The 144179-nt window shown below is 35.2% G+C and overlaps 9 protein-coding genes and 1 pseudogene across 11 annotated transcripts; 4 read left to right on the top strand and 6 right to left on the bottom strand.

Annotated features, from left to right (window-relative positions):
* Positions 1-5137: 5137 nt before the first annotated feature.
* Positions 5138-6744, bottom strand: LOC147400966 (cytochrome P450 71A1-like). The gene is made up of 2 exons (XM_086441545.1): positions 5832-6744; positions 5138-5746 (listed from the first exon to the last, which is right to left on the bottom strand). The coding sequence occupies exons 1-2, from the start codon at positions 6525-6527 to the stop codon at positions 5138-5140; spliced, it is 1305 nt and encodes a 434-aa protein (XP_086297671.1). The 5' UTR covers positions 6528-6744.
* An 8832-nt stretch (positions 6745-15576) lies between these two features.
* On the bottom strand, positions 15577-17685 carry LOC147400965 (cytochrome P450 71A1-like). Its single transcript, XM_086442033.1, has 2 exons — positions 16777-17685; positions 15577-16687 (listed from the first exon to the last, which is right to left on the bottom strand). The coding sequence occupies exons 1-2, from the start codon at positions 17470-17472 to the stop codon at positions 16079-16081; spliced, it is 1305 nt and encodes a 434-aa protein (XP_086298159.1). The 5' UTR covers positions 17473-17685; the 3' UTR covers positions 15577-16078.
* Positions 17686-57306: 39621 nt separating this feature from the next.
* LOC147400964 (cytochrome P450 71A1-like) lies at positions 57307-59290 on the bottom strand. The gene is made up of 2 exons (XM_086442032.1): positions 58329-59290; positions 57307-58237 (listed from the first exon to the last, which is right to left on the bottom strand). The coding sequence occupies exons 1-2, from the start codon at positions 59259-59261 to the stop codon at positions 57629-57631; spliced, it is 1542 nt and encodes a 513-aa protein (XP_086298158.1). The 5' UTR covers positions 59262-59290; the 3' UTR covers positions 57307-57628.
* A 30364-nt stretch (positions 59291-89654) lies between these two features.
* LOC147400963 (uncharacterized) lies at positions 89655-91161 on the top strand. Its single transcript, XM_086441544.1, has one exon. It carries the CDS (start codon positions 90346-90348, stop codon positions 91027-91029), a length of 684 nt encoding a protein of 227 aa, XP_086297670.1. The 5' UTR covers positions 89655-90345; the 3' UTR covers positions 91030-91161.
* Positions 91162-96325: 5164 nt separating this feature from the next.
* On the top strand, positions 96326-98036 carry LOC147400962 (cytochrome P450 71A9-like). Its single transcript, XM_086442031.1, has 2 exons — positions 96326-97303; positions 97395-98036. Exons 1-2 carry the CDS (start codon positions 96437-96439, stop codon positions 98019-98021), a joined length of 1494 nt encoding a protein of 497 aa, XP_086298157.1. The 5' UTR covers positions 96326-96436; the 3' UTR covers positions 98022-98036.
* A 1586-nt stretch (positions 98037-99622) lies between these two features.
* LOC147400961 (aldehyde oxidase GLOX pseudogene) lies at positions 99623-101313 on the top strand (annotated as a pseudogene).
* Positions 101314-101631: 318 nt separating this feature from the next.
* Positions 101632-115882, bottom strand: GLE1 (nucleoporin GLE1-like protein). 3 transcript variants are annotated; one of them, XM_086442027.1, is made up of 16 exons: positions 115641-115882; positions 114229-114296; positions 113981-114145; positions 113697-113858; positions 112852-112975; positions 111881-112029; positions 106831-107002; positions 106252-106465; positions 105920-106029; positions 105424-105494; positions 105047-105128; positions 103855-103938; positions 103128-103211; positions 102548-102661; positions 102256-102378; positions 101632-102177 (listed from the first exon to the last, which is right to left on the bottom strand). In XM_086442027.1, coding segments are annotated over exons 2-16 (1977 nt in total). In that variant the 5' UTR covers positions 114231-114296; positions 115641-115882; the 3' UTR covers positions 101632-101856. The 3 variants fall into 3 exon arrangements, with proteins under 3 accessions (XP_086298153.1, XP_086298156.1, XP_086298155.1); XM_086442030.1 differs by lacking the exon at positions 115641-115882 and adding an exon at positions 114665-115596; XM_086442029.1 differs by lacking the exon at positions 115641-115882 and adding an exon at positions 114426-114527.
* Positions 115883-118699: 2817 nt separating this feature from the next.
* On the top strand, positions 118700-122456 carry LOC147400959 (RNA-binding (RRM/RBD/RNP motifs) family protein). The gene is made up of 8 exons (XM_086442025.1): positions 118700-119015; positions 119821-120084; positions 120622-120685; positions 120953-121020; positions 121180-121269; positions 121359-121489; positions 122082-122222; positions 122306-122456. Exons 2-8 carry the CDS (start codon positions 119829-119831, stop codon positions 122324-122326), a joined length of 771 nt encoding a protein of 256 aa, XP_086298151.1. The 5' UTR covers positions 118700-119015; positions 119821-119828; the 3' UTR covers positions 122327-122456.
* Positions 122457-124136: 1680 nt separating this feature from the next.
* Positions 124137-125375, bottom strand: LOC147400958 (ras-related protein RABB1b-like). Its single transcript, XM_086442026.1, has 4 exons — positions 125220-125375; positions 124749-124953; positions 124537-124605; positions 124137-124434 (listed from the first exon to the last, which is right to left on the bottom strand). The coding sequence occupies exons 2-4, from the start codon at positions 124887-124889 to the stop codon at positions 124342-124344; spliced, it is 303 nt and encodes a 100-aa protein (XP_086298152.1). The 5' UTR covers positions 124890-124953; positions 125220-125375; the 3' UTR covers positions 124137-124341.
* Positions 125376-129951: 4576 nt separating this feature from the next.
* On the bottom strand, positions 129952-133014 carry LOC147400957 (cytochrome P450 724B1-like). The gene is made up of 9 exons (XM_086441543.1): positions 132914-133014; positions 132478-132802; positions 132227-132379; positions 131859-132098; positions 131706-131789; positions 131520-131598; positions 131312-131418; positions 130274-130392; positions 129952-130089 (listed from the first exon to the last, which is right to left on the bottom strand). Exons 1-9 carry the CDS (start codon positions 133003-133005, stop codon positions 129972-129974), a joined length of 1317 nt encoding a protein of 438 aa, XP_086297669.1. The 5' UTR covers positions 133006-133014; the 3' UTR covers positions 129952-129971.
* Between the last annotated feature and the right edge of the window lie 11165 nt (positions 133015-144179).

The following is a 144179-nucleotide window of genomic DNA, read 5'->3' as shown; positions in this document are numbered from 1 at the left end:
GATTTTTTGTGAGGATGATCTCTATGATGAGGAAATCATCCTCATCAAAAATCAGCCTATTCCAAAACTTCTAACCCCATCAAAAGTGATTTACAAAAATAGGATGGTTCACGATTCTTCAACTTGTAAACTTGGGTTAGAAATTTTAAATGAGCTGATTTTGGTAAGGATGATCTCTTCACCGTAGATATCATCCTCACAAAAAATCAGCTTATTCCAAAACTTGTAACCCCATCAAAATTAATTTACAAAAAATGCATGGCACCATGTGTGGCACCATAAGGGGCTAATGAACCGCTCCCATATATATATATATATGGGGGCGGTTCAAGGGCCATCTGAGAAACCGTCTAAGAAAACTTTCGTTTTTCAAAATAAGGGTTAGAGGTTTTGGATTGAGCTGATTTTTTGCAAGGATGGTCACTATGATGAGAAGATCATCCTCACAAAAAATCAGCTCAATCAGAAACTTGTAAATCCATCAAAAGTGATTTACAAATTAGTGATAAAAAGTGGTAAAAAATCGACGGTCCACATTCTAAATCACTTTTAACGGGGTTAGAAGTTTCAGATTGAGCTGATTTTTTTTTTTGGATGATCTTCCCATCATAGAGATCATCCTCACAAAAAATCAGCTCAATCCAAAATTTCTAACCCATATTTTAAAATTTTATTTACCGTCGAAAGTTTTCTTAGACGGTTTCTCAGACGGCCCTTGAACCTGACCCTATATATATATATATATAGGGTCCCGTTCAATGGCAAACATTTTGGCAAACACTTTTTCAAAACATGGGTTAGAGGTCTTGGAATGGGCTGATTTTTGGTGAGGATGATCCTACGGTGAGGAGATCATCCTCACCAAAAATCAGCTCATTCCAAAACTTCTAGCCCCAGTTTACAAGTTGAAAAATCGTGGACCGTCCATTTTTGTAAACCATTTTTGATGGGGTTAGAATTTTGGGAATGGGCTGATTTTTGGTGATGATGATCTCCTCACCGTAGAGATCATTCTCACCAAAAATCAGCCCATCCAAAACTTCTGACCCATGTTTTGAAAAATGTGTTTGCCAAAATGTTTACCATTGAACGCTACCCATATATATATATATATATATATGGGTCACGTTCCTAAGACTCATATTGAGACTCACATTGCGGGGACACACCGTTTTTGTCTTATATGGGCAAAAATGTTTGGAATGAGCTGATTTTTTGTGAGGATGATCTCTGTGATGAGGGGATCATCCTGGCAAAAAATCATCCCATTCCAAACTTCTAACCCCATCAAAATTGATTTACAAAAATTGGACGGTCTATAATTTTTCAACAAAAATTGGACGGTCTAGAAGTTTCATAATGAGCTGATTTTTGGCAAGGATGATCTCCTCACCATAGAGATCATCCTCACAAAAAATCAGCCCATTCCAAACATTTTTGCCCATATAAGACAAAACGGTGTGTCGCAATGTGAGTCCCAATATGAGTCTTAGGAACGCTGTTCTATATATATATATATATATATATAATTATGGAGGGGACGGATCATGAGACATATGTAAAAATAATGTAATAATATTACTTTTTAAAAATATGGGTTAGAAGTTTCGGATTGGGCTGATTTTTTGTAAGGATGGTCTCTACAATGAGAAAATCATCTAAAAATAAATTAAAAAAATCAGCCAAATCTGAAACTTCTAACCACATCAAAAGTGATTTAGAATGTGTACCATCAATTTTTCACCAATAATTTGTAAATCATTTTGATGGACTTAGAAGTATCAGATTGAGCTGATTTTTTGTGAGTATGATGTTCTTATTATAGAGACCATTCTCACAAAAAATCAGCTCAATTTGAAACTTCTAACACATATTTTGAAAAACCATTATTTGTATATATGTCTCATGATCTGTCTCCTATATATATAAGGGACGGATCATGGGATATATGTAAAAACAATGTAATAATAATAAAGTTTCAAAATATGGGTTAGAAGTTTGCTATAATGAGAAGATTATCCTAAAAAAATATCAGTCCAATCTGAAACTTTTAACCCCATCAAAAGTGATTTAGAATGTGGACCGTCGATTTTTTACCAATAATTTGTAAACCACTTTTGATGGATTTAGAAGTTTCAGATTGAGCTGATTTTTTATGAGGGTGATCTTCTCATCACAGAGACCATCCTAACAAAAAATCAGCTCAATCTGAAACTTTTAACCCATATTTTGAAGAACCATTGGTTTTACACATGTTTTTACGTGTGTCCCATGATCCATATATATATATATATATGTGTGTGTGTGTGTGTGTGTGTGTGTGTGTGTGTGTGAGGGTTATTGAATTTTGGGTAAAAATTTAAATTTTTATCGATCGATTAAGAAAGGATCATTTCATGATAGAAAATACAAAATCTTGATTTGCACAAGACATCGAAGGGGCAATGTGAAATTCTATATAAAAGAGTCAGGATCTGGTGACTTGCGAAGAATGACTCATGGAATCAAGATTAAGCATTTCCATTGTGGCTACATCTTAGAAAGAAAGTAGTAACATAAGCTCATCAACTATTATAATGAGTAATAATATATATAGGCCACCCCTCCCCTTGGCCCCAGTCTCTAATTAGGAGAAGTGGGCGATTGGAATAAGATGAAGAGGAATTTTCCTATTGATAGTAAGCGAAGAGATTCAATCATGTCTAGTTTCTCTTTTGCACCATGAGGCGATTCCCAATTGAACCAATATAATAAGTTGGCAACAACAAACTCAACGACCGCGAGCCTAAATGACATTCCTGGACAACCCCTTTGCCTGAATCCAAAAGGGATGAATTCAAAGTCTTGCCATTTAAAATCAATACTATTGTTGCTAAATCTCTCAGGAATAAACTCCTTTGGATCGTCCCATAATTTGGGTTCCCTTTGAATCGTCGAGGCATTCATGAAAACTTTTGTTTTAGAGGGGATATGATAACCTTTCACATTAGTAGTGATAGTGGACTCTCTTGGAACAAAATAGGGACATGGGCATGTAGTTTCAAAGTTTCTTTAATAACACATTTTAAGTAGACCATTTGATTAATGTCCTCATCATCAACCTTTAATTTCTTTCTAACCACTTTTCTTACCTCCTCCTGTGCTTACTTCATCACATTTGGATTTTTGAAAAGCGTTGCCATAGCTCATTCTATAGTTGTCGATGATGTATCACTTTCATTGTCCTGTGAGATATGGGAAGTAAGAGAGCTTTAGTGATCACTATTCACATAACATGTCTATTTAGTGAGAAAGAAATAGAGATATATGACCATTATCATTGCTTTGATGTTGTCGCGGGTGAGATTGATGCCTATTGGGTTATTCTTTTGAACATGTAACAAAATGTTGACTAAGTTTTTTTTGTATTTTTTGGCTTATGTGGATTGTATTGGGGTGTGGGAGGAGGGCAATCCTTCGCCCTGAGTACATACTATCTAGACTTTTGTATAAAATGTTGCGTATGTGAACACCTTTGTAAAGTTTATTTAGTAATTTGATCAAACACCTATTAAGTATTTCACCAAACATCACATATGCAACATCTTCCAAGACTTTGTTTGATAATGGTAATGAATGATAAATCTAATTAATAGTAGCAAATGTAAAGAAGATGAACAATCACAAAAAAAGGGGTAAGAACACAATATCCATAATACGAGATTTTACATGATTCACCCAAAGATTATGTCGACAGAGGTATAATCGTTTGAGCTCGATTTTACTATTAAGAAAACGAGGCAAATCGATATAAAAAAACACCTCTATCACTTAGCTTCACCTTCTTCTAGATCTCAATCTTCTCAAACCTCTCCTCTCTTGAGTTTTCTTTCTTTCTTTACTCTCTTCTCTAGAAAAACTTAGATTTTGGAATTACAACAAAAGAAAATAAATCCTCTTTCTCTTTTAGAAGTAGCATATAAGTGGACCACTTACATAAGTTATAAGTCCAAATCCAAATCACCTTGGACTGACCCAAAAACACACACACTTGGACCGGGCTCAATTGATTTTGAGTCATACTTCAACATAAAATACACTGATTGTGATTGTTTCGTACACGGAACTTTTAAAACTAGTTTATCTTCAAATTGTAGATAGATTGTCGTTGGAGAGATCCACTAATCAAATATATATGTTGACTTCATTGGATCATTGAAATGGCAAAATAGGCATATTCATGAAACCTACACCTCAATTATTTGAGATATCATATCTTTTCTCATTAAAATGGGAATTGTCAATAGTTAATCTCATAAAAGTTACGTTTTTAAGTGACATTGCCTTGTTCTATTATTCAGTCTGAAGCATTTTTGTTGATGAAGTATTTTGTAATTGAAATGATTGAAATGACCAAATGTATATTGTTTTTTTTTTCTTTTTTTTTTACTAGGCTAGTAAAAAATGACTTTTATAAAAAAGAAAAAAAAAAAAAAGAATACATAATAAATATAAGGGGACATACCCCCCAACATTACATGGTCGAAATCCTTGGAGACCGATAAATCTCCCAAAAACTTTTGTCTAATCAGAAGTTGCAGATCATTCAACAATCCAAACTCTATAAATTCTTTGTTGATCGATCACCGAATATGCCTCGAAATAATCAACTACTGAATTGTTTTCTCTTTAACCATGGAACCACATTTTAGGATATATTCTTGAGACAAGACCAGAATTTATTGAGCGATTCATTCACCTTCAACCGAAATTAAAGATCCTCCTCTCAATGCTCTTACCACAAGCACAGAATCTGATTTAATAATTACATGATGGCCATAGAGGGAAATCCTTGATAATCATTTTGCACGACTGATTAAGAGGCACAATATATAAAATATCGATTGGTACAAGTTATCAAAAGGTGCAATGTGAAATACATAATTTTATAAAATTATGAAGCATATATTCATGGAAAAAAAAAAAACATACAATGCCCGTGAGATCTAGAAAAGGTAAGGCAGTCACCAGGTCAGCACATTCCTATATCTACATTAAACATTGATACTGTGGTTACATCCTAGAAAATAGTAACACAAGCTCATTAACTATTAAAATGAGCAACAATACATAGACCCGGCCCCTCCCCAATCTTAGATCAGGAGAAATGTCTAATTGGAATAAGATGAAGAGGGATTTTCTTATTGACAGTAAGTCCAGGAGATTCTGTCATGTCTAGTTTCTCTTTTGCATCATGAGGCAACTCCCAATCGAACCAGTATAAGAGGTTGGCAACAACACACTCAACGACAGCGAGCCCAAATAATAGTCCAGGACAACCCCTTCGTCCAGATCCAAATGGGATGAATTCAAAGTCTTGTCCTTTAAATTCAGTAGTGTTGCTGCTAAATCTCTCAGGAATAAACTCCTCTGGATTGCCCCATAATTTGGGGTCCCTTTGAATTGCCCATGCATTGATGAGGACTCTTGTTTTAGAGGGGATATTATAACCTTTCACATTAGTAGTGATAGTGGACTCTCTTGGAACAAGCATAGGGGCAGGGGCATGTAGTCTTAAAGTTTCTTTAATAACACATTTTAAGTAGTCCATTTGATTAATGTCCTCCTCTTCGACCTTTGATTTCTTTCCAACCACTCTTCTTACCTCTTCCTGTGCTTGTTTCATCGCATTTGGATTCTTGACAAGCTCAGCCATAGCCCATTCTATAGTTGTCGATGATGTATCAGTTCCACCGACAAACATGTCCTGTGAGATGGGAAATAAGAAAGCTTTAGTGATCACTATTCACATAACATGTATATATAATGCGAAAGAAATAGAGATATATAACCATTATCATTGCTTTGATGTTGTCACGGGTGAGGTTGATGCCGAGCGTGTTATCCCTTTGAAGATGTAGCAAAATGTCGACAAAGTCTTTTTTATTTTCTGGATTATTTTTTCTTTGAGTTAGATGTTCTTCAATGACTTCATCAAAGAAGGTATCTAGTTCTTTTGAAACCCTCTTCAGTCTTCTAACCAAACCAGTGAGAGTATCCATCCATCCCAATAATGGAAACAAGTCTCCAATACTAAAAGCTACCATAAGCCTCATCATCTCCCTTGACAATTCTCCAAATCTGTTTTTACCATCTTCACCTTCATGTTTCTTACTAAGAGCACACCTCGAGACTATGTTGTTGGAGAGAGCAATCACTATCTGACTTAGATTAATTGTTGCTCCCTGCAGAGGCAAACATGAACAACGTATCTTCTCGATCATATTAGCAATCTCTTCTTCCCTTACAAATTTGAAGGCTTGGACTCGCTTGACGCTTAATAGCTCGAGAACACAAACCTTGCGTACTTGCCTCCAGTACTCGCCGTAGGGTGCAAACCCCACATCAGTACATCCATATAAGAGCATCCTAGCGGCAGTCGTATTTGGCCTATTAGCAAAGCTTACATCTTGAGTCTTCATGATCTCTCTAGCCATCTCTGCAGATGACACGACAAGAGTAGGAGTCCAGCCCAAGTGTAGGAGCATTAGTGGACCATACTTTGTAGACAGATCACGGAAAGATCGATGAGGTAGTGTGCCCACCTGATGAAGGTTTCCAATAAATGGAAGTTTGGGTGGAGAAGGTGGAAGTTTTGGGTTCTTTGACGGCCAAACTCGATTGAACCTAATAAGAAAGAAAATAGAAACAAAAAAGAAGAGAAGAATAGGGAGTGAGAAGGCATTGAACTCCAACAACCATTGTTGCATTGGTATCAGACCCATTGTCTACCGATGTCCAGATTGAAACAAAAATGTGCCATCTTATAGTAGCATTTGAGGTTATTAAATTTGTGTCGTGTTACACCTGATTTTCTCTAGTCTTTCCTAATTTTTATTTTTCCTACTTCCATCAAGTATCCAATCATAAGTTTAAAATTCATTAAGTCTGCGATTTTCTCTAGTCTTGCAGCAGCATTTGGGATTATTAAATTCGTATCGTGTTACACGTAGCTGATTTGCATAATATTTATGTTTAGAAATAAAATATTTATCCTTTAATTTCGGTCTGAACTTTGACCGAAGTTATTCAACAAGTCAGGTTTTCTACTATATTTATGTAAAATATTTATCTTTGCCATTGATCATACTCACTATTTATTTGCATTGATGTAGCACGTGTTATGAAAAGAAGTTGCTCGAGATACTTTTAATCAGGGATTTTGAGGACAATTATATGGTGGCCTCTAGTAGACCAATTTTAGAGATGGCAATCCAAGAATAAAATTGTTAATCTAATTTTCGTTTCTTATTTATCATGGTCAATGTAGAACTTGTTGATCATGTATTGTGATGTTATCAACAACACTTCTGATTTTTATTATTTAATTGTTATGCAGAAGCTTAACAAGAGTAAATATAAGAAAGCAAAATGAACACAAGATTTATGTGATTTGGCAAATTGCCTACATCCACAGAGGAGAGGGAGAAAAAAATTCACAATTAACAATAAAGATTATAGACTCTCTATACACAACTGCAAGGAATCTCGTAAAGTAAAAAAACAATAATAAATACCTAAAACTACAATACATATACTCAAAAAAATCTGCCTTGGGCCCAGCCTGATACGCATCGGAAAAGGTCCCTTTTGATATAGTCTTGCCTCTTGAAATCCAAGCCCAACAAAAATACTAAACATCTCACAACATTATTGGATGATATTATAATTTTAAAAACTATTAAAAAAACTTTTTAATTGTAAAACTTAGTCAAACTTATTTGATTGGTGGGAATGATTAATGGTAGGGCCTCATCACCGTAAACGTGAGGCAATAAATATTGCCCTAGGGTCCATGTGAATCTGTATCTAAATTTCCTCTTATCAAATAAATTAAAAGTTAGCATCACTTGATAATAAGAAAAGTAAATAATTAACAAGGTTTCATTAGCTAAAAAGACAAATAGATTAGAAAATGAATTAAAACGTATTTTAATATCAAAGGGGTTATAAAATAAAATATTTCTCGTCCAGCTAGTATTTGAATTGAATAATTCAACACATGCTTAATTGATAGAGTAAACTATATGATATGATTAATTTAAGAAAATTGTTAAACTGACTTCCTAAAGCATGGCATTACGTGGAGGTGTATACATAGTTATAAATGTTTTTTCTCGAGATATGAATTAAAAGTATATAGGGCATCAAGGTAGCCAAGTGTTGTAGGAAGTCAGTATAGAACGGCTCTTAATTTAAAGGGTCTCCCTCCAGGGAGTCCATTGATATTTTTACAAATTCACATGGGGTTAACTTGGAAACCACATAATATATGAATAATTAAGGTTTAAAACTGAGAGAGAGAGAGAGATGATTTGTGAAATTCACCAATAAACAAAATATTATTTATAAGAAGTACATAGTGGTTGCCTGATCTTACTATGCCCACATACATTCACGTTATACAATGTATAAGAGCCAAATCTAGATCACGTATGTTATTCTTATCAAATACAATGTTGTTGAAACACATATTTTATCCTTATCAAGATCAACAGTATCACGTCTCTTAAACCACATCAAGAGCACGTTGATCAATAGCAGTAGCACATCAATAGTATTAGCGGAACAAGAATAACAATTCTCCTTATCCTTATGTGTGGGGGTAAACATGGGAACAGCATAAGGTATGAATGATTAGAGAGTTTATATTCTCTTATATCTTGGAAGATTAATTAAGATGGAATTTTTAATGTTGAAAATGAAGGTGTTTCTTTGATATCCTAGAGATTTAAGATGGCATGTTTTAAGCATAAGCATATAGTTTTGAAAATCAACCCAGATTATCATCCGAGGCACACTAGTACCATTCATGAACGAAACAAGTAAAGGCCAAGATCCCCCCATCTACTTTCTTATTCATAGGGTTGAAAAAACAAAACAAAAAATTATAGTAACGAATGAAAACAAATGTTTCCTCATCTGAGACATCGAGACGACTCAATCCACTCATTCCAGTACCAATCAATACTGATGTGAAACAGAGATTGAAAATCATGGCTTTAAATAGAAAATTCATGTGTTTTTGGGTGTCCCCCCTTTCCTCCGGGTTTAAAATGGGTTGGATTTTAACCAAAATCTGAATTTAGCGGTTTTGATTCCTTTAAGTATATTCAAATTAAAAAATGGGTCGGATATGGGTTGACGTCTCTTGATCTGAGTCAGATCCAAGTTGGATACCCCTATATATCCGAATGATATATCACTTTATAAGTTATATTTTTATCTTTTTTAGGTTATTTTTTCAACCAACAAATATTGGACAGTCGTTAAGACCTCCATCAAAAAAGGAAGGGGTCTTGATTTCAAGTCACACCTTAACTTTGAACAATTCAAAATTATTTGATCCAATCAATCCGAATCAATTAATTCAGTCGAGTCGAGTCAGATCCGAATACGGGTTTGGCACAAAAGGCTTTGGATATGGTTTTAACAATTCAGATATGGATCTAGATCTGGAAAAAAAAAACTCAGATGTGCTCATATCGGCCGAACCCAACCCACTTTAAGCCCTACCTTTCCGCACTTCAATTTTTTTTCCCCCCATCCCACCCCTTGTACAATTTGAAAAATATCTTAGATATATACCCTTGTGTTTTCAAAATGTATTGTCCCTTTGACCTTGTTTCACCCTCTGTCATTTTTTGATTATTGAGACACCCCTCTACCAAATTGGTGAAGATTTGAGATATCCCTGTGTCTTCAATCTAATGACATGTGCCCTTTGACAGTTCTTCCTTTATTGGCGATCCAAACACCCTCATTTTCATCTTGTAACGTTAAAACCTGAATCTTTTTCTTCCTAGTACAGGTCATTTCAAACTTTTCAACCTTTATAAATTTAATATGAGATTAAGTAGGTCAAGTGTTCAAAACCCTGTGATGCACTGAATTCCTTGGGGTCAACCTCTAGGGTTCGGTTGACCCTCAACTCAATCAGTTGCATGTAAGACTTTCCGGGGGGCAGTGCGTGTGACCATGGGATTAGTCTCATCCGCAGGGTGGTGATCGATTGTAAAGCTTGCAATAGAGATGTAGAGATTAAGATTAAGAAATGGACTTTGGGTAAGTCGAATTCGTTCCACAGGGACAATGAGGATTCACGGATTCATTCGGATAAAAATGCCAAAACAGAATTGGAAAACAGATTAGTTTTAAAAACAAAACAAAGTTGTAGTAGAAACTAAATTGAAATCTAAACAGAAAATAAAGATTGAAATTCTAAGAGAGAAGGATTAGAGAGTTCAATGTAGCCTTTTGCAAACCATCCACAATGCAGATTAATTCTGAATCTAACTCAATCCATGTAGCAAGTCATTGCTCATGGATCGGAAAGTGGAGCCGTTTAATCAACGAAAGTAACTAGAAGTTATTCATGTAAATCCTAATCTGATTGAGATTGCTTAATCTATATTCTGATTCTTCACAGAGCATAGCCATTCTTGAACTTATCTAAGTAATGGCTATCAAAGTTGAATCAGAAATATAAGCTAAGGGATCTAATCAAAGAAGAATTTACAGAATATTTAACAAGATAAGCAAGAATAATGAATTTGAAACTACATTAAATGGATGGACTTGCTCTGGCATTATTGAACTCTCTAAGGAGATTCTAGCCACTCATTGCAAGATTCATAATTGCAACAATTAATAAAAAGCAAAGAATATGGGTGAAGAAGATGAAGACGATGATCGATCCGAAATTCTCCTTTTATAGCTCTTCCAACAATTACATAAACAATGAGTGGTTCCTCTTGATGTTCTCACTACACTCAAGATCTCACTTAAAGGAAAATTGCAGAGAATTACAAAGAGGAGAAATCAAAACTTAGAGAAGAAGAGAGCAAGGAGAAGGACCATTCTCTAAAATCAACCCTCAAATTTATAATGTTCGTATTCGGGCAATCGGGTTGACTTTTCGGATGATTCGCTTCAAACTACCCATTCAGTTACAACCACCGAAGCTTCTGTGAAAATCTCGAAGGCAAATTCCTCGAGATGACCGCGACGCGGTCTTGGCTAGCCGCGGCGCGGTGACGTGGCGCCCAAATCGATCAATATTTTTCTAGAAACTTCCTTTCGGCCCGCGTATTATAACCATAATTGTTATTTCTTTTGTTGGTTTCCGAATGTGCCCTTTTCACCTGAAATTAGTAACAAACTATTGTTAGTCACATTAATTTGGGATTTAATAAAATTTATTATTATTTTAAGGGAACTAGTATTTATATGATAGTAATCTCGGTGAAATTACGGTCCCAAATTGATATTATTGGGACCTTATCAGGTGGGGATACATGTGATAAGTAACAACAAAAAAGATTGAAGATGAGGGTAATAAAGTCATTTTACATTAATCTATGATAGAATACCAAGGTCAAGGGGATGTAAATTCCCCGAGTTAACTTTAGCCTTCTCTCATAAAGTAATGAAAATGGCCTAGATGCCCTTTTTCAACCTCTAACATTGAATTTTCTCCCCCAAAATCAGTTATCTACAACATATTCATATTCAATGTTAGCATTACCTATAATTTGCCCCTCCTAGAAGAAAATCCTGGCTCTACCCCGAGATCAGTTGGTTTGACATGTTGCAAAGCAACTTTCAGGTTGTGGGTTCTAGTAAGGGTACATCTTGGTTTGATTTGAAGCCAAATCGGAACCGAACAATCCTAGGCCGGTTCATTAAATGAGAACCATAACCAAACCAAATTGCCATAGAACCAAACCAACCCGAACCGAGCTAAGGTCGCTTTGGTTCAATTTGGTTCTATGGGTTGCCAATATCTTAAACACCTAATTGAATCAACATATTTTCACTGAAAATAAATAAATATGAATATGAAATCTCATATAATGAGTCATTATTCTATTCATCAATAAAATAAAATCACTAATGTATCCATTAAAAAAAAGTCAATAATTTTTCCATCAATTAAAGAAAGTCATTAATCCATTCATCCAAAAAATGTCAATAATTTTTCCATAAAAAATGCATATAGTTTATTAAATAGATTAAGAATATTTATTTAAAATTTTATTGATATAAGGATTCCGTTCTCGTTTTAGTTCGGTTTTATACAAGGCATGAACCAAGAACTGAACCAAATTGGCCGGTTCTCTACTTTGTTAACCCGGAATTGAATCGAAGTTCATTATAAATTGAGCCAAACCAATCCAAAGCTCTCGATTTGGTTTGGTTTTCGGTTTGAACAAAACTAAGTTGCACCCCCGAGGTTCAAGTCCAGCTTACCCATCCCAAAGAAAGTGTTTTTGGGCTTTTGCCTAGGAAATGAAGATAAGAATAATTTCATCATTTTACATTACGACATTAGAAGAGTTTCTCAATAATTCTCCAAAATTTGGAAGGTTACGTCCATATCACCTTTAAACAGATGATATTAGTTTTATTTTAGGAAAGCAACTGTAGGTCTTCCCCTTGATCATAGTTGATATTGTACAACTGGAATGAAAAGTCCCAAATAATTTAAACCACTTCATACAGTAGAGACCCATTGTTCTATTTATGTTGTTATTTCATTTTCATGGAACCTCACAAACCCAAACCTTAGCTTCTGCAAGCACTCATGATATCTCAACACAACATAGAAAAATTAATGAACAACACCAAGAAACCCTTCCTGGTCGAGATCTAGTCATGTTGTGGTTTGTAGAGCTTGGTAGTACCAGTCAACAAAGAGTTATTGTAAATTAAGCCACGCCATCACACTAGTCGAGCAAGTCAACAAGAAAGTATTGTAAATCAAGAGGTATAATAGAATTTTCCCAAGAGTATTTTCATAATTTCATTAATATTATGCAAAACACTAGTTAGGTTTACTAAAGTATTTATATTTCTCATTTTGGTGAAAGGGTGTAATCTATAACTGTGAGTTTTCTCTTCATAGTGGAATCGATGCGATCCCCAGATTTACCTCAATCTTGAGGGAATCATGTAACATCTCTGTGTTTTTTTGTGTGATTGCATTTGTCTTTGTTTTTCGATTCATTTTCTTATTCAATTGCACCTGTTTTCTTGACAACCTTTTAGGTATTTGTCACATTTTTTTTGTAAGAACATAATAATATATATGGTTCATATTGCATATACATAATGAATTGAAACCAAAACTAGTTGGAATATTGATTTAAGATCACATATTGTCATTGAGATTTAGTATTTTATGTTATTCCTCGTTTCACTTCATCAAGAAATCTTAATGAAATCACATCTGGATTGAATTAAGATTCATTTCTCTTTATTAATTTATAACCTCAAACGAGGTTTGATGCATAACCACAAACTTGAGATGGGAGGAAAAACATAAGTTTCATTGAGATCAATACAAGAGAACCTTAGGAATTCCCTGCGAGAAACCCATATGCAACTCTTAAGCCATCATCCAACTCTTAACCCCAATCCTAAAATCAAATCTCAACCGAACCTCCATCAATTCAAGGTATATTAATCAAGGTCAAGGTTTACAAATCCTCAAAAAGTCATGTACACCAAAATGGATATATGTCACCACCACAATTAACCTCCTAAATTTAATCTAACCATACTTCAACTCATCACCCCATGTTCCTCACATTCTAGTAAAAAATCCTAATATTCTCTACAATTTTAAAATCCCATCACTTCATGTCCCTCATACCGTTCTTTTACTTATTAAAATAATCTAATTTCAAAATCCTATCATCACTTCATGCCGCCTATGCTCATCTTCCACCTAATAAAATAATCCAAATATTCTCTTCATCCCATACCCTCATGTCCCCCTTCCACATGTCATTCATACATTCACCTTCTCAAATCCTAAGATAAATTTCATTTATATCCTCATACAATTGAAAAATCCACAATGAAAACAAAATTAATGTCATTTCTATTTATTTTTAGGATTGGACAATTTTACCCCAAAATCCATCCTCTAACTCTATATAAACCCCATATTTCTTCAATCCAACTAATACTCTCAAATCCCCTTCTCAACCTAAAATTTTATAAAAATTCCTACACATCTCTAAATTCTCTCTCTCTCTCTCTCTCTCTCTCTCTCTCTCTCTCTCACTTTTCACTTCTCCAAAAAGATTTAACAAAAATACACCACTAAAAACTCAATAAGAACAAGAACAAGAAACAAGAGGTCAAGCCCCAAGGTGGACTAGATTAGGAATTATGTAGTTAATTTCTCTTTTTTCCCCTCCATTTTCCTCTTCTTTAAAACTTACTTATTTTTGTAAAATGCATTTTAAGACAAGATATTATGGGACTCCATCTCTAAATGAGGAGACCTTCTTAATCTAAGTCGAAATCAATGTTCATCCCCATTTAATGATACAAACATTTTTCTTGAATCTTTTTTTCTTTTTATTTTTTTTAAAAGAAAATTGTCATGTTTCTAAGGTTACCAGCTAAGGTAGAAAGGGAGAGGTGCCTAACACCTTCCCCAACACTTAACCGAACTCCTTACCTAGAACTTTAGATAGATTGATTTTCGTATTCAATTTCATGAGTCACTAATTGCTTTAAAACAATTTTCAAGATAATTAACTGGGTGACCATTGCAACTCATTTTCTAAAAAATAATGGTGGCGACTCCAAAACTAATGTAGTATTGAGGTTCGCACGATGAATTTCTCATGTCCACATACATCATATCTATTCATTCGGTATTACTGAAACAAAAGTTGGCATTCTTTAAACTAACAATTATCTTAATTGGATGATCCCAACCGTCTAAAATGATATAGACTTTTCATTTAAAAGAACTTTGTTTGGTTTGATTGGTGAAACCAACCCTTATCATACTCTTAAGGACTATTTATTGATATTGATGTAGCATGTACTACAAAAAGAAGTTGCCAGAGATACTTTTTATTAGAGACTTCGAGGACATGTACGTGGCGTCCTCTTATAGACCAATTTTAGAGATGTCAATGGACAAGTAAAATTGTAAATCTAATTTTCATTTCTGAGTTATAATGGTACTCAGTGACGTTGCCTTATTCTATTATTCAGTCTGAAGCATTGTAGTTGACTACGTAATTTTGTAATTTAAATGACCAAATGAATTTCAACTTTTTTCCCTTTTGTTTTTGTTTTTGTTTTTCTATTTTTGCTAGGCTAGTAAAGAACGATTTTATAAAAAAGAAAGAATACACAATAAATATAAGAGGGCATCCCCCCCCCCCCCCCCCCCCCATTCACTACGTAAAAACTGGAAAATTTGACAAAAAAAATTGATGGCCAAGGCCCTAGGATTTTAGAAACTGAATTTTGATGGTCTAGGACTATCAAAATTCTTGATGTTCCCAGATATGACGGCTTAGAGTTGTCGAATTTCTCCCATCCTTCATTAATTTGATAGTTTCGGCCCGTCGAAAACAAAAATTTGACATTGAAAATTTTGACTCCAATTTGACCCCTTTGTCCATCGAATTTTATGAAATTTGATGGCCTAGGACGGTCAAATTTGGGCCTTTTTCACATTGTGATTGCATTGATCGAAATCCTGGGAGACCAATAAATCTCCAAAAAACTTTTGTCTTATCAAAAGCAGCAAATCATTCAGTAACCTGAACTCTCTAAATTCTCCATTGATCATCGAATATGCCACGAAAGAATCAATTACTGAATTACCTTCTTGATAAACATGGAATCATTTTAGGATATATTATTAAGACAAGACCAGATTTTATTGAACGATTCATTCACCTTCAATGGAAATTAAAGATCCTCCTCTCAATGCACTAACCACAAGCACAGAATCTGATTTAATAATTACAGATGGCCATAGAGGAAAGTCCTTGATAATCCTTTTGCACGATGGATTATGAGAGGCACAATATATAAAATATCGATTGGTACAAGGCATCAAAAGGTAGAATGTGAAATACGCAATTAACTATGGCCATCAGTCCTATATCCAGATTAAGCATTGCTATTGTGGCTACATCCTAGAAAATAATAACATAAGCTCATTAACTATTAAAATGAGCAATAATATATAGACCCGCTCCTCCACAATCCTAGATCAGGAAAAGTGAGCAATTGGAATAAGATGAAGAGGAGTTTTCTTGGTGACAGTAAGCCCAGGTAATTCAGTCATGTCTAGTTTCCCTTTTGCACCATGAGGCGAATCCCAATCGAACCAGTATAAGAGGTTGGCAACAACAAACTCAACGACAGCAAGCCCAAATGACATTCCTGGGCAACCCCTTCTCCCGGATCCAAAGGGGATAAATTCGAATTCTTGCCCTTTAAAATCAATAGTGTTGTTGCTAAATCTCTCAGGAATAAACTCCTCTGGATTGTCCCATAGTTTGGGGTCCCTTTGAATTGCCCATGCATTGATGAGGACTCTTGTTTTAGAGGGGATATTGTAACCTATCATATTAGTACTAGTAGTGGACTCTCTTGGAACAAGCATGGGGAGAGGGGGATGTAGTCTCAAAGACTCTTTAATAACACAATTTAAGTAGTCCATTTGATTGATGTCATCCTCTTCAACCTTCGATTTCTTTCCAACCACTCTTCTAACCTCTTCCTGGACTTTCTTCATCACATTTGGATTCTTGACAAGCTCTGCCATAGCCCATTCTATAGTTGTGGATGACGTATCAGATCCACCAACAAACATGTCCTGTGTATGAGAAATGAGAGAGCAAGCCTTAGTCATGATCACTACTCACATAACATGTATATATAATGAGAAAGAGATAGAGATGTGACCAATATTATTGCTTTGATGTTGTCTCTGGTGAGGTTGATGCCGAGCGTGTTATCCTTTTGAACATGTATCAAAATGTCGACAAAGTCTTTTTTATTTTCTGGATTATTTTTTCTTTGAATTAGATGTTCTTCAATGACTTCATCAAAGAAGATATCTACTTCTTTTGAAACCCTCTTCAGTCTCCTAACCAAACCAGTGAGAGTATCCATCCATCCCAATAATGGAAACAAGTCTCCAATACTAAAAGCTACCATAAGCCTCATCATCTCCCTTGACAATTCTCCAAATCTGTTTTTACCATCTGCACCTTCATTTTTCATACCAAGAGCACACCTCGAGACTATGTTGTTGGAGAGAGCAATCACTATCTGACTTAGATTAATTGTTGCTCCCTGCAGAGGCAAACATGAACAACGTATCTTCTCGATCATATCAGCAATCTCTTCTTCCCTTACAAATTTGAAGGCTTTGACTCGCTTGACGCTTAATAGCTCGAGAACACAAATCTTGCGTACTTGCCTCCAGTACTCGCCGTAGGGTGCAAACCCCACATCAGTACATCCATAGAAGAGCATCCTAGCGGCAGTCATATTTGGCCTATTGGCAAAGCTTACATCTTGAGTCTTCATGATCTCTCTAGCCATCTCTGCAGATGACACAACAAGAGTAGGAGTCTGGCCCAAGTGTAGGAGCATTAGTGGACCATACTTTGTAGAGAGATCATGGAAAGATCGATAAGGTAGCGTGCCCACCTGATGAAGGTTTCCAATAAATGGAAGCTTGGGCGGAGAAGGTGGAAGTTTTGGGTTCTTTGACGGCCAAACTCGATTGAACCTAATAAGAAAGAAAATGGAAATAAAAAAGAAGAGAAAAATAGGGAGTGAGAAGGCATTGAACTCCAACAACCATTGTTGCATTGGTATCAGACCCATTGTCTACCGATGTCCAGATTGAAACAAAAATGTGCCATCTTATAGTAGCATTTGAGGTTATTAAATTCGGGTCATTTTACACCTCAACGGGTCGACCCAAGTGTGGTATTAGACCAATTGTCTACCAATGCCAAGGTTTTAATTAACCAAAATGCTACTACTTACAGCAGCATTTGGAATTATTAAATTCGTGTCGTGTTGGGGTGACATTGGATTTACTGCAGTTCTGACGTGGAGGTACACACATAACCGTAGGCCCAACTAGAGCTAGCAACGGATCGGTTCCGTAGTGGATCAATGCCACTCCGATCCGAATTTTTTAAAGATGTACCCGATCCGAATGGATTAATGAATATGTGAACCAAATCCGATCCATTTCATTTCATCCTTAACCCAAAACCGATCTTGTCCAATCTGAAAACATGCCTTATTTTCAAATTATCAATGTTCAAATTTTTTTTAAAAACCTACCTTTCTACTACAAATATAGAGGGAAATAAAAAAGACTAAAACGTTTAATTTATATGTATCTATATGAAATTAAGAATAATAATTATTATTATTATTGAAATATGTTCGGGTTGGGTTTTTTTCAGATCGGATTGGGGTAGATCTGAATCTGATCCGAAATTATTTCAGATCTAAGATTTCAATCCAGAAGTCCAAATTTTCATATTTTTTTTGGTTATGACCGATTTGGACATTAGGTATATCTCGAATCATTGCCAGCCCTAGACCCAACCGTTGCATTTTTATTACAAAACTCCCTTAGAGTTCTGACAACTCTAAGGAAACCTTACTTTATCAAGTTTGTTACCGAGCAAACCCTGGAGATCCACATCATAAAATTCAAATTTATGATGTTAATTTCTTACTTAACATACATTAGAGTGGATTCTAACAACATCAATTTGTGGAATCCAAAAACGTGATATGATGTCACAGTCACAGGGTTATAAAGAACAAAATTAGTTTTCACCCAAATATTAGTTTTAAATCTAGGAGTTTGGTAGTCATCCATTTTCAACATCTATGATCAAACTCAAAAGGGGTTTTTTTTTTTTTTTTTTTGTTAAAGTTTTTTTCTTTTGAATCTGAGTTTTTCTATGAAACCTAGAAGGATGTATTGTTAGATTGCTAATTTTATTATCCATGTGGGCCCAAAGACTCTTAGCAAGGTTTGAAATCTTACCGAGTCATGGTAGCATGATTCATAAAGTAAGGTTTGCACAGGTAACTAACTTAGTCTTGTAAAGGAGTATTTTTGTGTAATAAAATTGCAACAAATAGGTCTGTCCGGTAAATCTCTCAAATATTTATTTTTACCATTGATTGAATTGACCTATGCCCTAACATCTCGTCAACACATCTGTTTAAAGAGATCGATTTTGCATTCCCTTAATTACATTGTTAATGAAAGTAGTTTATAAATAGTTTGGTATTCAATGAGTGGATACAGACTCAATATCCATTTTCAAGAATATGTATAGCTGATTTGTTGTATCCTGGAATAAACTTTATCGGTGACATTATTAATCACGATTTGTGCTGGAAAAAATATCAATTTAAAGAAAACAACATTTCTCGTGCCTTTGATCGGCTCAACATTTTTCTATACCTTTTTTTTTTTTTTTTGTATTTTTATATTGATCAATGGAGTTTATTCTTCTTATTTAGTTTCTCTTTTTAATTTTTCACAAGAGATTAGGACCTATTAATTATAAATTTATAAAATTCAGTGCTGGTCGAGATCTAGTCGTTTAGGTCTTTCTCGCCTTCTTTTGTTGTAAGAACATAGTTGTATGGTTCATGTTGCACATACATAATGAATTGAAACCAGAAACTAGTTCCAATATTGATTTATGATCACATGTTGTCATTGAGATCTGGTAGTTTATGTTATTCCTTGCTTCACTTCATCAAGAAATCTTGATGAAATCACATCCAAGAGATTCAATCAAGCTTCATTTCTCTTTATTAATTTATAACCTCAAAGTTTGATGCACAACATGAAAAAAGCCCGTATTTGATGTCTCAAGGCCATTGAATATTATTTTGAAAAGTTCAACGGATCAAAGCATCGATTTTTTCATTGTACAATTTTTATTTTCGATGGGTTGAAACCATCAAATTAATGGAGGATGGGAGAAATTCGACATCTCTATGCTTTCGAATCTGAGGAACATAAAAAATTTCAACAGTCCTGAGCCATCAAATTTCAGTTTCTAAAATTCGTGCCCATCGAATTTTTCTGTTGAATTTTCCAATTTTTGGGTAGTGATGTACAACCTCAAACTTGAGATGGGAGGAAAAACATAGGTTTCATTGAGATCAATACAAGAGAACCTTAGGAATTACTTCCCATCTCAGCGTCAAACGACATCAGCAATTTTATTTTATTTTTAAAAAGAAGCCCAAAAAGTACCATCGGCTAAAATATCATGAAAACAATCAGATTAGAAATTAATAAATATGAACTAAACCTCTAAGAATTTTAGTTCTGTTCCATTTTAATTTTAAGTAACCTTTTGTTTGTTAGGAAAATCATTTTTTTGTGGACATGGAAATTAAATTTGCCCGCATTTATTTCATCATTTGCAAATTAAGATTTTTTTTTTTTTAATGGAAGAAATTAATTTTTCCTTCATTACTATATATCTTTCCCATGGACATTAATCAAAGAAAGAATCTCCCGTACTTCCACTTAGGGGTGTCAATGGATAATCAAAAATTTGAATCCAATTTGAATTCAAATTCAAAAAATCGGATATTATCTGAAAATTTCAGATATCGGATTTGAATTCTGATAGTTTTATATATTCGAATCCTTATCGGATACGGATTCAGATATTAACATTTCAAATCCAATAATATCCGATTTGAAATAATATATCATATATATTATTTTATTTGATTAATTTTTTATATAAATAATATAATATATAATAACTTTTTTTTAATAATGAAAAACCAGTTGGATGAGGAAAAATTATGTTTTTTTTTGTTTTTTGTTTTTTTATATATACAAATTATCGAATTCTAATCAAATATTATCCGATATCTGATAAGATAATCGGAATCGAATTTGGATGGAGTTTTAGAATATCTGTGGTTTCGAATTTAGATATTGTTGTATCCAAATCAATAAGCATCCGTTGACAACCCAACTTCCACACCATGTGATGTATCTTTGTTGAGGTCCATCAATTTGAGGTACCCTAACTGTTTTTATGGAGTTTATTTGAGATAAAGATAAAATATAGTGTGAAGAAATCAGTCAAGTTTAAATTTGTCCACAAATTTAGAATCTCATCAATCCTCTTGAAGGACCAGTAAATGTGTGGGAAAAATTCAGCTAAGTAATGAAGAGAAGTACAAAAGGCTCAATCTATATTTATTGTTTAGAGCTAAAAATGGCATGGGACGCTGAAAAAGCTTGGATGGTTACGTTAGCTGAGATTCAATTAACCATATATTTGAATTATTTACTTTAATATACGAAATTAGTATTGATCAGAAACAGAACCCTCTCTTCCAGACTAATTGTTAGAATGCTTAGAAGCTATTGTAACAATCCACCTCCAGAACCTTCCACTAGTTATTATAAATGAGTCATGATATTCTGACTCGAAAATTTTCACTCGGTCAATGTGGGAACTGCACATAGTCAAAGATCTTTTTTATCGGGATACACAAGGAAAAAGATTTAAGTTATGTGCACTTGCCATGTCAACCGAGTGAAAATTTTCAAGTTAGATTATCATAAATTAATCCTTATAAATGACAAAGCCTGAAATTATAAAAGATTATTAGAATGTGAAATCCACCAGAAAAAAATTCTTAAAGAGAAATTTTATTCAATTGAAGATGATCTTTGCATCACAATTAGAGTACTTTTTATGGTAAAAAAAAAAATTTAATCTTAGTAAAACACTAATTTTGTCTAAAATAATAAAAACAACTTGAGCATTGAAATAGATACTACTTATCCTTAAAAGTAAAGAAGAATCAATGGTTCATGACTCTGAATTCTAAAATTAAAGTTAATAAAAAAAAATGAAAATTATCAAAAATAATAAAATTACCTAAAAAATAAGGTAGACGAATGAATTAGGATTAAAAATGCAAGCTCATCTCAATATTTCCATTCGAATATGGGTCACCTCAAATGATTCTAAATCTATCACCCTTCTGGGTCTGTGGGTGCACGTGGGCCTAAGCCTTAGGCTTGGACTTTTAACAATCCAAACTTTTCATAAATTTGTCCGACATGAATAAATATCTAATTTGTACAGGCCAACTTATAGAGATATAATATCTTATTCTCCTTTGTCTTCTTTTCTACAAAGAGTAAGATTTTTCACCTTTTCATGGAAAAAACACAGCTCTCTGCCAAGTCCAAGTCACTGGTGTTTTAACGTTTTGTTTAAAGTATTAATGAGTTGGATATGAATAAATCCTTATTATTATTTGCAACTTGGAACCTTGCAAAAATGGGCCATGTTCTGTCCATTGAATTATTGGTCTTGAATAGTAAATTTACAATTAGAACTTGACGTAGGACTTGACATAAGAAAGAGGCCAAAAGATTGTACAGACCAAGTTGAAGGACTAGAGATGGACTTAATCTATCTTTAAAAAAATTTAGAACAACTATTACAAACAAATTCAAAAAGTTGTCAATGTTGTGATGAGTTTAAAAAAAGGTCATTTCAATGGTCAAATTCATGTCTGAGTTAACCCCTCATTATTTTTAGGTATTTTAAGCCTCATTTGTTTTAGAAGGTTTTTATAATTAGATATCTTATGGCTAGTAAAGGAGTTTAGTGGAATAAGATATTTTATTATTTTGAAAACTTTGTTATTTTGAGTAAATTTTGCAATTTTATGGAGAAATACAAAGTAAAGTCAAAAGAAAATTTTAGACTAAATCCTATGATCTGAATTATAAATCAAACAAAATCGAACACAAGAATCTCACACGACACAAGATATACGTGGTTCAGTCAAAGTATCGACTTACGTCCATAGGCGAAAATGATGATTTCATTATATTAACCAAAAAAGAACTAGGTTACAATTTCTCTTTATCTCTCGTATATGTCTCACTCCCTTGCGGGTTTCATCTCTTACTCTTTATATATTTAAGATTACAACGAGGTTAAACAGGAAAACCCCACACATTACCAATTAAACGAGTCATGCGGATCGTTAACGGATCATCAAAAGATCCAGTTTGAATCCACGATAATCCCATATACAAGAATAGAAGACATAACCTAACAGAAACCTTAGCCACTTGGAATTTATTTAACAATCATGATTTTTGAACTCCCCCTCTGACAAACTCCCCTCAAACTCTCTTGACATGGTTGTGCATAGAACCATAGATTTTTTTCTTAGGAAACACAATTGCACATCCCCATAAATATGTGCAGTTGTGTTGTTGGGGAAAAAAAAGTATGGTTCTATGCACAACCTTACTTCATTTTTTCTTTTTCTTTTTTTCTTTTTCTTTTTTTGACTCTGGAACCAATGTCCCTTTCCTAAAAAATAGGTAAGGTGTCTACGTGACATGCTTTAGTTGGTGTTTAAAACACCTTGGACTTCTAATCAAACTGTTCACGCAGCCCAATGTATTTATTTCCTAATTAAATTGTGTTTAAAACACCATTCGGATTTATAGAATCAAGACACATAATGGGATCTCAACTCTTATTTTTTTGGTTTGGCAAGCAAGTGGTTAGTGGTTAATGGTGGTGAAGGTTAGTTCACGGGATACCCAAGTCATAAGATCAACTCTCTTCAACCCTTTACCACTTAGCTAAGGGGCACCTACAAATAAAATGGTTGCACCTTCATTTATTACTATTTAGAATGACAATAAGCTTTCAATTTACTTTGGAGAAACATTTCTTCTTTTGCCTTGTACGGATTCAAGGTTTTGTCATAGGCAGGAAGAAGGTGATATTCTCATTCATCTCACTACAGCTGTCTACGTTATTTGGGATCAGAACGAGGTTTTTCTCGGTTCAATAGCCTCTAATGGTGTATTGAACTCTAATAACTCTTCCTATATTGATTCAGAGAATGAAGACAAGATAGTGGCAATGTTTGAAGCCTTTCACTAAAATCAGCCATCGATATATGAATGAGATGCAAGCAACGATTGCTCAATTGATCAACGTCCTTGAATGTAGTTGGATACGTGGTCATGAACGACATATGATTGTCAAAGAAGGTCATGAGCATCAAGCTCATGTTCTAGTACGCACGTTGAATCATATGCCACCACCCCCATTAATGAAGTTGAGTCTAGCCACTAGTCGATATAGGCAGTCATTTTTTTTATTTTTTAAATTATTAACCCTATAGCAGCAACCAGGGTTGGTGGTCACCATGTGTAGCTTATTGCAACTGCCAATGGATCACTATCAAGTTTATAATTTCCGTCTTATTTGATGAAAAATAGATCTTATAGAGACGGGCATAGGCTGTCCCTATTGTTGAGTTTAATCCCACATCGGACCCAAATTGCCTTGCCCCTCTCCTTATAAGCTCCAAGGCCTCTCCATTCATTGCCAATTGATTTTGAGGTGGACCCCCAAATTTAAGGGTTTTTTTTTTTTTTTTTGTGGGGTGGGGGAGAGATACACACGTATAGTGACAGCCATTGTAGAGGGGTTTTAGTCAAATTAGGATTTTTTTATGATTTTTTAAAACTCAATTTACTAGAAATCCTCAAAATCTATTTAAAGTTTAAACCATTGAAAGAGGTCTTTTTCATTAGTTTTACTTATTAGATGGGTTTTGTGCCATGTGCCGTAAGGGTACACATAAAAGTGCATTAAATGCACTGGGGAAATTGAATTTTGTACAGAAAATATCTTTTTACCAAAATATCCTCAAATGCTTCTTCCCAAGATGTTTCGAATATGTAATGATTTTGGGGTCCCGTTCGGCACCCTAAGTTTTACCACACACTTTAACAAACGCGTTTTGTCTTACATGGGTTAGAAGTTTCGGAATGAGCTGATTTTTGGTGAGGATGATCTCTATGGTGAGGAGATCATCCTCACCAAAAATCAGCTCATTCCAAAGCTTCTAACTCCATCAAAAATGGTTTACAAAAAATGGACGGTCCACAATTTTTCAACGTGTAAACATAGGGCTAAACATTTTGGAATGGGCTGATTTTTGGGGAGGATGATCTTCTAATCATAGAGATCATTCTCACCAAAAATCAGCCCATTCCAAAACTTCTAACCCATGTAGGACAAAAAACGTTTGTTAAAGTGTGTGGTAAAACTTAGGGTGCTGAACATTTCCCATGATTTTGTATCTCAACTTGACAGGGTGACTCAAAACTCAACTGATGTGTACTCCAATAGAATTACAAAATCAGCACTTAATTCCAAGACCTCTAACCCATGTTTTGAAAAATGTTTTGCCAAAATGTTTGTTGATGGGGTTAGAAGTTTTGGAATAGGCTGATTTTTGGTGAGAATGATCTCCTCATTGTAGAGATCATCCTCACAAAAAATCAGCTCATTCCAAAACTTCTAACCCATGTTTTGAAAAATGTTTGGCACCAAACTTGGCAAACTTTAGGGCTGCCGAATCGCTCCCTATATATATATATATATATATATATATATATATATATATATATATATATATATATATATATATGCGGGTCCCGTTCAATGGCTAACTTTTTGGCAAAACATTTTTCAAAACATGAGTTAGAAGTTTTGGAATGGGCTGATTTTTGGTGAGGATGATCTCTACGGTGAGGAGATCATCATCACCAAAAATCAGCCCATTCCAAAACTTCTAACCCCATCAAAAATAGTTTACAAAAAATGGACGGTCCACGATTTTTCAACTTGTAAACATGGGTTAGAAGTTTTGGTATGGGCTGATTTTTGGTGAGGATGATCTCTTCACTGTAGAGATCATCCTCACCAAAAATCAGCCCATTCCAAAACTTCTAACTCATGTTTTGAAAATGTTTTGCCAAAAAGTTAGCCATTGAACGCTACCCTATATATATATATATATAGGGAGCGGTTCGGCAGCCCTAAAGTTTGCCAAATATTGTGTCAAACATTTTTCAAAACATGGGTTAGAAGTTTTGGAATGAGCTGATTTTTTGTGAGGATGATCTCTACAATGAGGAGATCATTCTCACCAAAAATCAGCCTATTCCAAAACTTCTAACCCCATCAACAAACATTTTGGCAAAACATTTTTCAAAACATGGGTTAGAGGTCTTGGAATGGGCTGATTTTTGGTGAGGATGATCTCTACGGTGAGGAGATCATCCTCACAAAAAAACAGTCCATTCTAAAACTTCTAGCCTCAATTTACAAGTTGAAAAATCGCGGACTGTCCATTTTTTGTAAACCAGTTTTGATGGGGTTAGAAGTTTTGGAATGGGCTGATTTTTGGTGATGATGATCTCCTCACCATAGAGATCATCCTCATCAAAAATCAGCCCATTCCAAGACCTCTAACCCATGTTTTGAAAAATGTTTTGCCAAAATGTTTGTCAAAATGTTTGTTGCTGAACATTTCCCTATATATATATATATATATATACACACACACACATATCGGGAGCGGTTTGGAGGCCCTAAAGTTGTACAAGGTTTGGCTAAGTTTTTTGGACTGTTAGATCTGGACAAATCCGACGGTTTTAAAGTCGTCCCTTATTTAAAGATAAAACAGTAAAAAATTAAAGTCGCCCCTTGTTTAATTTTTTAATTCTTTAAAAACCCCTCTCTACACTCTCTTCTTCCTTTCTCTCTCTCAACTTACAGAAAGAAAGAGAAACTCTCTCCCTCTCTCTCTCTCTCTCTCTCCTTGTTTTAATCTCTTGGGTTCCTAATCTCTTGGGGGAGGAGATGAAGCAAATAAGTTTAGCTTTCATTTTATTACAAAATCTCTCTTTTCAAGTCGTTTTGAATCACTACCAAGCGGGCTGGACTAGCATAAGTTATTCTATACAATAATCTCCAATCAATCCTTTAACTTGCCATCTCAAAGAATCCCACATCATGAACAAAGAAAATTTTTATCTCACATAGTAATATAGTCAAACACCGGTGGGTTTAATGGATTCACACCTACAACAAGGGAAACTTTCTTGTGACGCCCCGCCAAACGCTAACACAAATCCCAAGGCCAAATCCCAAGGTACTAGGTGGCACCTCGAAATTTCGGCATGGTCTCCTCTGTTTATGTTAGCGTTTCACGGAACTCAAACCTGATAAACCAATTTATAACAAAACCTGTATATAAAGATGTAGATACAGGAAAATAACAGCGGAAGACTAATTACATCTAACATCTAAGTAGATCAGAGTGCGGAAGATTTAATCATATACAGGCTTACAAAATACTCTCACTCTAACATAGGCCTAAACTCTCAATCCAAAACGACATACATCCTGGATGAAACTGGCAATTCTAATGGATGTAGCCTTAGTGCTCACCTGGCAATAAACTCTGATCGTCGATCTGACCGACCAGATACTCCTCAAATACTGACTCTACGCCTGTCTCGGTAGCTGCAAGTGCTGAAACTAAAAAATAGGAAAGAAAGGGTGAGTAACGAAAGTTACCCAGCAAGTCCACCGCCAATTCCTACCAATAACCCTTCCTAAGCATGATCGAATAAAGCATACTGAGTATTTTTAATACATGCAAGGTTTTACAAGATAAAATACGATCAACTGGTACATATAGCCAGGGATGAGCAACTAAACAGTTTAAAGATTTCACATGGCATCAATCATCCATACTCGTTATACATTTTCCATTCTATGCAAATACCGTTGACAACATTAAAACGATAGACATGCTTTTCAGTTTATAATTCGAAATATAACAACAGATACATAATACAAGTGGTGGAGTATTGGAATTAAAGAGTTGGGATTCACGACTGGATCGCTCCCAGTCGGGACATGATATTCCCCAATAACATCGTAGTTCCTGATTTTGTGGCTGGTCGTGTCTACCACGCTTGCGGAACCATTTATCCGGCTCAGGCTGGCCGTTTGACGTGACCGTAAGCAATGGGTCTCTTTTCGATGTGTCAGAACGTTCGACTACTACTAGATTGTTAGTGATCACTGACTAATCATCTTCGTCTATGCCTATCAGGCGTGCATGTGATTCCCAAATGACACTCCACTCGTATACGACCACCTTTACAATACACGTTCACTGGTAAAGATAAGAAAGGAATGGACCCGGATTCCAGTTGTGACTCCACTCTCATACGCGTCCCATACCACGTATGAGTTTGGTGGTCCCTACCGTACATCCCAGGATAGTGCACCCCTCCGGATGATGTGACACACTATCCCTTCAGGCATTCACAAACCCTTTAACAGCTCACAAAATAGCTACGTACATATATGATTTTTCATTTAAAACAAAAGAGAAATTAATAGAACAGGGTTGAGAACGGATATCCAGTTCCTACCATGCAACCGTGGCCAATCGGCCTAAAATAAATAACAGTACTCAGCGCAAGCGCTAACATAATCGGAAATAAACATGCAACCCTTTCATTAATAACCTGGATATCCTTTCACCAACCTACACACAACATACAATGTAAAATGCAGACATCACCCCTCGGGTGTGATTCTGACATTTTACCGTTCATTCCCTTTTCCCATTCTCTCAACATTCTCATTTTTCATCCTTTCAAATCAACCATTCATTTTCAATCTTTCAAAGTCATTCTTTTGGTCTTTCCATTGAAAACCTTCAAAGTTTATTCACAAACAAGGTCCCAACGATGCTCGGGACCAAAGCTGTTAAAAATAGAGAAAGCTGGTGAAAATTTGGCTAAGTGTCAGAAACTCAAATTTTCAAAATTCTCGAAATTAAAACGGGTTTTTCGAAATGAAAGTCTTGATCATGAGATTCGACACCATATAGTTTTTGTAATCTAATTCAAAAGAACGCGAAAGTTATTTCATTTTGAAAACTTGCCGAAAACGTCGAAAAATACGTTTTGTTCTTGAAACCAAAATTTGGATTTTGATCCTTTGAGATTTGGATCTTAAAACCATTCCCATTGTTCCGAAATGGGGGGTAAAACCTTAATTTCATTAAAGAACTTAAAGTAAATGGAAAGTAAAAATTAAAGAGGACATTTACTTAAATGTTTTTAATGGAATAGAGGGTGAGAAATAGTGTATAAAGTGTGAGGAGGTCAAGCCAAGAGTCAGAGTCTGTTTTTGACTCAGAACAGTGCTGTCGGCAGTAGAACCTTGTTCTGTCGGTGGAACCGACAGCATACACATCGGCAGGTATCGGTGGGACCGACGGTCCTGCCGACAGAACAAAGTTTTCGGCGGTTTCTTGATTTCGTCGGTGGCAGAAGCAACATTCTGTCGGTGGGACTGACAGAATGCCTTCGGTAGGTGCCGGTGGCACCGACCCTTCCCACCTACAGCCTGAACCTCACTCGCGATTTTTGGGTTTTTCGATCCCTTTTTCGATTTCTTATTCCATTCTTCGAACCATTCGACCCACCCACGATTTTGTTATCAAAATTCGATAAAGCATAAACAAAACACCTACTTCTACCATGAATTTGAAATCAAACACCAATTTCTACGATTTAAATGCAAACAATAAGTTTTGTTTCAAAACCCTAAATGCAAATTTCGGATATCTAAAGCTACCAATAAGAATTGGAAGTCCCTTACTTGGTTGTGGACGCCAAGGATACAAGCTAGCACTACCAATCAGGGTTGGATGGCTCGAGAGTCGAGGTTGGGCTGACTTGGATGCCAAATAAGCAAGGTTTTGCAAGGTATCCGACAATGACGTTCTCCTTCGCTTCTACAATGAAGTATAGACCTAGCTCCTAACTCGATGAAGCCCTCGGATGGAATGTGTTGGGGTTTACTCGAGCTACCCGGTTGATTTTTGATGGAGGATGGAGAAAACGAACAAGAATGAACAACCAAAGGTGGTGAAGTTGTAGCCCTCATCGTGGCCGACAACTTTGCCTTCTTCGTCGAGGTTCAACTCGGCTTCGTTCGGGCTAGAACTTGAAGGGGATGGGTTGAAACCCTAGGGTGGAGAAGTGGCTGTCGTTTGGGGTTTCTTAGAAAAGAAGAGAAAAATAAAATAAAAGAAATCAGACTTTTCTTTTTATAATAAAGCTGAGGGGCATACTTGTAATTTCTCCAATCATTTTTAGTTTCGATCGTAACTTAACTATTCGGACTCGGAAAACGACAAACGAATATACCATTTCGAATAATTTTTCACTACGGATCTAATGGTATCATCAAATCTTTTCGATTCTCGCTCTAACGAAATTCCACTATTTTGGATCCCACTTAACACGAAATTCGAGGATTTGTTAACTTTTTCCTCCGAACTTGAATTCGAACTTGCTTACAAGCTAATGTATATATTCCGATCCTTTTGAATCTAATGGCGAAGTCAGTTTTCCTCAAAATTAATCATAGCAATATTCGAGTATTTTACTCTAAATCTCTCCTTCGACATTTTCCTCTAAATCTCACCATTTAATTTCCTCGAGATATGAGTTGAAAATCCGGGGTGTTACATTTCTTCCATTCTTCATTACACTCACAATCAAATGGAAGCATGGCTGTTGTTGAGGATTTGGTTTGGAAGAACACTGCCTAAGAGCATGGCTGTTGTTAAGTCTTTGAGAGATAAAGAGAGTTGAAACTCTAACCTGGGGAAGAGTTGCGTGTTAGATAAATCTGAATATGAAATATTGATTCTCAAAATAAATGCGAAAATAAAATCAAGAGAATCAAATCTGAAATTGCCCAAAATTCGTATAAATAAATACCTCCAGCCATTGATTTTGATCCTCTTACACTGCAGATCTGTCGATCTCGATTTGGTACTTCCAAAACTCTAATTCACTCCTTAGATGGTGTAAAAAAATGAAGAAAATTGAGAGAGTGAGAAGTTTTGGGGACCAAACGGTTCTTTTTTATAACCAAACTTGGTCGAGGCTTCCATCAAGCACTCGACCACGTTTTGGTTCATTGCCACAAACCAGATCTGATTTGGGTCACGTTTCTTAACTATAAGAAACGTGTTGAGACAAAGTGGATCACTATAGGGGATCTGAAAAAATGGGTTTGTAAATATGTGCGAAAAAAAAGGGGTAGTAGAGAATCGGGGCTAACATTCTCCCACTTGGTCCACAATACAAATGTCTCATCTTAAACCCATCGATGAACTGCATTAAGTAATAAATACACGAATCATGGCGATAAGTCTTCTAATGACAAGTATTACCTTCCATGTATTACAACGTATTTATTTCTTAATATTATACTTTATGTGGTAACATTTTTTGATGAATAAACCTTTTGTTTATTCTGGTCCTACACAAATGAAATTTCTCAAAATAAATTAAGTTGCACATAAATATGGGAAAATATCACAATCAGAAGAGTTTCATTAAATAACATTGTACATATAATGAAAAACTACATAATGGAACCAAGTCCCATATTCACTACATGATCTTTGAATTTCAACGGTGGCATGCCTTTAGTCAAATGATCAGCAATCATCAATTCAGTGCTAACATGTTCAATGACCACTATCTTTTCTTTAACACGTTCTCTTATGGCTAAATACTTAATGTCGATATGTTTACTTCGACTTCCACTTTTGTTGTTCTTAGTCATGAAAACAGCAACTGAATTGTCGCAATACATTCTCAATGGCCTAGAGATAGAATCCATAATTCTAAGCCCAGATATGAAACTCTTAAGCCATACACCATGCGAAGTAGCATCAAAACAAGAAACGAACTCGGCTTCCATAGTGGAAGTGGCAATCAAGGTCTGTTTGGCACTTCTCCATGATACAGTTCCACCAACCATCATAAAAATGTAACCCGATGTTAATTTGCGTGAATCAACACAGTCAGCAAAGTCCGAATCTGAGTAGCCAATTACTTCAAGATTGTTCGTCCGTCTATACATAAGCTTGTAATTCTTAGTTCCTTGAAGGTACCTCATCACTTTCTTTGCAGCTCTCAAGTGGTTTAAACCTGGATTACTCTGATATCGTCCCAACATTCCCACAACAAATGCAATGTCAGGTCTTGTGCAGACCTGAGCATACATTAGGCTTCCAACAACAGAAGCATATGGAATGTTTTTCATTTGTTCCCTCTCAAGATCGTTCTTCGGGCATTGGTTCAAATTGAACCTATCACCATTCACAATGGGAGCAACACTTGGTGAACAATCCTTCATTCGAAATCTTTCTAAAACCTTATTGATATAGGTTTTCTGCGACAGACCCAAGATATCTCGAAATCTGTCTCTATGGATCTTAATGCCAATGACATAAGACGTGATCGAGTGTAAATCTTGATTTGTAAATACAGAGATATAGAAATTAAAATAAGACTTTGGATAAGTCAAATTCGTTCCACAAGGACAGTTTGGATTCAAAAACTCATTCGGATAAAAATGCCAAAACAGAATTAGAAAACATATTTTTCTTAAAACAAATTGATTTGTAAAAAAACAGAGAAGAAAGTAACAACTAATTTGTAAATGAAATTAAACTAACAAAAGAGATTGAAGATATAAGGAAAAGAGTTTAGAGAGGTCAATTCAACCTTTGCAATTCATCTAAAATGTTGATTTATTCTAATTATAACTCAATCCACGTAATAAGTCATTGCTCGTGGATCGAAAGGTAAATCGGATTAAACATTAATGGTAACAAAAGAGTATTCATGAGAATCCCAAACTTAAACAAGATTAGCTGACTTAGACTTCAATTCTTCACATAGCATGATTGTTCTTGAGCTTATCTAAGTAACAATCATTTAAGCTTGATTTGAATATATAAGTTTGCTGATCTTATCCTAAGAGGATTCTCATAATTAACTTGTAAAGCAGAAATAAAGAATTAAAACAACATAAGTAGGATGAAATTGCTCCGGCATTCTTGACCTCTCTAAGGAGAGTCTAGCTGATCACAAAAGTCATATTACAACAGTAATAAAAGCAAAACTAATAGATGGAGAAGATAATGTGGACAATGCTACAATGTGATTCCTTCTTTGATAGTCTCTTAAAAGAGTTACAATATGTGCTAATGGATCACTCTTGATGCTCTCACTACACTCAAAAGATCTCTCAAAGGAAAATTACAGAGAATTAAAGAGAAAAAGAACCAAAAATTACAAAAGAAGAGAGCATTTTTTCTCTGAAATCAACTTTCCAATTTATAATCTTTGTATTCGGGTAATCAGGTTAATTTGGCGGATGATTTGATTCGAATGACCCAATCAGTTACAACCACCGAAGCAATTGGAAGCTTCTGTGAAAACCTTGAGGACAAATTCCTCGAAATCACCGCGGAGCACCAAGGCTTAATCGTGGGGCGGTGACGTGACGCCCAAATTCCTCAAGATTTTTTCGGATACTTCCTTTTTGCTCGCATATTGTAACAGTAATTGTTATACCTTTTGTTGATTTCCGAATGTACCATTTTCACCTGAAATTAGTAATAAACTATTGTTAGCCACATTAATTTAGGATTTAATAAAATTTATTATTATTTTAAAGGAACTAGTACTTAAACTTTTGATAATCTTGGTGAAATTACGATCCCAAAATGAAATTATTGGGATCTTATCAAGATGCCTCACCCATATCCTTCATATCAAAGTTTTTAGAGAGGAATTGTTTCACCTCATGCAGCAAACTCTTATCATTGGTTGCTAGCAAAATATCATCCACATATAAAATAAGTTAACAAATTTTACTCCCACTGACCTTCTGGTATATACATTGATCCATAATATTTTTAACAAAACTAAATGAAGAAATTACATTATGGAATTTCAAATACCATTAGCGGGATGCTTGTTTTAAACCGTATATGGATTTCTTGAGCTTGCAAACCAATTTCTCACCATCACTAGAGGGGAATCTTTCAGGTTGTTTCATGTAAACCTCTTCCTCTAGATCTCCATTAAGAAATGTTGTTTTCACATCCATTTGTTACAACTTCAAATCAAAATGGGCTACTAATGTCAAAATAACACGCAAGGAATCTTTCTTAGATACAGGAGAAAAAGTCTTCGTGTAATCGATTCCTTCCTTCTGAGTGAATCCCTTAGCAAGGAGTCTTGTTTTGTATCTCTCAATGTTCCCTAATGAGTCTTTCTTTGTCTTAAATACCCATTTACAACCAATGGCTTTGCACTATTAAGCAACTCGACAAGGTTCCAGACTCCGTTACTCTTCATAGAATTCATCTCTTCCTCCATAGCATTATACCATAATTCTGATTCTTTGCAACTCATGGCTTGCGAAAAAGATTCAGGATCATTTTCGACTCCAATGTTGTAGTCAAATTCTTACAGATACACAACATAATCACCAGAAATTGCTAACTTCTTAATTCTAACAGATCTTCTTAATGTCGCACCATCATCTTCTTCGGAAGTATGAGGTTTAACTCGTTGTTCAGAAGTCTCGGGCAACTCTTGAACAACCTGATCTATCGGAATGTTGTCAACAGTTTGTGGAAATTCAATGATTGGTGGTTCAACACCAGTTTGTACTTGAGAGGTGCTGTGAACAATAACCAATCTATCACCTGAAGTGGAAAGTTAAGACTCTGAATGATCATTCTCAGAACTTATAGTCCTGATTTGATTGTTCCCACTGATCAAGTTATTTTCAAGAAACTTTGCATTTCTCAATTTCATGATCTCAGTGCTGTAAGATGGACAAAAAAATCTATAACCTTTAGACCTTTCGGCATATCCAATGAAGTACCCACTAATGGTCCTTGGGTCCAGTTTCTTTTCTTGTGGATTATAAATTCTTACTTCAGACGAACATCCCCAAAAACGCATATGTCGCAAACTCGGTTTCCAATCTTTCCATAATTCAAATGGCATTTTAGAAACAGCCTTGGTTGGAACTCGATTTAATATATACACTACCGTCTTAAGTGCTTCAGCCTACAAGGAATTAGAAAGATTGAAATTGCTTAGAATACTCTACACCATGTCCAATAATGTTCGATTTCTTCTTTCTGCTACACCATTCTGGTTCGGTAAACCAGGCATAGTGTATTGGGTAACAATCTTATATTCTTGAAGAAACTTTGCAAATGGCTCAGGTACTTGTCTATTTTCTGTGTATCTACCATAATATTCTCCACCTCTATCTGATCTCATTATCTTAATATGCTTACCGCATTGTTTTTCTACTTCAGCCTTAAAGATTTTAAAGGCATCTAATGCTTTGTTCTTATTATGAAGCATGTAGAGATACATATATCGTGAATAATCATCTATGAAGGAGATGAAGTATTTCTGACCATGTGAGTCCATGTCTGGACTACATATATCAGTGTGTATGATTTCTAATATGGTCGAACTCCTATTAGCACCTTTCTTTGACTTGTTGGTTCGCTTTCCCTTTATGCAGTTCACACAAGTCTTAAAATCAGTAAAATCCAGAGTACTAAGTACCCCATCATTTACTAATTTTTTAATTCTCTCTATGGAGATATGACCTAATCTCTGGTGCCATAATGTAGAGGAATCCTCATTAATAACACATCTTTTAGTACCAGTTTTAACACACATAGCATTGTGAGTGGCATTATTTTGTAAATTAATGCAGTAAAGACCATCAGACAAAATACCATTTCCAACACAATTAGATTTGTAAAATAAACTAAATGATGTTTCTGAAAAGTGAAAGTAATATCCAAAAGGTACAAGTCTTGAAACTGAAATCAAGTTTCTAGAAAAACTTGGAACATAAAAGGTCTTTTCTAACTCTAAAACAAAACCATTACTTAAAATTAAACAGCATGTCCCTACAGCCTCCACATGTGAGTCCATCTTGTTTCTAGATAAGATGTTTTGCTCACTTCCCACTAGCTTCCTTAGGTTTTGCAAACCCTGCAAGGAATTCGAAATGTGGATTGTTGAACCAGAATCAATCCACCATGTGTTAATATTTACATTAAGCATATTAAATTCATAACAAACAAATGAGATTAAATTACTTTTATCCTCAAGTCATTTATGAAATTTGATGCATTCCTTCTTCATGTGTCCCGTCTTTTTATAGAAAAAACACTTGGAATTTTTTTTGATATCAGCTTGGGGAGGTATTTTACATTTTCCTTTCTAATTAGCATAAAATTTGTCCTTTCCTCGCGTAGCTAGCATTGCACTCTCACCCAGTTCCATCATTAGCCTTCCTTCCTCTTGAACACACATGGTCATGAGTTCATTAATTGACCATTTGTCTTTATGTGTGTTGTAAGAGATTTTGAAGGGCCCGTATTGATGCGGAAGGGTATTCAAAATGTAGTATACCAGAAAGGATTCCGACATTTCAACCTCGAGATTCTTTAATTGAGCCATAATATCCCTCATATGCATGATGTGCTCACGCACACCTTTGGCATTGGTGAGCCTTAGGGATGAAAACTTTATGATTAGGGTACTTGCAAGTGTATTCTCTGAAGTGACGAATTGATCATCAATGACTTTCAACAAATCCCGGACATTATCATGCTGATCTACAGAACCACGAATACCAGCAGAGATTTTTGTTTTAATGAACATTAGGTTGAGGCGATTAGATGGCTCCCATTTTTCATAAAGCGTAATGTCCACTGTAGAACTGGTATCAGAAATTGCAGGTGGTTTGTCTTTCCTAATAGCATAATTAATGTCCATCCATCCTAAGTGAAGGAGAATTCTCTCTTTCCATACTTTATAGTTATCACCCTTTAATTCGGGAATATCACATTGGATATCAAAAAAATTCACAGTTTGTAAAGCTGCATAAATTAAAAATTACATATTTATGTTAAAATTGAGACCTAAATAATTTCATGTTTTACCAATGTAAATCATACTTAAAAATCGAATCTAATGACCAAAATTGCCTCTACGTTAAAATTTTAATTCAAAAGATTCAATCCTTCTTTATGATAGAATTTATCAAATTATTTATTTAATTCATAATTATAAATGGTATATAATTATTATAAATTTGATATATATTCTATCTTAGAATAAACTTTATGATAAAACTATCAAATTATTAATTCATAATTCCTGTGGGTAAGTTATGAATAATTTGATATTTTATCCTAATTAATTATATAAATATAATAAAAATTCATGTGGGATAAAATTTATTATATTAAGTATAATTAATTACCATTAATGTCTAAATAAATTTTATGTGATCCTAATTAATTATAGTTTTATTTAATTAAAGACGTTGTGGCTATTCTCTAATTAACTAAAATTATATAGATCATTTAGACATTATTGTATTGTGCTTAAAATTTAAGTTTTATGAGAACATATTGCATAGTTTAACTATAATTATATTAATCTTATGCACTTAATTATTATCATAATAGAATTTAATAATTTACATAATTAAACATAAAAATATGTAAAAACAATATTTTAAGCATAATTATTGCAAATTAATCCTCTAATTTCGAGCATAAATATTTATCCAAAATTTTACATAATTAATTTAAGCAAAATTATTAATTCATGCAAACATATATAAATATGAATAAATTGCATACAATTAAACAAACTGAATATCATATGCAAAATAAATAAATAAATAAAAGGCATGTTGCTAAATAAATGCCTAAATAATTTTAAAATTTATTTTATTTATTTATTTATTTTATTTATAGAAAATTTTCTTCTTCAACTTTCAGTCTATCCGATTTCGATCTGATATCTATCCAATTTCGATCCGATTTCTATCCAATAAAACTCCAAAAGATTGTTTAAAAATTTATATAAAAATTAGAAATTTAATTTCTCAATCGATTTTATATGATTTCTATCTGATACAACTCATCAGATAAAACTAGTCTGAAAAATCACCATTTTAACGTCAAAATTTAAATATATTTTAAAATACATAAAATTTAGAAATCCATTATCTTTATGATTTCTACGTTAATATGCATTAAACTAAAAATAAAATTTCATCCAAAATTCGAGAATCGTGAATTTTCGAATGCAATAAAATAAAAAAATAAATATCAAGGCAGAGATTATGGATGCTCTGATACCAAATGTTAGATAAATCTGAATCTGAAATATTGATTCTCAAAATAAATGCGAAAAAAAAAAATCAAGAGAATCAAATATGAAATTGCCCAAAATTTGTATAATAAATACCTCCAGCCATTGATTTTGATCCTCTTAAGTTGCAGATCTGTCGATCTCGATTTGGTACTTCCAAAACTCTGATTCACTCCTTAGATGGTGTAAAAAAATGAAGGAGATTGAGAGAGTGAGAAGTTTTGGGGACCAAACGGTTCTTTTTATAATCAAACTTGGTTGAGGTTTCCATCAAGCACTCGACCACGTTTTGGTTCGTTGCCACAAATCAGATCTGAAGTGGGTCACGTTTCTTAACTATAAGAAATGTGTCGAGACAAAGTGGACCACTATAGGGGATCCGAAAAAATGGGTTTGTAAATGTGTGCGAAAAAAAGGGGTAGTAGAGAATCAGGGCTAATATTGCGTTCATGGCTCTTGACATCTCCCCTTCTTAACTAACCATTAGGGAGAAAAAAAATCGTCTTTTCAAAAGAAAAAAAAAAAAAGAACACATTTTCCATTTAGCTCTTGTTCGAACCCTTTTTGAGAGAGAAAGAGAAAGTTTCTCTCTCTTTCTTTAAGTTGAAAGAGAGAAAGGAGGAAGAGAGTGTAGGGAGGGAATTTTTAAAGAATTAAAAACTTATACAAGGGGCAACTTTAATTTTTTACTGTTTTATCTTTAAAACCGTCAAACACTTGCAAACCGTTGGATCTGTCCAGATCTAACAATCCAAAAAACTTGGCTTAAAACTCGTACAAGTTTGTTTATATATATATGTGGGTCATGTTCAGCAACAAACATTTTGGCAAAACATTTTTCAAAACATGGGTTAGAGGTGTTGGAATGGGCTGATTTTTGGTGAGGAGATCATCCACACCAAAAATCAGCCCATTCCAAAACTTCTAGCCCCATGTTTACAAGTTGAAAAATCGTGAACCGTCCATTTTTTGTTAACCATTTTTGATGGGGTTAGAAGTTTTGGAATTGGCTGATTTTTGATGATGATGATCTCCTCACCGTAGAGATCATCCTCATCAAAAATCAGCCCATTCCGAAACCTCTAACCCATGTTTTGAAAAATGTTTTGCCAAAATGTTTGTTGCTGAACATTTCCCTAGATATATACATGGGTCCCGTTCAACAACAAACATTTTGGCAAAATATTTTTCAAAACATGAGTTAGAGGTTTTGGAATGAGCTGATTTTTGGTGAGGATGATCTCTACGGTGAGGAGATCATCCTCACCAAAAATCAGCTCAATCCAAAACTTCTAGCCCAAGTTTACAAATTGAAAATTCTTGGATCGTCCATTTTTTGTAAATCATTTTTGATGGTATTAGAGGTTTTGGAATTGGCTAATTTTTGGTGATGATGATCTCTTCACCGTAGAGGTCATCCTCACCAAAAATCAGCCCATTCCAAAACCTCTAACCCATTTTTTGAAAAATGTTTTGCCAAAATGTTTGTTGTTGAACATTTCCCTATATATATATATATATATAAAGTCCCGTTCAGCAACAAACATTTTCAAAACATGGGTTAAAGGTCTTAGAATGGGCTTATTTTTGGTGAGGATGATCTCCTCACCGTAGAGATCATCCTCACCAAAAATCAGCCCATTCCAAAACCTCTAACTCATGTTTTGAAAAATGTTTTGTCAAAAAGTTGGTCATTGAACGCTACCCTATATATACATATAGGGTCCTGTTCGTTGGCTAACGGTTTGGTAAATTTATATGGGTCATTGGATATAACGCGATCTGACAGTTTGGATTTAATATCAACGAAATATACAGTTATACATATATTTGCAGCGCCGTCCTGCAAAATATAATCATTTTATTTTGAAGCCCTCTTCTCTTTAAAACTCTCTATTATGTTCGAACAGAACTCCAAACCCTCTTCTCTTCGAATTCTCTCGCTCTCTCTCTTCTCACTCGCTCTCGCTCTCTCTTTCTCACTCTCTCACTCACGCTGCCTCTCTCGCTTCAACCCGATCGAATCCTCTCTCTCGCTCTCGCTCTATTCCTCGCTGCGACTATCTGTCTCACTCTATCATTCTCTCCCTCTCTCTCTGCCCTATCATCTCCAGGATGCATCATCTGTGGCATGGGAAGCATTAAAAGATCAGATGCAATCACAGGACCTGCTACTTCACCATTTGGGTGAGATCACTCATTGCTACAGAATTGTAGAATCATTCTTGTTTAAATCAACTTCCATTCAAGAATCTGGTTCCTCTTGTTGGATTGTTTGTTGAATCAAACAGCATTTTACCTCCCCAAAGCTATTGCAACACGGCCATCTCAGGTTTCTTAGAGGAGCTCAGTAGAGCTGAGGGGGTGGAGTAATCATTGTGGAATTAGTTTGTACAATGAATTGGTTTGTTCATAGTGTATTTTTTTTTCCATTTTTTTTTGTCTGATTTATCTTCCCGCTAATATGTTTTTTCGACTTATTTTTGTTGTCCCCAAGCGAACAGAGTTTTTTTTTCTCTTATTTCTGAGAAATTGCAGATAGTTGTTTGTATCAATATGTAAGATTGTTAGTGATGTTTGGAATCAATTCCCTGTCTGATTTATCCCGTTATGTTCTACTAGCGTAGTATCTCTCGAAACACCTTAGACACCACTTGGTTGTGTTGGGCGTTCTTTTCTCAAGGGTCCTTGTGTAGTGCCATGGGTAGTGATCTGCTGATGGGGAGTGCGAAGTAGTATTTTCAAAAACAAAACAAGTTGCAACAATTAAATTGCTTAATAAAATGGATGTGTTTTTTGAGTCAATAGATGTTGATGATCTAATACAAAAACGGGACAACAGATTCCAAAATGGTGATTATGATGCAGACGGAACTAGTCAATGAATTGTACAAGTATGTTAAAGAAGAGGTCAAGAATCCTACGAAAAATTAGGGATATATGAATAGGACTGTCAATGGATCAGGTCTTGATTGGATCGGTGTTGATTTGGTACTGATCCAATAAGGATTGGATCCAAGATTGATCCGATAATTATTGGATTGGTTTTTTTTATATATCAAAACTCAATATTAAGATCTAGATCCGATCCATTAACATTGGATTGGGTAAAACGCGATTTTGTATATAAAATCTTAATAAACTTTCATACATCCAAATACATAATATAATTTATATATTTTCTAACATATTATCGGATCGGGACGTGGTTGAATCAGGTCTGATCCAATAAGATATCAGATTGAAACCTTATAGGATCGGATCCTTATCGGAATCCAAAACATCAATTAAGATCTGAAGTTCTCAGATCAGTCCGATCATTTGACAGCCCTATTTATGAAGCCTAGAGAGTGTATTATGTGAAAGATGGATCTATTTAACATAGAATCACTTCCAATTCCGAGCAGAGACATGGGAGTGTATCCATATGACTTTGTTATGTGGGTTACCTAAAACAACAATAAAGGAAAAGAGTGTTTCTTTGTTATTATGAAAGTTAGGAGTTCTTGTAAGAAGAATTGAAGATTCAGCAAACTTGTTAATTCTAAGAAGTGATTACTCCTTTTAGTTTGCCACAAATACCTTAATGACCAGCATACCATTTTCTAGATGATTTTGAAGTAACAATCAATTGAGACTTCACCATCAAACAGATGGGTAAATGAAAGTAGGTAATTGGACAATGGTTCAAATTGTTGAGATGGTATAACCAGCATAGGCCAAGGGTATGGACTGAAAATTAACCTTATGTTTCAATATTTGCTACAATTACCACATAGACTACACGATAAGTCACTTTCTGGGGATGCTATGGCTTGATTTCATTGTCACCACAAAAACCAAAAAATAAGAAAATGAATCGTGGCTAGTATTGTATTTTGTTTTTTTCACGGATGGCAGGGCCACTCCACCCCAAATAGGACTCAGATGGAACCACTGCATAATCTGTGCATATGAAGTACTAACTCATTGAGCATCTAATTCAGAAATACAAATACATGCCCAGTTATGTATATGGGCATACTGATCAGATGTAGGACAATAATGTTGTGGGAGAAGTAGAAATGCATCCTAGCTATCCATACGGTTGGAAGTTTGCAAAAGCGCATCTGAGACCCTACTTTCTGACAGTGAAAAGCTTACAAGGAAAGAAGAGAAATATGTTTAAGGTTATTTGTTCATCCCTCAACACATACAGTAGGTACCATGCCACCTTTATGCACCCATAATTGTGCTACTGACACGCATGAATGCCTGAAGGGTGAACGTCGTACGTGTATAGGAGTATGGTTCTTCTATCTAGTCGTATTTGGGCTAATGTGGAAATACAAAATAAGTTCCACCAGCCGCATGATACAAGATGTATCAATAGATATATAGACGAGGATCTTTGTAGCACCAGAATGGCAATAGGGTTTGGATCTGCACGCTTTGTAAACTTGCGAGAGATCAGAAAAAAAGGGTATGTAAACAAAATGTAAGGTCACGAAATTGTATGTTATGGGAATTCTATTTTAACTAATACCATAAATACTAATAGCGTGCAATTAAAGAGATTTGGAAAATGGTGTAAAAGCTAATAATTACTTCATGATTTTAATTAACCCTTTTGATTAAGAAAAGTTATAGCACAAGGGGGCAATTTAGGACCAGGAGATACAGCTCTTGTTAGAGACTTTTGCATGAGGATCTGTGGGCCCCTTACAAAAAAGCTCTGTGTGTCTCCCTCTAAAGCACTAGATATCATTGTGGAGCCCTCTATGGCCCTGCCCATGCCCACGAAATGAAATCCAGAAAAATGGTTACCCCAGATGTCGTTAGTGAACTTGTCTCCAAGGCTTTCCTTTTCCTCTACCTTTATGCTTTTCTCCTTGCCGAGATTAGATCCTGGAGCCCGAGCATGGGGAGTGATTGGGGCAGAAGGGCTCACCAAACCAGGCACACGATGACCTGTACAGGGAAAAGTAGCTGAAGGTAATAAAATAGGCTTGCCAATTGTTGTTTTTCTTGGTGCGGGAGTCTGCAGTTGAGCAGAAGGCAACCAACTTCACTAGGGGCATAGAGCGAGAGCGAGAGAGAGGGTTCGATCAGGTTTAAACGAGAGAGGCAGTGTGAGTGAGTGAGAGAGAGAGCGAGAGAGTGAGAGCGAGAGCAAGTGAGAAGAGAGAGAGTGAGAGAGTTCGAAGAGAAGAAGGGTTGGAGTTCTGTTCGAGAACAGAGAATTTTAAAGAGAAAAGGGCTTCAAAATAAAATGATTATATTTCGAGGGACGGCGCTGCAAATATATGTATAAATGTATATTTCGCTGAGATTAAATCCAAACCGTCAGATTGCGTTATATCCAACAACCCATATAATTTGCCAAACCGTTAGCCAGCAAACAGGACCCATATATATATAGGGTCACGTTCAATAACTAACTTTTTGGCAAAACATTTTTCAAAACATGAGTTAGAAGTTTTGGAATGGGCTGATTTTTGGTGAGGATGATCTCTACGGTGGAGATCATCATCACCAAAAATCAGCCCATTCCAAAACTTCTAACTCATGTTTTGAAAAATGTTTTGCCAAAAAGTTAGCCATTGAACGTGACCCATATATATATACATATTTATATGGGTCCCGTTCGCTGGCTAACGGATTGGCAAACATTTTTAATCCGTTGGATCTAACGACATCGAACGGATGCGATTTAATCTCACACGAGCTATTTAAATTATAAAGTTATAGGATTATTTACAGCGCCGTCCCTTAAGTTAACCATATTTTGTGCTTCCTCCCTCTCCTCTTTAAATCAGAGAGAACAGAACAGAGAGTTCTCTTTCTCTTTGAAGAGAACTATCTCTGGCTCTCTCTTTTCACTCTCTTTGAACTCGCTCTCACTCTCTCATTCTCTCTTGCTCTCTCTCACTCTCTCTCCTCTCTCTCTCTCACTCTCGCTGCCTCTCTCTCTCTCTCTCTCGCCCTATTCCTCGCTGAAACCGTCGTATGAACGGCTCACTTTCTCATTCTCTCTCACTCTCGCTGCCTCCCTCTCTCACACTCTCTCTCACTCTCGCTATCTCTCTCTCTCTCACCCTATTTATCGCTAAAACCCTTGCGCGAACAACTTTCGCTCTCATTCTCTCTCGCACGAACACAAAAATGAACAAGAATGAGACCATATTCCTCCCTGCAACTCCATCTCACGAACACGAACGGCTGCCAATCTCTCGTCCTATTTGACAGAACTATAAGTTTTTTTCAATTTTTTATTATTTTTTTTGAAAATTTCTCAGACACTGTATGTTATTATTCTATGAACATTACTAATTTATTCATTCATGAAGTCAAAAAAATCCATAATTATTGTGATTTGATTTACGATTTTATTTATTGTGATTTTAGTTTCCGATTTTTTGAAGACAATAATCAGGAATTATTTAGGATTTTTTTTCGGAGTTAATTTTTTTGGGTTATTTATTTTCTAGCTGATCAGTCATTAAGTTTTCTCCTGCCACTTGTCTATGTACTGGATCAATTATTGATAAAGAATGCATACCTTTTACAACTTGTTTTCCGTTTACCTTATTTATTTATGGTGCATCAGGCGTGCATTATGGCTTTTGATAAGGTCTCAATTATTCGATTTTGGGACCGTAATTACACTAAGATTATCATTGCATAAATGTTAATTCCTTTAAATAATTGCAAAATTATTTTATTTATCCAAATTAATAGACCTAATGATATATTATTGTTAATTGTAGCGCACGTGGAAGTTATCAAATCGCGAAACAATTACGGTTACAATACACGAGCCGAAAGGAAGTTTCCAGAAAAACCTCGATCGATTTGGGCACCACGTCACGGTTAGGCTTTGGTGCTCCGCGGTGATTTCGAGGAATTTATCCTCAAGATTTTCACATAAGCTTCCAATTGCTTCGGTGGTTGTAACTGAATGGGTCGTTCGAAGCGAATCATCTGAAAAGTTGACCCGATTACTCGAATACGAATGTTATAAATTGGAGGGTTGATTTTAAAGAAGGGGTCTTTCTCTTGGCTCTCTTCTTCTCTAATTTTTGGTTTTTCCTCTCTTTAATCTTCTTTTATTCTCTGTAATTTTCCTTTGGGTGAAATCTTGAGTGTAGTGAGAACATCAAGAGGAACCATTCATTGTTTGTGTAATTGTTGGGAGAGCTATAAAAGAAGAATTTCGGATCGATCATCATCTTCTTCACCCATGTTCTTTGATCTTTTATTAATTTCTGCAATTTTAATTTATGCGATGATTGGATAAATTCTCATTAGAGAAGTTAAGGAAGCCAGAGTAAATTAATCCCTCTAGTGTAGATTTAAATTCTTGCTTTGCTTACATGTTTTAATTATGAAATTCTATTCTGATTAAGGTAATCCAGCTTATAATTCTGATCCAACTTAGATAGCCATTACTTAGATAAGTTCAAGAATGGCTATGCTCTGTGAAAAATCAGAAGATAAGTTGGGCAATCTCAATCATGCTAGTGTTTTCATGATTATCTTTTAATTACTTTCAAGGATTTAATTGTTCCATCATCCGATCCATGAGCAATGACTTGCTCCATGGATTGAGTTATATTTAAAATTTATATACGTTATGGATTCATTGCAAAAGCCTACTTGACTTCTCTAATCTCTCTCTTTTAGATTTTCAATCTTTCTTTTCAGTTTCAATTTCATTTACAAATCAGTGGCTACCCTCATCTCTGTTTTTTTAAACAAATCAATTTTGTTTTTAAGAAAAATCTGTTGTTAATTCTGTTTTGGCCTTTTTATCCGAATGAGATTTTGAATCCAAACTGTCCCTGTGGAACGAATTTGACTTGCCAAAGTCTTAGTTCACATCTCTATCTCTGCATTTATTTAGCAAGATTTACAATCGATCAGCTTTTGCTCTGTGATTTAGGAAACTATCTCAAGTTTTAATTTATAGAAGACCTCACTCTCTAGTATTGGACAAGACACATAATTTTAGGTAGTTCTATGAGTGAAAGCTTTTCTGTTGCATCCCATAGTTGTGAATTAGTCACTTAGTTCTTATTTTATCCTCCACTTGTTAGTGCACCAGCTTAATTATGGATAAATTATTGGTCCGCAGTCTTAGCTTGATCACTATATCATTGATTTTTCTGTTATTTAATTTTTTTTCGTGCTAAATTTTTTCCATATGTTCTTTTGCATTGAACTTCTGACTATTAAGTGACATCCCCTGATATATCTTTTGACTATTGAATTATCAGCCTAATCCAAGATTGCCTTCAACACACAATCGAAGGGTGGCATGCTCTTTCAGAGATCAATCTCTGTTCCAAAATTTTCAGATTTCCCTAACATCATTGCGTCAACTTAAAAATAATGGTAAAATGCACTTCTTAGTTTTTTCACCGAGAGTAAGATTGTTGTAATTGTTGTGTGATTTGTATGCTTGATTCCTTGGTGACTCGAGATATTTTGATTATTCATGTGATGTGCAGTTGGCAGCAGATTGACTAATATTTTGATGAAATGCACGTTTCGTCATTGCATATTATGCTTTTATTTATGCATTGTAAATGAACTCTTTTATTTAGACAATGCTATTGACATTTAAAAAAAATTAATTGATCCATCATGTAGACATCCCAATTTGCACGAACCCGTTAGGAAGTCCAAATTTTCTCGTATTGATTCCGATTTAGAACTCAAGCTCTTTGATGGACCCGCGTTGCCACTTGACATCATCATTTATGCATACATGCATACTTGTTGCATCTCATATCATTCCATATACCACACCTTGTCCCTAATCTACTTTAAACCTATATCCATCACCCATATCCTAACCCAAGTCCATAAATAAAGTCCATATCCCCAACTCAAAACCAAGTCCATTCTAAACCCATAACCAAAATCCATCTTATAGCCCAACCTAAGCCCAAGAAAAAATACATTTTCTAAGCCCAATATCAAACCCATTCCAAACCCATTCTCTCATACCCCTTCACAAGATGACACATGTTGATCTCTCATAAGTCCCCAATACCCAATGCATCATCCAATTGGAGAGTCAACTTCCCCTTTGTGAAAACTCAAGAATACCCTTATCAAAAAGTTTAATCAAACCAAAAAGATTATTTGGTCTTTGGTAATAATCCATAAAGGTGAGAGGACTTCCCATTATGCCCTCAAAATGTGAGAATCTTCAAGTGCATACATGGAGTTCTCCCATTGGCCTATTTCAAAAATATACTTCTACCCTTACTTTATGAGTTATTCACAAATGAACCAAAGTCTACTTTTCACCTACCACTTCACCTTTACACATGTCATCATCCTATTCACCTTCCCAAATGTGTTTTTATTTTCCCATTGGTCCATTTCAAAACTACACTTCCACCCTTGTTTTATGAGTTATTTACAAATAAACCAAGATCTACTTTTTACCTACCACTCCACCTTTACACATGTCACTCCCCCATTCATCCTCCCAAAAGTACTTTTGTTCTCTCACCTCTATTTATCAAAAAATCAAGGATCAAAGAATACTTTTAAGATTTCTACACAAATGCCATCTTTACCCTCATACAAATGGAAAATCCAAAAGAAACAACATAAATCTCATGTCCATTTTCTTTATTTTTAGGGTTGGACCACTTTATCCCCAAAAGTTCTCCAAAAATTCTATAAATACTCTAATTTTCTATGAGCAATACATGCTCTCAAGTCCCCATCTCTCAACCTAAAACTCTACCAAAATCCCTACTCATTCTCTCATCTTCCAAAGTTCAACCCACTCAACCTACAACCACCTCACTCAACTCTTAAGTTCACTTCTCAAGATCAAGTTCATTCAAAACCACCAAGGGACAAGGTGGGGTTAAGATGTAGTTATTTATTTTAAAGCTTGCATCTCTTTCTTCTAACCCTCTATTTTATTTTCCTTTTAGAAATCCTATAGGATGTGATGAATACCCTCTCTCATCCCCGGTAGATTGGACTAAGGTTTGATCGAAAGGATGGGGGTTGAAGCCCTTTTAACCTTAGTTTTATGCATCATATTGTACACAATGCACACACCCACTCATACATGGCAATGATGAAGAAATGTGTCACCCTTTTGATGGGGTAAAACACTAAGTTTCTAGCCATACATGCATGCATCAAGGTTGTGGCCTTAAGGAAACTCCATCATGGAGTCTCTCTAAGAGCTTAAACCAACATTCATTTCATAAATGCAATGTGACTACATGGGTCATTCTCTTCCATAGAATGCCCCTTAATGTCACTTTGAAATCAAAACCCTTTAAAAAGGGAACATTTCACTTTAATGCACACACCACCCTTGTCATGCATTCTCATGCATTTTTTAATATTTGTTTTCTCAAGTTTTTACAAAATAAAATGGCCAAGCAAGGTAACCACCTTTGGTGGAGAGGATGGGGTGCCTAACACCTTCCCCATCCTCTAACCGGACCTCCTTATCTAGATCTTAGGTAGACCTTGTCCTTTCCAACAAATGAGAGTCACTACAATGCCATGGAAAAAATGATTTTCAAAAGAATCAATTCGGGTGCCCATTCACACCCATTTCTAAAAAAGAATGGTGGCGACTCCAAACAATGTAGTATTGAGGTTTATTGTGAACATTTCATGTTTACACATCCATAAAACAAAAGATAGAAGTCGATCAAATTGATGATGAAGACTTCAACATTTGGGTGAGACCTAATCTTATTTTCCAGATTCTTAGCTTGTTAACAACTACTTTTGTGCATGCAATCACAAAGAAAAATGAAGTACTTGAATCTATCTTTTTTCTATTGCTAAATCTTCCTTTTTTCTAATAAGTACAGAATTTATTAAAAGAAAGAGAAAGCTAAAACAAATCAAGGAGATCAAGAAGACTTACCAAGCAAGAAATATAAACAAAATAGTGCATGAATTAATTGTACTAGCTCCTAAGCAAGTACCAAAACTAATCAAAACCAGAAATAAAACACAAAGAATAATATCTGGTGAATTATACAGTAAACACATTGAGAGTTAAGACATTTAATAAACTGCGATAGATGAGAAAATAAGTTTGAAAGAAGAACAACCACAAAAAACAGACTGAGAGTTAAGACTACTATAATCTAACCTCCTTTGAAAGAGGGGGCTTGGTGATTGCATAGTAATCAAAAAAAAATCTGCGGAGTTGAAGGATCCTCCAAGATTGGCCTCCAAGAAGACGGAATTTGTGAGATAACCAGAGTGATTGAAGCTTTCATAGTTCACGACTCAATTTGTCACACTTAAAACTAGAAGACCAAGTGAAATGAATGTATCATTTAACTGTTAATTTGTACCTGGACAGAACCAAACTCTTCAGAACTTTCATCCAAAGATGTCCCCAAAAAATCGAAACACAAACACTTGAGTGAAAGAGATATCACAAGTTCCTGCAATCTGCTACCAACTGCACATCACATGAAGGATCAAAATATCTCGAGTCACCAAGGAATCAAGCATACAAATCACACAACAATTACAACAATCTTACTCTCGGTATAAAAACTAAGAAATGCATTTTACCATCATTTTTAAGTTGACGCAATGATGTTAGGGAAATCTGAAAATTTTGGAACAGAGATTGATCTCTGTAAGAGCATGCCACCCTTCGATTGTGTGTTGAAGGCAATCTTGGATCAGGCTGATAATTCAACATTCAAAAGATATATCAGGGGATGTCACTTAATAGTCAGAAGTTCAATGCAAAAGAACATATGGAAAAAATTCAGCACCGAAAAAATTAAATAACAGAAAAATCAATGATATAGTGATCAAGCTAAAACTGTGGACCAATAATTTATCCATAATTAAGCCGGTGCACTAACAAGTAGAGGATAAAATAAGAACTAAGTGACTAATTCACAACTATGGGATGCAATAGAAAAGCTTTCACACATAGAACTACCTAAAATTACGTGTCTTGTCCAATACTAGAGAGTGAGGTCTTCTACAAATTAAAACTTGAGATAGTTTCCTAAATCACAGAGCAAAATCCATAGAATGCATGCCTGATGCACCATAAATAAGGTAAACAGAAAACAAGCTATAAAAGGTATGCATTCTTTATCCATAATTGATCCAGTACATAGAAAAGTGGCAGGAGAAAACTTAATGACTGATCAGCTAGAAAATAAAAAACCCAAAAAAATTAAATGGGAAAAAAAAAACCCTAAATAATACCTAATTTATTGTCTTCAAAAAATCGAAAACTAAAATCACAATAAATAAAATCGAAAATCAAATCACAATAATTCTGGATTTTTTTGACTTCACGAATGAATAAATTAGTCATGTTCATAGAATAATAACATACAGTGTTTGAGAAATTTCCAAAAAAAAAATTGAAAAAAACCTACAGTTCTGTGGGTGAGAGATTGGCAGCCGTTCGTGTTCGTGAGATGGAGTTGCAGGGAGGAATAGGGTCCCGTTCGTGTTCGTGTTCGTACGAGAGAGAATGAGAGCGAAAGTTGTTTGTGTGAGGGTTTCAACGATGAATAGGCGAGAGAGAGAGAGAGAGAGGTAGCGAGAGTGAGTGAGAGAGGCAACGAGAGTGAGAGAAGGAGGCAGCGAGAGTGAGAGAGAGAGCGAGAGAAAATGAGAGAGTGAGCCGTTCGTGAGAGGGTTTCAGTGAGGACTAGGGCGAGAGAGAGAGAGAGAGAGATGCAGCGAGAGTGAGAGAGAGAGCGAGAGAGAATGAGAAAGTGAGAGCGAGTTCAGAGAGAGTGAGAAGAGAGAGCCAGAGAGAGTTCTCTTCGAAGAGAAAGAGAACTCTCCGTTCTGTTCTCTCTGGTTTAAAGAGGAGAGGGAGGAAGTACAAAATATGGCTAACTTAAGGGACGGCGCTGTAAATAATCCTATAACTTTATAATTTAAACAGTTCGTGTGAGATTAAATCGCATCCGTCGATGTCGTTAGATCCAACGGATTAAAAATGTTTGCCAATCCGTTAGCCAGCGAACGGGACCCTATATATATATATATAGGGAAATGTTCAGCACCCTAAGTTTTACCACACACTTTAACAAACGTTTTTTGTCTTACATGGGTTAGAAGTTTTGGAATGGGCTGATTTTTGGTGAGGATGATCTCTATGATTAGAAGATCATCCTCCCCAAAAATCAGCCTATTCCAAAAATTTTAGCCCCATGTTTACACGTTGAAAAATCGTGGACCGTCCATTTTTTGTAAACCATTTTTGATGGGGTTAGAAGTTTTGGAATGAGCTGATTTTTGGTGAGGATGATCTCCTCACCATAGAGATCATCCTCACCAAAAATCAGCTCATTCCGAAACTTCTAACCCATGTAGGACAAAACACATTTGTTAAAGTGTATGGTAAAACTTAGGGTGCCGAACGGGACCCATATATATATAGTTTTGAAAATCAACCCAGATTATCGTCTGAGGCACACTAGTAGCATTCATGAACGAAACCAGACAAGGCCAAGATCTCCCCCCCCCCCCCCCCCCCCAAATCGTCTGAGGCACACTAGTAGCATTCATGACCGAAACCAGACAAGGCCAAGATCCCCCCCCCCCCCCCCCCCCCCAATCTTCTTTCTTATTCATAGGGTTGGAAAAACAAAACAAAAAATTATAGTAACAAAGGAAAACAAATGTTTTCTCGTCTAAGACATCGAGACGACTGAATCCACTCATTCCAATACCAATCAATACTTATGTGACACAAAGATTGAAAATCATGGCTTTAAATAGAAAATTCATGTGTTTTTGGGCTGGGCTTAAACCCATAGGCCATGCCTGGGTCTAAGCCAAGAACGATCCATGGGGAAGTTCCCCTCCCCCAACTTTTTTGGTTATTCAGACATCCCTATACATTTGGTCATTATTTGTGATGCCCTTGTGTTTTTAGAAAATAATAAACCCTCTTTCATCGTGTCTCCCCTTTCTTTCGGGCTTAAAATGGGTTAGATTTTAATTGAAATCAAAATTTAGCAGGTTTGATTCCTTCAAGTATATCCAAATTAAAAAATGGATTGGATATGGGTTGATGTCTTTTGAGCTGAGTCGGATCAAAGTTGGATACCCCTGTATCCGAATGATATATCACTTTATAAGTTATATTTTTATCTTTTTTAGGTTATTTTTTCAACCGACAAATATTGGGCAGTCGTTAAGGCCTCCCTCAAAAAAGGAAGAGGTCTTGATTTCAAGTCACAGCTTAACTTTGAAGAATTCAAAATTATTTGATCCAATCGATCCGAATCAATTAATTCAGTCGAGTCGAGTCAGATCCGAATACGGGTTTGGCACAAAAAGGTTCGGATATGATTTTAACCATTCAGATATGGATCTAGATCTAGAAAAAAAAAAAAAAAAATTCGGATGTACTCATATCGGCCCGAACCCAACCCACTTTAAGCCCTACCTTTCCGCACTTCAATTTTTTTGCCCCCTATCCCACCCCTTGTACACTTGGAAAAATATCTTAGATACCCTTGTGTTTTCAACATGTATTGTCCCTTTGACCATGTTTCACCTTCAGTCATTTTTTGATAATTGAGACACCCCTCTACCAAATTGGTGAAGATCCTTGTGTCTTCAATCTAATGACATATGCCCTTCGACAGTTCTTCCTTTATTGGCAATCCAAACACCCTCATTTTCATCTTGTAACCAAAAAACCTGAATCTTTTTCTTCCTAATACAGGTCATCATTTCAAACTTTTCAACCTCTATAAATTTAATATGAGATTAAGTAGGTCAAGTGGTTGAAACCCCATGAAGCACTGAATTCCTTGGGGTCACCCTCCAGGGTTCGGTTGATCCTCAACTCAATCAGTTGCATGTAGGATTTTCCGGGGGGCAATGCGTGTGCCCATGGGATTAATCTCATCCGAAGGGTGGGGATACATGTGAAAAGCAACAACAAAAAAGGTTGAAGATGAGGGTAATAAAGTCATTTTGCATTAGTCTATTATAGAATACCAGGGTAATAAGGTTGAAGATGTAAATTGCCCGACTTAACTTTAGCCTTCTCTCATAAACTAATGAAAATGACCTAAATGCCCTTTTTCAACCTCTAACATCAAATTTTCTCTCCCAAAATCAATTATCTACAACACATTCATATTCAATGTTAGCATTAGCTATAGTTTGCCCCTCCTAGAAGAAAATCCTGGCTCTACCCCGAGATCAGTTGGTTTGACATGTTGCAAAGCAACTTTCAGTTTGTGGGTTCAAGTAAAGGTACATCTTGGTTAGATTTGAGGCCAAATTGGAAACGAACAGTCCTAGGCAGGTTCATTAAATGAGAACCATAACCAAACCAAATTGCCATAGAACCAAACCAACCCGAACCGAGTTAAGGTCGGTTTGGTTCAATTTGGTTCTATGGGTTGCCAATATCTTAAACACGTAATTGAATCAACATATTTTCAATGAAAATAAATAAATATGAATATGAAATCTCATATAATGAGTCATTATTCTATCCATCAATAAAATAAAATCACTAATGTATCCATTAAAAACAAAGTCAATAATTTTTCCATGAGATAAAGAAAGTCATTAATCCATTCATCCAAAAAATGTCATGAATCTATCCATAAAAAATGCATATAGTTTATTAAATAGATTAATAATATTTATTTAAAATTTTATTGATATAAGGATCTTGTTCTTGTTTTGGTTCAGTTTTATACAAGGCATGAACCAAGAACCGAACCAAATTGGCCGGTTCTCTACTTTGTTAACCCAAAATTGAATCGAAGTTCATTATAAACTGAACCAAACAAATCCAAAGCTCTCGATTTGGTTCGATTTTCGGTTTGAACAAAACCAAGTTGCACCCCATAGTTTCAAGTCCATCTTACCCATCCCAAAGAAAGTGTTTTTGGGCTTTTGGCTAGGAAATGAAGATAAGAATAATTTCATCAATTTACATTACGACATTAGAAGAGTTTCTCAATAATTCTCCAAAATTTGGAAGGTTATGTCCATATCACCTTTAAACAGATGATATTAGCTGTATTTTAGGAAAGCAACTTTAGGTCTTCCCCTTGATCAAAGTTGATATTGTATAACTGGGATGCAAAGTCCAAAATAATTTAAACCACTTCATACAGTAGAGACCCATTGTTCTATTTGTGTTGTTATTTCATTTTCATGGAACCTCACAAACCCAAACCTTAGCTTCTGCAAGCAATCATGATATCTCAACACAACATAGAAAAATTAATGAACAACACCAGAAAACCCTTCCTGGTTGAGATCTAGTCTTATTGTGGTTTGTAGAGCCTGATAGTACTAGTCAACAAGGAGGTATTGTAAATCAAGCCACGCCATCACACTAGTCGAGCTAGTCAACAAGAAAGCATTGTAAATCAAGAGGTATAATAGAATTTTCCCAAAAGTACTTTCATAATTTCATTAATATTATGCAAAACACTAATCAAGGTTACTAAAGTATTTATATTTCTCATTTTGGTGAAAGGGTGTAATCTATAACTGTGAGTTTTCTCTTCATAGTGGAATCGATGTGATCCACGGATTTACCTCAATCTTGAGGGAATCACGTAACATCTCTGTGTTTTTTTGTGTGATTGCATCTTGTCTTTGTTTTTCGATTCGTTTTCTTGTTTCAATTGCACCTGTTTTCTTGACAACCTTTTAAGTATTTGGCACATTTTTTTTTTGGTAAGAACATAGTTATATATATGGTTCATGTTGCATATATATAATGAATTGAAACCATAACTAGTTGGAATATTGATTTAAGATCATTTATTGTTGTTGAGATTTAGTATTTTATGTTATTCCTTGCTTCAGTTCATCAAGAAATCTTAATGAAATCACACCTTGATTCAATTAAGGTTCATTTCTCTTTATTAATTTATAACCTCGAACGAGGTTTGATGTATAACCACAAACTTGAGATGGGTGGAAAAACATAAGTTTCATTGAGATCAATACAAGAGAACCTTAGGAATTCCCTGCTCAAGAAACCCATATGCAACTCTTAACCCATCATCCAACTCGTAACCCCAATCCTAAAATAAAATCCTAACCTAACCCCAAATCAATTCTAAGCCCAAGCCCTTCACAAATCCATCTTCATTCCAAAGCCCACATACTCTTCAACCCAACCTCCATCAATTCAAGGTATATCAAGGTCAAGGTTTACAAATCCTCAAAAAGTCATGTGCACCAAATTGGATACATATCACCACTACAATTAACCTCCCAAATCTAATCTAACCATACTTTAACTCATCACCCCATGTTCCTCACATTCTCCACCACAATTAACCGTCCAAATCTAATCTAATCATAATTCAACTCATCACCCCATGTTCCTCACATTATCATAAAAAATCGTAATATTCTCTATAATTTTAAAATCCCATCACTCCATGACCCTCATGCTGATCTTTTATTTATTAAAATAATCTAATTTCCCCCTAATAAAATAATCCAAATATTCTCTTCATCCCATACCTTCATCTCCCCCTTCCACATGTCACTTATACATTCACCCTCTCAAACCCTAAGATAAATTTCATTTATACCCTCATACGATTGAAAAATCCACAATGAAAACAAAATTAATGTCATTTTTATTTATTTTTAGGATTGGAAAATTTTACCCCAAAATCCATCCTCTAACTCTATATAAACTTCATATTTCTTCAATCCAACTAATGCTCTCAAGGCCCCCTCTTAACCTAAAACTTTATAAAAATTCCTACTCATCTCTAAATTCTCTCTCTCTCTCTCTCTCTCTTCACTTCTCCAAAAAGATTTAACAAAAATACACCACTAAAAACTCAATTAAGAACAAGAACAAGAAATAACAGGTCAAGCTCCAAGGTGGACTAGATTAGGAATTATGTGGTTAATTTCTCTTTTTCCCCTCCATTTTACTTTTCTTTAAAGCTTACTCATTTTTGTAAAATGAATTTTTAAGACAAGATATTATGGGACTCTCATCTCTAAATGAGGAGACTTTTCTAATCTAAGTTGAAATCAATGTTCATCCCCATTTAATGGTACAAACCTTTTTCTCAAATCTTTTATCTTTTATCTTTTTTATTTTTCTTAAAAGAAAATTGTCATGTTTCTAAGGTTACCACATAAGGTGGAAAGGGAGAGGTGCCTAACACCTTCCCCAACCCCTAATCGAACTCCTTACCTAGAACTTTAGATAGATTGATTTTCTTATTCAATTTCAAGAGTCACTAATTGCTTTAAAACAAATTTTCAAAATAATTAACTGAGTGACCATTTAAACTCATTTTCTAAAAAAGAATGGTGGCGACTCCAAAACCGACGTAGTATTGAGGTTCGCACGATGAATTTCTCATATCCACATACGTCATGTTTATTCAATCAGCATTATTGAAACAAAAATTGGCATTCTTTAAACTAACAATTATCTTATTTGGATGATCCCAACCATCTAAAATGATATAGACTTTTCATTTAAACGAACTTCGTTTGGTTTGATTGGTGAAACCAACCACTTATCATACTCTAAGGACTATTTATTAATATTGATGTAGCATGTACTATAAAAAGAAGTTGCCCAAGATACTTTTTATTAGAGACTTCGAGGACATGTATATGGTGTCCTCTTATAGACCAATTTTAGAGATGTCAATGGACAAGTAAAATTGTAAATCTAATTTTCATTTATGAGTTTTAATGGTACTCAGTGACGTTGAAGCATTGTAGTTGATTACGTAATTTTGTAATTTAAATGAACAAATGAATTTCGACTTTTCTTTTTTTTTTCCTTTTGTTTTTGTTTTTGTTTGTTTGTTTTTCTATTTTTGCTAGGCTAGTAAAGAACGATTTTATAAAAAGAAAGAATACACAATAAATAAAAGAGGGCATACCCCCCCTACATTTACTACGTGAAAACTGGAAAATTCGACAGAAAAAATTAATGGACCAAGGCCCAAGGATTTTAGAAACTGAATTTTGACGCTCTAGGACTGTTGAAATTCTTGATGTTCATAGATTTGATGGCTTAGAGTGGTCGAATTTCTCCCATCCTTCATTAATTTGATAGTTTCAGCCCGTCGAAAACAAAAATTTGACATTGAAAATTTTGACTCCAATTTGACCCCTTTGTCCATCGAATTTTATGAAATTTGATATCCTATGATGGTCAAATTTGGGCTTTTTTCACATTGTGATTGCATTGATCGAAATCCTGGGAGACCAATAAATCTCCAAAAAACTTTTGTCTTATAAAAAGCAGCAAATCATTCAGCAACCCGAACTCTCTAAATTCTCCATTGATCATTGAATATGCCACGAAAGAATCAATTACTGAATTACCTTCTTCATAAACATGGAATAATTTTAGGATATATTATTGAGACAAGACCAGATTTTATTGACGATTCATCCAACTTCAATGGAAATTAAAGATCCTCCTCTCAATGCACTAACCATAAGCACAGAATCTGATTTAATTACGCGATGGCCATAGAGGAAAGTCCTTGATAATCCTTTTGCACGACAGATTAAGAGAGGCCAATATATAAAATATCAATTGGTACAAGGCATCAAAATGTGGAATGTGAAATACACAATTAACTATGGCCATCAGTCCTATATCCAGATTAAGCATTGCTATTGTGGCTACATCCTAGAAAATAATAACATAAGCTCATTAACTATTAAAATGAGCAATAATGTATAGACCCGCTCCTCCACAATCCTAGATCAGGAAAAGTGAGCAATTGGAATAAGATGAAGAGGAGTTTTCTTAGTGACAGTAAGCCCAGGTAATTCAGTCATGTCTAGTTTCCCTTTTGCACCATGAGGTGACTCCCAATCGAACCAGTATAAGAGGTTGGCAATAACAAACTCAACGACGGCAAGCCCAAATGACATTCCTGGACAACCCCTTCTCCCAGATCCAAAGGGGATAAATTCGAATTCTTGCCCTTTAAAATCAATAGTGTTATTGCTAAATCTCTCAGGAATAAACTCCTCTGGATTGTCCCATAGTTTGGGGTCTCTTTGAATTGCCCATGCATTGATGAGGACTCTTGTTTTAGAGGGGATATTGTAACCTTTCATGTTAGTACTAGTAGTGGACTCTCTTGGAATAAGCATGGGGCCAGGGGGATGTAGTCTCAAAGACTCTTTGATAACACATTTTAAGTAGTCCATTTGATTGATGTCATCCTCTTCAACCTTCGATTTCTTTCCAACCACTCTTCTAACCTCTTCCTGGACTTTCTCCATCACATTTGGATTCTTGACAAGCTCTGCCATAGCCCATTCTATAGTTGTGGATGACGTATCAGTTCCACCAACAAACATGTCCTGTACATGAGAAATGAGAGAGCAAGCTTTAGTCATGATCACTACTCACATAACATGTATATATATAATGAGAAAGAGATAGAGATGTGACCAATATTATTGCTTTGATGTTGTCGCTGGTGAGGTTGATGCCGAGTGTGTTATTCTTTTGAACATGTATCAAAATGTCGACAAAGTCTTTCTTATTTTCTGGATTATTTTTTCTTTGAATTAGATGTTCTTCAATTACTTTATCCAAGAAGATATCTACTTCTTTTGAAACCCTCTTCAGTCTCCTAACCAAACCAGTGAGAGTGTCCATCCATCCCAATAATGGAAACAAGTCTCCAATACTAAAAGCTACCATAAGCCTCATCATCTCCCTTGACAATTCACCAAATCTGTTTTTACCATCTTCACCTTCATGTTTCATACCAAGAGCACACCTCGAGACTATGTTGTTGGAGAGAGCAATCACTATCTGACTTAGATTAATTGTTGCTCCCAGCAGAGGCAAACATGAACAACGTATCTTCTCGATCATATCAGCAATCTCTTCTTCCCTTACAAATTTGAAGGCTTGGACTCGCTTGACGCTTAACAGCTCGAGAACACAAATCTTGCGTACTTGCCTCCAGTACTCGCCGTAGGGTGCAAACCCTACATCAGTACATCCATATAAGAGCATCCTAGCGGCAGTCATATTTGGCCTATTGGCAAAGCTTACATCTTGAGTCTTCATGATCTCTCTAGCCATCTCTGCAGATGACACAACAAGAGTAGGAGTCCGGCCCAAGTGTAGGAGCATTAGTGGACCATACTTCGTAGAGAGATCTCGGAAAGATCGATGAGGTAGCGTGCCCACCTGATGAAGGTTTCCAATAAATGGAAGCTTGGGCGGTGAAGGTGGAAGTTTTGGGTTCTTTGACGGCCAAACTCGATTGAACCTAATAAGAAAGAAAATGGAAATAAAAAAGAAGAGAAAAATAGGGAGTGAGAAGGCATTGAACTCCAACAACCATTGTTGTATTGGTATCAGACCCATTGTCTACCGATGTCCAGATTGAAACCAAAATGTACCATCTTATAGTAGCATTTGAGGTGACTAAATTCGGGTCATTTTACACCTCAACGGCTCAACCCAAGTGTGGTATGAGAACAATTGTCTACCAATGCCAAGATTTTAATTAACCAAAATGCTACTATCTTACAGCAGCATTGGAATTATTAAATTCGTGTCTTGTTGGGTTGACATTGGATTTACTGCGGTTTTTTACATTTCTGACTTGGAAGTGCGCACATAACCGTAGGCCCAACTAGAGCTGGTAACGGATTGGTTCAGGACCAGATCAATGCCACTCCGATCCAATCCGATCCGAATTTTTTTAAAGATGTACTTGATCCAAATGGATTAATGATATGTGAACCGAATCCGATCCGTTTCATTTCATCCTTAATCTGAAACCTATCTAGTCCGATCTGAACACATGCCTTATTTTCAAATTATCAATGTTCAAATTTTTTTTAAACCTTCCTTCCTACAACAAATGTAAAGGGAAATCAAAAAGACTAAAACGTTTAATTTATATATATCTATATGAAATTAAGAATAATAATTATTATTATTATTGAAATATGTTCAGGTCGGGTTTTTTTCAGATCGGATTGGGGTAGATCCAAAATTATTTCGGATCTAAGATTTCAATCCAATTTTTCATATTTTTTTGGATGGAACCGGTTTGGACATCAGGTATATCTCGGATCATTGCCAGCCCTAGACCCAACTATTACATTTTTATTACAAAACTTCCTTGGAGTTCTGACAACTCCAAGAAAACCTTACTTTATCAAGTTTGTTACCAAGCAAATCCTGGAGATCCACATCATAAAATGCCAATATTATCATGTTAATTTGTTACTTAACTTACATTAGAGTGGATTCTAACAACATCAATTTGTAGAATCCAAAAACGTGATCTGATGTCACAAGGTTATAAAGGACAAAATTAGTTTTCACCCAAATATTGATTTTAAATTTGGGAGTTTGGTAGTCATCCACTTTCAACATCTACGATATAGCTCAAAAGAGTTCTTTTTCTTTTTTTGAATATTTTTTCTTTTGAATCTGAGTTTTTCCATGAAACCTAGAGAATGTATTGTTGGATTGCTAATTTTATTATCCATGTGGGCCCGAAGACCCTTAGTAAGGTTTGAAAACTTACTAAGTCATGGTAGCATGATTCATAAAGTAAGGTTTGCACAGGCAACTAACTTATTAACATAAAGGAGTTTTTTGTTAATAAAATTGCAACAAATATGTCTGCCCAGTAAATCTCTCAAATATTTATTTTTACCATTGATGATTGAATTGACCTATGCCCCAACATCTCGTCATCACAACTGTTTAAAGAGACCAATTTTGCATTCCCTTAATTACATTGTTAATGAAAGTCGTTTATAAAAAATATTTGGTATTCGATGAGTGCATACAGACTCAATATCCATTTTCAAGAATATATATAATTGATTTGTTGAATCCTGGAATAAACTTTGTCGGTGACATTATTGATCACGATTTGTGTTGGAAAAAATATCAATTTAAAGAAAATAACATTTCTCGTGCCTTTGATCGGCTCTACATTTTTCTATACCTTTTTTATTTTTTATTATTATTATTTTGTTTTTTAGATCAATGGAGTTTATTCTTCTTATTTAGTTTATCTTTTTAATTTGTCACGAGATTAGGACCTATTAATTATAATTTTATAAAATTCAGTGCTGGTCAAGATCTAGTTGTTTAGGTCTTTCTCGCCTTTTTTCGTTGTAAGAACATAGTTGTATGGTTCATGTTGCATATACATAATGAATTTTCACCAGATACTAGTTCCAATATTGATTTATGATCACATGTTGTCATTGAGATTTGGTATTTTATGTTATTCCTCGCTTCACTTCATCAAGAAATCTTGATGAAAGCAGATCCTAGAGATTCAATCAAGATTCATATCTCTTTATTAATTTATAACCTCAAAATTTAATGCACAACATTAAAAAGCCCGTATTCGACATCTCAAGGCCATTGAATATTATTTTGAAAAGTTCAACAGATCAAGGCATCAATTTGTTCATTGTATAATTTTTATTTTCGATGGGTTGAAACCATCAAATTAATGGAGGAGGGGAGAAATTCGACATCTCTATGCTTTCGAATCTGAGGAACATAAAAAATTTCAGCAGTCCTGAGCCATCAAATTTCAGTTTCTAAAATTCGTGGACCGTGGCCCATCAAACTTTTATGTTGAATTTTCCAATTTTTGGGTAGTGATGTACAACCTCAAACTTGAGATGGTAGGAAAAACATAGGTTTCATTGAGATCAATACAAGAGAATCTTAGGAATTACTTCCCATCTCAGCGACAAACAACATCAGCAATTTTATTTTAAAAAAGAAGCCAAAAAGTACCATCGGCTAAAATATCATGAAAACAATCAGATTAGAAATTAATAAATATGAACTAAACCTCTACGAATTTTATTTCTGTTCCATTTTTAATTTTAAGTAACTTCTTTTTTGTTAGGAAAATCATTTTTTTGTGGACGTGGAAATTAAATTTGCCCGCATTTATTTCATCATTTGCAAATTAAGAATTTATTTGTTTAATGGAAGAAATTAATTTTTCTTTCTTTACTAGATATCTTTCCTATGGACATGAATCAAAGAAAGAATCTCCCGTACTTCCACTTAGGGGTGTTAATGGATAGTCAAAAAATTCAAATCCAATTCGAATTCTAAAATCGGATATTATCCGAAAATTTTGGATATCGGATTCGAATTCGGATAGTTTTATTTATTCAAATCCTTATCGGTTACGGATTCGGATATTAACATTTCGAATCCAATAATATCCGATTCAAAATAATATATGATACATATTATTTGATTTGATTAATTTTTATATAAATAATATAATATATAATAAATTTTTTTAAATAATGAAAAACCAGTTGGATAAGGAAAATTTATGTTTTTTTTTTAATTTTTTATATATATACAAATTATCGAATTCTAATAAGATATTATCCGATATCCAATAAGATAATCGGATTCAAATTCAGATGAAGTTTTAGAATATCTATCGGATTTGAATTTGGATATTGTTGTATCCAAACCAATAAGCATCCGTTGACAGTCCTACTTCCACCCCATGTGATGTATGTTTGTTGAGGTCGATCAATTTGAGGTACCCTAGCTATATTTATGGAGTTTATTTGAGATAAAGATAAAATATAGGGTGATGAAATCAGCCAAGTTTAAATTTGTCCACAAATTTAGAATCTCATCAATCCTCTTGAAGGACCAGTAAATGTGTGGGAAAAATTCAGCCAAGTAATGAAGAGAAGTACAAAAGGCTCAGACGATATTATTGTTTAGAGCTAAAAATGACATGTGAGGCTGAAAAGCTTGGAGGGTTACGTTAGCTGTGATTCAATTAGCCATATACTTGAATTATTTACTTTAATATACGAAAATTATTATTGATCAGTAGCAGAACCCGCTCTTCCAGAGAAGTCAATTGTTATGCCTCAAAGACTAATTGTTAGAATGCTCAGAAGCTATTGTAACAATCCACCTCCAAACCTTCCACTAATTATTATAAATGAGTCATGATATTCTGACTCAAAAATTTTCACTCGATCGACGTGGGAAGTGCACATAGCCAAAGATCTTTTTCTTGGGATGCACAAGGAAAAAGATTTAGATTATGTGTACTTGCCATGTCAATCGAGTGAAAATTTTCAAGTCAGATTATCATAAATTAATCCTTATACATGACGAAGATTGAAATTATAAAAGATTATTAAAATGTGGAATCCACCCAAAAAGAACTCTTAAAGATTATTCAATCGAAGATGATCTTTGCATTGCAGTTAGAGTCCTTTTTATAATAATAATAAAAAAAAAACTTCTAATCCTGGTAAAACGCTAATTTTATCCAAAATAGAAAATATTACTAAAAATAATAAAAAACAACCGAAACATTGAAATAAATACCACTTATCCTTAAAAGTAAGGGAGAATCAATGGTTAATGATTCTGACTTATAAACTAAAGTTAATATATAAAAAATGAAAATAATAAAATTATCTAAAAAGTAAGGTAGACGACTGAATTAGGATTAAAAATGCAAAGTCATCTCAACATTTCCATTCAAATATGGGTCACCTCGAATGATTCTGAATCTGTCACCCCTCCGGGTCTGTGGGCGCATGTGGGCCTAAGCCTCACGTTTGTACTTTTAACAATCCAAACGTTCCATAAATTTTTCAGTAATTTGTCCGACATCAATAAATAGCTAATTTGTACAGGCCTACTTATAGAGATATGATATCTTATTCTCCTATGTCTTCTTTTCTACAAAGAGTAAGATTTTTCACCTTTTCACGGAAAAAACACGGTTCTCTGTCAAGTCCAAGTCACTAGTGTTTTAACGTTTTGTTTAAAGTATTAATGAGTTGGATATGAATAAAGGGTCAGCTTCAAACGATAATCATTTCAACACACATATAGATAACGTGTTTTGTCTTATATGGGTAAAAATATTTGGAATGGGCTGATTTTTTGTGAGAATGATCTCTATGGTGAGGAGATCATCTTTGCCAAAAATCAGCTCATTATGAAACTTTTAGACCGTCCAATTTTTGTAAATCAATTTTGATGGGGTTACAAGTTTTGGAATGGGATGATTTTTTGTCAGGATGATTCCCTCGTCACAAAGATCATCCTCACAAAAAATCAGCCAATTCCAAACATTTTTACCCATATAAGACAAACACGTTTCTATATGTGTGTCGTAATGTGTGTCGCAGGAACCCGACCCATGAATAAATCCTTATTATTATTTGCAACTTGGAACCTTGTAAAAATGGGCCATGTTCTGTCCATTGAATTATTGGTCTTGAATAGTAATTTTACGATTAGAACTTGATGTAGGACTTGACATGAGAAAGAGACCAAAAGATTATACCGACCAAGCTGAAAGACTAGAGATGGACGTAATTTACCTTCAAAAAAATATCAGACCAACTATTATAAACAAATTCAAATACTTGACAAGGTTGTGAGTAGCTTGAAACAAGGTCATTCCAATGGTCAAATTCAAGTCTGAGTTAACCACTTAATATTTTTAGGTATTTTAAATCTCATTTGTTTTAGAAGGTTTTTATAATTAGATATTGTATGGCTAGTAAAGGAGTTTAGTGGAATAAGATATTTTATTATTTTGAAAACTTTTCTATTTTTGTTAAATTTTTCTATTTTATGGTGGCAGTACAAAGTAAAGTCAAATTATAAATCTTAGCCTCTTGGAATCTATTTAAGAGTCATGATTTTGAACTCCCCCTCTGACAAACTCCCCCCCAAACTCTCTTTTCATGGTTGTGCATAGACCCATGTATTTTTTCCCGGGATACACAATTGCACATCCCCATAAATATGTGCAACTGTGTATCTTGGGGGAAAAAAATCTATGGTCTATGCACAGTCACATTGGGAGTTTTTTTTTTTTGACTCGGGATCCAATGTCTCATTCCTAAAAATAGGTTAAGGTGTCTATGTGACACGCTTTAGTTGGTGTTTAAAACACCTTGGGCTCCTAATCAAACTGTCCACATGGCCGATGTGTTTATTTCCTAATCAAATTGTGTTTAAAACACCATTCGCATTTATAGAAAAGGGATACTGTATAGGATCTCAACTATTTTTTTTTTTTTGGGGGGGCTAGGCAAGTAAGGGGTTAGTGGTTAATGGTGGTGAAAGTTAGTTCACAGGATTTGAGCCTAGGTCATGGGATCAACTCTCTTGAATCCTTTACCACTTACCTAAGTGGCACCTATAAATAAAATGGTTGCACCTTTATTTATTACTTTTTAGAATGACAATATATTGTCAACGGGGACCATGCTAAGGCAAATGATTGAAACAGCTAATGGAGAATGCTTTTGCTCATAAACTGAATGGAGCATAGTTATGGAACAAGAGAGTTATTTGGTGATGTCTATGTTTTCTTTTTGCCCTCCCATTTGGGCTTTTGAGTCCACGAGAAGATCGTGATAATCAATTTTATCATATTCATTTAATTATCCCATTGTAATACTTTAGTCTTGCTATCAATTTGATCAGTTTCTATTAATTTTGAAATTGAAGAAAGTTACAAACAAATATTGATTTTTTTTTTTTTTCATTGTGTAAAAGTGCAAAACAAGGTATATAGGATAAAGTTGTCTGAAAAGGTTGCATAGTATTTAAAGCTGATAACTAGAGAAGGTCCCATAAACAATGTGGATCAAATACAAAGACAGAACATCACTTTTCATTTAAAAGAAGGGTAGTTGATAGGTGCAGATCACAATTTAAAAAAAATTAAATAAATCTCTTGATAATTAGATATAGTTTAAGTTTGGCCCCATCCCACCCCACCCCACTCAAGTTTTTGAATTTATTAGAACCCTTCTATTTCTTTAATATTTGGCAGTTGCCCTCCGCCCCCATTGATGACATTGCCTCTTTTCTACAACCTCTAACGAAAGATAATTGAATTTTTTCCTCAAAAATCACTCATCTCCTTGTTCTTCAACCTTATTGGGCAACTATAATTTATCCTGGGTAGTTGGGCTTTTACCCATTTGACAACTTACACACACACACACACACCCCGAACGAATGGTATCCAAAGGCTCAAGTACATATAATACTACATTTTACCAATCGTCGTCTAAAAATAGTAAAAATGACCTAAGCACTGAAATAGATATTACTTAACCTTAAAAATAAGGGAGAATCAATAGTTCCTGATTCTAACTTCTAAAACTAAAGTTGTTAAAAAAATGAAAATTATCAAAAATAATAAAATTGCCTAAAAAACAAGGTAGGACAAGTGAATCAAGATTAAAAACACAAACTCATCTCAACATTTCCATTCAAATATGGGTCATCTCGGATGATTCTGAATCTATCACCCCTCGGGGTCTGTGGGCCCATGTGGGCCTAAGTCTTACATATGGGGACTTTTGACAATCCAAACGTTCCATTAATTTTTCAGCAACTTGTCCGACATCAATAAATAACTAATTTGTACAGGCCTACTTATAGAGATATAATATTGTACTCTCCTATGTCTTCTTCTCTACCAAGAGTAACATTTTCACCTTTTCATGGTAAAATCATACAGTTCTCTGTCAAAGTATTAATGAGTTGGACATGAATAAATCCTTATTATTATTTGCTACCTGGAACCTTACAAAAATGGGCCATGTTCTGTCCATTGAAGTATTTGTCTTGTGTAGTAATTTTACGATTAGAACTTGATGTAGGACTTGACATGAGAAAGAGGCCAAAAGATAATACCGACCAAGATGAAGGACTAGAGATGGACGTAATTTACCTTCAAAAAAAAAAAAAAATCAGAACAACCATTATAAACAAATTCAAAAACTTGACAAGATTGTGAGGAGCTTAAAACAAGGTCATTTCAATGGTCAAATTCAAGTCTGAATTAACCACTTATTATTTTTAGGTATTTTAAATCTCATTTGTTTTAGAAGGTTTTTATAATTAGATATTGTATGGCTAGTAAAGGAGTTTAGTGGAATAAGATATTTTATTATTTTGAAAACTTTGCTATTTTTGTTAAAATTTTCTATTTTATGGTGGATGATAATGTCCCAATAAGTTGATTTTGGGATCATAATTTCACAAAGATTATTAACGTATAAGTGTTAGTTCCCTTAAATAATAGTGAATTTTATTACAATTTCAAATTAATAAAGCTAATGAAAATTTCTTACTAATTACAGGTGAAAAAAACACATTCGGAAGCCAACAAAATATGTAACAACTTTTGTTACAACGTGTGAGGAAAGAGAAAACATCCAACCAAATCTCAAAGTAATTCGTCTCCACGTCACCGTGCCGCGGCATCACCCTAGTGTCCCACGGTAATCTCGAAGAATTATACCACAAGATTCGAGTCGAACATTCTAAACGCTTTGGCAATTGTAACAGAAGGTTCTTCTCGAAACAAATCAAGTAACAACCCGATTAAGAAAGCTAAAAATTGAAGGGTTGTCCCTAAAAGAAGGGGTCCCTCTTGGGCCCTCTTGAGTTCTCTTCTTCTTTCTAAAATTCTCTGTAATTCTTTTGATTTTTTTTTTAAGGAGAGAGTTTTTTATTGTAGTGAGAGCATCAAGAGTGAATGTTTGGAGGGAGAAGTGGCGGTCGCCAAAGGAATCGTAGACTTCTACTCGAAGTTGTACACCGACGAATCTTGTATCAGACCAAAACCCGATCTGTTGCAATTCAATAGAGTCTCTGAAGTTCAACGGGTTTGGATGGAAAGGCCGGTTGATGAGGATGAGATTTGGGGTGTTATCTCAAGCATGAAGACTGATAAAGCTCCCGGTCCAGATGGTTTTCCTGTGGAATTCTACACATCTTGTTGGGAGATCATCAAAGGTGATTTCATTGCGGTAATTGAGGAATTCTTTAGAAATGGAGTATTAGACCTCGGCTCTAACTGCACTTTTATCGCTCTGATGCCTAAAGTAATGGGGACCGAAGATATCAAAGATCTGAGACCAATCAGTTTGGTGAACATTAGTTACAAAATTATCACGAGCATCCTTGCGAAAAGATTAAAAGGTGTTATCCAAGGGTTAATAGGGGGTAACCAAAGTGCGTTCATTAAAGGGAGGCAGATTTTAGATGGGGTTTTAATAGCAAATGAGTGTATTGACTCTAGATTGAAGTCTGGTAAAGCAGGGGTGGTTTGTAAGGTAGATCTTGAGAAAGCTTATGATCACGTCAGTTGGCAGTTCTTGGAATACATGTTGGGGAGAATGGGTTTTGGTAAAAAATGGATATCCTGGGTCATGACATGCGTGTCTTCCCCCTCCTTCTCGATTTTGGTGAATGGATCACCCCACGGCTTTTTCAGGAGTACTAGAGGCCTTCGACAAGGGGATCCTCTATCCCCATTCTTGTTTATTATTGTGGCAGAAACACTTGGAAAGATGATGGAAAGAGGGGTATCGAATGGCTTTTTTGCGGGATTCTCAGTAGGTTCTAATGTTACTGTTTCACATCTCCAATTTGCGGACGATACACTAATTTCTTAGATGACTCTATAGAGCAGACAAGGAGACTGAGTGGAATGTTATGTTGTTTCGAAGCGGTGTCAGGTATACCAGTAAATATGAAGAAAAGCAAGATTTTTCCGGTGGGCATGGTTAGATGTCTCACTCTTCTCACGGCCTTGATGGGTTGGAAAGTGGGCAGTTTACCGTCCACTTATTTGGGGTTGCCGCTAGGGGCCCAATATAGAAGGGTGGAGATCTGGGATCCGATAGTAGAAAGGGTTGAGAGGAAACTAGCAGCGTGGCAAGCTAATTATCTCTCCAAGGGGGGCAAATTGACGCTGATAAAAAGTGTCATATCTAGTATCCCAGTCTACTTTCTTTCTTTACTCTCAATGCCCCGAAGTGTGGAACTAAGACTAGATAAGCTTTTTCGCAATTTTCTTTGGCATGATAGAGTTGGGAGTAGGAAACATCATCTAGTTAGTTGGAGACAGGTTTGCTTGGACAAGAAGTATGGTGGCCTCGGAATTAGAAGACTCGGGATAATGAATTTGGCATTGAAGGGAAAATGGCTTTGGAAGTTTGGGACTGACGGTGATAGTCTGTGGAGACAAGTTGTAAAAGGAAAGTATGGCACTAAACGGACAGGGTGGGAAAGAGGGTCAGTTAGACATCCCCATGGTTGTGGGATGTGGAAAGGTATCATGAAGAGCATGTCGATATTCAATCCGAGAATTAAATTCAAAGTGGGTCAAGGTAACTGGGTAAGATTTTGGGAAGATATTTGGTGTGGAAACCGATCACTTATGGAGGTATTTCCGAACTTGTATTCCTTATCCTCAAAAAAAGGGAGTCCAATCACATCAGTCCAACGATCCATAGAAGGAGAATGTGCATGGGACCTTGGGCTTCGGAGAGGTCTCGACAATTTGGAACTTGAAGATGTTGTTAGATTAGTAGATGGAGCTTCACGCTTAGAATTTCGTTCGGGAAGGGAAGATGAGAGAGTGTGGATGGCAAGTAAGGATGGGAAGTTTTCAGTGCGCTCGTTTTATCACTCCTTATGCGATAATGGAGATATTTCCTTTCCTCACGTGTCGATTTGGGGTCCTAGAGTACCAAGTAAAGTTGCTTTCTTTACTTGGACGGCGTCCTTAGGAAGAATTCAAACGGTGGATTTTCTGATGCGTCGTGGTTTGTGCGGGGCGAGTTGCTGTGTGCTATGTATGGACAATGGAGAATCTTCGGATCATCTTCTTCTTCATTGTAAGTTTGTGCATGGCATATGGACACACTTTTTGAACTTGTATGGAGTTATATCCTGTCTACCACAAACATTAAAAGAACTCTTCAGTTGTTGGTCTTCAATTGGCTATTCGTTTGGTGGTACAAAGAGATTGTTGTGGAGTATTACACCATTTGCAATCTGTTGGGGAGTGTGGCTTGAGAGAAATAGGCGTATATTCGAGGGGAAGCAGAAAGATTGTAGAGATACAATTATATCCATTGTGGGTCTTATCTTTTTCTGTTCCAAAGTATTCAAAGAGTTTAGGGAAGTTTTCTTCGAGGATTTTGTTTTTAATTGGGATGGGATTTGTTGTATTCCTTATGAGTAGTCCTCCGATGTAAAGTCTTGCTAGGTCGGTCATCTCGACTGGCCTAGTTTTGTTTATGAATGAATTGCTACTTATCAAAAAAAAAAAAAGAGCATCAAGAGTGATTTTGTCAATTTTCTTCTTCATTTTAATTGTAACTCATTTGGGAGATCAATAAAGAAATATTGAAGTGCAACATAGTTCTACATCCTCTTCTCTACCTTATATCTTCTTTTATTTGCTATTGCTGCAACTTAATCCTTGCGATGATCGGCTAGATCCTCCTTAGAGAGATCAAGGATACCGGACAAGTTCATTTAATATTGTTGTTCTAATTCTATCATTTATGTTTTAAATTGTAATATTGTGAAGTTTCTTATGATGAAATCATTCGATTTATACATTTGATGCAAGCTTTGATGATTATTGCTTAGATAAGTTCAAAAACAGTCATGCTCTGTGATGAATTGAGGTATAAGTCAGGTAATCTCATCTAAGTTCGTGTTTTACAAGAATATTCTTTGGTTACAATCAATTTATAATCGATTTATTTTCTGATCCACGAACAATGACTTGTTACGTGGATCAAGATAAAATTAGAATTATTTAGCATTATGAATGACTTGCAATTGTTGATTTGAACTCTCTAAACCATTTTTACTTTGTTTTCAATCTCTAATTTCTTGCTTCAATTTCAATTTATAACTTAACTGCAATTTTACAAATCTGTTTTTAAAGAATCTGTTTCCCAACTCTGTTTTGGTTTCCAATTCGAATGAACATTTGAATCTTCATTGTCCCTGTGAACGAATCCTACTTACCCAAATTTCTTTCTAATATTTGTTCAATCTTACTCTGCAATCTACAAAAGAAATTCAACGATCAATGGGAGTACAAAGTAGAGTAAAATTATAAATCTTAGCCTCTTGGAATCTATATGAAAAGTCATGATTTTTTAACTCCCCGTCTAACAAACTCCCCCCAAACACTCTAGATGTGGTTGTGCATAGACCCATAGATTTTTTTTCTCAGGATACACAATTGCACATCCCCATAAATATGTGCAATTGTATATCTTGGGGGAAAAAAATCTATGGTTCTATGCACAGTCACGTCTGGAGTTTTTTTTTTTTTTACTCGGGATCCAATGTCTCGTTCCTAAACATAGGTAAGGTGTCTACGTGACACGCTTTAGTTGGTGTTTTAAACACCTTGGGCTCCTAATAAAACTACCCACACAGCCTGATGTGTTTATTTCCTAATCAAATTGTGTTTAAAACACCATTCGCATTTACAAAAAAGGGATATTGTATAGGATTTCAACTCTTATTTTTTTGGCTAGGCAAGCAAGGGGTTAGTGGTTAATAGTAGTGAAAGTTAGTTCACGGGATTTGAGCCTAGGTCATGGGATCAACTCTCGTCAATCCTTTACCACTTAGCTAAGTGGCACCTACAAATAAAATGGTTGTGCCTTCATTTATTACTATTTAGAATGACAATAAACTTTCAATTTACTTGGAGAAACATTTCTTCTTTTGCCTTGTACGGATTCAAGGTTTTGTCATAGGCAGGAAGAAGGTGATATTCTCATTCATCTCACTACAGTTGTCTATGTAATTTGGGATCATAACGAGGTTTTTCTCTGCTCAATAGCCTCTACTGGTGGATTGAACTCTAATAACTCTTCCTTTATTGATTCGGAGAACGAAGACATGATAGTGGCAATGTTTGAAGCCTTTCACTAAAATCAGCCATCGATATTTGAATGAGTGAATGAGACGCAAGCAACAATTCCTCAATTGACCAACGCCCTTGAATGTAGTTGGATACCTGGTCATGAACGACATATGATTGTCAAAGAAGGTCATGAGCATCAAGCTCATGGTCTAGCACGCATGTTGAATCATGTACCATCACCCAATTAATGAAGTTGAGTCTAACCACTAGTCGATATAGGCATTCATTTATTATTTTTAAAATTATTAACCCTATAGCAATAGCCAGGGTTGGTGGTCGCCATATGTAGCTTATAGCAACCGCCAATGGAACCCCATTAGGTTTATAATTTCCCGCCTTTTTTGACGAAAAATAGATCTTATAGAAACGAGCATAAACTATCCCTATTGTTGAGTTTAGTCACACATCGGACCAAAATTGCCTTGTCTCTTTCCTTATAAGCTTCAAGGCCTCTCCACTCATTGCCAATTAGTTTTGAGTTGGACCCCCAAATTTATCATGGTATTAGAGCAGGTCTTTCTCTCCTCCACGTCATCCAGTTCAGATATCTTTGCGTGCTTACTGCCAAGTTTGGCTCACATGTGCGGGGGTGTGTTGAGTTTAATCTAACATCGGACACAAATTGCCTTGTCTCTCTCCTAATAAGCTCTTGGGCCTCTTCACTCATTGCCAAATTGTTTTGAGGTGGACCCCAAATTTATCACGTATGAGCTTATAATTTGTCGTTGAATGTGACTTTTACCAAAAGTTTTTTTTTTTTTTTTTGAGCGGGGGGGAATAAACCGGTAGTGATGGCCATTGTAGAGGAGTTTTAGTCAAATTAGGATTTTTTTACGATTTTTTAAAACTTAATTTATTAGAAATCCTTAAATCTATTTAAAGTTTAAACCATTGAAAGAGGTCTTTTTCATTATTATTACTTATTAGATGGGTTTTGTAACTTGTGCCGTAAGGGTACACGTTAAAGTGCATTAAATGCACTTGGGAAATTGAATTTTGGATAGAAAACGCCCTAAGAAAATATCTTTTCACCAAAATATCCTCAAATGTTTATTCCCAACATGTATTTATTGCACTTTAAAGTGCGCCCTAGTCGTTAACAAAACCCTTAATTATTAAATTTAGAATGTATAATGATTTTGTAACTCAAATTGACAGGGTGACTCAAAAACTCAACTGATGTGTACCCTGCAACATGTGCAGTTGTGTATTCTAAGGGAAAAAATCTACAATTCTTGCACCTGCCATGTTAGTGAGTTTTTGAGTTACCATGTTAGGTTGAGTTACAAAATCAGCTCTCATTTAGAATTATTTCTCTTGTTTTACATTTTGGATTCAAGGTCTTATCACAAAGCAGAAGAAGATTTTGTTCTCTTTCCTCTCATCACGATCTTAGAGCTGAGCCCTATATAGGTCTTAGGGTCCTTGGAAATTTTCAGGAATATAGTAATTGCCTTATTGATTCCAACTATATATTAAGAGAAGAGTCCCAATCCTATGAACCCAAGTGGAGGATTGAAACTCTCCTCTCACACCTAAATACGGAAGCGGATCCTCTAGGGCACAAGTGCATGTAGCACACTTTCAATGGTTGAAAGAGCGTCACATTAGTGATGCAATTAAATTTCAAACTTAAAATATTGGGTGTCTAGTAGTTGTTCATTTGTAAAGACATGGATTTGGAGAAAAAAAACTATATTTTTATTTAATTTTTTTGTAAATCAAATGTAACTCATGATCACAAGAGGACTGAGGTGTTAATGTTTTCTAGTACAACTCTCTCTTATCTATTGAAAGTGTGCTACAGTATGCTACAGGGTGCTACAAACCTTATGCTACTGAGGATCCGCTTCCCCTAAATACATGCCACATAAGCTATAATCTCATAAATTATGGCCTAACATCTCTCTTTTTCAAAATTACCTTGAGTAATGATTTTTTGACTCCCTCACGTGTCATACTCAAAATACTCTCTTGATGTGGAATGTGCTAGAACCATAGATTTTCTTTCATTAGGATATGCAATTGCACAGATTTATGGGGATGTGTAGTTGTGTATCCTGAAGCATAAAGTCTATGGTTCTAGTACATTCCACGTCAAGATTGTATTTTGAGTATGCCATGTGAGGGAGTTAGATTATCACAACTCAATTTCCTTTGATTGTGAGATACGTGACATGTAATGAGGTGTGGGAGGAGAGTTTCATTCCTCAAACCCAAGGGCGCACATGATCTAAATTCCTTAAGAGAACTATATTTAGAGCCGTGATAATCTGACTTAGGCATGTGGCATACTCAACAGACTTACTTGACGTAACGAGCTTAGACACCGTAGATCTGCTCTCTTCAAGATACAAAATTGCATTTTTTTATGGGGAACGTAGTTTTGTATCTCGAGGAGAGCACATTTATATTCTCGAGCCCATCACGTCAAGTAAGTCGATTGAGTTGCCACGTGCCTAAGTCAAGTTATCTACACTCATATATTTATTCACGAACATGCCTATAAGGAGTTCTGAGATACATACATTGATATTTTGGCATATAAATTATATTAAGCATTTAAATAAGCAACATCGATGGAACCCCCAAAAGTATCTTAGATATCAAGAAAAGTGAACAATTGGAACAAGATGAAGATGATTATTCTTATTGATAGAAATCCCAAAAGCTTCAGTCATGTCTAGCTCTTCTTTGTTTGCATCACCCGGCAAATCCCAATTGATCCAATATAAGAGGTTTGCAACAACAAACTCAACGACCACGAGACCAAATGACATTCCAGGACAACCCCTTCTCCCTTGTCCAAATGAGATCGATTCAAAGTCTTGGCATTTAAAATCGATAGTGTGGACACGTGATTTATTCATTTTTGAATATATCATCTACATTGAGGGGTTTTAGAGTCACCACCATTCATATTGAAAATGGGTGTAAATGGTCACTCGAGTCGCATATTTTGGAAAAATCATATTTTTTTGCGTTAATGATTTTCGAATGGATAACGTTTACCGGTCCAACTTTTGATCTAGGTAAGGGGGTCCATATTATGGAGTAGGGAAGGTGTTAGGTATCCTACTCCATCCACCGTTAGTGGTAACCTTGGATTCGGTCTTTTTTTAAATTAAAAATAAAATGAAAAGAATCGAAAAAATCCGATATGTGCCCTCAAGTATGAGGGAATTTCGATCTTGGTTCATACGATTGAGGGCACCCTTATTAAAAAAAAAAAGGGGGGGGGGGCCTTTAATGATTCAAACCATTTGTGGGGTGGGTGTGTGTGTGTGTGTGTGTGTGTGGTGTGTGTAGGTGTAGAGAGGGGAGAAGTAGAAGAGGGAAGTGAATGTTGGGTTGGGTTGAATTGAATTGGGCTTGGGTTAGATTGAGAATTAGTGGGCTTAGGTGATAAGTTGAATGGGTGTGGGTTGAGTTGAATTGGGTGGTGAGTTGAATTGGGTGGTGGTTGGATTGAGAATTAGTGGGCTTAGGTGGTGAGGGGTTTTTAGTTCGTGGGCTACGTGGGTAGTGGGTTGAATTGAATTGGACTTAGGTGATAGGGCTTGGGTAGTGGATAGTAATGGATGATGGGTTGAGGAAGGTTGAGAAGTGTAGAATAGTGAGCTAGGTTTGGGTCCATGAGCCACGTGGTAGGGCTGGACCATTTATTGAAAGAAAAAAAAATTTAAAGGTTTGGGTTTAAGGGCTCATTCTGATTTTTATGGATTTTTAGGGCATTTTGCATTAAGGGCCCGATCAAATTTGGGTGTCTATAGATAGCATTGTTGCTAAACCTTGCAAAAATAAACTTATCCGGACTGTCCCATAATTTGAGGTCCCTATGAATCTCCCATACATTAATGACAACCCTTCTTTTAGCAAGGATATGGTAACCTTTCACATTGGTACTTGTGGAAGATTATCATGGAATCAACATCAAGACAGGGGCATGTAATCTCAAAGTCTCCTTCACAACAGATTTTAAGTAGTCCATTTGATTAATGTCCTCTTCTTCTACCTTTGATTTCTTTCCAGCACACTTCTTGAGCTTTCTTCATCAGATTTTGATTCTGAACAAGCTCCACAACAGTCCATTTTATAGTTGTTGATGACGTAATAGTTCTACCAGCATACATGTCTTGTGAAATAGAAATAATAGAGTTTTAGTGACTATTCACATAACATTCTTTTTTTCTTTTTTGCTAAGTAAGAAAATAATACAATAAATTGAGGAAAGATTACAAAGGTCAAGCCCTTAATTTACAATTCTGAATTGGAAAAGTGTTGAAGTATGACTCAAAAATAATTAGACTTTAATTTGCTGAATATTGTCATCACTCTATCATTCATATACCCGAGGCGCATATGCCACAATCTAGTAGTGTCTAAATCTGTTGCTAATACTGACACCGTACTTGTAATTATCTATTCTTGCAATGCGTACAACCCATTTTTTTCAGTCATTTTATTACAACAAGAGAACCTTTAGAAACCCGAATAACTCCACCTCATGCCTTGTAACAACAACCATTTGAGTCTAGCATACAAAAGGAAATTATATTTTTCTTTTATTCTAGAACATGTCTGATATCTGATAATGTCATCACAATACCATCAAGCATCTTCGTCCAAACTGTATTTATCTCAATTACCTTACAAGTAGTATTATTTCCCATAAGAACTTCACCTCCATCAAAAGGCCGATAGGTTGTGAACCAGTCCTTAGTGGGACTTATATGATAAGTGCACGTCAAATCAAGAATCCACTCCTCACCGGAAAGATTGGTAGAAACTGAGAATACATTACTATTATCGTTATTTCCATCTGCTATTGTTGCATCACCAGCATCATGGTCATTATGATTTTGTTTTCCTTTCCCTTTATGCTTCGGACAATCTCTTTTAAAATATTTTTCTTGATGACAATTGAAATAATTTAACTTTCTAGTTTTCAATTTTTATCTATACCATCATCTTCCATTATGGTTCCCTTTATGATTTGATTTCCCCCTAACAAACAAACCTTCGCCTAAGCCTTCTGTAATTTCATCTACTTCCTTCTTCAATTTCTTAGTATTTAAAGTAGATTTAATCTCCTCAACCGAAACAATAGTTTTACCATACATTAGGATGTCAACGAAATTCTCATACAAGAGTGGTAGAGAACAAACCAAAAGTATGGTATGATCTTCTTCATCAATTTTAACACCAACATTCTTTAAATCCAAAAGAATACAATTATATTCATCAAGATGATCAGGAATAGAAATACATTCTCGCATCCGCAGGGTGTAAAACCGTTTCTTTAGATATCACTGATTTGTGAGAGATTTTGTCATGTATAAAGTTTCTAGCTTTTTTCATAGTAGATCTACCGTACCTAAATCACCAACCTCTCGCAAAATCTCATTCCCCAAAGACAACAGAATCGCATTGTGTTCCTTCTCCATGATCTCTTCTTTCTGTTGTGATTATAACGATTCAGGCAAATCCTTGCTTCCCAATAGTGCCTTTGATAAACCTTATTGAACAAACAAAACTTTCATCCGAACCCACCATAGATTAAAATCATTCCTTCCATCGAATTTCTCAACATCATACTTCGTAGTCATAGCTCTGATACCAGTTTGTTAGAAAAAAAAAAAGCCCTCAGATCCGAAGTATAAATCAACAAGAACACAAGAATCTCACAAAACATAAGATATTCGTAGTTCGGTCAAAGCATCAACCTATGTCCACGAGTGAAAATGATGATTGCACTATGATAACCAAAGAAGAACTACGTTACAATTTCTCTCTGCCTCTCGTATATCTCTCAAACCCATTTCAGGTTTCATCTCTTACCCTTTATATACTTAAGGTTACAAAGAGGATAAACGGGTTGGATCTAAATCAAAACCATCAAAAGATCCAAGTTGAATCCACGAAAACTCTCCATATACAAGAATAGAAGACATAACCCAACATATCCATAAAAGAATATCTTAGCTATTGTTGTAGCTGACCTATTTGCAAATACTAAATCATGATTCTTCAAGATTTCTCTTGCCATCTTTGTAGATGACACAATAAGAGTTGGAGCATATGGTCCAAGTGTAAGAGCGTTAGTGTGCCATACTTCCGACCGAGATCTCGAAAAGATCGATGAACTAGCATGCGTACTTGGTGGGGGTTTTCGATAATTGGAAGCTTAAGTGGAGAAGGTGGTAGATTTAGAATTTTTGACAAAGCTCAGTTGAGCCTAAGTAGAAAGAAAATAGAGAAGAAGAGAAGTAGAGTGAGTGAAAAGGGATGAAACAACATTCCTTGTTGTCCAGCCATTGTAGTAGTAGCAGTGATGTTAAACCCATTATTGCCTACTAATGTTGAGATGGGAATCAGAATGTTATATATTTCTCAGGAGTGGTATTTGGATTTTGTAGACACCCCATATTTGCATCTATCCAATTCGACAATTTGTTAGTCGACTATTACGGATTTCTAATGATGAGCATAAAAGAACTCGAAGGCTTGTGAGTACTGCTCGATCCCTTCTGTTTCTAGTCTTTTCATCCCCCCTACTCGTCACGAATCGACATAGAAATTTACGCACGCTTAAGATCGCTACACTTTACATCCGATTTAGCAAGCACGTACACTTAGGTTCGCTACACAATTCGACAACTTAGAGACTTCATTACACTAGAAAAATATAATTTTGAAACTTAGAAATACTCACACGATGACCGAAAGAAACCTCGCGCTGAAAATCGTAAAAATCTAAAAAATCACAAAAATAACGAAAATACCCTTCACAAATTTCGGACCCCCGAAAAGTCTCGAAAGTACCTCCATTGCACTCAGAAGGTGATTTCGAGTCTAACAGGACTCAAATCGATGAAAATAGAGAAATTCATAAAAATCTGTAAAAAAAAAAATCATTAAAATGATAAAAATGCCCCTCATAAATTTTGGACCCCCGAAAAATCTCAAAAGTATCTTCATTGCACTCAGAATATGATTTCGAGTCTAACGAGACACAAATCGATGAAAACAGAAAAATTCAAGAAAAAAATTGTAAAAAAATCAAAAAAATGACCAAAACGCCCCTTAACATCCAAATACAATTTAGAGATCCCGATCCCTATGACAATGTAATAAAAATCAAAATCCAATCTAAACTAAAAATAAAACTCAAATTAAAATTAAACAATTAAAATTAAAAAATTCAAACAATTAAAATTAAAATCAAACAATTAAAATTAAAAATCAAACAATTCAAATTAAAATCGAACAATTAAATCCAATAAAAAAAATTTCAAATTAAAAATAATAATAATAAAAAATTTCGATCAACGAAAATAAAAATTTCAAGTAATCAACCATTAAAATTAAACTCAAATTCTATCAATATAAATTTAAAATTTAAAATCGAGCCCAATCTAAAATCAAATTAAAACTAAAACTTAACCAATGGAAGAAAAATTAAATCGACCAATCACGACTCATTTGCGGAGAATTACCGTAGTACGAGTAGCGTGGAATCCCCCTCTCTCATTCTTTTAAAAATAATAATAATAAATAAATAAATAATAATAATAATAAATTTAAAAAAAAAATAAAAAATAACCCACGTTCTTCCCCACTTCTTCTCCAACTCTCTCCATCACTCTCCACTCCATCGCCCCCTCCCATTACCCCACGTTGCTCTCTCTCTCTCTCTCTCTCTCTCTCTCTTCTCTCTCTCTCTCTCTCTCTCCCCTGTTCATGTTGGACAGCAACTACCCCCACGTTGGACAGCATCTCTTTCCCTCCAAATCTATCCATAAATAGCTTGCCGTCCCAAGTTTTAGGGAGAGAAGAAAAAAGAGAAAAAAGAAGGAGAAAGGAGGAAAAGGACTGCAACTCTTTCTCATGTCTTCTACTCAGGCTTCCTCTTTAAAAATAATAGAGAATAAAAAAAAGAAAAAGACGTTTTGTTTGCTGCCATTAAACTGCAACCTATTTTTTTTTCGGAGAAAACCAGCCACCTTCTCCATTGACGCCCTCAGCTTTTCCTTCTCTTCACCATTAAAAACAAAAACAACCATCTTCTCCATTTATCCTCTTCATTTTCACACCACCTCCAATAGCAGCTGAACCACACCTCTTCTTCATTTCAGCCATTAAAACCAGTTGAGAAGCATACATTTTCTTCATTTTTAACAGCCCCAACCACTGTCCCTAACAGCACTATTATCACCTCCATTAGCAGCCATTAACAACCCCAATCACCTTCAATTCAGCACCATTATCACCGTCTTCAACAGCCCCAACCATCGTCCCTAACAGCACTATTATCACCTCCATTAGCAGTCCCACAGTTCAGCCATCTTCAATCTCCGCCTTCTTCTCCAACTCGTCCCAATAGCAACGCATGTTGCTCTTCCTTTGTTTCTCTCACAGTTGGTTAACAGTCACAACATTAGCCACATCAACGTCGTTTTGTTTTTCCTTCTTTCCTCATATAGGCAACAACCACAGCCAGCCGCACGATACAACTTACAAGCTGTTTCGAGGTTTTTTTTTTGTTGAAGGAATTCAAACATCCAAAGTTATTCGGTGATAGTGAGTTTTTATTTTATTTTTTATTTTTTTATTTCCTTGATTTCTTTTTTTATGCACCTAATTTGATTAGCCGATTTTTGAGATATACGTGGTACTAATGGTGATTTTTATGATTTCAAAATATTAATGGAACGATTCGCTCATTTTTGGTGATAGATTGAACGAATTAACTCGTATATATCAAGTTGGTGAATTGGCTCCTTGGGTGTTCATATTATCGAGTCAATTTATCGATTTATGATGTTATTGGGCCAACCCGCTAACATTGATATTAATCAACTCACTAATTTTGATACACGTAGTGACTATAAAAAAATCAATTTTTTTTTTAAAGAATATGTGGATTAATTCATTAATTTTGGTACACATGGAGGGTAAAAAAATCGAATTTTTTTTATCAAGATTGTTGAGTTGACTCGTTGATGTTGTGTATATTAGAAATATTCTATGAAATTGGGTATACATAATCGACTCAATGATTTTTGCATGCATCAAAAGTCCCAAATCGAAATTTTCTTTAAAAATGGGCACATGAATCTACTCACTAATTTTTTTTGTGCGTTGGAAATTCCAGATCAAAATTTTCTATAGAATGGGTACATGAGTCAACTCACTGATTTTTGTGTACATTGGAAATTTGATTCGATTTGTTAAAAAAAATTGGGCATGTAGGTTAATCCACTGATGTTAATGCACGTGGCAATCCAAAAATCGGATTTCTTTGGTTAATAATTTGTGAGTTAACTCGCTAATTTTAGGATACACGTGGCAATCCAAAAATCGAATTTCTTTGGTTAAAAATGTGTGGGTTGACTCACTGATTTTAATACATGTGACCATTCAAAAATCAGATTTCTTTAATTAATAATGTATGAGTTGGCTCACTAATTTTTTGTACGTGACGATTCAGAAATCAAATATCTTTGATAAATGTCTTAAATGAGCCAATTCATTGATTTTGGTGTACAAGGTATTAATTGATTTCACTTTTTTCCAAATATGACTGAATCGATTCACTAAATTTTGGTGTCACGTAAACCTCATCAATCGTGGGATTCCATTATGCGAAATTCGAGAATCCATGTAATTATTTTATCCGTAGGATTTGTTTAGTAAATCCGATGCAATTTGATGATGATTGGATCCTAGTTTGACTTTTAATCTTTGAATGTTGACCATGGGATTTTTTTTTTATCGTAGTAGAGACTGATCATCTTGATCAGGCAGGTTCCCTGCCTAACACCTTCTGAAACCCGTAACCTGATGCTTTACCCATCTCTTTGATTCGTAAACCGACCCATATCCATTTGGAGTTAATTTTGATTCCTAAACCTAAACTAGGTGGCGACTCCCTATTCTTTAACAATCCCTGAGATACGTAGATCGGATCCCTATCTACTATTTAGCGGACGGTCGGGTCGAGGCGATTTCAAGTTTATAAAGGGATTTTGTGACCCTCAAAATTAAGAAAGCTTGATTACAAAGTACAATTAGATGGTAAAAAATAACTTCTCTTCTCAACCATATCTTTGTCCACGTTATTTCATCATCTGTGAAAATTTGATTCTTCCGTGAAAATTAGGATTTTTGTTTTTGAGAGCTGCTATTAACACCCCAACTTTTACTTATTACATCCCAATTAAAAATAAAGAAAATAAGTGAATGGTAAAGAATACGTAAAGAGTCGTGATAATCTGACTACCCCACGTGGCACACTCAATCGAATCGCCTAACGTGACAACTTTGAGAACCATAGGTCTATATACCTTGGGATATACAGTTCCCTCGAGATACACATTTTAATGGGGATATGCATTTTTGTAACTCAAGGCATACAGATCTACAGCTCCCGAACTTGTCACGTCAAGAGAGCCGATTGAGTGTGCCACATGGGGTAGTCAGATTGTCACATTCATAAGTAAAAGTTGCGGTGCCAATAGAAGCTCTCTCACTTTTTTTAATGATAAATTACCTCCTTTTTTGGTTTAGGGTTTTATATGAGTATGATCATAATTGTTAACAATTATTGAAATTGTTTGAACGAGTGTTACTATGTTAACTAATGATAAAGTGATGCAGTTGATGTGCACACCATAGATCTTTTTCCTTGTTTATCCGCAAGAAAAAAGATCTATGACCTTGTGCATTGCCACATCAGCCATGCTAGTCAACCGTGCGAATTTATCTCGACTCTATTATGTTTTGTAATATTGAGCTTATAATTTGAGCCAAACCATTGTAATGTTTTTTTTTCAATTACAAGTGTGTTCGGACTTACATCCGACTAGGAGGACTGGATGAGCCAGGGTCGGAACAAAGGCATACAAGACCCTCCACCGGGCACGTGCAATGCCCGCACATCACTTGCACCAGGTAAGTGAGGTAACACCCTCGTGGGGTGGCCCTAAGGAAATATTGCTCATACCAGGTATCAAATACACAACCTACGAACTCTCACCGCTTATTGGACTCAAAATTTCCATTGAACCACCCCCTCGATGCTAACCTTTGTAATGTTTGAAGAGGGTATTTTAATCTTTAATTATGGTGTTATTAATAATTTAAGAAATTGGGGTGTAATAAGTAAAAGTTGAGGTGCCAATACTCTTTTGTTTTTCAATTCCATTCCAACGGAGTGTCACATGTTTTCACTCCGTGTGATTTTTATTTTTTTTAAAAGCATTGATTTCAGTGCTTGGTGACCTTAAGCCAAGAATTAACTGCCTTTTGGATTTAAAATTTAATAATGGTGAAGTGGCCTGAAGAAGGTACCTACTATCACACTTTGGTGATGTAGAAGCATATGCTACAATATTAATGCTGGAGTGACCTCAATGGGGGACACACGGGGGGGCATCTTGATGTGATAGCGTGCACATGCCCATAGATGTGTTTTCTCGGAGATATGAGTAAAACGCATCTACGGACATACACGCACAACCACGTCAAGGTGTCCCCCATGTGTCTCTTGCTGATGTTACTCTAGCATGATTCTTCCTACACACTTCCACATCAAAAAAGTACTATAGGAGGTGCAATCTTGAGGTCACTCCAACACCACTCTTTTAAGTTAAGCATAAATTCATTGCATTTGTAACATAAAAAAATGGCATTATTTTAAAATTGGAGAGCTGCTATTGGAATCCAACTTTTACTTATGACACTCCAATTAAAAATAAAGAAAATAAGAAAATGGTTGAGAATAAGTAAAAGTTGGAGTGCCACTAGAAGCTCTCTCTCTTTCTCTCTCTAGGGTCCCGTTCAGCAACAAACATTTTGGCAAAACATTTTCAAAACATGGGTTAGAGGTTTTGGAATGGACTGATTTTTGGTGAGGATGATCTCTACGGTGAGGAGATCATCCTCACCAAAAATCAGCCCATTCCAAAACTTCTAACCCCAGTTTACAAGTTGAAAAATCATGGACTGTCCATTTTTTGTAAACCACTTTTGATGGGGTGGTACTCGGTGGCCTTAAAAAGAGCTAAACATTTTTTCAATGTATAAATTAGAAGTTTCGGAATTGGGTGATTTTTCATGAGGATAATCTCTATGATGAGGAGATCATCCTCACCAAAAATCAGCCCATTCCAAAACGACTAACCCCATCAAAAGTGGTTTACAAAAATTAGACGGTCCACAATTCTTCAACTTGTAAACTAGGTGTAGAAGTTTTAGAATGAGCGAGCCAAACATTTTTCAAAACAGGGCTTAGAAGTTTCACAATTGACTGATTTTTTGTGAGGATGATCTCTATGGTGAAGATATCATCCTCACCAAAAATCAGCTTATTCCAAAACTTCTAAACCTATTTTACAAGTTGAAGAATTGTGGACCATCCGATTTTTGTAAATCACATTTGATGGGGTTAGAAGTTTTGGAATGGGCTGATTTTTTGTGAGGATGATCTCTATATATTGAAAAAATATTTGGCGCTCTTTAGGGCCTCTGAATGCCACCCATATAAACAATTACTGAAATTGCTTAAATGAGTGTTATAATGTTTTGTAATGTTGATATTATAATTTGAGCCAAACATTTGTAATGTTTGAAGAGTATTTTAATCTTTAACTGGGATAAGAAAATAATTTGAGAAATTCAGGTGTAAGGAGTAAAAGTTGGGGTGTCAATAGCAGCTCTCTAGAATTGATAGATAACTTGGTTAAAAGAAACAAATCTATTGCTTCCAAATCCAAAAATAAATAAAAATATTTTTTTTTGTTTAATTAGATATTTAGCTAACAAATCTATGTTTGGCTCATAGTCAAACTAGGTGTAGAATTACATGTCTTTGTGGGATATTTAAAGAAGAAAATAAATAAATAACTTACCTTTTGAAAGAATGAGACATCTTGTTTCACCATGAAATAAATCTTTAAAAGGTTGTAGTACATTGTTCACTGTTACAAATTAGGGTAGCCTGTTATTTCTATAGCTATCATCAAGGATTGAGGGTGTGACATATCATCAAAATGATTACATCCAACAGTTTAAATTTAGGAATGTAGCGACAATTCATTTTTAAACACTTGATTAAAGAAAAAAAAAAGTTTTTTTTTCTTCAAATCTGATCTAAACAATGAGTATAGAGGAGTAAGTTTTTGTTTTCCTTCAATCCAACATTCTATAGATTGTAGAACAAGAGCTACAGGTCCTTTCAAATTAGTTCTTTTAAGTCGTTGAAAATGAAAAAAAACCTTTTCTTACTAATATAATAAGATTTTGAGCCATTGTGTGGTTCGGTGCATGTGGTCATGGATTAGTTCTGTAGGGTATGACAGGGAAACCTAGGTTGGGCCTGTCCTATGTATTGCCTAATGGACTGGGTCCTAGTCCTCTACCAATAGGGATACAATGTTTCAAAAAAACAAAAAACAAAAAAAGATTTTGATCCTTATTAAGGGTTGTTTTGCTCAAATAGATTACCACACTAGCAATCCAACACTACAGCCCTCTAAATTTCATTGAAAAACTCAGATAAAATATAATTTCATTTGGGTTTGATCCAAGGTTTTGAATATGAATGACTATCAAACTTCCACCTTACTGTTAAATTTAAAATTAAAATTTAAGGATGAAAAATAATTTTTTTTGAATGTTTTTTTTTTTAAGTCAATTGAAAATTTTGTCCTCTACAATCTTGGATCATCAGATCATGTTTTTGGATACCACAAGGTGAGCCCAAAGACTCTTAGTATGAGTGGAATCCTTACTAACCTAGTCAGACTCATTGAACATCTAGGATGAGTTATAAAGATAGTTGTGGAAGACTAAATTTATATATCACGATATTCTACTTAAAAATTTTCACGTGATCGACATGACAAGTGCATAGAACCATAGATCTTTTTCTTTGGGAAACACAAGGAAAAAAGATCTATGATTCTACGCACTTGCCACATCGACCGAGTATGGATTTAATGAAAAAAATTTAGTCAAATTATCATTAGTTATATATTTATGGAGGGTATTTTGTGTACTTAACTCTTCTTCTATTTTTTCCAACCCTATAGTGTTTTGATTCAGAAAAAAAATAAAAATAAAACTTTACTGCCCAAATTATGGGTAATTTCTTGCTCAGCACCCCGTCTGACGTGTGGAAAAAAAAAAAAAAAACAGACAAAATTAAAAAGAAAGAAATTTTCTCTCTCCAGCCCACAATGGAAAAGGGAAATTTCTTTAAGGCATCATCTTGTGGAATACAAAAAATGGTCAAATGCAATTGGTTTGTAGACGACAAAATTCTATAAACTTTATATAAAAAAAAGAGTAATTTTAAGCTTGGTAGCCATTCATTTTTAACACCTTGGATCAAGCTCGAAAAAAGTTGTTATATATATATATATATATATATATATATATATATATATATATATATATGGGTCCCGTTCAGCACCCTAAGCTTTACCACACACTTTAACAAACGTGTTTTGTCTTACATAGGTTAGAAGTTTTGGAATGGGCTGATTTTTGGTGAGGATGATCTCTATGGTGAGGAGATCATCCTCACCAAAAATCAGCTCATTCCAAAACTTCTAACCCCATCAAAAATGGTTTACAAAAAATGGACGGTCCACAATTTTTCAACGTGTAAACATGGGCCTAAACATTTTGGAATGGGCTGATTTTTGGGGAGGAAGATCTTCTAATCATAGAGATCATGCTCACCAAAAATCAGCCAATTCCAAAACTTCTAACCCATGTAGGACAAAAAACGTTTGTTAAAGTGTGTGGTAAAACTTAGGGTGCTGAACATTTCCCTATATATATATATATATATATATATATATATATATATGGGTCCCGTTCGGCACCCTAAGTTTTACCACACACTTTAACAAACACATTTTGTCTTACATGGGTTAGAAGTTTCGGAATGAGCTGATTTTTGGTGAGGATGATCTCTATGGTGAGGAGATCATCCTCACCAAAAATCAGCTCATTCCAAAACTTCTAACCCATCAAAATTGATTTACAAAAAATGGACGGTCCACGATTTTTCAACGTGTAAACATGGGGCTAAACATTTCGGAATGGGCTGATTTTTGGGGAGGATGATCTTCTAATCATAGAGATCATCCTCACCAAAAATCAGCTCATTCCAAAACTTCTAACCCATGTAGGACAAAAAACGTTTGTTAAAGTGTGTGGTAAAACTTAGGGTGCTGAACATTTCCCTATATATATATATATATATATATAGGGGTCAGGATCAAGGGACATATGAAAAAACTTATGTAAAAACAATGTAACATTAATAAATTTTCAAAATATGGGTTAGAAGTTTCGGATTGAGCTGATTTTTTGTGAGGATGATCTCTATGATGGAAAGATCATCTGAAAAAAAAAATCTGTCCAATATAAAACTTCTAACCCCATTAAAAGTGATTTAGAATGTAGACCGTCGATTTTTTGGCAATTTTTGTCAATAATTTCTAAATCACTTTTGATAGATTTAGAAGTTTCAGATTGAACTGATTTTTTGGGACGATGATCTTCTCATCATAATGACCAACCTCACAAAAAATCAGCTCAATCCAAAACCTCTAACTCATATTTTGAAAAGCCATTGTTTTTACATATGTTTTTGCATATGTCCCTTGAACCGCTCCCAATATATATATATATATATATATATATATATATATATATATATATAGGGTCCCGTTCAGCAACAAACATTTTCAAAACATGGGTTAGAAGTTTTGGAATGAGTTGATTTTTGGTGAGCATGATCTCTACGGTAAGGAGATCATCCTCACCAAAAATCAGCCCATTCCAAAACTTCTAACCCCAGTTTACAAGTTAAAAAATCGTGAACCGTCCATTTTTTATGAGGTTAGAGGTTTTGGAATGGGCTGATTTTTGATAATGATGATCTCCTCACCGTAGAGATCATCCTCACCAAAAATCAGCCCATTCCAAAACCTCTAACCCATGTTTTGAAAAATGTTTTGCCAAAATGTTTGTTGCTGAACATTTCCCTATATATATATATATATATATATATATATATATATATATATAGGGTCCCTATCCGTGGCCAACAGTTTGGCAAACATTTTGGCAAACACTTTTTCAAAACATGGGTTAGAGGTCTTGGAATGGGCTGATTTTTGGTGAGGATGATCTCTACGGTGAGGAGATCATCCTCACCAAAAATCAGCTCATTCCAAAACTTCTAGCCCCATTTTACAAGTTGAAAAATCGTGAACCGTCCATTTTTTGTAAACCATTTTTGATGAGGTTAGAAGTTTTGGAATGAGCTGATTTTTGGTGAGGATGATCTCCTCACCGTAGAGATCATCCTCACCAAAAATCAGCCCATTCCAAGACCTCTAACCCATGTTTTGAAAAATGTGTTTGCCAAAATGTTTGCCAAACTGTTGGCCATGGATCGCTACCCATATATATATATATATATATATAAAAGTTTTTTTTCATAAAATCTAAAAGGTTTTGGAGTTAGATGGTCAATGTTGTAATTCATGTGGGCCCAATAACCCTTTTTATGATTTGAAATCTTAAAATTTCTTGATGGAGGATGTGTGGGTAGGAGAGAATTTTTTTCTCTCCATATTAATATTGATTTTGTCTTTTTTGCACTACATGTCAAACGAACCAGATGCGAAAACAGGCCCTTCTTAGCTGATCCAAGAAAGGGCCTTCCTTTTTCCTGATCTTCGAAACCCTCTTCAATGCCCATGATCTGAGAAAGTACTACTGGAAGTGATACTGAAAGTAGGCTGTAGTCACCTCCGATTGGCTTGCTGGTGTTACGTGATTGTCAGATGCCAGTGACTTAACGGCAGGAGATAAAGACGGAAACTTAGGGCTGGCCGACTCGGTAAGCAGATAGCTATGCGGCTCAAGCTTCTTTCTCCGACCACTGTTGCCTAGATTGCTCAGTCCTAGCTGCTTTTGGGAAAGCTGATGGCACTTCACAAGCAACACTAGTACGTACTTGAAGCTCTTATAAAGCATATGCCCAATCGCCTTAGTAGACTTGCTGATCTGAGACACGATTTGAGGATCGAAAAACCAGATGAGATGACCCGTCCTCGCCTTCTAGTATGTCAGCCACTTGTAGTAGGCTTTCCTTATGGGACACCACCCTCGACTAAGACAGCGAGGATAGCCCTTTGTCTTCTTCGTGAGCTAAACTGAGCATGAGCCTAGCCATTGAGGAAAAACGGCTTTCTTCCCTTTCATCCCTTGACCTGCTAGACTGTAAAGCTGGACCGCCCTACTTACTGGCTTGATTGCCCCTCTTTAGTTACAGAAATCTGAGGCAAAGAACTTTTCTAATGTCACATCAAACAAGAGTAAAAGTGCATTTCAAAGACGGAAAATTGAAAATTACATGCTTGCGCCTCTTTATTAAGTGAGTGCTGATTTTGTAACTCAACTTGACACGGTAATTCAAAAACTCACTGACGTGGTAGGTGCAAGAACCGTAGGTTTTTTCCTTTGGGATACACAACTACACATGGTTTACGGGATGCACAGTTGGGTATTCTGAAGGGAAAATCTACAATTCTTGCAGGGTACACACCAGTTGAGTTTTTGAGTTACCCTGTCGTTGAGTTACAAAATCATTACACTTATTAAGTTCCTTTACCAACTCAAACCCTGGCCCAATTGGACCGAGACTATCAGAGCCTGGTTATTGCTTGGCCAGTTAGACAGCCCAACATATATATGACATGTGGCATACAATGTGAAAAAAAACCTATATTTGACAGTCCAAGATCGTCGAGTTTCATAAAATTCGACGGATTAAGGCGTCAAATTTTTTATTGTCAATTTTTTTTTTTGACATACCGAAATCATTAAATCAATGGAGGAAGGCAGCAATTTGATGGTTCTAAACCGTTGAATTGGGAAACATAAAAAATTTCAACAGTTATGGGCTATCAAAATTCAATTTCTAAAATTTGTGGGCTTTGGCTGTCAAATTTTAGTGTGAACTTTTTCAATTTTCACATAGTGGCACAAGTGACATCAGAAATAGATAGAAAATTTCTCTCTACTACCCAAACGTCTTTTGCCCACAAATTTCAATTTTGAGATTTAAAATCTTAAAATAGATCATTGAACCACATGGATTATCACATTGTCAATCTCAACCACAGCATCCTAGATTTTATAAAGAAACTCATATTCAAAAAAATTTAAAAATTAAAAATGTTTTCTGAGCTTGATCCATATAATTGAAAATGGAGGGCTACCGAGTATCCAAACTTAAAATTAAAATTAAAATCCATTGAGACCACATGTTTTTTTTTTTTTTAATTTGTAGAATTTCGTCCTCTGCAACCTCATGGCATCGAATGCCACAAGATGATCCGATTGCCACATGTCAAATGGGAGTTGGACTGTGACCAAAAAAGCACTCCATTAACTGGATAGGAAACCAAAATACCTTTCTTGCTGTCAACTCTACTGATGCTCGATTCTTTACTTTGCCTTCACTTCTCCTTTAATTTGTCATTCTCGTGAAGTATCCCTCTCCTTCACTTTCTCTCATCCCAACTCTCTTCTTTCTTACTATTCTAGGCTCAAATTTTACCAAACTCCATGTCCCAACCCCATGAGTTCAATCCTCATTTTCTTTCACCCGAACAACACCAACAACAACTACAACAAGCCACGTCTCTGCATCGCCATGGTAACAAGTTTATGCAACCAACAAAAACCAATCCCATCGCATGGCTCTTAGCAATTTTATGTTCCATCTTTTCGGTCGTTATCATAGTCGGTGGCCTAGCGATCCTCATTATTTACTTAGCCTTCCGTCCACGAAGCCCACAGTTCAACATCCAAAATGCTAGTCTAAATGCTGCCTACCTCGACACAGGAAATCTTCTCAACGCCGACCTCACAATCCTTGCCAACTTCAGCAATCCAAACAAGAAAGTTGAGGTGGACATTAGTTACACCGTAATTGACCTCTACTATGGCAACACACTCATTGCCACTAACACCATTGGTTCTTTTTCTTCGACAAGAACCAAATCAAAGCTGCGCGACATCCACATGGTATCAAGCGATGTTAATATCCCAATGAATGATGTTCAACACCTCAGGAAGCAATTTGAGGAAAATTCAGTTACATTATATGTTAAAGGGTTATTTAGAGGACGATCGCGTTTGCGGAATTTCTTTCATTACTCGTACTGGTTGCATAGTCGATGCACTATTGTCCTGACTAGCCCTCCTAGTGGTGTGTTAGTTTCAACCAAATGCAGAACAAAACGTTGAGTCCTCGGAGAGTATATAGCATATGCCAACCTTAGATTGGGGGAATAAGCTATTTGGATGTGGATCATTTTGTCATTCATTGTGATTTTACTTATAAGGTTTTGGTTCATTTATTTATTTATTTTTGATTGATAGTTTTGGTTCAGTTGCTATCTCTCATCCAAATTTCATGGTGCTTTCCTCGCTTGGTTATTCTATTATTCTATAGCTGGAGTGAGATACGTTGAGATATGGAAGTTTATGCTCTTTTCAATTTATTTGGATTTAGAGGGAGAGGAATGATAGAATCTTTGAAGGAAAAGAGCTATCTATGCAAGATGTTATCTTTTCTATCGTAATTTTTTTTTTTTGGTGTAAGCAGTGTAAATAGTGAAGAGAAATCTTGTTTGAAGATCTCCTCTTTAGATGGATTTTGGTTTGTAGAGGTTTTAGTTAGTCTCGTGTTGCTTCTATAGGAGGCCTCATCTTTAAATTTTTATGTAATGCTTTTCCAACTCAACTCGGACCGAATAACTCAAAAACTCACTGACGTGGGATGTGCAAGAACCGTACATAAATTTTTCCCTCAGATACACAACTGCACCCCATAAACATGTGAAGTTGTGTATCCCGGGGAAAAATCTACGATTCTTGTACATGCCACATCTGTAAGTTTTGAGTTATTATGTCAGGTTGAATTAGAAAATCAGCACTCACATGAGCACGTGTATTGAATGCATCCCCAATTTACAAAATTACCTTTGTTAGGCTTGAAGTGGTTTGCGCTAGAGAGTCCGTGATCACTGTGATGAAATTCGATGAGCAAGAAAATTACTCCCTTGTATGATGTGAGGAGATTGAACAATCTTTCTTTGGATTAATTCTCCTCAACCGTCCGACAAATACCCTTCTTCATATTTCTTTAACATACTTAGATTTCAATAAATCCATTATTTTTTTGAACTTCGATATTGTTGATTTGGAAATAAGGAATAATCATGTTGTTGTACAGCAGTTCTCTCATGATCATAAATCTTAATTGGCTCATACACAATCCAAAATGATTTCCTCTGTTTCAGAGCACACCAAAGAAGGGCACAAATGTTCCAAACACCAAGAAATAAATCAAGTATAAAGGTAGAGGAGAAAAATGGTTATATTATGCATAACCTCATCAACTGGGATAGAATCATCAAAACCCGTGAAGAAAATTGAAAGTAGAGGAAAGATCCAACTCGAATGTGATCGATATTTTTTATTTTTTTTTAAAGAATAAACTGTAAACCAAGCCAGAAGGGCAAAATTTGATGTAAAAACAAATTTAAAATAGTGATATTCCCACGCCATTTAATCATTACTCATGCGAAACACTTTCCCTACTAACTTGGTAATATTTTAAGTCTTTCTAATGGTCATTTTGCTCAAATATTGGATTACCACATTAGCATTCCTATACCACAGTCCTCTTAAGTTTCATCTAAAAACTTAGATACAAAAAAATTCAAAAAAAAAAAATCTTTTGGGCTTGATCTAAGGTTTTGAAAATGGATGGCTACCGAACTTCTACCTAACTTCCAAATTTAAAATTAAAATTCGACGATGAATAATAATTTTTCTTAGAAATTTTTTTTCAAAGTTCATAGATTTTATCCTCTACAACCCTAAAGCATCGAATCTTATTTTTGTATGCCACAAGGTGGGACCAAGGACCCTTGGTGTTAACCAACCAACCACTCTAAAAGAACAATTTATTGGAGAAGGGAAGAATATGAATATAAGAGGGTCACATGGCTTAACTAGGATATGACAAACCCAAAAGTGGAGGAAAATATACACTGAACACTAAGTAAAGGTGAAACCCTTACTAAGTTAGCATGGCTAGTCAAACTCGTCTTGAGGTATGGGAGGAGGATTTCAGTCCTCTAACTTGAATTTATACCTAGACTCTATTTTAAGAGTTCATATCATATGCACCTAGGGTGTAGGGTTGAAACCCTCCTCCCACACCTCAACACTTGCCACATAAGTCACAATCCAACGAAATTTTCAAAAGGAGAGATTTTAGGCATTAATTTTTTGGATTATGATTTACATGGCATGTGTTGAGGGAGGAGGGGGGGGTTTCAATCCTCCACCCTGGGTACATAGGATTTGGTCTGCTATTTGGTGTTTCAATCCTCCACCCTGGGTACATAAGATTTGGTCTCCTATTTCAAATCAAAAGTAATCCCAACATTTTAAGTTTGGGTAATTTTGAAGGAACCCATCAAGTTTTGATGAAAATTACATATACCTTTGTGTTTTGTTTTCTGACTGAAAACATACACCTTCACTCACATCTTCCTTGAGAGACTTACTTAAAATGATTGAAACAGCCTCATAATCAACCTATGCCAAGAGCCTTCATTTTTCTATAAAAACCCATCTTTTAACCATTAAGAAAAATTTGTTTACTTAAGTCTTCAAATTAAAGATTTTAACTCACTTCAATAATAAGATTGGGTTTCCGGAGAGGTTGAAGATAGTAGGATTTGGTGGGGTGGGGGGTTTCACCAAGGGATTGAAGATGAGGTTGAAGGTGATGATGGGTTGCAAGACTAGTTTGAAGAAGTTTGGTAGATTAAAAAAAAAAACCATTTTTTAAAAAATTATGATAGAGATTAGACCCCTATTTTGATGAAAAATAATAACAAATGATTTCTAAAAATGCATAAATTTTATTTTATTTTTATAAAAATTCAAAAATTAGTCTAAACCTGATCCGGGCTGTTAGGTTAGGTCCAATAAGAATATAATGAGGCTATTCTAAGCATAGCCTGCCTACCTCTTCGGGGCCAAGTTAGCACTCAACCAAGCCCGATCAAAACTAGCCCATTGACAGCATTCCTCTAAAAGTCGACCACATTCTAGTAGTACAGTTTTGGCAAACTAGTTATTTATTGAGTGATGATAATCTGACTACCCCACGTGGCATACTCAATCGACTATATGACGTGATAAGTTCGGAAACCGTAGATCTACACTCCTTGAGATACATTTTTTAGTGCAGTCATGTATCCTAGGGAGCGCAAATCTACAGTTCCAAACTTGTCACGTCAAGGTAGTCGATTGAGTTTACCACGTGGGGTAGTCAAATTATCACGATTCTTATTTATAAAAGTCGTGATTATCTAACTACTCCACATGGCATATTCAATCCACTATTTGACGTAACATGTTCGGAAACCATTAATCTGTGCCCCTCAGGAAACACGGTTTACCTTGAGATACACTTTTTTTTGGGGAAGTGCAGTTGTGTATCTTGGGAAGTGCAGATCTATGAAATCCGAACTTATCACATCAGGGTAGTCGATTGAGTTTATCATGTGGGGTAGTCAGATTGTTAGGATTCTATTTATTATCACATTTCCTATACGCAATTGCCACCACTCTACTTTGGAGTGAAGTGCCTTGTTTTACATGTGCATAGCTACATCTCTTGATTTGGTCGGCAAGCATGGACAACTTAAATTTTGTTGATATTAATGGACATTTATGCCACGTGTCAAAATACATATAATTTCATCCACACGACCACTATGGCAACTTGCAACCCATCAATTCCTATGAGTACGGATTATACAATTTCATCCCCGACCACCATGGCAACTTGCAACCCATCAATTGCAACCCATCAATTCCTATGAGTACGGATTATACAATTTCATCCCCGACCACCATGGCAACTTGCAACCCATCAATTCTTATGAGAACCAACCCGTACCTAACCAAGGTCGGTGGCACTTTATTTTTATGTCACATGGCATTTTGAAGACCCATTGACCGTATGGATATGTGATCCATCCCGTGCTGAATCTAAGTACCAAAAATCATAGTTTTTGATAATTTGTATCCACTAGATCTAAACTCTTTAAAAAAGAGTTTAAATCCAATGATTATAAATCTTTCTTAAGACAACTCTATAATCAACAGATGCACATCTCCAATCAAACGGATCTATTGTGCTTACATTCATCAAGAGATGAACCACATATCCATACGGTCAGTGGATCCCAAAAACAAAAAACAAAAAAAAAATGCCACGTGACACAAAAATGAGGTGCCACTTGACCTTGGTTAGGTACAGGACACCGTTCTGTATCCCTACTCAACTCCTATTCTTCTATCAAAATTTTCAGATTGCTGACATTGGCCAATAATGCTTGCCAAATCGGGCCACCTTGTACAAGAATGCTGATCGTTTTAACTTTGTGAGTGATTGAGAATTTGTAGTTCGAAAAAACGTGCTTTATTTCAATTGATATTATATCCTCCCATTTTAATGGAAATCTAAGATACCTCCCTTACATTTTTAAACTGATTGATAACCATGATCCCATTGATTTAAAGATTGATATCAATCAAAAGATGTCCATCATGTTGTTGATGATCACAACATGTTTGTGAAGTCCATCTCTATTGCATCTTGTTCATCTTGAACTCGATTGATATTGATGACCCATAATGATTAGGACTATTGTGATCTCTCTAAAAGGCATTTTATTAAAGTACATGCCTTAATTATATCTTTATGGAGATTATGAATGACAAAAGTGAATATTTTAAGTACCACCAATCTCTATAACTGAGGGTGTCTCAAATATTCACCAAAACACAAAGGAGCATGTCATGTAAGTTTTTCATGGAAAATTCTCAAATCTTTAGTATAATAATTAGAGAAGACGGAGTAAAAGTAGTTTGACATCAAATTTTAAATCCCACAAATGCCAACCCCCTCTCTACATTTAAACTTAATATTAATTAGAGTCATTTTGGTTAAAAATTAAGAAAATGGCAATCCACGCAAATGTGAAAAAAGCCCAAATTTGACAGTCCTAAGCTATAAAATTTCGACAGGCAAAGGGGTCTAATTGGCATCAAATTTTTCATTGTCAAATTTTTTTTTCCAACAAGCCGAAACTATCAAATTATTGAAGGATGGGAAAAATTCAACAGCTCTACGCTATCAAATTTGGGAATATCTTGAATTTCAACGGTCCTAGACCATCAAAATTCAGTTTCTAAAATTCATGGGCCTTGACCCATCAATTTTTTCTATTGAATTTTCCAGTTTTCACATAGTGACATCAAGTAGGTTAATTTTCAAAATTACAAAAGTAACATTTTTTTACTATGTAATAATCTTCAAAAATCCTTAATCTATATTTTAAAGTAAAAACATTTGCACATGCCAACCACCTTCCAAACATCCCTAATTTTAATATCCCAGCAAGCCTGCCACATGGTATTAAAAAAGTACGATGGGCGTTGTGTTGGAACCCAGCTCCAATCTGTCACAATTCCCTGTTCAGACCTTCACTTTTAAAATATATATACAAAGGATTCACATTTCACAATAGAAACACATTGCACCACCAATCTAATCAAAATGGCTCACTTCCTTTTGATCCTCCTCCTTGTTATTACAACACCAATGTTGTTTTGGTTGAGACACACAAGGAAGAAAGAAGGAAGAAAACGCAAAACTAGGCTTCCACCTGGGCCATTGAGGCTTCCTCTCATCGGTAACCTTCATCAACTAGGTGACTTACCTCATCGATCCCTTCAACGCCTATCGAATAAATATGGGTCGCTCATGTTTCTTCATTTAGGCTCCATTCCTACATTGGTGGTCTCCTCGGCTGACATGGCACGAGAAGTCTTTAAAACCAATGATCTCATGTTTTCGGGCAGACCCATTTTGTACACCGCGAAGAAGTTCTCTTATGGATGCCTGAGCATAAGTTTCGCTCCCTACAGCGACTATTGGAGGGAGGTAAGGAAGATAGCAATGTCGGAATTGCTAAGTGTGACGCAAGTCCAATCGCTTCGAGCAGTGAGGGAAGCAGAAGTGGCTCTCATGCTTGCATCCATTACTTCATCTAATGTTCCAATTGACTTAAGTGAGATGCTTCTTTGTTTAATAAACAATGTTACATGTCAAGCAGCTTTTGGTAGAAAGTACAATGTGGGTGGGGAGAATAACAAGAGTAGGTTTCAGGAAGTTCTTCAAGAAACACAACATTTGTTGGGAGGTTTCAGTATTGCAGATTTCTTTCCATGGTTGGGATGGGTTCACAAGTTCGATGGCTTAGAAGCAAGACTAGAGAAGAATTTTCGACAATTGGACAATTTCTATGATTCAGTAATAGAAGAGCATCTCAATGCTGATAAACTTGAATCCAAAGTTGAAGACCTTGTTGATGTTCTACTTCGAACTCAGCTCAGTAGAGATCAAACCAAAGGGGTCCTCACGGTTAGTCAATCATCTTTTTCTTTATGTTCTTCACTTACTTCTTATATATCCTTTATCTTCTTACAGTTTTCTTCGTTAATGGATATTGCAGGACATGTTCATAGCTGGAACCGATACGTCTGCAGCGACACTAGTATGGACAATGGCAGAGCTCATCAAGAATCCAACAGTAATGAAGAAAACACAACAGGAAGTTCGAAAGATTGTTGGGAACAAAGAAATGGTAGAAGAAAGTGATCTTCAACAACTCAGCTACTTAAAATTAGTAGTGAAGGAAGCAATGAGGCTTCACCCGCCGGTACCATTAATGGTACCACGGGAAACCATGGAGAAATGCATAATTAACGGATATCACATACCCGCAAAAACAAGGGTTTTTATTAATGCAAAATCAATTGCAAATGACCCAAAAATTTGGGAGAATCCCAAAAAATTTAGGCCCGAGAGATTCTTAGATAAATCAATCGATTTTAGAGGGCGAGATTTCGAGTTGATACCATTTGGGGCCGGTAGGAGGAGTTGCCCGGGGATTAACTTTGCTATGGTGTTAATCGAGCTCGTTCTCGCAAATCTTTTGCATTGTTTTAACTGGGAATTGCCTCATGGTATGAAAAGAGAGGATTTGGATATGAAGGAAGCATTTGGGCTTGTAATGCATAAGAAATATCCTCTTTGCTTGGTGGCCAGTACTGTTAATGTTTCCAAAATGAATAAATAAGACAGTTGTGCTTTACTTGTGTCTATGAACAGAGAAACTGTGGAGGAGGATTTATGATGCCCTCAGATCACAGAACTTGCTTGATCAGAATGGCGTCTTCTTGTCCTGGGCCCGGTGTGGTACCTACAAAAGAAACTTCGATGTCACAAGTTGGTCTCAGTTTATTACAATAGATTTTCAATCAATTTAAATAAGAAATTCCCTCTCCTATTTATTGGTTTACCTTTTCACCTTATTATAATTTTGTTTTTCTTTTTCTGTTCTGATTGTGCGTTATTCCCCATGGATTTGGAGGAATCCATCATTGTGAATCTCTGCTTTTAGTTACATTCCTTGGAACCTTTGCTCAACATGTCCCTTAGAATGATTTGACGGACCTTTCCCGTTTAGAATCTCAGGAGTTAGGTTCGACTTACTGTCGCAAAAAATGACACAAAATAGTAAGCACATAATGCAAAATAAATAGCAAGAGATTTACTTGGTTCACCCTTTTATTACCCCACTAGGTCTAGGCCTTTTGTTTAGGCACCTAACATTTGGTATCAGAGCCGATCCCACATCTCGGGTTTGAGTCGGGAGTGCTACAGGGAGGAAAGCCCTAAGAAGTGCCCGCTTAAAGTGAAAGCTACCATGGACACCAACTGTGGAGCGTGGTGGTTTATTACATGCCTAAGTGATTGATTAAGGGCTTACATTTGACACGTTCCCATAGGTCTAGGCCTTTAGATGTATTGGGAAATGAACTTCCACCCTGACTAAGAATGTATCGAATTCAGATGCCAGACTTTGCCCTTAACCCCCGACTCCAAAGATATAATCTCGATCGCAACACCTTATCTCGTATCTCGAGGTGATATCTGTCACCTATTTAGCATTTCCCTTTTAAATTAACATCAAGTTGAGAACTTGGATTGCTCCCCTGTGAAAACCTTGGATTGAGAACCAAGGAAGGGTTGAAAAACAGTGTAAAGACCTCAAGTTCACAACTTGATCAGATAATCCACGGATAAGAAACCAAAACAGTATAAAATCCGAGAGTAGAGTAAAATCATCTGCCTCATTATGAAAACATTTCTATTGAAAAATTAACAGATCGATTATAGTCTGATGTAGAATCATAAGGACAAAAAATGTCTGAAAGATATAAAAAAAATGGACTTCATTGTCAAACACACCAGTTTTTTTAAGAATGTAGAGAGAGTATAATTTATTATGTACCATATCATATTACATCATTGTAATTTGTAAATGATGGGCATGTTTGTATTTTAAAGATAATTACAATTTTAATGATGTTAGATGTAAAATAATGTACAATTTTAATGGTTTATTTGCATGGTATTTGCCCAACAACTTTGGATACTATAATTAACCTTTGTAATCTATGCTTATTATTGGTGCAAAATGAGGAGTAATGACCGTGTCATTTAAAGATTGCTGAAGTCTTTCAAGACAACCAAGAACATTTAAATAATTTAATAGAAACAATTTCAAATGCATGAGTGCCCATCAACCTGGGGTTACCACACACACACATATACATATAAACAATGATTCTCTCCTCTCCAACACCATTCAAAAGAATTCCAAAGAAAGAAAAGATGGCAGTTAAGAAACTGTTCTTCCCTCTCATTTTCAAATGTGTGATCACAATTCTCTTGTTCATGGTACAATGTGTTATTAGCACTAGTACAATTAAAGGGTCGACAGGAGGGAAAATGGGTAAGTGGCAGCTTCTCCTAAACAACACTGGTGTTGTAGGGATGCACATGGCCTTAACCCATATTCGATCAAATAGGCTCTGGACTATCCGGCTACCATCTTCGTCGAGGCTACGACGGTAAACGATGCTTAGGCTCACGTACCGCTTCCACCGACCCGTCTTGCTGGGCTCACTCTGTTGAGTACGACGTGGCCAACAATTCAATTAGACCATTAAGGCTCAAAACTGATACATGGGGCTCCTCAGGTGCCTTCTTAAGCAATGGAACACTTTTCCAGGCAGGTGGGTATGGTGAAGGTTATCGAAGGATTTGTTACTTCGAACCTTGTTCCAATGACCATTGCAATTGGAGGCAATCAAAGAATTACTTGGCGGATAATCGTTGGTATGCATCGAATCAGATACTTCCGGAGAAGGATAGGGTCATTATTGTGGGTGGAAGAAGGACTTCCACTTATGAATTTGTACCTAAATTGTCTTCGAGGGAGAGTTCTTTCGATCTTCCATTCTTACACCAGACCAACAACAAAAAAGAGGAAGGCAACAACCTCTACCCATTCCTTCACCTGTCCTCGGACGGTAATTTGTTCATCTTCGCCAACCGGGATTCAATCTTGTTCAACTATAATCGAAATAGGGTGGTTAAGACCTTCCCTCGGATGCCCGGACATGGATCAAGGAACTACCCAAGCACAGGTTCATCATTAATTCTCCCACTAGACCACACTAATAAGTTCCAAAAAGTGGAGGTCATGATATGTGGGGGTGCAACTTCAGGTGCATATAGTGCTGCAAAAAAAGGTACATTTTTAAGAGGATTGAGCTCTTGTGGTAGAATTGTGATCACAGGACACACACACAAGTGGGTAATGGAGGAAATGCCAGGAGCCCGTCTCTTAAATGACATGTTGATACTCCCAACGGGCCAAATTTTGATCATCAATGGAGCAAAACACGGTTGTGCCGGATGGAATCAATGCAGCAAAGCCTTCTCTCCAACCTTACCTCTATACACCAAAGAAAAAATTGGGTAAAAGATTTTCAGTCTTAAAGTCCACAAAAATAGCTAGAATGTTTCACTCTTCAGCCATTCTTCTTCAAGATGGAAGGGTCTTAGTTGCTGGAGGAAATCCTAATAAGAGATACATTTTCAACAATGTAGACTTCCCTACTGAATTGAGGCTACAAGCCTTTGTCCCATACTATATGGGTCGATATTTCCACAATAGAAGACCAAGTAATGTATCAATACTTTATGCGAACCATGGTTATGGTGTCGGTTATGGAGAAGAATTTAGTGTTCGATTCTGGCTTGGGAGGAAACCGAGTAAGGTGGTTGAATTTAGTGCGTACTCCCCACCTTTTACGACACATTCAGTGTCCATGAATCAAAGGATGTTGAGGCTCAGATGCAAGAGTATGGTTAGAGAGAAAGGTGGCTGGGTTAGTGCAGCAGTAGAAGCTCCTCCATCTCCTAATGTTGCACCATCTGGTAACTATATGCTCACTGTGGTTGATGGAGGGATCCCCAGTATATCTCATTGGGTTAGGTTTATACATGCTTCTTAGGGTTATTAAACTCATGTATCACTCTTTTTTTACTTAGTTTTATTCTGATATTAAGGAAGTTAATAGTTTGCTCAGTTTTATTTGATATTAAGGAAGTTAATAGTTCAATTTAAGTGTTGGGAATGTTAACCTGTTTTGCATGATCATCAGGAGCCCATTTTTGTTGTCATCATCCCTGTTTTTGCATAGCAGAGAGACCCATGATCAATCAATCACAACCATCCAACTGGTAGACAATCTCTTGATGGGGCAATGATTTTGAAATTAATTTTTCTGCTGCACAAAATGGAAATGTTGCAGCATATATAAACAAAAACATGAAGGAATATTCTCAAGCTTATATATAATTTTTAGGAAATTAATTGCATACATCATATTTTTTTTTTCTTCATTAATAATTCATATAAGTTATAAAATCAAATGGAGAAGATTACAAGCAACATTGGCCGTCATGATGAGGTCCAATTAAATGTAATATTTGAGGGAGAAATTTCCTCCGAAGCCTTTCTCTTTATGGTACAACAAACAATTTACTTTGAATCATCAATAATGGTAAGACCATCTATTTGATTGATTATAATACTGATCTTGGTATCGATTTGATTGATGATGGTACTGATCCTGGTAGAAACCCGAATCCATCTCAGGCACACCCATTTCTGATAACAAAGATGTTTGAAGACGCCATCCTTCCGGTTCTTTGAGGAACATGTTTGTGTCGATATATGACTTGAGCTTTGTGAGGACTGGATTAAGCTTTGGATCTTTTCGTGCTTCCAATGCAGTCACAAAGTCGCGGGAGATGACATTTAGAATCTTCCTGAACTGGGACTTATATTTACGAAAGAGCGCAAAGCCTGCCATCTGGGAAACATAGAAACATTTTAGTAAATAAAACACTAGTATGTAAGCGAAAGGAGACAAGTCGTGGTTTCAACTTACTTTCAGGAAGGCCTCAAGTGCAATTGCTGTGTATATGTTGGCAGGGAGAGCATTCAACAACCTCGCAAGCCATGCCCAACCTTCCTTCAGACCGTGTATGTTTTGAACACCATCAACTTCCGTCTACCACAATATGAAAATACAGTTTATTTAATACCCACAAAGAAGAAATAAATAAGTAAAACAGAACCTCAATTGAAAAATGATTTTGCAGATTATTTGAAGAGTTTAGTGATGTTTCCATGTTTTTTTCACAAATTTTGTTTCAGAATAAAGGATTATAGCAACCAACCTGAACCAATGCACCATAGAGTTTCATATAAGATTCCACACCTTCCAGATAACGGTCAGTGGTTTCAACCTTCCCATCTTCTCGATCACCCATCGTTTTTTCAGTTGATGCAGACTGAAATTGCAGACAAGAGAACAGAAATTGTTTTTGGATTAATTCCACACCTTGACTGTCAGATAGCCTTAATTTTGGCGGCAACATTCTTCAATTAGCATTCTTGGTTTCTATTAAAATTATTCACCAAGCACTGACCCATAATCAAAACCTTCTAGTACTTCTATTATAGGCAGTGCCCAACAGGTTGATGAGCCTAACACAGCCATTTTCCAAGTGGGATTTCAGCCATGCTTGGATCAAGCAAAGAGGAAAAAATACTAGCGGAGGGTAAGAATGCAGCTAAATCTAATTGAATTGAAGCCAAATTTGAATATCTAACAAATGGAAGGCTTCATAAAAGATATTTTGTTCTTGAAATATGTCAAAAAGAAAACAAAGGTTAATATTTTTTTTACCTAATACGATATTTAACTACAAGCCTTAATGAGAATGATCTCTGGCCAAGCAATGGAACTGACTTTACCTTTGAGTAGGCCACATGCTTTGGGACTGTGTATATGCAAGCTTTGTGAAATTCAGCAAGAAGAAGATCCATTGCGAGCGGGACCTAATTCACAAATAATTTTAAATAAAAATACTGGAACAATTCTCATATTAGGGTGGTAGATTGTTACATAGAAACCCTACAAAGGTTTGTGGGGCCCACATGTAGATGAGTGGAGGGTTACTTTTCTGTGATGATGCCAAAAGTCGGTCCATTCTGAAACTTTTAAAGTAGATTTATCATTTAGAACATTCCCGACCATGCATTTCACAATTAATTTTGAGTCTACTTTCTGTAAAATTAGAAGCTTCGTAATGGGTTGAATTTTTTTTTTTTTGGGGCGAGGGTGAAGATCATCTCAATGGTAAGAAGATGGATAGAAACGCTTTACAAGAGATGGACCAAGGGAATTGGTCCATTGGTTACCATGGTAAGAATAGCGGTATAATACCACTTATAATTGGGCAATCGACTAATACCCCGACACCTCTATGTCCATCCACACCAAAAAAATCATCCCTCGACTCATCTTGACGTGGGCCTTACAAGCCATTTAAAAATAAAGTATAAGAATATAATTTTATGTGGTCCTTAACAAAATCATGATGTTCTCACTTTGATGTGCTATTCAATAATTTGCTAAACTCAGCATATAGATGCATGTACAAAAAACCATGACACCAAGAAGAATGAAGAAGAAGAATACCTGAGAAGTAACAAGAACAATGACATGGCCACAAGCGAAAGCGCTAGTAAAGCTTGCACTCAAGGTTTCACATTGTGAAACTATCTGTAAAATAAAAACAGGGGGGAAAATCACTAGGCTATATTTTTGCATATCTTGAGGATGGAAAAACATGAAATAAGAGCTATAATATATGGCATACACTAGAAATGACAGCTTTAAATTGTTTATCATTATAACTATGGAAGAAGAAATATGGTATGATATGATCATATAAAAGCTTTACATAATTGATGCATAATGCTTTTCAAAATTTAACATTTGTAAATAAACCATAGAGGATGAAATTGCCAATATTAAGAGCTCTAACGGTGTAATCCTTGTACTTTTATCTAGTGTAGCTATTAAATATCAAGTGAAAGTCTCTTAATATTTTCTAATTATAAAAATAAAGAAGTAGCTGTTAATGCATCAACCTGACAGAGAGCATGATTAACTGCATATTTGTACAGTTATCTTTCTCCCATCCAGACAGGATAAGATATTACATAATCTTCCCATCAATTGAGAATAAGATTTAGCCACATATTTGAATCGAAAATCCTATTCCTTGACTTCTATGCAAACTCACACACCAAAAGATGAAGACAGCTAAAATGACAGAGAGGGTCAAGCATCCAAGATTTGTGTTCAGCACAACTTCCATGCCCGGAACGAAGGCAAAAAATTGAGGACAAATTTCAACACTTTTACAGATTGATAAGTGATGAAATCTCTCATTTCCATTCTTATATACAAAAAGAATAACTTCAAATCCTTCTTTGACAAGAGGTAAGTCCAAGTTTCAACTATCTAGCACTTCAGTAGTCTATATTATAGATCACAACCCTTTCACTAGTCTATTTCATAGATCACAACTTTTGTGAATGTCTGGGTTTGACCCAAACCACTATAATAGATAGTTTGATCGTCTAATCCATTCCAGCAATAGGAGTCTAATAAAAATGTGAATAGAAGAAGGAATGACAGATTCACCATGCTAACAATATAGGGATTAAATAAACTACCTCATCATCATATGTTTTACACAAGAAGTTATTCTCAAAAGTGGCAATAAAGAGAACTAGATAAACCATATCATAATACCAACAATCCCTTTAGAATCACAGAATAACTTTCCAAATAATGTATGTTTCCTGATTGTTTGGAGTACCTTCTTTGCAAACATGGCAATACTGATGGACTGAGGACAAAGAGGATCGCTGATAATTTTAATCAATTCACTCGCTCTTGCTCTGCAAAACAGAGATTTACAGATGAAATAAATAGAAAAATGCAATACACTTGAAGAGATCAAGTATCATGTACAATGTTTGAAAACAAACTACAAGCATCCTAAACTGAAAACTGCGTAACAGAAAACTTATGGAAAATGAAAGATTTGAAAGATGAAAAAACTGAAAAGAACACCCACACATATTCAAAGTACAAACATGGGTTACAAATTTAAAAACCACATTGTACAGAGATGTATACATTATAGGGTTCTACGGTGACATTCTGAGGCTTACCAAACAAAAATCACCTCACCTGACATTTTCTCTGGTCCCACCTATTTGTTTTATCCGTCTAGATATCTGAAGCTCATAGCTACGAAATTCCTGCACAAAATAAAACCTTGTGATCAAAATATAAAGCAAAGCAATTTGACAGTTCAAATAGAAGATAATTATACATCAGAACTTCAGAATAATTCTTTTCAAAAGTATAAAAAAAGATACATAATTTCAATAATCAAAATTCAGAGAGAAAAATTACATCAAGGTGAGGTAAAACAGATCTGCAAATGCAGAACAGATACAGTCAACTAATGAGACTGTAAGATGATGATGCATTCAGAGATTCAGCTAACATGTTAAGTTCTCTGATGAGTCTAAATAACCAAATTGTAATATAAGTACAAATATAATAAATGGTTTAAAGAAGTAAGCAAACAACTATAATAGATAGATATGTTTAAACCACGGATCAGAAAACAAAACAACATGCAGTTACAGAAACTTAACATTAATAATTTTGAAATTACCTTATTGGAACCTAATATCAGTGTCTGGTTCTTTTCATCAAATTCCTTGTACTTTTGTAGTCTTTCTGCCTCAATTTTTAGGGCACTTTCTGCAGCCTTAACTATGTTACCTGTCAGGACATCAAGTAATTGCATCATTAAATAAATTAGAAAAATACTAGGAACACGTCAAGTTCATGGAACTTCACGAATCCATTTAAAAAATGCCACATATTGGGAATAACAATCATTCGGCGTTTGAAACTTCGGGATGGAAGAAATAAATAGATCAATGAGTATTACAAAGGCAAGCATATCCATAAAATTTTGCAGAGCTGTTGATTGCGCTTTACCTAACTCAAATTCCTTGCTATGAGAATCTCTATCTTTTACTTCCTTTTGTGCTTCTGCATGTGCATCAACCTTGCTCCCCTTATCTAGCTTTTGGGCCACTTCACCAGAAACCATTTTCGTCATTTTGATAGCTTCCTTTTCTGCAGCTTCTTTGGCTGTCCTCTCAGCTTCTAAAGCTGCTTTTTGTGCTTCTTCAGCTCTCTTTTTTGCGACCTGCATCCCAACAGTAACCATTCATACACTAGAAGCATTATCATTGTCATCAAAGGCTTATCCATAACATTTAAGGTCGGCTAAACGAATTGTATTGGCCTCCATCAAATCAATATAATATACCAAAATTTTCTTCATAAGCAAGAATACATTAACTTTACATGGTTCTCATGACTTATGTGACAAAAAGAATGATGCTATGAGACTTTCCAATGACATGAACTGACATGATCCTCCCCATGCAAGTTAGAAACAATTTTATAGCAAGAGTAATGTATGTGTAGGTTTAGCTAACACTACAATGCCAAGTTTATCTATGAAAAATATAATAACTAAATAGATAAATGATGTTAAAGACAACTAACCTCTGCTTCTACTTTAGCTTTTTCTTGGCGTATTTTTTCTTCTCGGAGAGCTTTTTCCTTTCTTTTGGCCTCTTCAAAAGCTGCATCGTTTCTTATTCTCCGTTCTTCTATTTGTGATCTGTGCTCATGATCCCTTTGGACAGCAATTAAGTGGTTATCAAGTGCTTCTGCACTGTAGTGATGAGAGAAAAGTATCAGAAAATTTGCTTGAAATTGAAGGGGGAAAAAAAAGCATATGAATTGCATCATGTAATAGAAAAAAAATTATAGCAACAACAATTATTATCAATGCAAAATCTGAACCACATACATTATCACTTAAAACCTAAACAACAGTTGCGCGCAGAGAAAACAATCAATTTTTTAATTTGGACAATTGGCAAGATACATAACCTGGAATATAGAAATCTATAACAAATAATGTACATGTTACATATGATATTTTTAGAGTAAATCACTAATTTCCCTAAATTAGAGTAGCTAAGGGAAAAGGGGGCAAAAGGCACAACACCCTCGTGATGACTAAGGCTCAAGACGAGGCACACATATGAGTGAAGAAAGGTTCAATAGAAATTATAAAAATTAACCAGTAAAACATGAGCTTTAGATATTTTACAATTATAATATATATATATATATATATATATATATATATATATATATATATATATATATATATATATATATGAGTTTTATAAACAAGTTAAAGAATTCAACACTTGCAAGAGGAAGAAGAAGAAGACTCAGCAGTATTAGAAACAACGGAGAAGAAAAAGGGAAAGAAGAAGGGGGATGATGCACATTATTATCTCGATGAGAACATGTGGCATAAGATATGTATATTGTTGGAATAAGTCTATTTATATGTCCTTTTTAGTCTTTTCCTCTATTAATGAGTATGTAATGCCTTTTAGGCCTGATTAGGGCTAATTAATGATTATTATCTTTTTCTCTTAATTTCAATTTGGTATTAGAGCCTCTCTCTCTCTCTCTACCTCCATCGATCTTCCACTCTTCTGCGACAAATCGATTGACTACTCTTCGTCAAAACAACACACACACACTCGTCTTCAATTCGTATCACCCTTACGAGGGTTCTCCGTCACGATACAACCCTATTACATCATGTGATAGGGATTCCTTACTCATTCAGAGCCTGCGATCAGGCTGTGTTCACAGCAGTAATGCTGTTTGAGGATAACGATGCCAATAGTGGTTTTGTCTAAGCCTTGCGACACCCAAAGTGGATGTCTTCGAGCCTTGCGACTCTGAAAACACCTTCGTCCAACTCTTGCGACCATAGTCTGCCTCGTACGACGTTGGTAAGTGGCTGTTTGAGGCTGTTTGAGCCCTACGATCACAGCAGATCTATGATTCTGAGCAAGCGACACTAGTAGGTGGCTGCTCTAGTTCGTGCGACACTTGTGGGTGGCCATCTGGGCTTCGTTATCACAGTAGGTGACTTCCTTGTACTGTACGAAACAGCAGATCGCTGTTATAAAGCTGTTCTAGTTCATGCGACACTTGTGGGTGGCCATTTGGGCTCCTAAATCACAGCAGCTGACTGTTCTTTATCGATTCGATCATCGTCAGGGTCATATGAGGATGGTGACAGTTGTTTTGAACATCTATAGAGGTCTGTGATTACAGCTAGATGTTATTTGAGACTATTCTACAAGCAGTGTTACTCCTAGAGACTCTACACTTGCAAGATTGACTGCTCGGATAACCCATAGCAGTGTTTAATTAGATTCCACGGGTATTGCGATCATTTTATCCAAGGGAGTTATGTCCTCATCCAACTTGAACTCGCTTCCAACCATAGTATTCGGATTATTCGATGGCTTCTGAGACATCCTCGTCCTCAATCACTGGTAATAGTAATGGATTGAGTGGTCCGCTTTCTCACTCAACCGACTTTCCAGGTATTCAGATTACTACAGTGAAATTAGATGGTCCTAATTATCTCCTCTGGGCACGATCAGTTGAAATGTTCATTGGTGGAAAAGGAAAAATTGATTACCTCACAGGGGCGGACAAACAACCTTCACAGACTGACAACTCTTACTCCCATTGGTTTGCTAATGATTCTATGGTCCGTTCATGGCTGGTTACTTCGATGCAACCACACATTGCGGCTGGTTTTATGTTTTCCTCGACAGCAAAACAGATATGGGATTCCGCAAAGAGCATTTACTCGCAACGTCAGAACAATGTTAGGATTTTCAACTTGGAGCGTGAGATTTCTCGTCTTTCACAAGGAGACTCTTCAGTTACCACCTATATATCAGAGTTACGTGCTCGGTGGGAAGAGTTGTCTTTCTATTCCTCATCTTATGCTTGGAAGGACTTTTTGACGAGACGTTATATTCGTCGATTATTGATAAGAATCGGATTTTTCAATTTTTAGCTGGTCTTCGAGATGAGTTTGAGTATGCGAGAGTTCATTTGTTGGGTATGGATCCGTTTCCGTCTTTACAGACCGCATATTCTTATGTCTTTGCTGATGAGAGTCGTCGCGCAACTATCCTACCTCATTCTTCGGGAGATCATTCCGTTATGCTTGCTCGCCTATCGTTTCCACAAAACCCCAGTGGGTCTATGCCTACCCGTCAACGACATAAGTGTGATCATTGTGGAAAATTGGGTCATGTTAAGGTTCGATATTATGCACTTCATGGTCGTCCTAATCAGCAACGATAACAATCTCAGCGATCTTCAGCTCATGCAGGTTCTCAATCGACTACTGATTCACCACCTCCTTCAGTCACTACATCCTCATCAGATTTGGTATCTTTATCCCAGGCTGATCTCGACAAGTTCAGGAAATTCTTCAATCAGATGGAGACTTCATCTCAGCCGGTCTCTACATTCGCTCACTCAGGTGCTATTGCATCTGCACACAGTGTTTCCACCACTTCCTCACCATGGATCATTGATTCTTGTGCCTCCGATAACATGACCGGTACGTCATCCCTATTCAAAACTTATAGTGTCTGTTCTGGTCATCGTAAGGTTCGCCTTGCTGATGGTTCTTTGTCTTCTATTGCTGGTCGAAGTATTTTGTTCAGTAATCATGGCCATTTACGTGTTAAGGCATGGACAGATGCAGACTATGCTGGTTCAGTGAGTGATAGACGTTCTACTTCTGGGTACTGTACTAAAGTTGGTGGTAACTTGGTAACTTGGCGCAGTAAAAAGCAGGATGTGGTTTCTCGGTCGAGTGCTGAGTCTGAATACAGAGCTATGGCACTTGAAGTGTGTGAGTTGTTGTGGCTCAAGATCTTATTAGCTGACCTGTGTCTTCCTGTGCTAGTCTCATTCTTACTATATTGCGATAACAAGTCAACTATTAACATAACGGCAAATCCAGTTCAACATGACAGAACGAAGCATATCGAAGTTGATCGCCATTTTATTAGAGAAAAGATTATTTCTGGACAAATTTGTACTCCCTTTGTTCCTACATCTCAACAACTCGCTGATGTTCTTACTAAAGGAGTTAGTAAAATTACCTTTGAAGGTGTACTGTCCAAGTTGGGTGTTGTTGACATTCACGCACCAACTTGAGGGGGAGTGTTGGAATAAGTCTATTTATATGTCCTTTTTAGTCTTTTCCTCTATTAATGAGTATGTAATACCTTTTAAGCCTGATTAGGGCTAATTAATGATTATTATCTTTTTCTCTTAATTTCAATTTATATATTATTTTGATGGCACTATGTGGCATAATGCATGTTATTAAGTTGTAACAAACAATAAAAAGTAAACCAGATGCATTTAGTTTATTCAATTTTTGGTGAGGCATGCACCTCACTTATACTACCTCGCCTCACATATCTTGAGGAACCTTTGGTCACCTCGCCTTGAGGTGGATCTCAGAAAATTGTGATAAAGTAGACATTAAAAAAAGGTTAGTCAAGTCTTCATTTGATAAATGAAAATTTTCAACACAATTTTGACATCCATTGCACCAAAATCTCCACAAAAGTCATGAAACACTTGTAGATCTCAGAACAAGCTTGCCAACACATTTAAGAACTTCATCATAAACTTGTAAAAAGATTGGCCTTTTCATAGTTATATATGGGCTCAACAGGATTTGAAAACCTAAACAACTGTTTCTAGTTATGTTCTTTGGGGCTTCAAACAAATCTTGATCATAGATCGATGGTTATATGGTTTAAAAAACCTCCTATTTTGGGCTGCTTGCAGATTAATAGGCTTAATCGAAATATTGCCAAATGGGCTTTAAAATATATATATATATATATATATATATATATATCCGTTCAGGTGCCAACTATTTGGCCACCACATTTTGTCCTACATGGGCTAGAAGTTTCAGGATGGGCTGATTTTTGGTGAGGATGAACTCTGTGATGAGGAGATCATCCTCATCAAAAATCAGCCAATTCCAAAACTTCTAACCCCATGTTTATGAGTTAAAGAATTGCGGACCGTCCATTTTTTGTAAACCACTTTTGATGGGGTTAGAAGATTCGGAATTGGCAGATTTTTGGTGAGGATGATCTCCTCATCATAGAGAACCTCCTCACCAAAAATCAGCCCATCTCCACACTTCTAACCCATGTAGGAAAAAACGTGGTGTCCAAAACATGGCACCCGAACAGCTCTTACATATAGGGCGTTCAGAGGCCCTAAAGAGAGTCAAACATTTTTCCAATCTATGGGTTAGAAGTTTCAGAATGGGTTGATTTTTTGTGAGGGTGATCTCTATGGTGAGGAGATCATCCCCACCAAAAATCAGCCCATTCTGAAACTTTTAACCCCATCAAAGGTAGTTTACAAAAATTGGACAGTCCACGATCCTTCAACTTCTAAACTGGGGTTAGAAGTTTCAGAATGGACTGATTTTTGGTGAGGATAATCTTCTCACCATTGAGATCATCACAAAAAATCAGGCAATTATGAAACTTCTAGTCCATGTATTGAAAAATGTTTGGCTCTAAATATATATATATATATATTTGTTAGCCTTGCTTTTGAGAACGAAGAATGTTGCTAGGGAGAAAGAAATTGATCTTACATTTTACGTCGATATTGCGTATCTATTTTTCTATCCATCTCCCTTCTAACTTCTGTGTTTTTATCAACCTGGATGAGTGAAGAAATTGACTTCTCATTTTCATTCATCACATCTGTCTCCAATGCAGAAATTTTGTTCCTGATTTCCTCCTGTTAAAAAAAAAAACAGTTATGAGGATGGCATGCATGTATTGACTTAAGCAAAGTTTAAGGAGCTAGAAGTTCTAAATCACAGCAAAGCCCCTTAGTTTTTGGAAGGATAAGACTCCAAACAAAATATTTAATGTGACATTCTTATATATTGCAGAAGCATACAAAGGTCTCAAATTTCAAGTGAGCACCATCATCTAAACAAAATCAAATAGAAATAGAAATTACCTCAACCAAAAGCAAAACCTTGACAATTAATATAGTTTTAATTACAGGGTGAAGCAGATGCTAAGAAAGCTCCAATCCAGATCCATAATAACAATTGAAGAACTAGCAACACATTTAAGCAGTCTTGAGAAGAAAATGCAAATGCTTTAGACTTGATGAACACTAATTGCATTAAAAGTCCCAGATGGGCAGTCTTGCATCATGAAAGCAAGAAGAGGAAGACGAGTAAAATTAAAAAAGAAGATATGACAAATTACTGCTGATACCAATTGAGTGGAAATAGGTGCATTGGATCAGTTGCCTTGCTATTGTTTAAACATCAGTCTTTGATCTACGAATGATCACACTATTCAAACCTCAACAAAGCATAATTTCAGTATTATCAATTGAAATCTAGCTAGGGTTGGGGTCTAAATTGGATTAAGAGAAAAGAGAAAGAGGAGGAAAAAAAGAAAATAGGAATGAGAAAAATAGAATTTGAATTTACTACACACATGGTCAGATAAAATAAAAAAGGCAAGTACACGTTCTTGACTTTTAAGCCAATCAAAAATTACATAAATGACAAAAATAAATCAAAAACAAAATACAAACCTTAACCCATAGCTGGTGTTCATATTCTCGTTCAGACAAAATGCCTTCCAATAACCCTACTTTATCCAACAAATGAGCTTGAGTTTCTTGAAGGGCAAATTCGTCCTCGGAACTATCGGTGTCACTGAAAGGACACAATGAATGAGGAATCATGGCTATGATTATCTAGAATTTATATTAGTGGTATTATAAACAGAGCGAGTCACAATATTAAGTGTACCTAAAAAAAGGAAAACTTTGAGCAAACAACTGGATTGAAGAAAGGAAGAACAATAGAATGACATGCACTAATCCCAGTGAGATATTAAAAATATATAGGAAATTATATGTACAAAATTCTAAATGGCCATATGAACATTGTTTTCACAACCAATCAGTCATACAAGTAATTTCCTTGTAAGAGTTCACATCAAATTCAAAAACAAAAAAAAATCAAAAAAATCAAAAGATAGTATTTGATAAATTAAGGAAAAAACAAGCAATCAAGAATTTTTTATTTTTTTTAATAAGAATAGGCCGTTGAGGTGAATGAGTGATAAGACTTAAAAAAACCAGAAATTTACTATAAAGGAAGGCCGATTGATATCTCTTGGGCAAGTACAACAAAGATAATTGCCTGATATCTCTAATGCATTAGAAAACTAGTTTGAAAATTTTCCCAACATAAATCTATTAGTGGAAACATTTTATATGATTTCCCATATATATACATAAATGAAAATAAAAAATTTATCGTTTTCATCAAATAAAACACACATCATAGTTCATAACTTAATATTAAGCATTCATAACAAGCTATTTGTAGACAATTCAACATGAGGGTGGGTTGATGAAATTATGAATACCTCAAATAAAGCTCAGCACAACTGAATTGTCTGCCACCCACCAAACTCCAATCACGATTTTTGTCATCATCACTACCCATATCCTCCATCTCATCATCAGATATTCGCATTATAAAAGCTTGAGGACTACTACGAACAACGCCATTTGAGTTGGGAAAGTCACTGAAAAAGTTACAAGAAAATCACCAATTGAGCATACTTTACAAGAGAGAGAGAGAGAGAGAGAAAGACATTAGACATTCTATTCAGACAATTAATGAAGGTTAAAGAGTGTTATTTTGTACCGGAGATGAGTTTTCGTAAAAATCGGAGCCGTTGAAGTGGTAATAAGCTTCAGTTCTAATGAATTCAACTCTGATATAAGAGCATCTAAGCTCCAATTTGGTTCGGGATCCACCGTAAGTCCATCAATATTTTTGGGACAAGGGAGTTCCAATTTAATAGCCCCCCTTTCACAAAGATACAGAACCAAAAAATGAGATTCACAAAATAGAAATTGAAACAACTTCATGAACAACAACAAAATACTTACATTTCCAACAACACTTAAAAGCACAACTCTGGACGCGTATCACAATCAAAATAAGCTGATTTTGCAATCTGAATAGAGTACAAAAACCAAAAATACAAGTAAATAAAGTTATTTATATCCTCATTTAAAATGCTAAACTATGCAGCCACTAAATCAATGAAGCCATTGGTACACTAGAATGTTAATGATGCCTTTACTACTGTTGTAGAGATGAGCAAATTAAACCCTAACAGATCTGAGTGGTAACAAGCATCACATTAAGCCCTAATAGAGAAACCCTTTGTGAATGAGTCCAAAATCAAGGAAAATACATGTTGTTCGATCTGATAAACCCTAATGGAGAAACCCCAGGTGACAATCCTGTAGAGAGAGAGAGAGATTTTTGTGACCGAGAACCGAGATGGAGGAAAAATGAGTGATAGAGAGAGAGAGTTACCTGTATGGAGTTCGTGAGAGATGGAGAGAGCAAGGAAGCCAAGAGAATGCGATGGTTCAGCCCAATAAACCTCCTCAAATTATTCTTCGAGTTGTTTAACCATCATAGTTTGCGGTAATTTGAAGTAGATTTTGCAGAGAAAAATCAGATAATACAGTGGGTACTACTCGTTGTAGAAACGTCAAAGTGCAGAATAATTTGTGCATCCGGTTTTTACAATTTTTCAGTAGCAAACAAGCAGGGCTAATTGTTTGAAAGTTTACGTTATTTTTTTTTTAAGGGTGTGTTTGAAAATGGTAGGTAGTGGGATTTGGGGGTTGGAGTTGGAGTTGTTCATGTTCTTTCTAACTCCTTAATAAGTGCAGATGATGGCGTTCCATGAGAAAAGATTTTGTTGAGGAATTTGATCAAACGTTCGATGGGCATAAGTAAAATTGTTGAGTTTCGAGCAGAAGCGAATGAAATTGCTGTATAGAAAGGAATCAGGGTGTCTGAGAGTTTTAATTTTAAGGCAATGGACCTTCTTTGCCTGGATTTGGTTTTATGCTTCGCAGCAGAGTTTTAACAACGAAGAGCAATGGTTTGAAATAGAAGACTTTGTTAATATACATCTTTTTCAGGAATAAATAAATAACTAAATATAATTTACGCGTATTAGACAAATGGATTTTGAATTTTGAGGGACACGAACTCAAGAAGCTTTGTTTTTCACCAAACGAAGGAGAAGTTGATCATGTAAAGAAGAAGATTGATTTGAGTTTTCAAAAGAGTAATCTTTTTTCTTTCTTTTTTTTGGGAAAGTTACTTATTAGCTCTTTTATAACTTCCTATTATCATTTAAAAAACCTCCAACAGGATCTGTGAAAGGGTTTCTCTTCCCTTCTTCACTGGCAACCATTCTTGTAGCCATGGAAGAAGAAATGGCTTCCAACAGGGTCTTCATAAAAATAATAATAAGAGAGAGAGAGGAACGAACCTGTTAGTTGGTAACTTGGAGTTCCTCCGATGAAGAAGATGGAATTGAAGGGTCGTTTGTGAAAAGTGTTAGAAGGATTTATAGGAACTTGGAAATCAAAGAAACTGGATTCCCATCAAATTTCCACTTTCCCGTATCAATGCTCCTGACGCCTATGCCCTTCAATTCAATGCCTCTTCTCTCTCTCTCTTTCTCTCACATATATACTGAACTTAGCTTCCACACTATTCCATCCAAAATATCAATTTTATAATTGTGATGTTTTTTAATCCTACTGAATTTCCTTTTATTTTCAATTTATACAGATTTCATTCAAAATTTAATCATAAAATTATTTTTATTTTAAAAATAATCATTATTTATGATTTGATCTAAACGATGGATTCCTCTTTTGAAAGAAAAAATACTATTTTTTTATTTTAAATTTTAATTTTATTTATTTTTAAAAGTTTATAAATTATTTAATCATAAAATTTTATTTTTGATTAATTAATCTGAGTTTGAATCTTCGTATTTATTTACTTGATAGCTAAAGATTTTAAAAGTAGATGTAGCTGAAAAATAAATTTAATGTATCTCCTTAATTATTTGAATTTGAAAATTCACTCTCATTTTTTGATGTTTTTTGAAGCAAAATCCATAATAAAAAATTTATTTTGAAAGTGGTTTCAATTTTTCTTTCTTCTATTTTTGAAGTTAATTTCTGACATCTTCTTCACTTTCAAATTTTAAAAAACGGTTCTTGAAATTTTTTTTTTTTTTTTTGTGAGTTTTATGTATATTTTGTACTAATTTTTATATATTTTAAAAATAGATTTTACCAAAAAAAAAAAAAAAAATTCTTCTAATGAATTTCAACTTCTTTTCTATTTCATCTTATAAGTGTTTTGTGTCACATTCATATTTAATATGATTTTAATATTTATTTTCTTTCCCTTATCATTAATTACAGCTCTTTGAATTATAAAGATTTCTCTATCGATCACTCTCCCACTTGAAATATCCATGAAATTTCTATTTTTTAAAATAAATTCCAGTAATCTTTTATACTATTTACAATCTTGGTCTTGCCTTTGTACTCCTTTTAATAATGTGGAGCGATTTTCAAAAATCATAATGACGAAATATTTTTTACTTTTACCAACAATTTAAGTTTTTATATTAAGATTATATTTTTGTATACTTGTTTTGGGGTTACAATTTAATATGAAATTCAAAATTTTAATATTTAGTACATAAGAATAGATTCACACCAGTGTTAGATAACACAAGCAAACTAAACATATTTCAAGAAAAATGTCAAACAAACAGCATGAAAGTTAATCGAACTCAAGATTTTTCACAACAGAGTCAAGGAAAATCCAATTTAGGATATGTAAAACAATTTTTGTTATTATCAAACAAATACAAAAGGTCTCATGTTGGTTGGAAAATCATTTTTCTTGGGGTGAGGGTGGAATTTCGAAATCCTACAAATTGAGGAATTTTGTTTGTATTGGAAAATAGATTTCTACGGAAAAATCTGCAATCAAACACTTGAAATTAAGATTTTCCATGAAAACTCAAATCTTTATTATTTTCCACTCGAATCAAACAGACCCTAAATAAACTCTAGTGTTTGGTTCAGTGTATGAATTCAATTGTGAATTGTTCATATTTGACTAAGATCTTATATGACTCCTTTATTACTTGGAAAATATTGTCATAATAAATAAAATTTAACTGACATAATTTTACATATTTTGATAAAATAATTAATTTTTTAATGATCCCTTGTTATTGGAAAGAGTTGTGATTTTCCAACTCCCCCTCTGACATACTCTCCCTCTACTCTCAAGTCTCAGCGTGGCATGTGCATAGAACCATAGATTTCCTCGGGATACATAATTGTATATATTTACAGCTCTAAAACACTATTCTTTTTTATATATATATAATATATATAAAAGAAAAATGGGATGTGCGGTTGTGTATCTTGAGTAAAAAATCCATGGTTCTAGGCAAATGCCAAGTCAAGAGAGTAGAGGTGGAGCCGATTTATCATTATTCTATTTGGAACTCACTGTTTTTTTTTTATTGTCGAGTTCACAACTTCTATTATTGAGCTCATCACTTTTTATTTATTGTCGAACTCACTATTTTTTTTATTGTCCAGATCAACATTATTTATTTTTATTTTTTGTTAAATTCAACAATTAAAAAAAATGTCAAACTAGACAATAAAAAATGGGGAATTTACACTAGAAAAACTCATCCATTTTCATTATTGAGTTGAAAATCGACTAAAAACTTGAAATAAAGATTTGTCTAGATGATTTCAAACAAAAAGAAACATTCTTGATTGGTTTTTATGAAAAAATTAAGTTAAAAAGTGAAAAAAAAAAATAAATAAATAAATAAATAAAAATCTCTAATTTTTTACATAGGCTTTTTTAAATGTTTGAAAAAATCCTTAAAAATTATTTATTCTTCCTTCTTAAATCATTTTCGATGGAATGGAAGCTCTGAAACTTAATTGAAATCAAAAAATGAATTTTGTATTATTTATACAACGGTTAATTGGAATGATTAGGACATTCAATCGTGAGAAATTTGGGAAATAAGGTTCATGGACTGATTAGAAATAAAATTTTCATTCTCTTTGAGGACACTTTTTTTTTTCTTTTTCAATTATATTAATTATTTTTAAGAAGCAATTTTACCTTTATAGGTTAAAAGAAATTATAGAACTGAAAATGAAAGATCAAGACTCAAAACCATTAAAAAGAAAAGACTCAAAAGCTATTATGAATGTTATAGCAGCAAAGTTAAGCTTAATGAAATTAGAAATTTTTTTAAATTCTGTTCTAAACCAATGATAAAATGAATAATAAATAAATAAATTTAAAGGGAAACCAACTCTTAGTTTGAATCCCCTAAAAACTCTCTAACCTACAAAACATGATCTTAAGTAAGGGTGCAATTTAATTCGAATAAAACGAGGATCAAACGAATCGTGAAATTTGGATTGATTTAATTCGATTTAGACGGGTATCAATTCGATTTCAGATTTAATAAATAAAGAATCGATGAATTTGATTCGATTATCGATTCTGACAATATAAAAAATCGAATCAATATTAATTTAAAATAAAATATTATATTGATTTTTAATTTTTACAAAAACTAAACCCTAAAAGTACCTAACTCTTTCGACTTTCGTTATTTCGGTTCCCTGACTTTCCTTCTCTCTGTCTCGTCGCTTGCAGCGAACGTGCGGCTGCGAGCTCAACTCCGGCGGTCATCCTTCTCTCTCCCTCTCTCTCGTCTCTTGCATCTCAACTCCGGCGGCCGGCGGTTCATCGCTCTCATTCTCTCGTCTTTTGCAAGGCAGGGGTATGGCTCTCTCTCTCTCTCTCTCCATTACTTTTGGCCGTAGGCTTATTGTCAATGGGTAGAGACGTCGAGTATTTTGCCCTCTCGATGCTCCAAATTAACTTCAAAAAACCCAACAAAATATTGGGGATTTGGGGTTGATTAGAATCTATTTCTATGGTCAATTTTTATAATTAGAGGGCTCAATCTGCAAAGAAAAGAACAAATGCAGGATGGCCTGTAAGATGGCCTGTAGGATGACATGTAGCATGGCCTGTAGGATGGGGTTCGAATTTGGATATTCCTATAGCAAATCAGATATTATCAAATATACGCTAAGTTTATCAGATTGGGGTTCGAATTTGGATATTCCTATATCCGGTTCAATCATTCTTTGCTCCATCCAATTTATGCTATTTCCCGACCTTGTTTTCTGATACAAACATGGTTTTAAAACTCAGTTTTGCGTCTCGTCTCGTCCATGTCAGATACCGACCAGTTTTTCAAAATTTTGAAAAATGAACGTGGGGTTTTAAATCTCGTCTACAAATTGACTTGCCTGTCTCGTCTCATCCTGTCCATGCTTGATACTGAGACGACTCGGGTGATACATCTCGGTCTCGGATGAGCTTTGAAACCATGGATACAAACCCAACAATACCTAGGTGTTAGTTATGTGTAAAAGCCCATATCTCTTTGGAGTCGTAACATTTTCTCATGGAGAATGTCCTAAAATATCATCTTTACTACTTTATACTGCCTTTTTATATATTTACTCAAATTCTGATATATATGTAATGTTCATATTGTTCTCATTGTCTTCTAGATAGTAAAATGACAAAGGAAGAGTGTGATCAAAGTGGAACCAGTCATTCAGAGGAAGGAAATAATGTGAATACCGAAGCCAAAGATAAAAATGCAGAAACTCGGAAAAGCAAAAGAAAGAAACGTTTAATGAAGGAGACTGTTAGTGCTGACAAACGTGGAGTATGTTATTTGAGTCGAATTCCTCCACACATGGATCCATTGAAACTTCGGCAGATTATTTCTCAGTATGGAGAAATACAGAGGATTTATCTCACGCCTGAAGGTAATGAACAATTATATGAAGGTAACTTATGTGGGGCAACGCTTTTGTCGGGGAAAAAAATGTTTCCTTACAATCCTACATGACTATTACCAATTCAATTTCAGTTGCTTAATCCTTCATTTAGAATTTTTATATGGGAAAGAGATGGAGGCTAAGGACATTATCATCTCGACTTTGGCGTGTCTGTTTTATTGGAGCAAGGTCTATAAGTTGTTTAGAGTGGTCTTTTTGAGGATTTCCTGGTGAGATGGGAAAGGGTTTGTAACCTAGAGGAGTAATTTGTCTTGTTTGGCTTTCTTGTTTTTGTGTTGTGCATTTTTTTTTTTCTTATTTCTTTTTCAGGTTGGATAGCCCATCCTCCTTTTTGTAAATTCTTTCTCCTTCTGAATATATGTTTGGTTGCCTATAAAATGAAAAAATATATATATATATATGGAAGTCCTCACAAGTCACAAGCCTATTTGCAAATGATAAAATAGAAGTTGTGTATTTGTTGTTGTTTACTAATTAAAGGCAGTTTATTGTTTTACCGGACAGATCCTGCAGCTCAAGTACATCGTAAAAGAGCTGGTGGATTTCGAGGTCAAGAGTTTTCAGAAGGGTATGCATGAATCAATGATTATGTTTATTTATTTTAAATTCTATGCATCCAATTACATCTGCTATTTCCAGATTGTGAGACTGACCGACAAATAAATGCTTCAACTAATTGACTTTTGAAAACATTACCCTTGGCTTTCTTGCTTTCCCTTTTTCTTTATAGATCATATTATAGTTATGTTCAAGTCATATCAACTTTTGCATTTGTGGAAGTTACTATAATGGTTATCATCAGTGTCTAATTTGTGGTAATCTATGACTTCTGTAGCTGGGTTGAATTCACGAAGAAAAATGTAGCAAAGAGAGTTGCTAATATGTTAAATGGGGAACAAGTAGGTACGCCTATCTGTCATACCTTCATCTTATATCATATGAAGTTTTTTCTACTAAATTTTACAATTTTAGAGGATGGACATTTTAGTTTGCGTCGTCATTGTGGGAGGTGTTCCATTTTTGACCGAGTTTTCACAACCTTACTGCTTTATTCATGTTTAGGTGGGAGGAAGAGGTCATCATTCTATTATGATATTTGGAACATCAAGTACTTAAGTAAATTTAAATGGGACGATCTCACTGGAGAAATCGGTATGAAACTGATTGAATTTTGGTGAATGATACAACTGTTGGCTTTAACCAGTTGGTCACCTCTCTGAGTTGGCTTATTGTTAATGCAGCTTACAAGAATGCAATAAGGGAGCAGAAGCTCAATTTGGAGATGTCTGCTGCCAAGAGGGAACGAGATTTCTACCTCAAAAAAGTTGACCAGTCTCATGCTTTGATTTCTATTCAAGAACGGCTAAAGAAGGTATGTGCATTATTTACTATTTACGTAATTGCTTCATCACTTGGATCCTGATTTTAATATATTGACCTGGATTCATCTCCAAGGGTCATTCATTCTGATTTTAAGCATATTGATCTTGCTAAACTTGGGTTGTTTGATTGAAGCTGAAACATAAGTACTTTGAATTTTTCAAAACCCGTTGAGTTCAACTATACTCAAATTAAAACTCATTATTAGGGGAGAAAAACAATATCTACTCTCCTGCACGAGGTATCTTTTTTAAACTAGACGTGTGTGCATGTGCATGGGATTTTAATAGGTTTAAGTGTGAAGGCGGGATGTGTTGTGTTTATTATTTATGTTACTGGTACAAAATCTATGGTATGGCATAATCTATCTTTCCCTACATTCGAGATATTTTTTTCTGTCAAGTGTTGATTCCATAAGCTACAAAAGAAGAGAAACAAAAGGAGGTTGAAGGCACCTACAAGAGAACAGTAGAAACGAAGGAAAAAATAACATGAACAGAAAAAGAGCCCCTGAACTCTTCAAAATATTTGCAACAAAAGAAAATAAGACTTAAAATGCCTGATGATACTACAATGTTACACAGAAACAGAAGAAGGTCAAACATGACTCAGACCCTGTTGACCAGCAGGAGCCAAAGGTGATTCGCCAATTCCCGCAGACACGACCAGTGGCAGATTCTTCATTCCAGAGCAAATCTCGACTCTCAAAAGACATTTTGGCTGGGGTGAGTTTCTTCCTTTTGTTTATGATTACCCTCCTATGCACACATTGTGCTCATTGAAGCTCCATAATTGTGTATCTTTACAGGTGTTTGGTGCTTCTTCATGACCATCATCCTCATAATTGTCGTCATCATCACCAACATTGCCCCAGTCTTCGGTACCTTTTGGGCATTGTGAAGGAGACATACTAGTGAGTATTCTACCTTCTGGAGTCGATCGCAGTCCTCTCCCCCCCCCCCCCCCCCCCCCTCAAAAAAAAAAAAAAAATTGTGGGCTGCTATTCATGCCATCCTTGTTTTAAAATTTACTACTTGCTTAATGTTTATTATGATTATGTAGCCCAATTACTAGAAAACATTTAAATTGTTTATATGGGTTTTTGTCTGCGGTAGCATACTCTTCTCTGCTTATGTATCCAAAATGCATATAGTTTTCAGTTTTTATTTTATTTTATTTAATATTCTCCAAATATTTATGTTTTGCTATGCAGAATCTTAGTTAATTTTTGGAGGTCATTTTCACCCAAATCAGCTTTTTCATTTTCACAAAAAAAATCCATCAATCCAACAATTCTGGTTTTACTAAAGTGGGTTATGAGTATAAAAAATAATAATTAACAGTCCATTTAAATACTAAAGAGAACTTCATATTTGATGTGGTTTAAGAGATTTTGGAAAGAGACGGATCCTTGGTAAAGGTCACTTCATCCTCACTAAAGATGGGTTCTTGCTCCATCCCCACTTGTGATTTGAAACTCTTTTGTTAAAATTTTCTTAAATGCACAGCCTTTAATTCTTGAGTTAGTTTACTGTAAAATAGTTTTTCCTCCAAAAACCTAATCCTTGATTATCTGACAATTATATAGGCTAAAAAACTTCACTTAACTCAGTGATTCCAAAGATGAAATAATAGAGAATCGAAATCGGTTGGGTGTTACATTCATTTCCATTAACCTCTTATGGAGTAACATGGTATTCCATCAGTTTGAAAACGCAGGGATATCTGAAATATTCAGCAAAACCAAGAGGGGTATTTCAAATTTATCCTATTTATTAAATGCACAAGCAAATAAAAAGTCATGCTTACTGTCTTTAAAAATGAAAGGAACGCCCGAGAGGAGGGAAAATTTTGAAGCGGCTGCCCGCTTCAATGTTGGATTCAGAGAAGAGTTTACTTGGGGGCCTAAAGATAGGTGCTACAGCCTATCAACACAAAGTGAGCTGTGCCTACATGGGGGCATGATACGGATAACTAAGTGAAAGCCACGATGGTCCTGGGTGGGGGGATGCTACGGATAACCAAGTGAAAGCCACCCATAGTCGTAATTAGATTTGGGGCTGTGGAAAAAAGGTACCCAATTTTATTACAAAAGCTCTCTTGGAGTTCTGAGAACACAAACAAAGAGTACCTTTACTTTAACAAGTTTGTTTGTTACTCAACAAACCTTATATTATCAATTTTGTTACCCAGCGGCTCCACGTCGTAATATTGGATTGATTTGTTACTCAACATCTGATGCCACATGTTACAAACAACAAAATTTGAATGACTTTGACAATAAATTATTAAAAAAGAGAGGAAAAAAAAAAGTTGATTTTAACTTTAAAGTAGGGAGTTTAGTAGCCATTTTTTTTATTTTTTATTTTAAGGTTGTGGGGTTGGATTGCCAATTTGATAATCCATGTGTACCCAATGGTTCTTAGTTTCTTACTAGGATTTGAAATCTTACTAAGCTAGTCATGCTAGCCTGATTCATAAAGTAGGTTTGTTTAGTAACAAACTTATAAAATAAGCGAGTTTTTGTAATAAAATTGCTACAGATAGGCGTGCCAGGTAAATCTATCATAAAATTATTTAAAGATCAATTCAGGTTTCTGCCTAGGCTCCGAATAGAATGCTTGAAATGATGAAAAGGATTGTGTACCATTACAAATCAAATTCATGGATTCAACCTTACAACAAGCATCTGATCAGAACTGTACATTTCATGGTCACATATCATCAAAGGAAAGTCGAAAGAGTAAATTCATTTCCCATGTTGGGTTGAAGAAGCAGAGGCCAATATAATATGCACAAGGATTGAATACTCATATTTATGATGTTGTTTGTGCTTTTCTATCATCAACTACAACACCCTCCTCTTTGAGTGATGGCTCCATCTCTTGCCCCTGGTGGACCAATAGCACGCCCGTGCCCAACTTTGATGCCAGATGACTGCAGTGCAGGCAGCCATAACCAAACACATGCGAAAAAAAAGCTCGCTTCAAACACTTCATATATTACAAGAGAATCCATATCAAAAGGGCATAAGCTTACCTCATTGGATACATCAAACACGCCTTCTTGAATTTTCTCTAGGATTCTTGCAGCAGTATTTGTGAAAGCCTGGAAGTTTTCTATCATAATTATTATTATTATCCTCAATAAAAACCATATTTTTTAACCATGAAAGGAAAATCGATCTGATTTGCTGAACTAACAATAGAAAGTTGAGAAAAAAGTTGCCTTGGGTGGTTTAGTTACATCACCTCATTAACATTTTGTGATGTTCTTGCAGATGCCTCCATGAATATAAGCCCATTCTCCTTTGCAAATTGCTCCCCTTCTTCTTTGGTTACAGCCCTACGATGGGAAAGATCACATTTGTTCCCAATGAGTGTGATAGCCATGTTGGGATTTGCGTGCTGACGGGCATCCTCGAGCCAGCTTGCAAGGTGATTGAATGTCTCTCTCCTGAGATTAAAAGAATCCAAAATAATTTGGTTTCAGTTACACAATTATTTATTCATTTATACATACATACTTATAATTTTTTTAAATAAAATAAGGTAGTTTAGATGATGTTTAATCATAAAATTATATTTTATTTAGATAATAAATATTTAAATTAAAAAAATATACTTTAATTAAAATATACAAAATCTTGGTTGACGAACGAGATTTAAAAACATGGTTACACAGCTGCATGCATAAACACACAGACCCGTGCATGCACAGACCTGGTTATGTCATAAACCAGAAGCGCTCCAGCTGCTCCTCTGTAGTAAGATCTAGTGATAGATCTGAAAGCTTCCTGACCAGCCTGCAATAAGTTCCCAGTATCTAGCTTTAGAATTATGCATGTAACCTATCAAAAAAGAATTATGCATGCAACGGCTGTAGCACATATCCTAATAGGTCGACTAAAATTGCATAAAATTCAATAAGATAATAGAACAACTATAGATTCCATATTTTCATCCTGGTGTAACTAAATTGTCTCAATGTATCATAACAATTACAGAATGGTAAGAAAATGGTCAGGTACATGATAGCACATCCATGCCATATGAGCGGAACTTCAAATTATATTCTATATAATGAAACATAATGGTTGACTTCCCCCATAAAGTGTGGTTCAGATACAATCTTACACTCATCTCGATGAACAATTTCAACTCTATTGTCTTTCCTCTTCTTCCCCTTCTCCAATAATACCCTTTTAACTTTGTTGCTTTTACTCTTCTACCTCTTTTCAAACAACACCCCTATAACTTCATTGTCTTTCCTCTTTTACCCCCTTAAACTCATAACCCCAAAGAGGATGACCGTGCCGTAGGCACGTGCAAACTCAAGCATTCATATGTTACTTGAAAAAAAGATAGGTCTCCTGGGTGGGGGGTGTCTAGCTAGATCCCTGTAATGCAATTTTTCCACATGGCTGACAGCAGATTTAAAAGCTCACCAAAAGTTGTCATGGTTTCAACTTTCAATATCTAACATTTCTAAATCTACATATATGGAAAGCATCAAATTTCTATATATACAAACAAAAGTAAATTCTTCACACAAATAAATCTAGCTAAATTATTAATACCGAGTACACAAAAAAGCCTCAAAAACCATTTTCATCCATTAGAAGAAACACATGTTTAAACAGCTATAGTATACATGTGACTACCTCTAGTTGGTGTTGTTTCATACTAGGAACGTGTAGACAAATGTATCACTCGGTGCTTGTGTCAGGGGTGCAAAGGAAAAAATAAATTTCAATGGATTTTGATCATGGGAGCGGATCCTCTATAGGTCGTTTTTCTTGTAGTTCTTGTTCTACATACTATAGAACATCACATTGAAGAAAAATAATAACTCAGTCCTCTTGTACTCATGGTTTAGATCAGATTTGCAATATATAAAATACAATATTTTTTTGCTCTATTAAAGTGTTTGAAAATGGCCAGTCACTGAACTCCTAAATTTAAATGATTGGATGCAACAGTCTTGATGATGTGGCAAACCCTCAACCATAGATAATAGCTAACAATGGGCTACAAACGATCTGCTCCCTTTGAGCACTGATGTTCTAAATCACATGTAAAGGATTCAGTTGCAAGTATTTCATATCATTAATCTCTTGCATGTTTTTAAAACTTGTTTTGACATCCCGTTTCGCCCATGAACGGGACCAAGTCATCTTGGATGAGACATCCAATTTATTCGAGTTGTCTCATTCAACAATGAGACAATGGAGTGCTTTTGAGCTGGGTTTCACTGTTTGAGATGACTTGTCAACCAGTCTTGTTAGTGGACAATACCGACACGAATCAGACGAGTCGCAATCTTGGACGAGATTTAAAACCACGATGTCTTGAAATTCTGCATGGCGCAACCAAGAAAAGAAAAAACTTGAATGCAGACAAGAATTTTTATGGATACATATCCACCAAAATCCTATATGTGCCCATAGATTACACTTACTTTTTGGGGGGGTTAGTAACCACATTTTACCCGTATATCTCTTCGTAAACAGTCTCCACCAGAATTTTTTTGGGTCTCTTTTTCTAATTTTCTGATGTCAAACACATTATTAATCTGAAAGATTTTAAGCACAATTACTCCATCAAGTTCAACCAAAGCTACATCTATCTAGAATTGAAATACTACTAAGCGCCTACTCTCATAAAATTGAGAGAGAGAGAGATGGTGCTTTGTGTGGAGGGATCGAAAACCAGATGAGAAGTTAACGCTGCGAAGTTAGAAAACCAGAGACGACACGATACAGAAGTACTACACCTAATCCCAGCTCTACCTTCCTTCAACGCGTCAATACTTTGATAAATGGGTCCATGGGCCTTACTGGTGAGGCCCGTTACACTCCAACTAGTTGCAGATCACCTATACTACCCATTGCACTCCATAATTCCTTAAAAAGTCTCATCCCACACTCCACTGCATGGTAATATTGTATTTCAGGAAAAAAAAAAGTGCACTCTTGTAAGAGCTCAAATCATTCTGACAGTACTCTAGTTTCTTTAGAAGCTCAAATCATCTTTCCTTGACATTAGTGCACCAAAGAGTGAAAGAGAGGTGAAATCTTTGGAATTTTTAAAAGGTAAAAATAAAGATATTTTCATTTAAGATTGGGGGTGCAATCGACTACTAATAAATTTTCTTATTTTCTCATAGGAAAATATTGAAGTGATTATGCAGGACACTGTGTTAGACATTGTATTGACCTGGAGGTGTGTATAAAACCCTAGATATTTTTCCTTAAGAGACGAGTGAAAAAAATTCATGGTTCTGTATGCACCTCCATGTCAGCACAATGACTTGCGCAATCACTCCAATACGACTCTCTCATAATGTTTTCGTATAGCAAAATGTCAAAATGGCTTCGCTAGACACTGCATTCAACACTACGCTAATGTGGAGGTGTGCATACAACCATAGATACTAGTGAAAAGCATCTATGGTTGTACACACACCTCACTACGTGAAAAAGGGGTAAATTCAACGTTAATGTATGTCGAATTTAACCATTTTTTCACATAATGTTTAAAAGAATTGGGTTGATTTTATCATTTTTTTCACGTAGTGCCTCCACGTCAATGCAATGTGAACGTAGTGTCCTACGAAGTCACTGTAGAACGGCTCCTTCGTACATCTTCAAATACTTTGGCCTTTCAATTTTAAATAGGGCTGTGATATCACCAAACCATAAAAATATGAAAAAACAGCCACACCATATGTGTATGGGATAATCTAAACAATACATTTTTTTGTGTTATCACGTAATACCCTTCATAAATTATTCTTAGTTATTTATTTGTTTTTGGGGTAGGAGGGGAACTTATCCAGAATAAGGGTCTTGTTAACGTGTGGCCTAAGGGCACACCTTCAAGTGCAATAAATACACTTGGGAAATTGTATTTTGTACCAAAAATACCCTTAAAAGAATAAAGATATTTTTATTTAAGATTGGGGGTGCAATCGACTACTAATAAATTTTCATATTTTCTCCTAGGAAAATATTGAAGTGATTGCGCAGAACATTGTATTAGACATTGTATTGACTTGGAGGTGCATATAGAACCATAGATGTTTTTCCTTAAGATACGAGTGGAAAAATCTATGGTTATGTGTGCACCTCCATGTCAACACAATGATTTGCACAATCACTCCAATATGACTCTTTCTCATAATGTTTTCGTATAACAAAATGTCAAAGTGACTTCGGAGGACAATGCGTTCAACACTATGCTGATGTGGAGGTGTGCATACAACCATAGATGAAAAAGGGATAAATTTAACACCAATGTCTGTCGAATTTAACTTTTTTTTCACATAGTGTTTAAAAGACTTGAGTCGAATTTATCCCTTTTTTGACGTAGTGCCTCCACGTCAGTGCAATGTGAATTCAGTGTCCTAGGAAGTCACTGTAGAATGGCTCCTTCGTACATCTTCAGAATACTTTGGCATTTCAATTTTAAATAGGGCTGTGATATCACCGAACCATAAAAAAAATGAAAAAACAGCCACACCATATGTGCATGGGATAATTGAAACAATACATTCTTTTGTGGTATCACATAATACCGTTCATAAATCATTCTTAGTTAGTTATTTGTTTTTAGGGTAGGAGGGGAACTTATCCAGAATAAAGGTCTTGTTAACTTGTGCCCTGAGGGCACTCCTTAAAGTGCAATAAATACACTTGGGAAATTGTATGTTGTACCTAAAATGCCCTTAAAAAAATCTCTTGATTTTGTTGTTGAAATATTCTAGATTTTATTTATGAGTGAAATTGTAATCCGTTATATAAGTAGATGAGTTCCCCAAGGGTGTATTTATTGTTTTTTTTTTGTTTTTTTGTTTTTTTTTTGGGGGGGGGGAGGATCCACCATAGTAGGCCACCGTGATTATTTTGGGAAGGGGCGACTTAAGGAAAAAGAGAGAGTGGTACCTAGGGGGGGGGGGGGGGGGGGCTTGTCATAAAGAGGCCAACGAGGGCATCAGCCTTGAAGCATGAGGGTATGTTACGATCCTTAGGTTAAGACTTAAACTTCCATTCCATTGACGCCTAGGTATTTTAGAGCATTAGTTTGGGTCTTAGAAAAAAAAAAAAAAAAAACTAGAATAATGCGCTAGATCATGATATAACCATTGGTTTGTATTAATTTTCTGTTTTTATGTCAACACTGGCAATCCAAACCCTTCGGATTGCACAATCTGCAGTAATTAAACCCATGGAACCACTTAAATTGGTAGATCAACAAAAAGCAAATTAAAGCAAAATTTGGAAGAATAAAATTCTTTTTGGCACATTTTACACTAAGTTAGAGTGCACTCTGCATAATTAATGAACATAGTGAATACTCACATATACAAAAATATTTTCAGAAGTCAAAATTATTCTAATAAAGACGTTCCATAGTAATATTATCGAAAAAATTTGAACTACAACATTTCGATGGATTATATATCAAGTTCATTTATCTAATTGGGTTTCCCAAGCTAATCTCCATGGGTTCTATCTCTATATGCAAACCCCTTTGGAATTCCACGTAAGGGTACGCCAGTGGATGGTCATCCACTCCTTTTATCCTCCATCTGCAGCCAAAGCAAAGCATAATACATATGGTTAGCCAACTTTTCCCTACAAATTATTTTAAGTATGGATGGAATGGTGTATGAGTTGTATGTAGATGCACCACATGCATCCATGATGATGATTAGTCATCATTGTGTGTGTATATTGTATGAGTAGTAAACTAATGGTTAGTCAGATCTTTACCTATAATTAAGTACAAGATGATGTAGAAAGAATGCAGTTTCTACTTTTGCAAGTTCAGCCCCAGGACATAATCGTGGTCCGCCGCCAAAGGGTGCAACGTTTTTGCCAATCGATCGATCCTATAAGTACAAAACAACAACATTAGTATATATGCTTCTTGCATGCTTATACGTCTGTGTAGAGTTCATTATGCATGATGAACTTATTCACATTGTCTTAGAATATAAATGCATTTTTTTTAGATGAATTTGATAATTAACGAAGCGATACACATGATACATGCATGAATTGGGACCCAAATTAGATGTGTTGTGACTTGTGGAGGCTGATGGTACTGGTCAATAAGGAGGTACTGTTAATAAAACCACTTGTCCCTTTGCCGGTTGAAAAAAAAAATTCAAGGGTATTTTCACACTTTCACTAGTATTGTATAAAACCCATTCTGAAACTCTTAACCCATACATTGAAAAAATGTTTAGCTCACTTTAGGGCCTCCGAACACCACCCTATGTATATATTTATCTTTTTTTGGTGAAATCTGTAACTGCGAATTTTCTCTTCATAGTGGAATCAGTGTGATTCGTGGACCGATGGACATACCTAAATCTTGAGGAAATATATCACGTAAAAATATTTGTTTTTGTGTGAATGCATTTTCTCTTTTCTTTGTTCTCAATTGTTTATGTTTTTCTTAAAAAGATGGATGCATATAGAACATGCATGATGCATGCATCAACCAAGACATGTTCCGACACACAATTAGAGGTAATGTAATGATTTTGTAACTCAACCTGACAACTTGACTCAAAAACTCAATTGGTGTGTACCCTACAAGAACTGTAAATTTTCCCTCGGGATACACAATTGCACTTTCCGAGGGAAAAATCTATTGTTCTTGTACCTGCCATGTCTGTGAGTTTTTGAGTCACCCTGTCAGGTTGAGTTGCAAAATCAGCACTGATCAGGTAATGTATACATATAAGACATGAATCTTTGTATATAAGTGTGTGCTTGTAATAATAATGGATATCAACTTACAGCCCATCTCCAAGGATTAAACTCTGATGCATTTTCATGAAGGGATGGGTCTAGATGCACTGCAGTAAAAACAGGAAGGACCTTCCATCCAGAAGGAATGACGTACCCTGACACAACCCATTTTCAATAAGCTTAATTATCTAAAAAAAATAAAATAAAATAAAAAACTGAAGTAAATATAATAAGATATTGTTAAACAAACAACTACCTTTGAACTTTACATCTTTAAGAGCCTCCCTGTGCACAAACTTGACCACATTTCCACATCTCAGACCTTCATTTATTACCTAAAGCATGAACAATTCTTGAATTAGTAATCCTAATTGTAAAATTTGCAAAATTATAAAGAGAGAAACATTGAAGAATTACTATTGCTGCTTTACTATATATATACATTTTGAGTGAAGTTCATTTGCTTGTAGTCTTCCCAGTCCAAGGGTTTTCCCTCCTTTCTTTCCCTTATTGCATGGTGTTCTTCCTGTATTGCAGTTAAAAACAGAACTCTTTTAGCACTTCTCTTGAGAGAGAGAGAGAGAGAAGTGGGTACCATTAACTTCTCAAGAGAAAGTGGTGAGTGCCCAAGAAAGTAGACAACCATGGACATTAGTATGGAGGTTGTTTCATAGCCTCCAAGCAAAAGATCCAACACAATACTCACTTTCCCTTCATCATTTAAGCTAGTATTGGACAAGAGCACATCTAAAAAGTCTCCTTTTTCAAACCCCACATTCTCTTTTCTCCTCTCTTTCATTATGGTTCTTACAGTGGAACAAATCCTTCCTCTAGCCTGCAAAAGCAACTCAAAAAGTAAATAAGAACTTCAATTAGTAGTCTAATTAAAAATGAAATATGTTTTAGTAATAATTAAAATAAAATAAAATGGTTGGTGAGTTTCTTCTTGGAGTATACTAATACCTTTACAGCTTTAGCATATGAGGTTCCTGGGATGTATAGTGGGAGAGACACCAAACCTTTCATGAAGGTTAGGAAGTCTTCTAAGATCTTTGAGGCCAGTGGCTCTTCTGGTTCCATGCTTAGTATTTGCTTCACTATAAGATTAAATGTGAACTGTTGTAGATCATATAAGAAACACAATTAGAGAGAATATACGATGATCATAAATATTAATTAATCAGAAAGTAATATATTAAAAGTACTTCACTTGCCATTTTCGCTTCGTCGCAGAAGATTACTTCTTTTCTATTCTCCCAGGACTCTATGATTGAAATTGCTAACTTATTTACATTTTGAAGGAAGTCCGGCTTCGACTTACATGTACCAATCAAACTAAGTGCGATGCTTCTTAGCTTTTTATGAACATCACCAACCACAACAAGCAAAGATAGCTTTCCAAATATTTCGTGGATTGGCTTTGGGTAACTGCATTGGAATAGTTTCTCCTCATTCTGAAGGATGAACATATTCAACTCATGGTCGCAGGAAACAATTGTGGGAGAACCAAATAGATGTGATTTGAATACTCTTCCATACCTGAGTACACAAAGTAGGAGATAAATAATCAATCCATTTGAACTAAATTAGCAAAATACTTAAGCTAATAATATATAAAATCAAATCAATGAAGTTTGATTGTATGATCACCTAGAGCAATGGTCTTGTAAGAAGCTCCCTATAGTATTTGATTGGTGTGGCTTGAGGAAGCCAAGGGTTTCCCCACACAAGGGCCAACCCATGGTACCATTAGGTGTGCTTTTGGGCACTTGTTTTACAAATAAGAATTGTAGGAGCACAAAGGACAAAACTAGTGCTAAGAAGATAGCCAAACCAAGTGACAAGAGAATTCCAATTCCAACCATATCTCTTTTTGAATGACTTGATAACAAGAACCTTGCACCTTCTCTCAACTTACCAAACCCTTGTTAATAAGTGTGATAGTTTGGATATTATATACAATCTAGGCCCCGAGCAGTTCTCTTCATTGGGTTTCCTCTTAAGGGGACAATTCAAACATGGCTAATAAAACTTTTTTTTTTTCCTAGCTAGTGTTTTTCATTTGATTTTTCTTAAGAAGGGAAATTAAAGCGAGCTAAGTCTACTTTATAGCCTAATTCTTAAATAAATGTTGGCTGAATCCTAATCTCAGAAAGTTGATATAAAAAGTCTCATAAAAGGGGTGTCAAAGGTATACCCACAAGACCTGTTCTTAATTATTTTGTTTCTTGGTCTAACCTATATTGGTAGAGCTGACAAGATCTTAATAGGATTAATTAGTTTTGGGTATATTGTTAGTGATAAGAATGTTAAGTTACTTCTGAGTTTGAAAAAGTTCTTTCAAACAATACATACAAATCATTCCACTCTAACATTATTAATTATATTTAAAAGTAATCTTAAATTAATGATTTCAATGAATAATCTAAATTCTTTAAATTAGAATCAAGTTTCTAGTGAAGTATGTCGGAATGGATTGAAATTAATTTTGTAAGTATGGTCTAAGGCACGGAAAATTCATGATTGTGAGGTTGGATTGTCTTAAATGTTATCAACATAGGCCCCAAAAAAGAGTTTTCATTAGTAATTTATGAAAATTGACCAAATAAGTTTGAAAAAAAAAACACACACACAAAATAAAATGCAATGAAATCTATAGAAAATGGTGATTGGGTCTTAGGACTACAATTCCCAGCATAAAATCTATAGAAAATGGTGATTGTGCTCAAGTACACTTAGAATTCAAAATGAAATGGTACTTAATTAGTTGAGCTGGACAACCCACTATTGACCACATATCAATGTTGATATCCTCCCAAAATACCTTATGCCAGTATTTGTTTGGGCCCAGAGATCCCATGTAAGCTTTGTGTGCATCGATCACTAGATGGATGTGAACGCCCCGAAGTCAACTTAATTGGCGATTTCCATTCTTTTATTAGAGCTTCATGAACAAGCCTGCAAATGGAGTCGGTGCATGGTTATGAAAGGAGTATGCCACATGACATGTTTCTGGGATGTCAACATTTGTCAAACTTTTGACACCAGCCATGGGTACAGAATCTTTTTCCACCCATAGTTGCGGTTTGGGTTCATTCAGCTGATGAATAACAAAAAACATGGCTTTCGATTTATTTTATTTATGAGTAAGCTGGACTTGAACCCACCACCTCAAGGTTGTTTTGCCATGTGTAAAACCAACTGAGTAAAGGGTCTAGGCCCACTTTGAATAAAATTGAATTAATGGAAGAACACGATTGTTCATCTGACCCCAAATCTTTGGGGTAAGGCTCCGATGTTGATAGTTGGAGCTTGGGATGTCCAATGACAATCAATTGTAGTATGGGATCGATCCCACGCTAATTTCATCTATTAGAGTGAGGTCAAGGGATCCAAAATTAAAATAAAGCCAGAGAGAAACAAATGGGGTAGGATGGTACACATAGTGAAGAAGGATATAACACTCGAGCATAAAGGTAGGCACCTACCCTCCTACCACACTAACAAAGCCTTTTTGACTTGGTACTCTAGTCTCACAAATCTTCAAACTTACGTGCGCTAGTGTGCACATTTGACGAAGGAAGTGAAGGCTTGAATTAAGTTAAAATATTGAACATTGGCTCCATAAAGAACAACAAGGAGGGAACACACTTAGTAAGATTTCCACTACTTTTTGTTACAAAGAATGAGAATTTCAACATAAATTTAGGTATGTTTATGTGGGTTTGATGCTGATGGGTTCCAATCGACACAGTGATCACTGTTTCACCATCATCATCAATCAGCTTCATGACTCCAATTTGCTTTTGCTTTTGCTTTTGTTTAACATCATCATGAAACATATTCTTGTCTTATAGCTAGTCTTAGAGAACCAGTTGTAGCATGGCTTGAGCAAAACTGACCCACACGGGCACACTAAAGTGATTGGCATCTATAGGATCTCCTATCTTCATGGGATGTTAATTTTGTTTCCACCTACCCACTTAATTGGTATAATTAGCATAATAACCGACTTTTTCAATTTGTTGATGTCGAACCCTTGATTTTGAGTAAAAAAAAAGATAATATTATTGGAGAGCTGCTATTGGCACCCCAACTTTCACTTATCACACACCAATTTCTTAATTTATTTCACACCCCCAATTAAGGATTAAAACACACTCTTCAAACATTACCAAAGGTTTAGCTCAAATTATAATCTCAACATTATAACACTCTTTCGAACAATTTCAGTAGTAATATTACAATTATGATTAGGCTTATGTAAAATCCTAAACACAATTAGTAAAAATCTAGCAACAACAAAAAAACGTAAGAGCTTTTATTGGCAACCCATCTTTTACTTATTATCTACCATTCACTTATTTTCCTTATTTTTAATTGGTGTAATAAGTAAAAGCTGGGGTGCTAATGAAGGGTGGAGCCAGTAAGGGCCCATTGCTCCTTCATTTTTTTTGGATAATGTTATATACCCCTTTAGTTTGGACATAATTTGAGATACCCATCTGTTCTCGATCAGTTGATGACATGTTCTTCTTGACCATGTTCCCCCCTCCCCCTCCATCCTTCAATTTTTGCCCCCTTTCCAATTTTTTTGGGAGATTAGACACCCCTCCACAATTGGGTGAATATATGAGAAACCCCCATCTTTGTTTTCAAATTGATAACATGCCCCCTTTTACCTACTTAATACCCCCACCCCAATTTTTAGGGTGATTTAGACGCCCCTCTATAGAATTGATTAGTATTTGAGATATCTATGTGTTTTTAAAATGATGACATGTTTTCTTTGACCTTTTGTTATTTTTTAGACTAAGTATTAAATATAATCAAAATACTCTCATTTTCAAATTTTAATAAAAAAATCTTTATTTTTTTTTTCCATCTTCAACCTATAAAGAAAATTAATTTTAATTTATTTAAGTTCATCCACAATCCATTATTTTGAATATTACTTTGATCCTTTGTATAAATCTTAGTTTTTTCTATAAAAAATTATCATCATCTTCTACTTCAAAAATTCTATTTTGTTCTTTATATTAAAGGATAAAGTAGATTGAAAACTAAGGTAAAAAAAATTTATTCAAGGGGTAGATGACTGATTTCGGGTGGAGAATTCAAAGGGAATTTGGTTTCAAATTGTAGACAAGGATAACGAGCTCATTTTGCATTAGTCAATCAGAGAAGACCGAGGTGAAGGTGGCATTTAGGTGAATATTGACATACTTCATGTTGTTAAATTGATGTCGTTTCTTTTGACTTGGGTCTTCTCTCATAGACTAAAAGAAAGGATCTAAACACCATTTTCTTCAACCTTTTAACAAAGACCCTTGATTTTCTCTCCATAACCAATCATTTTCAAACTCTTCAACCTTACCCCCCCCCCAAACAAGAAAATCCTAATTTTGCCTTTGGTGTCAATAGCATTTCTCTCTCTCTCTCTCTTGACTAGGTCTAGTGTTTAATAAGAAAAGTTTTCCAACCACATCAAGAAATCATCCCTATCGAAAATCAGCTCATTCCGAAAATTCTAATCCTATGAAAAGTTGTTTACAAAAAATATATGGTCCACGATTCTTCAACTTGTAAACTAAGGTTAAAAATTTCAAACTGTACTGATTTTTAATGAGAATGATCTTTATGATCGAGGATGATCTCCTCATCATTAAAAATTAGTCAATTCCAAAACTTCTAACCCCATCAAAAGTAGTTTACAAAAAATCATTGTCACCGTTGTTGTCTCTATATGTATATGGGCCAAGATCCCTTGACTCCTACAAATGACCCGTGAAAAAAACACGTGATCCAAACTCTTTAAATGCATAATCCAATGATCGAGATTTGTCATTGGGATAAATATTTCCAAGTGTTTTGTGTTATCAAGATACTTATAAATCTCAACCATTGGATTTTGTGTTTAAAGGGTTGGGATCATGTGTTTTTTTCACGAGTCATTCTTACATATATAGGGACAAGATCCCTTGAGGCCTTGACTCCTAAGAATGACTCATGAAAAAATATACATGATCCAGACCCTCTAAATGTAAAATCAAATGGTTGTTATATTCAGGATAAGTATCTTCGAGATTTGTGTCATCAAGATACTCATATATACATCTCGACTATTAGATTTCGTGTTTAAAGGATTGTGATTATGTTTTTTTTTTTTTTTTCATGAGTCAATAGATGCAAACCCATATATGTATGTATATTTATAACAATTGAATTTTGATTTTAAATTTAGAGTTTTATAACCGTCCATTTTCAACACCTTGAATCAAGTTCAAAGTGGTGTTGGATTGCCAATGTGGTAATCCATGCAGGCAAAACCACCCTCAATAAGATTTGTTTGACTCTAAAAAATAATAGTAAATAAATTTAAATCTATATAAATAAGGATAACGTTGAAGTAATAAGTACATCAAGTAACATGTACATCATGAGGGGTATTTCTATTTTGGATGTGCGTCAGAATCATAGATGCTTTTCATTGAGATCTCACTCATATCTCAATGAAGATCATCTATGATTCTGACACACACATCCACATCAGAATGTCCTCCACGATGTACATTTCATTAATGTTACCCCAATATGACTCTATAAATAATTCTTTCTCATCCAAAACTAGATAACTCTTACAATTCAATTTGGCATTGGTGGGGGACAAGACGAGACGAGACGACCGAGTCCGTGGTTTCAATGTGATTGGTATAAAATCACGCCAAGAAATTTCTTTGAGTGAGTTGTTAGTCATTTTTCATCATCATCATCATCATCATCATCATCATCATCATTTGACCATGTTTCCATAACTTATGGCAAACATCTTTTATTCCTCAAAATAATAAATAAATAAATAAATATTCCCGGGTGTTTCAAAATGTCCATTAACAGAAGCAGTGTGACATGCCACCAATAGGTTTTGGACTTATCGAGCTCTATTTAGTCAAGCTCATATAATAAGTGGACAACACGTGCTTGCTTTTAACGTGGTACACGTGGAAATAAAAATTGTCGATCTGATCTTAAATTAAGGAAGTTGGCCCAATTACAAACGTATATTTGACTCCTAAGAATGACTCATGAAAAAATATACATGATCCAGACCCTCTAAATGTAAAATCAAATGGTTGTTATATTCAGGATAAGTATCTTCGAGATTTGTGTCATCAAGATACTCATATATACATCTCGACTATTAGATTTTGTGTTTAAAGGATTGTGATTATGTTTTTTTTTTTTTTTTTCATGAGTCAACAGATCCAAACCCATATATGTATGTATATTTATAACAATTGAATTTTGATTTTAAATTTAGAGTTTTATAACTGTCCATTTTCAACACCTTGAATCAAGTTCAAAGTGGTGTTGGATTGCCAATGTGGTAAGCCATGCAGGCAAAACCACCCTCAATAAGATTTGTTTGACTCTAAAAAATAATAGTAAATAAATTTAAATCTATATAAATAAGGATAACGCTGAAGTAACATAAAATGTACATCATGAGGGGGTATTTCTATTTTGGATGAGTGTCATAATCATAGATGCTTTTCATTGAGATCTCACTCATATCTCAATGAAAATCATCTATGATTCTGACACACACATCCACATCAGAATGTCCTCCACGATGTACATTTCATTAATGTTACTCCAATACGACTCTATAAATAATTCTTTCTCATCCAAAACTAGATAACTCTTACAATTCAATTTGGTATTGGTGGGGGACAAGACGAGACGAGACGACCGAGTCCGTGGTTTCAATGTGATTGGTATAAAATCACGCCAAGAAATTTCTTCAAGTGAGTTGTTAGTCATTTTTCATCATCATCATCATCATCATCATCAGTTGACCATGTTTCCATAACTTATGGCAAACATCTTTTATTCCTCAAAATAGTAAATAAATAAATAAATATTCCCGGGTGTTTCAAAATGTCCATTAACAGAAGCAGTGTGACATGCCACCAATAGGTTTTGGATTTATCGAGGCTCTACTTAGTCAAGCTCATATAATAAGTGGACAACACGTGCTTGCTTTTAACGTGGTACACGTGGAAGAATAAAAATTGTCGATCTGATCTTAAATTAAGGAAGTTGGCCCAATTACAAACGTATATTCCCACCAAGTACAGCTAAGTCAACGATAGCATAGATGATTTGAATCTAACTGCATGGTGATTTATTTTTCACTTGACAAATTAGGTTCAGATTTGACATAGAATAATGCTGAAGTTACCCAAGATTGGACTTTACATGGCACACCTTGACGTGAAAGTGTCTAGGAATGATAGATACTTTTTCTCGAGATACAAGTGAATATATATATATATATGGATCCGTTCAGCAACAAATATTTTGGTAAAATATTTTTCAAAATATGGGTTAGAGGTTTTGGAATGGGCTGATTTTTTATGAGGATGATCTCTACAGTGAAGAGATCATCCTCACCAAAAATCAGCTCATTTCAAAACTTCTAGTCCCAGTTTACAAGTTGAAAAATCGTGGATCGTCCATTTTTTTGTAAATCATTTTTGATGGGGTTAGAAGTTTTGGAATGTGATGATTTTTGGTGATGATGATTTCCTCACTGTAGAGATCATCCTCACCAAAAATCAGCCCATTCCAAAACCTCTAACTCATATTTTGAAAAATGTTTTGCCAAAATGTTTGTTGTTGAAATTTTCCATATATATATATAGAATAATTTACCAAAACGGTAGAGTTTTCGAAATTCATTTCGAAAATGGTACACTGTAGCAATTAATTCTGAAAACGATAAATTTACCGTTTTCAGAATTAATATTTTTTACCAAAACGGTAACAACAGTAAAATATATATATTACCGAAAATACCCTTTTTTGTTTTACACATATATTTACAATTTTAACCTTAAAAAAAATGAAAATCCAACTAAAAAGATTCACTCTCTTTCGGTAATCCAACAATCATATGTATTTATAATTTTTTTTACCGAAATCAATTTTATTTTCGTAATTTCAGTCAAAAAATAAAAAAGGGCATTTTCGATAAAGAAAAATACATTTTACTGTTTTGGTAAAAAAAATTAATTCCGAAAACGATAAATTTACCGTTTTCGGAATTAATTGCTACAGTGTACCATTTTGGTAAATATTCGAAATGTTGTGCATGTTTTGGTAAATCTGCCAAAAATTCACTTTCATGTCAAGATATGCAATTAAAGAAATCCAATCTTGAGGCCACTCTAACACAACTCTTTGACATATATTGATAGAGTTTAGAGTTGCGTTAGAGTGAACTCAATTCACACTTTATTTTATAGATGCTTTTCACTCACATCTTGATGAAAATCACATATGATTTCGTACTCCACATCAGCAAAGTGTTGATTGAGGTCAATCTTTAGGTCACTTCAACATTATTCAACTTGATATTTTGTGTGTGGACAAGCTTTCTTGCTGGACTAGGGTGTAGATAATAGGATGCATAAATTAGGATTGCAATGGATCGGGTCCGGATCAGATCAAGGTTCATTTGGTGTCAATCCAATAATGATTAGATTCGGGATTGATCAGTTAAGTATTGGACCAGACTCTTATCAGAACGATTTTTATTATTATTATCAAATCTTGATATTAAGATCTATGTCTAATCCACTAACAATCAGATTAGATCTGGATCAGGCCAAACCTAGTTTTATATATAAATTCTAAGTAAACTTTATATATCTTAATAAATATATAACATAATTTATATACTTTCTAACATATTATGGGATCAGGATATGGATGATCCATATCCAATCCAATATGATATTAGATCGAAACCTTATCAGATTGGATCCTTATCAAAATCCAAAACATCGATCCACACTTAAAGTTTTCATATTAAATATCGAGCTTGATCCAATCCATTAACAACCCTAACATTGAGACTCTGTCAGCACTGATGATTTATTCATGCATTTGGAAGTTTTTTTTTTAGAAACAACACAGACGGATTCACCAAGATGGACAGCAACATAGTGTAAAGCACTCTCCTCCTCAATCCAACTAAGTAATTCAATCTCTCCACCTATTATGTTTTATGTAGAGATATTATATTGCCACACCAACTTTTGCTAATGCTCTCCTATTCATAGGTAATCATCAAAGAATTAACAAACATCTTTGTGTGACATTAGCAAAAGTTGGTGAGGCAATAGAAACTCTCTTTGATTCTATACACTTACGAATCGACCTTGTTTTGTGAAACTAAATGTTGGCTATTATATATATACATGGAAAAGGTTGCATGGACGAAGGGACTTGTAGAGCATAGAATGAGCTCCACATTTGAGACATGTAGACTGCCATGTTGGTCCAAATGACACCTCATCCATCTTGATTTGTGGTCAAGATTGGGTTTGGAAAAAAATGTGTTAGATCTCGTGTTTGAATTTTTTTTTTTTAATATTTTTTTTAGAAGTTCATAATATTTCATTCTCTACATACATATGACATTTGATGGTGGTTTTGGGCGCCACATTGGCATGTGGCCTATAGAGATAGATGGTCCTATATAATAATATAAATAAATACAACGGTGAGACTTACTTGTGGGGACAAACATCCCTTCAACTACAATGATGCCTTTCCTTTTCACTCATGCAATTTATTGTCTTTCCTTTCTTCTTTCCACTTTTTTTAATAATATTCTTACAATTTTACTATATTTTCTTTTTAATCCCCTTTTTCAATGATGCCCTTCAAAATTTATTATTTTTCCTCTTTCACTTGCTAAACCCCAAAGAAGCCCGTGCTTTAGTCATAAGCAAATTCTAGTATATAATAAAACACAACTAAATTACTATAGTTTTGGGGGTGGGGGTGGGGGTGGGGAGGGGGGGGAGTTCCCTTAGCTATAATTTATAGGTGAACAAATGTTCCATCGACCTATACTTTTTGTTCTTTCCTCTTTACCCCCTCTAACTTTTTTATATCTCCTATTTAACCCACTTGATTATTTTTCATTTTTTACCTCTTAACCTCAATTTTTTTTAATATAATCTCCATCCAACTTTATTTATGTTTTTTTGCTTTTATCCCATTAACTCCCAAAGAGGATGCTTGTACCATAGGCACGGACGAACTCTAGTATATATTACAAAACACAACTGTAGGGCTCCCTTTGTCACAATTGTGTGAAAGGAGGGGGGGGGGGGGGGAGGGAGTGGATAAATGTCCCATCTACTATAATTTTATGTGAGACAGACATCTCGCCAAGCTACAATTTGCTTTACTCTTCACCTCGTTTAACTATACTATAATTTCTCTTTTTTACTCATTTAACCTATTTTATTGGTTTTCATGTTTTTACCCCTTAACATCAATTATTTTTAATAAAATCTTTCTAATTTTTTTTTTCATTTTTACCCCCTTACCCTAAAGAGGTGCTTTTCACCCCCTTTAACTTTATTATAAATATATTTTTTTTATCCATTTAACCCACTTTATTATTTTTCATCTTTTGCCCCTCTTAATCTCAAAAATTTAATAACATCCCTCCAACTTCATTTTTTTTCTTTTTACACTCTTAAACCCAAAGAGTATGACTGTGCCGTGGCACGAGTGAACTCTAGTATATACACACAGACAATTGAGAGTATCACATATGAGGATATATTGAAATGAGTGATGGTAAAGACTAGCAAATATAAAAAAAAAAAAATGAATATCTTCATGAAAATATATGAGTTACCCCAATAGATAATGAAAATCAATTGAGATATTGTGAAGATCAATAAAAACTAGAATAAACATACAAGTTGAAGATTCTAATATATGAAAGAAAAACTAAACAAATATGAAATTGACAGAGTGACACTTATATAAATACACTTGAATTTACATAAAACATGACTTTAAACATAATTTAATGATTTTTGGATAAACTTTGATGATGATGATGTATTCTTTTGAAGTTCTGCAATTGAGATTGAAATTGGTAGTGCAAACTAGTAATAAAAAATAAGTTTGTGATGATAGTAGCTTTATTCATTCAAGGAAGTCAGTGTCATAAGCTACCCAACTATTCTTAAAAAGAAATATTAATAATTCTAATATAAATCAAATTAATATTTATTTGGATAACTAATTTCCAACATATTCTATATGCACAGAAGCCCTAATCCATAGACTCTTTAACTTCCCAAAAGCCCAAAATATATAAACCTCTCTTTCATACTGGGCTTTTATTTTTCCATACTAGTTATTTCTTGTCGCGAAGAGAGTTGCTTTGCCCTCCTTTTATAAAAATCATATTTTTCATCCCCACATTTTCCCATATGAATCAATGATTTAAAGAATCACCCCAAAAAATAAATCAATCATTTAAATCAGTTTAAAATTATTATTATTTTTTATTATTGTAGGATGGATTTGCAGATGATCAGTCACAAAGTGTGTTATTATTGTATAAATTGTAAAATATTTTCATAATATCAGATGAGACAAGGTGAGTCAAACACCAACAAATATTTCTTAAGAAAATTCATTTTATCAAAAGTATTATTAGTAAAATTAAATTTCTGAAGAAAAGATTTATCAACAATGGCTTACCCTATGATCAGTTTTTCCTCAAAGATCTAATCTTGGGCCTGACTCCTGAGATGGACTGGAGTAAACATCACACCTGATCAAGCCCATCTTACGAATCAAACCTAAGACTTTTAACACAATGTTGATCACCTAACCAAGGCCCAAGTCCGTAGTCCGTAACCACGAACCTGTTGACACCATTAAAATGCAACAATTTCTGTCTCTCTCTTAGACAATTTATCATCACAGCCCATACAATTAGTTAGTTCAGGGATTGACAAGTTACATATTGCCTAATACCAATTTTACTCTATCACTTTAAATATCTCCTTGCACTCCACTAATATGA

Source organism: Akebia trifoliata, chromosome 5 (genome assembly GCF_017979445.1).
Source record: "Akebia trifoliata isolate Shusen 1 chromosome 5, ASM1797944v1, whole genome shotgun sequence".
NCBI lineage: Eukaryota > Viridiplantae > Streptophyta > Magnoliopsida > Ranunculales > Lardizabalaceae > Akebia > Akebia trifoliata.
The sequence above is the reverse complement of the archived record's forward strand: the minus strand, read 5'-3'. Positions and strand labels throughout refer to the sequence as shown.

What these genes read in the sequence shown, in the direction of transcription:
- GLE1 (XM_086442027.1), bottom strand. An exon ending in TTTACGAAAACTCATCTCCG is followed by an intron (nt 113,859 to 113,980) that starts GTACAAAATAAC and finishes TAACTTTTTCAG; the next exon opens with TGACTTTCCCAACTCAAATG. An exon ending in TGATATTAGGTTCCAATAAG is followed by an intron (nt 105,495 to 105,919) that starts GTAATTTCAAAA and finishes TATTTTGTGCAG; the next exon opens with GAATTTCGTAGCTATGAGCT.
- LOC147400965 (XM_086442033.1), bottom strand. Translation starts at nt 17,472, where the DNA reads ATGCTCCTACACTTGGGCCAGACTCCTACTCTTGTTGTGTCATCTGCA. An exon ending in ACATCAAAGCAATAATATTG is followed by an intron (nt 16,688 to 16,776) that starts GTCACATCTCTA and finishes TCTCATACACAG; the next exon opens with GACATGTTTGTTGGTGGATC.
- LOC147400958 (XM_086442026.1), bottom strand. Translation starts at nt 124,889, where the DNA reads ATGGCTATCACACTCATTGGGAACAAATGTGATCTTTCCCATCGTAGG. An exon ending in CATCACAAAATGTTAATGAG is followed by an intron (nt 124,606 to 124,748) that starts GTGATGTAACTA and finishes GAAAACTTCCAG; the next exon opens with GCTTTCACAAATACTGCTGC. An exon ending in TGTTTGATGTATCCAATGAG is followed by an intron (nt 124,435 to 124,536) that starts GTAAGCTTATGC and finishes CCTGCACTGCAG; the next exon opens with TCATCTGGCATCAAAGTTGG.
- LOC147400959 (XM_086442025.1), top strand. Translation starts at nt 119,829, where the DNA reads ATGACAAAGGAAGAGTGTGATCAAAGTGGAACCAGTCATTCAGAGGAA. An exon ending in GATTTATCTCACGCCTGAAG is followed by an intron (nt 120,085 to 120,621) that starts GTAATGAACAAT and finishes TTTACCGGACAG; the next exon opens with ATCCTGCAGCTCAAGTACAT. An exon ending in TTCAAGAACGGCTAAAGAAG is followed by an intron (nt 121,490 to 122,081) that starts GTATGTGCATTA and finishes AATGTTACACAG; the next exon opens with AAACAGAAGAAGGTCAAACA.
- LOC147400962 (XM_086442031.1), top strand. Translation starts at nt 96,437, where the DNA reads ATGGCTCACTTCCTTTTGATCCTCCTCCTTGTTATTACAACACCAATG. An exon ending in AAACCAAAGGGGTCCTCACG is followed by an intron (nt 97,304 to 97,394) that starts GTTAGTCAATCA and finishes TGGATATTGCAG; the next exon opens with GACATGTTCATAGCTGGAAC.
- LOC147400964 (XM_086442032.1), bottom strand. Translation starts at nt 59,261, where the DNA reads ATGGGTCTGATACCAATACAACAATGGTTGTTGGAGTTCAATGCCTTC. An exon ending in ACATCAAAGCAATAATATTG is followed by an intron (nt 58,238 to 58,328) that starts GTCACATCTCTA and finishes TCTCATGTACAG; the next exon opens with GACATGTTTGTTGGTGGAAC.
- LOC147400963 (XM_086441544.1), top strand. Translation starts at nt 90,346, where the DNA reads ATGTCCCAACCCCATGAGTTCAATCCTCATTTTCTTTCACCCGAACAA.
- LOC147400957 (XM_086441543.1), bottom strand. Translation starts at nt 133,005, where the DNA reads ATGGGTTGGCCCTTGTGTGGGGAAACCCTTGGCTTCCTCAAGCCACAC. An exon ending in CATATGCTAAAGCTGTAAAG is followed by an intron (nt 132,099 to 132,226) that starts GTATTAGTATAC and finishes TTGCTTTTGCAG; the next exon opens with GCTAGAGGAAGGATTTGTTC. An exon ending in TTAATCCTTGGAGATGGGCT is followed by an intron (nt 130,393 to 131,311) that starts GTAAGTTGATAT and finishes TTGTACTTATAG; the next exon opens with GATCGATCGATTGGCAAAAA.
- LOC147400966 (XM_086441545.1), bottom strand. Translation starts at nt 6,527, where the DNA reads ATGCTCCTACACTTGGGCTGGACTCCTACTCTTGTCGTGTCATCTGCA. An exon ending in ACATCAAAGCAATGATAATG is followed by an intron (nt 5,747 to 5,831) that starts GTTATATATCTC and finishes CCCATCTCACAG; the next exon opens with GACATGTTTGTCGGTGGAAC.